General features: G+C 43.2%; 11 protein-coding genes across 24 annotated transcripts; 5 read left to right on the forward strand and 6 right to left on the reverse strand.

Annotated features, from left to right (window-relative positions):
- Positions 1-11423: 11423 nt before the first annotated feature.
- Positions 11424-16959, reverse strand: nmu (neuromedin U). Of its 4 annotated transcripts, none has more exons than XM_041040564.1 (9): positions 16570-16959; positions 15269-15324; positions 15138-15181; positions 14969-15022; positions 14792-14821; positions 13330-13404; positions 12579-12632; positions 12431-12473; positions 11424-11631 (listed from the first exon to the last, which is right to left on the reverse strand). In XM_041040564.1, exons 1-8 carry the CDS (start codon positions 16908-16910, stop codon positions 12438-12440), a joined length of 690 nt encoding a protein of 229 aa, XP_040896498.1. In that variant the 5' UTR covers positions 16911-16959; the 3' UTR covers positions 11424-11631; positions 12431-12437. The 4 variants fall into 4 exon arrangements, with proteins under 4 accessions (XP_040896498.1, XP_040896500.1, XP_040896499.1 ...); XM_041040566.1 differs by having other exon boundaries at positions 15138-15185; positions 16570-16821; XM_041040565.1 differs by lacking the exon at positions 13330-13404.
- A 7999-nt stretch (positions 16960-24958) lies between these two features.
- On the forward strand, positions 24959-33800 carry exoc1 (exocyst complex component 1). Of its 5 annotated transcripts, XM_041041068.1 has the most exons (20): positions 24959-25013; positions 25705-25836; positions 25918-26048; positions 26159-26318; positions 27386-27573; positions 27715-27942; positions 28144-28276; positions 28386-28495; positions 29161-29229; positions 29867-30016; positions 30199-30307; positions 31024-31068; positions 31382-31545; positions 31645-31758; positions 31909-31988; positions 32144-32372; positions 32475-32658; positions 32743-32942; positions 33069-33263; positions 33365-33800. In XM_041041068.1, exons 2-20 carry the CDS (start codon positions 25713-25715, stop codon positions 33515-33517), a joined length of 2766 nt encoding a protein of 921 aa, XP_040897002.1. In that variant the 5' UTR covers positions 24959-25013; positions 25705-25712; the 3' UTR covers positions 33518-33800. The 5 variants fall into 5 exon arrangements, with proteins under 5 accessions (XP_040897002.1, XP_040897003.1, XP_040897004.1 ...); XM_041041069.1 differs by lacking the exon at positions 31024-31068; XM_041041070.1 differs by lacking the exon at positions 29161-29229.
- A 184-nt stretch (positions 33801-33984) lies between these two features.
- cep135 (centrosomal protein 135) lies at positions 33985-42403 on the forward strand. 3 transcript variants are annotated; one of them, XM_041040861.1, is made up of 25 exons: positions 33985-34705; positions 34814-35004; positions 35120-35287; positions 35511-35652; positions 35782-35866; positions 35960-36088; positions 36254-36469; positions 36602-36667; positions 36840-36990; positions 37092-37321; positions 37418-37573; positions 37662-37799; positions 38021-38098; positions 38229-38380; positions 38671-38786; positions 38864-39018; positions 39300-39355; positions 39433-39601; positions 39719-39829; positions 39970-40155; positions 40318-40518; positions 40602-40804; positions 40904-41008; positions 41431-41586; positions 41859-42403. In XM_041040861.1, exons 1-25 carry the CDS (start codon positions 34593-34595, stop codon positions 41878-41880), a joined length of 3495 nt encoding a protein of 1164 aa, XP_040896795.1. In that variant the 5' UTR covers positions 33985-34592; the 3' UTR covers positions 41881-42403. The 3 variants fall into 3 exon arrangements, with proteins under 3 accessions (XP_040896795.1, XP_040896794.1, XP_040896796.1); XM_041040860.1 differs by having other exon boundaries at positions 40309-40518; positions 41859-42401; XM_041040862.1 differs by lacking the exon at positions 41859-42403 and having other exon boundaries at positions 40309-40518; positions 41431-41590.
- chst14 (carbohydrate (N-acetylgalactosamine 4-0) sulfotransferase 14) lies at positions 42354-44785 on the reverse strand. The gene is made up of 2 exons (XM_041040863.1): positions 44344-44785; positions 42354-43712 (listed from the first exon to the last, which is right to left on the reverse strand). The coding sequence occupies exons 1-2, from the start codon at positions 44635-44637 to the stop codon at positions 42885-42887; spliced, it is 1122 nt and encodes a 373-aa protein (XP_040896797.1). The 5' UTR covers positions 44638-44785; the 3' UTR covers positions 42354-42884.
- A 1679-nt stretch (positions 44786-46464) lies between these two features.
- cracd (capping protein inhibiting regulator of actin dynamics) lies at positions 46465-63223 on the forward strand. 2 transcript variants are annotated; one of them, XM_041040973.1, is made up of 9 exons: positions 46465-46594; positions 57147-57318; positions 57818-57950; positions 58047-58202; positions 58596-58802; positions 58934-61274; positions 61510-61700; positions 61812-61974; positions 62201-63223. In XM_041040973.1, exons 3-9 carry the CDS (start codon positions 57909-57911, stop codon positions 62359-62361), a joined length of 3261 nt encoding a protein of 1086 aa, XP_040896907.1. In that variant the 5' UTR covers positions 46465-46594; positions 57147-57318; positions 57818-57908; the 3' UTR covers positions 62362-63223. The 2 variants fall into 2 exon arrangements, with proteins under 2 accessions (XP_040896907.1, XP_040896906.1); XM_041040972.1 differs by lacking the exon at positions 46465-46594 and having other exon boundaries at positions 56678-57318.
- Positions 63224-63921: 698 nt separating this feature from the next.
- On the reverse strand, positions 63922-69984 carry aasdh (aminoadipate-semialdehyde dehydrogenase). Its single transcript, XM_041040974.1, has 14 exons — positions 69625-69984; positions 69376-69496; positions 68843-69138; positions 68552-68744; positions 68218-68459; positions 68018-68133; positions 67771-67943; positions 66828-67158; positions 66625-66737; positions 65824-66538; positions 65576-65739; positions 64968-65093; positions 64733-64864; positions 63922-64364 (listed from the first exon to the last, which is right to left on the reverse strand). Exons 1-14 carry the CDS (start codon positions 69861-69863, stop codon positions 63960-63962), a joined length of 3366 nt encoding a protein of 1121 aa, XP_040896908.1. The 5' UTR covers positions 69864-69984; the 3' UTR covers positions 63922-63959.
- Positions 69985-70412: 428 nt separating this feature from the next.
- On the forward strand, positions 70413-74024 carry si:dkeyp-117h8.4 (uncharacterized protein LOC572032 homolog). Its single transcript, XM_041040420.1, has 9 exons — positions 70413-70580; positions 70720-70783; positions 71106-71161; positions 71284-71317; positions 71413-71438; positions 71520-71595; positions 71728-73287; positions 73381-73423; positions 73508-74024. Exons 1-9 carry the CDS (start codon positions 70503-70505, stop codon positions 73518-73520), a joined length of 1950 nt encoding a protein of 649 aa, XP_040896354.1. The 5' UTR covers positions 70413-70502; the 3' UTR covers positions 73521-74024.
- A 16-nt stretch (positions 74025-74040) lies between these two features.
- Positions 74041-82375, reverse strand: ppat (phosphoribosyl pyrophosphate amidotransferase). The gene is made up of 11 exons (XM_041040421.1): positions 82245-82375; positions 77536-77602; positions 77079-77285; positions 76651-76763; positions 76432-76577; positions 76121-76193; positions 75881-76032; positions 75621-75748; positions 75284-75505; positions 74932-75052; positions 74041-74796 (listed from the first exon to the last, which is right to left on the reverse strand). The coding sequence occupies exons 1-11, from the start codon at positions 82370-82372 to the stop codon at positions 74621-74623; spliced, it is 1533 nt and encodes a 510-aa protein (XP_040896355.1). The 5' UTR covers positions 82373-82375; the 3' UTR covers positions 74041-74620.
- On the forward strand, positions 78304-86155 carry paics (phosphoribosylaminoimidazole carboxylase, phosphoribosylaminoimidazole succinocarboxamide synthetase). 4 transcript variants are annotated; one of them, XM_041040416.1, is made up of 15 exons: positions 78304-78465; positions 78718-79215; positions 79304-79363; positions 79486-80097; positions 80635-80712; positions 81035-81189; positions 83071-83113; positions 83209-83406; positions 84212-84390; positions 84518-84697; positions 84817-84930; positions 85025-85108; positions 85311-85491; positions 85581-85739; positions 85834-86155. In XM_041040416.1, exons 1-15 carry the CDS (start codon positions 78456-78458, stop codon positions 85998-86000), a joined length of 2718 nt encoding a protein of 905 aa, XP_040896350.1. In that variant the 5' UTR covers positions 78304-78455; the 3' UTR covers positions 86001-86155. The 4 variants fall into 4 exon arrangements, with proteins under 4 accessions (XP_040896350.1, XP_040896353.1, XP_040896351.1 ...); XM_041040419.1 differs by lacking the exons at positions 78304-78465; positions 78718-79215; positions 79304-79363; ... (1 more) ...; positions 80635-80712; positions 81035-81189 and adding an exon at positions 82510-82591; XM_041040417.1 differs by lacking the exons at positions 78304-78465; positions 78718-79215; positions 79304-79363; ... (1 more) ...; positions 80635-80712; positions 81035-81189 and adding an exon at positions 82778-82905.
- A 2067-nt stretch (positions 86156-88222) lies between these two features.
- On the reverse strand, positions 88223-93636 carry LOC121183598 (GTP-binding protein REM 2-like). Its single transcript, XM_041040746.1, has 6 exons — positions 93605-93636; positions 93448-93508; positions 91879-92188; positions 91662-91735; positions 89900-90077; positions 88223-88877 (listed from the first exon to the last, which is right to left on the reverse strand). Exons 2-6 carry the CDS (start codon positions 93499-93501, stop codon positions 88585-88587), a joined length of 909 nt encoding a protein of 302 aa, XP_040896680.1. The 5' UTR covers positions 93502-93508; positions 93605-93636; the 3' UTR covers positions 88223-88584.
- A 2793-nt stretch (positions 93637-96429) lies between these two features.
- Positions 96430-99403, reverse strand: nrl (neural retina leucine zipper). The gene is made up of 4 exons (XM_041040352.1): positions 98786-99403; positions 98354-98650; positions 96914-97129; positions 96430-96591 (listed from the first exon to the last, which is right to left on the reverse strand). Exons 1-4 carry the CDS (start codon positions 99401-99403, stop codon positions 96430-96432), a joined length of 1293 nt encoding a protein of 430 aa, XP_040896286.1.
- Positions 99404-111753: the final 12350 nt, after the last annotated feature.

Below are 111753 nucleotides of genomic sequence, written 5' to 3' on the forward strand. Positions count from 1 at the left end.
GCTACATGTCAATGCAACTGAAACTGCTTAGGCAGTAGAAAGAGATCCTAACTTTAACAGGCAGAGGATGGTGACATCTGCTGTTGGTAATAGTGACAACACATTCATGCTCCTGATTTTATTTCAAATCAGACACACAAAAAATCTAGTTAACAATCATAATTCAAGAAGAGAAATATAAGAAGAAAATAAATGAGTATATTTTGAAAAACTAAACGGCGTTTTGAGGAGAATTCTCAGTGTTGTGGGGATTGTAGTTTATGCTTAGTAATTCGCGAAAACTGTGGAAAAATTCCCATAGAGAATGAATGGAACGAGGTAAAAAAAAAAAAAAAAATCGCCAATTTTCCACATTTTTCAAACATCAACTGCTCTGGCATACTTTCACCTAGAAACACCATTCAAACTTTGAAATGTAGACACAGGTCCTGTGTATTCGAGGTGCGTTGCGTTTACTTTATCGGTAGGATTTACGGTTTTTGAATAGTCTGCCTTTTACCGACAAGAGTAGCTCTCAACTGCTCCACTGACTCCAATCGAGTAGAGGATTTTTGGAGAAAAGCAGAAAACACCCTTTTTTAAACTCGCCGTAATATCCCCATTTTTGACACTAGGACCAAAAAAAATACATCACTGTGTTCCTTAAGGTCTCATAGCATACCAAATTTTGCAGTATCGCACACTCCTATTGGTTTCTCTGTTTTGTTTCGTAATACCACACCTGTGAAGTTATGGTCTGGCTCAATTATCACTGGCCAATCATTAGCCAATCAGAGATGACGATCCACCTGGTTGTTGGAGGGGTGGGATTTAAAAGGGGCCAGTTTAGGTCGCGAGAGCGCCAGAAACAGGGGGATGCGGAGACGTTGGTTGTGAGTTTATTCAAATCTGGGAAACACTGTTGTTCATCAGGTGAAGACCCGGGACTTTGAGTCAAAGTGTAACTTGATTAAACCGGACGCTGAGCCGTGTGTTGGAGCCGGTGTCAGCTCGTAGTTCAGCTAAACCATGGTACCACTGCCACCGCCAGGCGCTTCACGGAGTCCGCCATTACCGATTTGGAGGGAAGGAGAGCGCGTGTGCGCGGAACGCGGACTTCCACCGAGTTTCTGAGTGAATATGGAGACAGTGTGAGCACACCGAGGGAAACAGACCAGGCGTATCAGCCTGTGAATCTCTGTTCTTCAGATGCTGCAACAGAGGTGCCCGGGGCCTTTCCACCCTGTGAGCGACAGACGCCATTTTGTGCTCACGCCCGCGCACACGCTCGCGCACACAGCCTCAGTGCGCGTGTCTTCATCGCACCGCTCACCGTGGACAGACGCTTGGAAACGGCTTTCTTGACTTTCTACGAAAAGTGAGTAAGCACAACATTTTAGTCCATGATTTAGGAGGAGCCCCAACGAGCGCGCCAATGACATGGTTCCAAAAACAGTCACAGTTTATGGCGCCATGTTGCGCTGGTGCCACCTGGGGTTACGTTTTAAGGTGGAGCTCACCTGGTTCTGTAGTAAATACTCCTTCAGTCTTGGTGGTTTGACATATTTAAATTCTGGACCGTGATGTGGTTCATGTGGTAAAGATAAAGGCTGAATATGACACGCGGGACAGCGCAGCCTCACAGAGATAATTAGGCCTGAGCTGCCTCCTCAGTTCACCTTAGTAAACCCTCAGTTTACCTCCCACATGCTCAGGTTATCACGGGTAAGTGGAGACAGGCCTGTAAGTCCTCAGAGTTTTTATCCACATAAACATTTATTAGTTATGTTAGAGTCCAGCTCTGCAGGTCAGTGCGCGCGGACTGTGGCTGTCTGGAGCGCACCTGCTGCTTTGGCTCACAGGTGCAGCAGCGGCCTGGGTGAAGGTGAACCTGAGTGAAGCTCGGACAGTAAAATACCGTCATCAGTTTGATCAGTGTTGATTTTCCGTTTTACTCGTTGAGCACAATTTAATCAATAAACAATATTTAAAGATTGTGAAACGCTGCTCAGTGAAGAGAACATGCTGCCGATCTCTAAATCACCTACAGTCAGTCTGAAAATCTTCATCTTTCAGCTGCACTGCAGTCATCCTCACTCACACATCACAGTCTCCAATATGATCAATAACTATGGCAGGAATATTCCATAAGCTTGATCACAGTAAGAGAAATTATTATTCCCTGATGCGTGTGAGCTGTGTGTGTATAAAGCTTCACACTGATGGATTTATATTCAGTGAACTGATGTCCACAGTGTGAGTGTTGGACAGGATCAGTCCACTCCGTGTCATCACAGGTGAACTGGCTCTGACCTGCAGACTCAGACTGAGCAGCTTCTTCTTCTTCTTCTTCTTCTTTTTTCAGGTCCACAAACAGATCAGCATGAGAAGAAATCAACTGATTGTAAGTGAAGTTTTTATTCTGCTGCAGGGGTGTGTTTGTGTGTGTGTGTGTCTCTTACACACACACACATGCACATGCGCACACGCACACACACATACATACATACATACACACACACACATACACACGGCCACTGTGCCGATCTGTCTCACCCTCTTTTTTCTTTCTGTTTCACACACTGCCACCATGCCATAATTATTTGTCCGCCCGACCGTTTGCCCGTTTGTCACTTTGCACCTTGCACACACTCTCTTGCACTCTAACCCTAACCCTTTCTCAGCATTGTAGCGTCGATTTTGACCACGTTGGATGAAGAGGCTATACGAGGTATAAGTTTCAGTTCTTTGATGCTGGGATGTCTGGCCGCCGTGCCATAACTTTTCCTCCTACAGAATTTGTTCCTGTCCATCCAAGATGGCTGCCATCGGTTGTCTCTCTCTAGCAGTCTGTTGGTCGGGCGGACGGTTGTTTGTTTGTTTGATTATTGTTTGTTTGATTATTGTTTGCTCGTCGATTTTGACTACGTTGGAAGAAGAGGCTATACGAGGTATACGACTTTCACTTCTTTGATGCCGGGATTTCTGGCCGCCGTGCCATAACTTTTCCTCCTACAGAATTTGTTCCTGTCCATCCTTCCAACCTGGCTGCTGTCCATCCGTCCAGTGTAGTTATGAGTCTTCAAGAGGTTTGTGGTATCTGATGTTTGCTTGGCCACCGTGCCATCACTTTACCTTGTCTCGGCTGCTGAGCCAGTCTATGTCCTTCTGTCTCTCCCTGTCTCACACACACATACCCACTCACACTCACACCTCTGTCTCTCTCCCTCCCTCTAATCAGCCTCCTAGGGGTTGATCTGGGGCCCAGCATTGGGGCTATTTAGCCCCCCCATTACCTTTATTGGCAGATCAGATCAACCTAAACACCAAATTTCCAAAGCAGACAAATGATTGGCAGAATATACAGTGATATATATCAGCAGTTATTTCACTTGACAAAATGCTTCAAATAAGACATTAACTTGAACTTGTGACCATGGTCACAAGTGTGGAAGGACAAATAACAGGCAGCTGTTTAAAAAAAAAAAAAAAAAAAAAAAAAAAAGGTCTGGAAGGGTTTGCAAAGATCACAAGACCACGGCAGAACATGCTGAAGAGGAGTTCCACAGGCAATACAGAACTGGAATGTGATAAAGTTTCGGGTTAATGGACCGATGGATAGATGACTTCGGAGACTCCCAGCAAACTTTCCACCCTGCAGGGATGGATGCACTGGACTGTTCCACCACAGTCTGTGAAAGCAGCGGACACCAGAGTCAGAGGAAGTGAGAGAGCGGCAACCAAAGGTGAGATCTGAGGTCATGTTGAAGGTTTTCTTCAGTCTGTTTGCTTTTTACTTATTGCTAATGATTGTATTTTTTTTCTCTGTTTGAGTCATATGTCCAACCTGAAGGAAGGCTGGAAGGGGAATGTTGTGGCCCGACCTGATCCACCAAGTCCTGGACACCATTTAGATCTCCGGACCTCGTCTGTGAAGGACTGTTGCAGCCCACATCGCACAAGTCTGCAAGCTGCTCTTCAAACTACAGGACACTACCAGGAAGCGAGTCTGCTGCATCTAGGATGTGGAGGGGCTGATTTTCTGCATAGTGAAGCTCAAGTGCTGATTAAGCACAGACTGTGACCGTTTATTATCTCTGTTGGAACCGAAGTTTTACCAGCTCTTCACTTGTGATGTCTCAAGAGGACACGGTCTCAGGAAAGTGCAAACGAAACACAGCTGGATCTTTGATGTTGGCTTTCTCAAGCAGTTAATCAGCAAGGAGACGCTTGAAGAAACAGAGTGAGTAAGACATGTTGAAGTTTGGACAGACCATAAATTCTGCTTAAATGATTCTGTAGCTGTTGTAGTTCGATTATGAGTGAACTGAGGCTTTATTTTGTGGCTGGACTTCCAGTTCATAGTTATCCTTTTGCTTAAATTTCCTTGTCACCCTTTCCATCCTGCAGGGATGGATGCACTGGACTGTTCCACCTCAGTCTGTGAAAGCAGCAGACACCAGAGTCAGAGGAAGTAAGAGAGCGGCAACCAAAGGTGAGATCTGAGGTCATGTTGAAGGTTTGCTTTAGTCTGTTTGCTTTTTACTTGTTGCTAATGATTGTTTTTTTTTTCTCTGTTTGATTCATAGTTCCAATCTGAAGGAAGACTGGAAGAGAAATGTTGTGGCCTGACCTCCTCCACCAAGCCCTGGACACTGCCTAGATCTCCGGACCTCACCTCTGAAGGACTGTTGCAGCCCACATCGCACAAGTCTGCAAGCTGCTCTTCAAACTACAGACATGACCAGGAAGTGAGTCTGCTGCATCTAGGATGTGGATGGACTGATTTTCTGCATATTGAGGCTCAAGTGCTGATTAAGTCCAGACTGATAATTTATTATCTCTGTTGTTGGAACTGAAGTTTTACCAGCTCTTCACTTGTGATGTCTCAAGAGGACACGGTCTCAGGAAAGTGTAAACGAAACACAGCTGGATCTGTGATGTTGGCTTTCTCAAGCAGTAATTCAGCCCATGGATGATATTTTATGAATGCATTTAAAATCTCTATTGGCATCTGAGATACATTTGTGATCACATTTTTTTAAATTGAGTAAAATCATTGTTAGGTCAGTAAGTTGCTTAGTTTTCCATCAGTAAATGGTGGAGCTACACGAGCAGGTCTGATTTATTGCGGATCCTCCAAAGTAAGAGTTGTATTTTTTTTTTTAATACTATTCAGCCTGTGTCCTGGGCATAGTCACACTGCTGTCCACCATCACCACCCAAATTTTGATAGAAGCTTTATTGTACAGAGAGGGTGAGTTGGACTTTGAGGTCAAACACTGACTCGTCTCACTCTGCCAAGTTTCGTTCCAAGGGGAGACTGGAATAGAACCTTTCTGGGTTGAAGTAGGTCAGGGTGAGGAAACGTTTTGCGATTCTTACGTTTTTTTTTTGGCGTCAGCACAAAGGGAGGCCTCCCGGCAGGGGAATTTTTCCCGCCCCTGTAAAGCTCCACGCACGGTCAATCGCGGACAAGATTCACTGCAGTATCAAGCGGCGTGGGGTTATTTGGGTTAGGTTTAAGTGTAGGTGGGTTCGTACCTTTTTTTTAAAATTGCGTGGTGGACAGGGTAAGGGAAGGAAGCCTGGCAGAGAGATGACTCAGATAGCTCAGACCACTGTAAAGATGCACCCAGTTTGGGTATATTTGCTTCATTTTCCATCTAGTGGTGATGATGAACGCAGTGACCACTGTGAAAACATAATACATGTGTCAAGTTTATCAGGTTGAACAATAATGATTAATTTGCTCCTACTGAGCTACGTGCTATTGACATACTTGAAATGAGACATTATCATGGGCTGAGTTGAAGAGAAGGTCTTAAGGATAACAGGTTTTGTCTTGAAGTCAAATTGCTAATCTTTATAAACAAACCTGAACAGAGTGACAGCCATTTCAGAAGGCAAACGTGAAAAGATGTTTACAGATGGTAGAGAAACCTTTCACTATTTTTTTTAGAAACCATGTCAAAGACACTAGAGGGGAAGACACAGTTAAGGCCTCGTTCCAGTGCTTGAAGAAACTGAGGAAGACATGTTGAAGTTTGGACAAACCATAAGTTCTGCTTAAATGATTCTGTAGCTTCTGTAGTTTGACTATGAATGAACTGAGGCTTTATTCTGTGGCTGAACCTCCAGTGATGGTGTTACTCTCTTTATCCATACTCTTTACTTTTGTAGTTTGACTTTACATATCTATGCGTAGGTTTTTTTCCCTTTTGTTTTCATAGTTATCCTTTTTCTTAAATTTCTTTGTCATTGTGAATTTATTTAACTTTCTCACTTAGATGAAGAAAACCTTGTACTCTGTAGTGCTTGATCATTTTTTTTTTTTTTAATTTCTTACTTTACATTTGGACTTTTCTGTCTCTTAACCCAAAACATGGAGCTGTCAGCTTGTTAATATTAGTCTGCAAAATGTGTAAAGTGCAGTAGGAGACAATAGTGTCTTGTCACACTGTCTCCATGTATGTCAGGACATTGGACTTTGTATTTACTCCTGAGCGTCTCTGGAAGGGTTTCCAAAGATCACAAGACCATGGCAGAACATGCTGAAGAGGAGTTTCACAGGCAATACAGAACTGGAATGTTAGGAAGTTTCGAGTTAATAGACTGATGGATAGATGACTTCGGAGACTCCCAGCAGACTTTCCACCCTGCAGGCATGGATGCATTGGACTGTTCCACAACAGACTGTGAAAGTCTGTGAAAGCAGCAGACACCAGAGTCAGAGGTAGTGAGAGAGCGGCAACCAGAGGTGAGATCTGAAGTCATGTTGAAGGTTTGCTTCAGTCTGTTTGCTTTTCACTCATTACTAATAATTGTTTTTTTTTCTGTTTGATTCATATGTCCAACCTGAAGGAAGACTAGAAGGGGAATGTTGTTGCCTGACCTGATCCACCAAGCCCTGGACACTGCCTAGATCTCTGGACATCACCTCTGAAGGACTGTTGCAGCCCACATTGCACAAGTCTGCAAGCTGCTCTTCAAACTACAGGACACGACCAGGAAGTGAATCTGCTGCATCCAGGACGTGGATGGACTGAGTTTCTGCGTAGTGAAGCTCAACTGTTGATTAAATACAGACTGTGACCATTTATTAACTCTGTTGTTGGAACCAAAGTTTTACCAGCTCTTCACTTGTGATGTCTCAAGAGGACACAGTCTCAGGAAAGTTCAAACAAAACACAGCTGAATCTGTGATGTTGGCTTTCTCAAGCGGTTATTCAGCCCATGGATGATGTTTTATGAATGTATTTTAAATCTCTATTGGCATCTGAGATACATTTGTGATCACATTTTTTGACATTAAGTAAAATCATTGTTAGGTCAGTAGCTTCGTAGGTTTTCCATCAGTAAATGGTGAAGGTACACAGGCAGGTCTGATGTAGATGGATTGGGGATCCTCCAAAGTAAGAGTTGTTTTCTAATAGTATTCAGCCTGTGTCCTGAGTATAGTCACACTGCTGTCCATCATCACCACCCAAATTTTGATAGCTTTATTGTACAGAGAGGGTGAGTTGGACTTTGAGGTCAAACACTGACTCGTCTCACTCTGCCAAGTTTCGTTCCAAGGGGAGACTGGAATAGAACCTTTCTGGGTTGAAGTAGGTCAGGGTGAGGAAACGTTTTGCGATTCTTACGTTTTTTTTTTGGCGTCAGCACAAAGGGAGGCCTCCCGGCAGGGGAATTTTTTCCCACCCCTGTAAAGCTCTACGTACGGTCAATCGCGGACGAGATTCACTGCAGTATCAAGCAACGTGGGGTTATTTGGGTTAGGTATAAGTGTAGATGGGTTCGTACCTTTTTTTTAAAATTGCGTGGTGGACAGGGTAAGGGAAGGAAGCCTGGCAGAGAGACGACTCAGATAGCTCAGACCACTGTAAAGATGCACCCAGTTTGGGTATATTTGCTTCATTTTTCATCTAGTGGTGATGATGAACGCAGTGACCACTGTGAAAACATAATACATGTGTCAAGTTTATCAGGTTGAACAATAATGATTAATTTGCTCCTACTGAGCTACGTGCTATTGACATACTTGAAATGAGACATTATCATGGGCTGAATTGAAGAGAAGGTCTTAAGGATAACAGGCTTTGTCTTGAAGTCAAATTGCTAATCTTTATAAACAAACCTGAACAGAGTGACAGCCATTTCAGAAGGCAAACGTGAAAAGATGTTTACAGATGGTAGGGAAACCTTTCACTATTTTTTTAGAAACCATGTCAAAGACACTAGAGGGGAAGACACAGTTAAGGCCTCGTTCCAGTGCTTGAAGAAACTGAGGAAGACATGTTGAAGTTTGGACAAACCATAAGTTCTGCTTAAATGATTCTGTAGCTTCTGTAGTTTGACTATGAATGAACTGAGGCTTTATTCTGTGGCTGAACCTCCAGTGATGGTGTTACTCTCTTTATCCATACTCTTTACTTTTGTAGTTTGACTTTATATATTTATGTGTAGGTTTTTTTCCCTTTTGTTTTCATAGTTATCCTTTTTCTTAAATTTCTTTGTCATTGTGAATTTATTTAACTTTCTCACTTAGATGAAGAAAACCTTGTATTCTGTAGTGCTTGATCATTTTTATTTTTTTTTTTAATTTCTTACTTTACATTTGGACTTTTCTGTCTCTGAGCCCAAAACATGGAGCTGTCAACTTGTTGATATGATTAGTCTGCAAAATGTGTAGAGTGCAGTAGGAGACAATAGTGTCTTGTCACACTGTCTCCATGTATGTCAGGACATTGGACTTTGTAATTACTCCTGAGCGTCTCTGGAAGGGTTTCCAAAGATCACAAGACCATGGCAGAACATGCTGAAGAGGAGTTCCACAGGCAATACAGAACTGGAATGTTAGGAAGTTTCGAGTTAATGTACTGATGGATAGATGACTTCGGAGACTCCCAGCAGACTTTCCACCCTGCAGGCATGGATGCATTGGACTGTTCCACAACAGACTGTGAAAGTCTGTGAAAGCAGCAGACACCAGAATCAGAGGTAGTGAGAGAGTGGCAACCAGAGGTGAGATCTGTGGTCATGTTGAAGGTTTGCTTCAGTCTGTTTGCTTTTCACTCATTACTAATAATTGTTTTTTTTTTCTGTTTGATTCATATGTCCAACCTGAAGGAAGACTGGAAGGGGAATGATGTGGCCTGACCTGATCCACCAAGTCCTGGACACCGCCTAGATCTCTGGACCTCACCTCTGAAGGACTGTTGCAGCCCACATTGCACAAGTCTGCAAGCTGCTCTTCAAACTACAGGACATGACCAGGAAGTGAATCTGCTGCATCTAGGACGTGGATGGACTGATTTTCTGCGTAGTGAAGCTCAACTGTTGATTAAATATAGACTGTGACCATTTATTAACTCTGTTGTTGGAACCAAAGTTTTACCAGCTCTTCACTTGTGAATCTGTGATGTTGGCTTTCTCAAGCAGTAATTCAGCCCATGGATGATGTTTTATGAATGTATTTTAAATCTCTATTGGCATCTGAGATACATTTGTGATCACATTTTTTGACATTACGTAAAATCATTGTTAGGTCAGTAACTTTGTAGGTTTTCCATCAGTAAATGGTGGAGGTACTCAGGCAGGTCTGATGTAGATGGATTGGGGATCCTCCAAAGTAAGAGTTGTTTTTTAATAGTATTCAGCCTGTGTCCTGAGCATAGTCACACTGCTGTCCATCATCACCACCCAAATTTTGAAGCTTTGAAGCTTTATTGTACAGAGAGGGTGAGTTGGACTTTGAGGTCAAACACTGACTCGTCTCACTCTGCCAAGTTTCGTTCCAAGGGGAGACTGGAGTAGAACCTTTCAGGTAGGTCAGGGTGAGGAAAAGTTTTGCGATTCTTACGTTTTTTTTTGGCGTTGGCACAAAGGGAGGCCTCCCGGCAGGGGAATTTTTCCCGCCCCTGTAAAGCTCTATGCACGGTCAATCGCGGACAAGATTCCCTGCAGTATCAAGCGGCGTGGGGTTATTTGGGTCAGGTTTAAGTGTAGGTGGGTTCGTACCTTTTTTAAAATTGCGTGGTGGACAGGGTAAGGGAAGGAAGCCTGGCAGAGAGACGACTCAGATAGCTCAGACCACTGTAAAGATGCACCCAGTTTGGGTATATTTGCTTCATTTTCCATCTAGTGGTGATGGTGAACGCAGTGACCACTGTGAAAACCCAATAGATCTGTCAAGTTTACCAGGTTGAACAATAATGATTAATTTGCTCCTACTGAGCTACGTGTTATTGACATACTTGAAGTTGAATACCTGAGTCCAAACCCTGGAGAAACTGTCTGAACATGTGCTGGTATCTGTATTTTAAAGGACATGGTATCTTTAAAATAATATATATATGTTGAAGTCAAAGGATTTCTTTGTCCCTTTTTTTGTATGTTTCTCATTTAATTTTGTTTCTTGGATGAAGAAAATCTTGTACTTGTGTTTAATTCTTTGTATTGTTTTTTATTTAGTGGTCACATTTTGACAGTAATTTGATGTCATAAACAGGATTCAGTTAGCCAGAACTTCTCCATTATGTAGTGAATACGGTCAAACTGAGTTGACTAATATGTCATAGTGCTGTTGTAAGTAGTTGTTGTTCATTTCGACTGTTACTGACTCTGTCTTCACGCAAACTCACCAAAAACAAATGTTATATGATGTTAAGGTTTACATCAAAATCCAGATGTAATCTGTTTGTATTCAGCGGAGAAAACGTGATTGAAAATTAAATGCAGGTTTTATCTGCTTTTATCTTGTATCTGTGATAATCTGATAAAGATAAATCTGATACAGGTGGTAATAAGCAGGACTTCAGAGATGTAACCTTAAACATGCAGCATCACCTTCCACTGTAAAAATATGTAGAAGTTAACTGCAGTACTCATCCTGTCCACAGGGTGGAGCTGGAGCTGAAAGCAGCTGTGTTTATAAAGTTCAGTTAAACTGAATGAAAACCTCCTCTGGTTCCTCTGTGAGTCTCTGCTGGATGAAGCTCTCCTCTCCACTCTACCTCCCAGTAACATGGACCAGTCAGAGCCTCTCTACACACAAGCTGCTGCTGCTGCTTCAACCTCTGGATCATCAGGACACAGCTCATCCTCTCCTAACATGCACACAGACACACACACAGACGCACAATAGTGTCAGTACTACCAGCACACCACACCACTCTCATGATTTCCCACAGGGGAGTTGTCTAGCATTCAAAATGTTCTTGTATTAGTTTATGGCCTATTTTATCAGTTGCTTTACTTGTTCAGTGTGTTCAGTGATCAATTCTCCATTTGTCTAATATGTAAACATTTGAAAGGAACTACAATAACACATACATCAGGTATATTTCAATTCAGTGCACATCGTATTTCAGATCAATGCACAGTTCTTTTATATCACAGTGTGTAACAAATCAAACTCAACGCCCGACCACATTATAGCATTTTAATGCAAATGACAAACATATAACACAAAATAAAATCTGGACAAATAACTATTATTTTAATTATATTCTTTGTGTACATTCAGACATCACTATACAGCAGTGGCAGAGGGCTGTGGTTAAAGTCTGGGTCACTCAGTCATGGTGCAGCGGCTCGGGTCTCGGGGTCTGTGTCATCTCTGTACACTAAGCTTCTGAGGTGGAGACTCTAACACACATGGATATACACGATTAGATAAATAACACATACATGCATGCCTGACATTGTAACCCCATATCACCATGGTGTTAGGAGCCTATAGTTTTCTACAGTCCTACTTGACCACTGCCATGGGTATAATGACAAGATTTTAAGCTCTGTACAAAGATTACTGGGGTGGAAAAGGGGATAAGCCTTCTACTAAAGGGCAAGGTCTTCCCCTGAACAATTAATATTTTCTTTGGACCATCTGCTGGAACAAAAGTCCAACACCCTCCATCTCAATGTCTCAAAATAACAGTCACACCAACATTTAAATTGGAACTACTCACTGAACCATTTGAAATAAATGAGGCATTTTAAACCTTATTATATTAAAGGACATTTTTGTTTGGAGGAATTTGTTCAATCACAAATAACTAACAGATGATGCAAGTGTATTCTCTGTTTCTTAGAAAATGGTAAAGTGGGTCAGAAAGTTAGCAACTTCAAAGCACCTTTATGAGCCATGGTGCACAAGGAAGTTTTTTCATACTTTTCATACATACATGTGGTTGGAACTATTTGCTATTAACTATATTGCACAGAAAGGCTGAGAGAAAATACAAATCTGGGGTAAGAAAATAAATTAAAGACCTGCCCTCCCAAACAAGCCAGACCATCCTTTTAGTTAAAAGAAAAATTATAAATTAATAACTTGTGTACAGTCCTTTAAATTTTCATGTCTGTTAAAGACTGCATTCATGGATGTTGAGTTGAAAAACAACAAATGAAAAAGTATCATTAGTACTTAGTGATAGAGCATTACCTTTGATTTACTCATATTCTAAGGATCGTCTTCCATTTCGTGGCTGCAAGTGCAAACAAAATTTTATTGCAGTTTTATTGTAATACCTAGGGGATTGATTTTTTTTTTTTTTTTTGTCTTTTATTTCCTGACACAAAAACGTTCATACCCGATAGAGGAAGTAACCTCTGCTCTGGATTCCACCAGGTCCCTGGAGTTCAGCCTGCACAGACAGAAAAAACAAAGAATTTAACTTAAGTGTTGCTGCAGTTCTCCTCCACCAGCCAAGGCCAAGAGCACACACACACACTCAAACATTCACATCTGGATTTTCCAAAACAAACACTCTCCACGTGTCTCGCGCACAATTCCTCTATGTCCACTTTGTGAATGTCAGCGCTTGATAGTAATAAGGGATAAGTTCACCTATCAGCTGCACTAATTTTAGACCATAATTACTGCCAGCTTGGGAAAGAACAACTAATGTAGACTGAGCTTGTACAGAGAGTGAGTGAGTGTGAGTGTTATTGACTGAAAGGGAAAATGTACGTTGAAAATACAGGACGCAGTGCACACATTTCAATATTTGCTACAAGCATACAAAAGTACAATGTTGCTGAATGCTGTCATTTTCTATCCATCAGCTATATTTGCAACCAAGGACCATATTGCAGTTGAGAGATTAGAATACAGTGATAAAGTTGCATATTTATCATCAGTACTCATCAAAAGAAATCACACTAAACAGGATTTCATGTCAGTTTTCATGACTGATTGCATACAGTTTTTAGTATGCTGAAAATCAAAGCATCTTGATTTGTGATGGCTTTGTTTCAGTCAGTCAGTGGCGGTGAGATCCCTGAGCACAAAAACAAAACAACATGGAGAGTGAAAGGAGAATCGACGTGGGTGGTACATACGGGCAGTGAGAGTCCTCTCTCTCTTCTGGTATGGAGCTGAGAAACTAGATGCAGGAGAGGGTGCAACATAGGGGTCTGACAAACCAACACCACCCCCCCAACACACACACACACACACAACACACACAGACAGAGGCAGACACACAAACATGAATAACAGCTCCAGCAAGAGAGAAGGTACAGAACATGGAGTGTACACAGGGAAAGAGCGAAGCACTCTTTCCCTTTAGTTAACACACAAGTACATGCAAACACGATGCTTCTTCAGTGCAGCAACTTTTTCATTGCAAACTCTGTGTCAGTGTTTCAATAAACACATAACACTCTGCATTATTTAACAAACCACTGATGTTTCGTTAAAGGAATGTGCGCGCTGGGATGTTTTGTGCATTTGTAGGTTTCAGTGAACATAAATGCAAATAAAGGAAAATAAATACAATGCATGAAAATAATCATAGCCTATTTCAAATAGAGTCTGATGCGAGAGAACGTAAACATTTCACTCACGACTTTCATTACAGCTGCAGAGAAACAGTTCTTCGCATGATTTTTGTTGACTTTTAATCCATCACATGACCAGAGATCTTTTGTAGTTTCACCAGACACATACAGATATAGAGGAGGATTGTATTTAATTATCAAAACATCAATATTTAATTTCCCTCATCCTCAAGTAGGAATATCAAGAGTTGCACAGGAGTCTCACTCTTCATTTCTGTAGCTTTTCACTTGTCTCTTGATTGACATTTGTGCTGTCCAGTGTGAAGGACGGACAGAGGGGGCAAACACAGTCCAAGTTTTCATGCAACCAAGAACTAAAGCCGGATGTGGAGCCATGCTCTCGCCTGGTTGTTTGAGAGACATGCAGAGCACACAAGCAGTTAAAGCAGTGCTGGGATAAGATTCCATTTGACATTAGTGGGTATTAGGACTGTGTGTGTGTGTGTGTGTGTGCATGTCCATGTTTGAGTATTTGAGTGCATGCACCAGCACGGTCATTCATACGTTTATCTGTGGTGGTAAATTGTATCTGCATGCATTTTGGTTTGGTGAATGAAGTGTGGATACTTTACACTGCTTCTTTTATTGCCTGGTATATAATAGCGCTGTTAGATTGTTAGATTTATTTGTCTATTGCACTGCACGCATCTTAAAGTACCACACTTGTACATGAAGTGCGGATGTAAAACAATGCGAGGGTGCTTTCCTTAGGTCAAGCAACACACTGTAGCAGTGCGGATTCATCTTTCAGCTTACTTACCGTCACCTGTGACAAGGTAGAACCTTGTGGTCTAGAGTAATAAAATAAAAACTGCACATACAGTGCATAACATTAAAACAAACAAACAAAAAACACTCGTACACAAACAAGCCGACACAAATTTGTCATTAGGTTTAATGTCTATGGGTCTAGTCTAACCATTTCAGGGAAAATACTTCACATAGAAAATAAGTTACTTACCCTTTTACTATTTTCTCGCACTTTCAGCTCCTGAGTAGACAACAAAATGTCACTCTTCTGTGTTTCAAAGTGTCATTTCTCATAAATCAAGTGTGTAAAATTCTGTTTCTTACTTGCAAGTAGCACTTGCTGTAAACTTCTGAGACTCTCAGTGAAAGAATATAAAGTGTGAGGTACCTTTGACTTCTGAACCAGCATCAAGACACAGAGTTCCCCTAAGACATCAGATGCCTGGAATAGATGCAAAAGAGAAGAATTCAAAAGAGCTAAAATCTTTTTTTTAATAACTATACCCTAAAAGTGTAATGAAATAAAGAACAACTGGACAGAATCACACCTCACTCACCCAAAACTGCAGGTCTGCAGAGAGGTAGGATGAGCACACAGCATCTATCTGTGGAGCATCACAGAGGGTGATGGAGGAGTACACAAACAAGAATGAGAAAGAAAAAGAAAGAAAGAAATGGTGCCGCATACCTGGCCGAGTAGCTGCCTCTGGTCTGTTGTGGCTTGCTGAAGTTCTGCTGGAGCGCCTTTTGTTTCATACAACAACAAAACAAATCCACAGTTAATACAACATTATAGCTCATACTGAAGCTGAAATAACCTGAGATACATGCTTCTATTTTAACATCATCCTCACAAAATATTTAAATCTGACAATAGAACATCTTTATTGACAGAACTCTAACAAAGCATGATGACCGAGTAGAAGCTGTAGGTCTGCAGTGCCTCTGCTGTGCTGTGATGACGAACAGCTTCTCCTGTGTGACTGTTTTGTTGACGCTCTGCCTTGACATGATTGCAGTGGATGTCCATTAGCAGAGGTAAAAGCTTTGCTATAGAACATGGAGGAAGTTATTGTCCAACACGTTGATGTGAGATTACCGCCAGCATGAAATCTGCTTTTGAATAGCTTATATCCATGAATTAAAACTAGACTTTCATCAATTCTTTAACTTTTCCAGTGTGTCATGTTACTGCAAGTGAACAAGTCAACGGCACGCGGCTTTAGCACCGAGGCTGAATCCCAAGGCTTATGAGCCAATGCAAAGATCACTTTGACATTATGGGGAGAAGCAGCTCTCAGACTGCTGTGACTCTGTGTCAGTCAGCAGACTCCTCAGATCACTGGTTGCAAGATCGGAAAAGTGTCTCACCTAGTTTGAGGTCAAATCATTTAAGAGAAGATGGATGGATGGCTAGATGGATAAAAATCTTTTTAACTTGAATCATGACAGAGGGAGAAGAACTGACTCAACGGGACACTGATGTACAGTTACGTCACATGAAAATGCAGCATCTTCAAGGTAGAAAAAAAAGACTAAAGTCAGAAGCTTTAAATTGAAATTTAAACTCTATCTAGCTATCTATCTATTCATAAATTCAATAAATTCACTCATACTCATTGCATTTAAGTGTCAGACAAAAAAATTATAAATGTCAGTTAATATATAGTTAATGTATCTTGTTTGGTATTTATTTGGTATTTTTTTATCTTATACTTCTGTCAAAACTAATGTGTAAGACTGAATGAAATTAAAAGAAACAGCAAATAGATAGATAGATAGATAGATAGATAGATAGATAGATAGATAGATAGATAGATAGATAGATAGATAGATACTGAAAGAAAAAAATCTTCAGGGTTATGTTGCGTTGTCTGATGAAAAAGGTCAGATTGCTGTTACAGTGAAAGAGTCTTATCATCCTAAAAAGCAACCGACAGAATAAATAAAAACATATAAAGTAAGATAAAAACAGTTCCTCTAACTTACTTTTGCAGACTGGTATGGTGAGAATGAGTAGGGCTGCCAGGGTGATGTTGGCCGTGCTGAGTGGACTCATGGCGCTGCTGCTGAGGCTGTGCAGGCTGCTGGAGGCTCCGCGCTGCGCAGGCTGACTTTGGCTCGGGAAGGTCCTCATCTCCTTCTCTGGTTGGCCTGTCTTCTCTCTCTCTCTCTCTCTCTCTCTTTTTTCCCTCGTCCTTCCTCTTCCCTTTTTTTCCCTTTATTGGTTGTGCCCGCTGGACCTCTTGCTCTTCTGAGAGTTTCTGACTCACGTCAGAGAAATATGAAGGCTCGTGCCACAAACGCGCGCTGACACTTGACTGCGTCATTCGAGGCTCCGAGCGCGTGAGAAGTTATTAGATACGATCAACAGGTGGGTCGTTACGGTGAGTAAAGTGTTTAAAGTCCCAGTGGTAACCAACAGGAAATATTACAAACAATGTTTTCCCTTTCTGGTTGTTGTCGCTGAGTTCTCGTTGCCCTCTTTAGTTCGGTTGAAAGGTGTGACACTGACCAGTGCGCGCTGCCTTGGCGGAAGTTACCTTGTTTAGTTTTTGTTGTGTCTGAGAAATTTTGAATTTTCTGAACTTTTCAAAATAAATAAAGAAATACATATAAGTAGATAGATGTAAAAGGACAGAGAAGTCTTTGTAGTACATAAAAAGTGAAGTGCTGCTTCCCCATGCTTTGTTTTAACCCTGTGGACAGTAAACAGACTTTTCCCTGCGTGTGTGTGTGTGTGTGTGTGTGTGTACACTATTGCCCATAAAGTTGGAATAATTTTGTTTTCAGACACATTCCTCTTTTCATTCCTATCTATACACATCAGTAATCACATTGGAAGAGACTGATGAATAAAGTTTTGAGAAGATATACACTCTATTAAGAATAAATCACGTTGTCACAATCATTTCATGAGAAGAGGCTAAATATCTTTTATTTTAACTTTATGGGAAAGTGTGTATATATATATATATATATATAGTCAAAGTTGGAAATTGGCTGTGATTTTCTTTTCATCTGGTCATCAGGAAAACATTTCTGTATGATATCTTTTCCTCGCCTCACTTGTGTGATGGAAAATGTTATTTCACGCTTGAGCCACATTGTGATGATCAGAGCTTAGTTGTAATGCAATGTGATATTTTAGAGACATTGCACGATTTCGGGCGGACTGTTGTATTATCAGATTTATTTCATCATTCATTTATATTATAAACATTTCTTAGTTGTCATTCAGCACAGTGCCATATCCTTTCATGCATAAGAAGTCAAAATGAAGACCCAATAATGTCCTTGATGGTGACACACCTAATAGCAGAGGAAAAAAAAACTCAAGTTACGTAATGCTTACATCAACAGACAAGATGAATTTAATATGGCAAACGTGGTGACTATATAATTACATCAGTGGAGCTCATGATTTATGTTAAAGCAGAATTTATGCTCTTACTTCAGAATAAAATAATTGATATAATTGTATGAAATATGTCTCCATTTCCAACTTTTGTTCAACTTTTCATGCATTCACACTATTACAGAAATTCAAATCTGCTTCATTATTAGAGAGACTCATTATGGATCATTACTGAATTACCTTTTCCACATAAAAGTCTGGTAATGTGACGGTCTTTGTGTGAAGCTGCGTGTGTGAAGGCATAAATACTCTTGAGCACTATAATTCATTTTGATCTGTTACAATAAACCAGACGACATAATAACAAAAACAGCCACTGTCCTGTTTTCTTCAGCAGAATCCACTAAGAATATAAAATGAATTAATACACTAGTAAAATGGGAGGTGGGTTTACTTTGGGTGGGTTTTATTGTTACAAAGGGGGAGTTAAGATTTATTACAGTGCTATGAAGAGGAGATGTGGGATAAGTGAAGCAAGCAGGATGAGAAATGAGGAGGAGATACAGAAACGCTGCTAGAAAAAAAAAAAGAAGATATACTGGATTCATGTAGATATTCCATAAGGATTTTGTACATAGGATAATGTGTGATGCATTTGCTTTGCAGTCCTGGATTTAAGTGCCACTTTTGTGGCTTACACGCACAAATAAATCCTGCTGAGCACATAATCTAAAAGCTTGATTCATTGACTTCATTACCTGGCATGAAAGTAACATCTTTATCTATTTTATCGCTTTAAAAATGAAAGTTATTTTCAAAGGGAAAATGCTCCGAAAACATGCAACGCACTCAACAGAAGACTAAAACAGCAGACCGGCCCTTATCATAGCTTTGTCTTCGAAATCTGAAGTGACTTTGTTTGAGAGGATGAGCAGCAACAAATGAAGCGCACTGATAATTGAGTAATTCCAGGGAGTCATCACAATCATCCCCACCCATGTCATCCTCCTACACTAATCTCTCTGTCCTCTTTAATCTCTCACTTTTCCTTATTATTGTGAATTAAGACCCAACAGTGGAAGTCAGTGGGCAAGCGTAGCAACAATATGAGAAGATATATTGTTTTAGCACCTGCGTCATAGTGATATTAATTCTTAAGGCCCTTTGATGGGCTTGTCTCCTGAAAGCTCTGGAGAAAGCTCCACTTGGTCCACCGTTCTGGAGAAGTCCTGAAATGTCATGACCTTTAATGAGTTTCCTTTTGTTATAAAGTTGACTGGCATTTGCATGTGCTGGTCTAATTGGCTTGTTTGAGTTAAAACCCCAAGGTACTGAGGGAAGATTACTGTCTGTGATTCATACACTGTCGCACCTTGAAGACACAGCACAGATTATAGTGTTTATTGCATGGCTCTAATATTAACCCACATTCAAGGACAGACGCAGTAATGAAATCTTATTATACAAGAAATCTGTTGTCGAATTTGTTCCAGTTTTCATATAATTTACACGTTACATACATGTAGATCTACTTGTATCTTGGAAAATCTAATGAGTAGCAGCTGACTAGCCTTACCTGTCACAAAGGCTGGAGCTCGGGAAACATTTGGCTTGGTTCTGTTGCTAGCAGTAGCTTTGTATTGACGTAAAGGTAAATCCTTTGACCCACCAAAACACATCCATCCCTTATATGGCTCTTATCTGTCTAAACAGCTGCTTTTAGGTAATTTCTATCTGGTGCATGACAAGGATGTTGCTGCCATCACTAAAAAAAAGTAATGTTCAGTAATTTAAATCTAGCAGATACTGCTTTACAAACCTGAAAATGCTGGAAAATATATTTATTAAAATATTCATCTTTAGATTATGCTCAGAATATTCCATGTTAATATTCTGCTGCTCAGAAACAAGACTCAGAAAATGATAGTTTAATATTATGTGGTTATAATAAGGGATTATTAACTTCAGTCATACAACTACTGTGGAATCTCAGTGTAACAGATCCTCATCATAAATCTCATCATTTTCACTTTAGCATCTGCCTTGAATCTCTAACTCATAAAGCTACTTCTGCTGATTGTATCAAGTAACAGAAATTCACTTAGACCTACTCTCATTTTACATGAGGTTTTGTGCAATTATGTTAAACTACATGGCAATGAGTATAAAAACATTTGACCAGCACACTGAGTATCACATTCTATCCAAGCACAGTCACAGTTTCCTGTGTAGGCAGGGTCTGCTAAATGAATGTAAGCATGCAATTACCAATCCTCTTACCCTCACTATGATATATGTGAAATATACAATGCTGAGATGCTTTGCTTTCATCCCATTCTTTTTTTTTTAACCATGTTTGCTGCTCAGTCAACTCCAGCTTCCTCAGAAATCTAGGGTGAGTATGTAGTGAGAAATGGAGGAAGTTACTGATCAGGAGAACAAGTAACTGGTACAGCAAGTATAAAATTAACCAGCTGACCAGTTTGACCACAGTTGGCGAGTACTTTGCCACGGTGGCAGCTCGTGCCACCCTGGCAAAAAACTCCTGCTATGGTGGAAACAGCTCAAACTCCTTCTACTGCAAGAATAAAAACAGTAGAAGGAGGCAGAACAGTGCTAAAGCCTGCATGTACCACAGCTGAAACAGTTCCTGTTTTTGAACGTGCTGTGACTGTAATCTGCTGTGGAGTCTCTGAGAGAGACTCTATCATCTCATCTGCCACTAACTGGCCAAAAAAGAGCAGCAGTAAAACAACAACCATGAGATGGCACCCCCTACTATCGTCATGGCAGCGGCTGCTCGGATCAGAGTGTAGACAGTGTAAGCTGCTGGTCGGCAGCAGCAGGTCCTGACTTTCTGGGACTCCCAGGTGGCATCTCTGGTTCATGTGTGGAGGCTGATCTCTGTGGCTTCACAGCCTCCTCCATGGCAGTAAACAGTTCAGTAAACAGTCTCAGCAGCAGCAAACTTTAGGAGCCCTCACAGTCCCACTGTCTTTTTTAACAGATGATAGAGATGAAAATCAGTTCTCAAATAAAATGCAACTTGTAAACAAGTCCAGCAGGTGACACCTCTGCAGCACTGAGTCTCAGGTCCAGCAGATGCTGATTTGAGGAGACTCCTCCAAGTCCAGCTTGGTCTCCTCCTCCTTAAATATTCAGATGAGACTTACAAATCAGCAGGAGTTAACTTTATGTTTACCATCTGCATTTGATTTTTTCAATGTTTCATCTCAAATGTTAATGTATTTCTTGGTTTATTTAACAGGGACAATGTTTCATCAATAAACACATGCTGTGCCGCAGTCACTGTAGCCAGAAGGCTACAGTCCCTGGACAGATGTTAAAAAGTCATCCTACATCATCGTAAAAATTATTAAAATCATTTATAATCATGCAGAAAAACAACAGAAAAAAGAGGAGTCGCTTTTAAATAATGCATCGATAAGTGGTGTATTGCAATCAGCTGTCAGAAAACAAGTTTAAACCTGTGTTTAAACCTGTGTTTTCTTAAATAAAATCCCACGGTCTTTTTTACGGTGTCCTCAGAAGCAAGAGTATGTGAGTGAGAAGATGGGAGTTTCTGGCCCCTTAACATTATCAACAAAACAGAAGGGTCAGAAAGTTGTTTACATCCACACAGGCCTTGGAAGAAGCCTAATAAAGCAACAGGTGAACCTGCCTATGTGGGCTGTACCACAGTAAATAACAGTAAATAAAACAGAGGGACAGGGGTGATCAACCAGTTGCCAAAGAATTTTTTGTCATGTTGACAGGCTTTTTAAACACCGCAGCTAAATTTAATGTGATGTAATGTGATGCTGCATTTTGCTTTGATATCAAATCAGCAACTGTAAAAAAAAAAAAAAGTACAGAATTTCACATAGCTTTACATTTTAAAACCCACTGGTGTTCATCTGTACAGTTCAGAGGTAGCACGAGGTAGCCTTTGTTTTCACTGTTAAGCTGCTGATAATGTCACAAAGACGTTAACAAAAGAGAAATGTAAGGGTCAACGAAGGTGAATATCAAAAATAAAACATATTTACAAAATGTCAGTGGAGTTATGAAGCTGATAAAGGAGGCTCTCTCTCTCTGACCCTCAGCCAACCGCCGACGCTACACAAACAAGCAGGAAAGCACTCTTGCCAGTGGACTGACATACACACTCTTTAAATTACATGATTGCTTTAAAACAAAGTCCCATACTATTCGCCTTCCTAACAAGCAAAGAGCTCTACATGGTGCATTGCTCATGTAATAGCGGCTGTCAGGCTTACTTCAGTTTGGAAAATCATCATGTTCTTCTTCATGTGTAATTTGGGTGAAGACCTCACCTTGGGATGAGGTTACCAAAGTAGGGTAAGCATTCACACAGGTTTTCAAATAGGTGGCCATTACTGCGCTGCTCCTGCCGAGTGTTTGTGTTGATGATCAGGTGTCACTATCATTTATGCACTTTTTCCAGGACTTACTGTAACTGTGAAAGCCACACAATGGGAGTCAAGGCAAAATACCATAACAGTAACAGGAGGACACTTGAGTCAATATGTATTTGGGGCAGGAGTCATGTTTATTTCAGTTTCCTCTCTGAGGCTGAAAAATGTTCAAGCCAAGAGCTCAGCAACAAGCAAAGCAATTCAAAGAAGTTACAGTAGTATATTTTAAATCAGCATGTACATATGCAGATTTATTCATTTACAATACAACTAATATGAGTCTAAAACAACACTGATGATGCCTCCTTCAACCGTATTAAAGGCTGCGCAAAATGCCATCCAGATAGCAACTCAAACGTTTCTGATTCCAAACAGAAACAGAAAATGCTATCAGCCTTTAATCACCAGTGTGAATGTCAAATGTAGATTACACAGATGTAATCACCTTCCCCTGACGCTGCATCACCGCCGTGAAAAGCCCTTTTGTTTGCAAGTCACATCTGCATGTCTTCCGCCGAGCGTGTCACCGGGGCCCCCGCTTCGGTTTAATGCCCTCCCGACGCAACAGTTTCATTTAGTGAGAACACCTCTCACCTGCAGAGTCCAGTCACAGCAAGTTTGTGTTCCTGTGAACAAATAGTGTCTTTAAGTTTTTAGTCTTTAAGTTTCATTCACACTTTGCCCCCAGCAAACAGGTCTTCTGCAGTTACTGCAATCCTGCCAGCTAGAGGTTATTGCTCTTGTGTTAGCATCAGTCTGTTGTGGGAACATCAACGTCAGCACTGACTACAGACCTTTGACATTCATAAAATATACGGAAAGCAAGTGCCAGAATAGCGGAAACTGCGGGTGAATCATGACTAAAGGAAAGCACAACATGTGGCAAAACAGAAATACTGAAGAAAGATAATTACTCTGAGTGTGTGTTTTGTAATACGTGCGTGTCTGTATGAGATGCGTGTGTTGTTCTGATGTATGTTACACATGCTGGGCTGAAAAGAAGCATTACTTTATTGGACATGATGGCCCCAAACACAAGAAAAATGTTTCTGAATGAATTAACATGAATAAAAAATTTTAAATGTTTACAGGAAACACAAATTGATAAAGGTGCCTTCATGAAGCGTAGGCTCATATAGTCATTTAGGGATAATGATTTCACCCAGTAGTTCCATTTTATACCTCTAGATCATAAAATTAGATTCTCTTGTATCTTGTTTGAATGTGTGACAGGATTTCTTTTGAAACTGATTTGTGTGTAAAAGTCTTTCAAATATGTAACTTAGTCATGTTACAGTGAATAACTGTTTCAAAGCTACTACTAAAATCCACCATAATTTTCTCTGAAGGCAAAAATATAATATTGCCCTCTGTCTATTTCCATATTAAAGTTATAACTCTTCGTGCAGCAAAAAATATCCATGAGCTGCAATCACAAAATATTCATCTTTTCTCACTACTGGGGGAAAGAAAATAATGTCTGGGGACATCCAAGATAACACCCAGTACATGAACATGACAGAAACATGCTAAAAGACACTATAGAGACATGTGAAATGGTTTTACATACCCTACAGTGATGCTGTGTAATAACACCTGTGATGTTAATCCTCTAAAGGAGACACTGTCGTTGTAGACGTTCTTTACCAACCAAAATTCATGATGCATATCAACCAATAAAAATGGAGATATGAACACATATGTCATATGTTTGGACATGATCTAAAATATTTCCATTGCGGTGTCATGTTTGGAAGTCACAGGCAGCATTAAACCACAAAGATGACCACTGATGACTCCTGTTCTGTCTCTGTACATTAACTTCAACACAAAGAGTGTGCTTCAAGGCATTGTCTGCAGATCACATGAGAGAGAAACTTTCTCGAAATATTGACTTAGTATTTTTCTCATTATTTTGAGAAACTCATTAGTTTGAGCTGCTAAGCAATTGTTTTGAAATACTGTGTCATTATGTTGAGAAAGTTTCCAGTATTTTGAGATCCTAAGTCACTATTTCAAGAGAGTTTCTCAAAATGATAACTTATCGAATCTTTTGTTTAATCATATTGATGGAAACGGGTGCTGGCATTGATTGGTTTGCTGAAAATCTCTCCGTGGCTTCTGTGAACCCTTTGCTATTGATCAGGACCAAATATATAATTTTTATTGTCAAAACACATAAATACTTCATTACAACACGTAGACTATGCGTAAGAACACAACACATAAAACTAGAAACTGGTAGTTCCAGAAATTATTGCTATTGTGTGGACTAACAACGCCACCTGGTGTTCTAAAAAGATCATGTTTATGTGACTTGACTGTGGCAAGCATCATCTCTAAAGATGATCCAACAGCAGTTGGATCATCTAACTTTAGAAACATCTACTTTAGAAACTCAAATTGTAAAAACCCATCAGCTCAAAAGACACATATATATTCTCAAGATAAAGTACTACAGTACTAAGTACCGTAAACTCCCCCAGCTGCACATGCACAGCTCTGTCCCTGTCTCTGCGGGTGGAGCAGGACGGATGTGGATGTTGACACTGTCGCTGTCATGTGACAGCTGCGCCTGAGAACCAGGAAGAGGGAGGGCGGTGCTTTGCAAAGGGCTGGTGGGCTGACAAAACAAGGTAACGGAAACTTCTGACATAAGTATAAATATAAATAAATTGCATTTTATTATAAAAAAAATTCGCAGTGGTTTAGTTGATTATTTGGCCGGTGCAGTGTCGGACTTTACGTGTTCCGTGCAACTAAACGAGCTAACGGGAGCTAGCTCTTGGAAGCTAGCAACAGCGATAGTAGCCAGCAAGCTAACAGACAGGGAGGACATCGGTGTATTTACTCCGGGAAGGGCCTCTGTGTGCTTCATTACTCTTCGTCCAGTGTTACCGTGTACCAGCGCCGGTAGCTGGCGTTTTTAAACTTTGTTGTTTTTGGTCACTCGGTTGTAGAGTTGACATCAACGGCCTCTGGAAGCCTGTTAGCTATTTACCGTAAACACAGTATTTGAATGGTTATTCATAAACATTTAGATAACGTCTGGAAATATCTTCGCATATGTCACGAATAAGTTTCCGCAATATCATGTACCAAAGAACAGAGGTTGTAATGTGTGGGAAAGGCAATGAAGTAAAATGTTAGGCTGATTACAAATGTACTGGTGTAGGATTTGTCCCTTGGCATTAGCAGCACTGGCTCTCTGCTTTCATACATTTGGAAAGGCTGCACAGGGAATTACCAGTATGTCAGATAAATGTATGTATAATTTGTTTTAAAACGGCTTTGTTTACCTTCTAGCTGTTGTGTTCTGTATTACAGTATCCACCATGACAGCCATCAAGCATGCTCTCCAGAGGGACATCTTCACACCCAACGACGAGCGGCTCCTCGGCATTGTCAATGTCTGCAAGGCAGGAAAGAAAAAGAAGAACTGCTTCTTGTGTGCGACAGGTAAGTGGGTAATAACCACGGACCCAGCTGTAAAGAAATATTAATCATAAAAGGTGAACAACATGCTTGCTTTGCTTCCAGTTACCACCGAGAGACCTGTCCAGGTTAAAGTGGTGAAGGTGAAGAAATCTGACAAAGGGGACTTTTACAAGCGACAGCAGACCTGGGAACTCAGAGATCTGACAGAAGTAGATGCCAAAGATGCAAGCAAGGTCCGAGAAACTGTCTGTTTCTTCCATCCTTTACCTGTGTTTCACCCATAACCATGTTTTGCGAGTAAGAGGAAACATTCATTCATCTTCATTTTCCTGTTCTCTTTTAGGAAAACCCTGAATTCGACCTTCATTTCGAGAAGGTATACAGGTGGCTGGCCAGCAGCACGGCTGAAAAGAACTCCTTCATTTCCTGCCTTTGGAAACTGAACCAGCGTTACCTGAGGAAGAAGGTGGAGTTTGTGAATGTCAGTTCTCAGCTGCTAGAAGGTGTGGAAACATTCTGTCCTTATCGCCACCCCTGTGACCGCGTGATTTGATTACATTTGCTTAAAGGCGTGTCTTACTCTCTTAAACCAACAGCTTTGACCCTAGTGTGTATTGGTCATGTTTGAGGTATTCTGATTTAAACCAGAAATGAGGAACTTTGTTCACTTTTGGTTGATTTAATTTATTAATAGCATGTTTAGAGATCTCTTCTTTGTGTCCTGGTTTATGGTATGGCTTTCTGTGTTAAATTCTCCTTTATTCTCACTTTTTTCTCTTTAACTTTCTCTGGCCAGAACTTCCTAAAGCGGAAGGTTGGTAGGACTTAACTTCCCCCTCCCCTCACTCCTCTCCATCGTATGCTCATGACCTCAAACCGCCATTTTCACTAGAGACTCTCACCCTCTTGAAGCTCCTGCTGTTTTGATTATTTCTTAATAAGGATTGGCATGACTTGTTTATTTTTCAATAATCATAACACACATGTAGGTCATGCTTTTACTTCTTATTTTTTTAACTTGTCCATATCACCTTAATTCATAAGCTTATTTACTGAGATGTGTTCATTGGTGTACTCTGTATTTAATTTGACCCAGAGTTGTAGAACATATGGTTTCTAATTGTTCCAGAGCAATGTAAAGACTCGCTGTTAGTTCAGTTGTTATGCTTTAATTAGTTTTACATAGCAGTCATTTTACACAGACAAGTACATTTTGGAAGATACAAGACATGTTTGTGGTTTTATGGAGTCATATAACCTGCAGTCAAACTTATTATGGTTTAAAATTCAAGTTACATTTTCAACAGTGGTAGTAAATGAGTACAATTTCATAGTTTATTTAAAATGTGTTTTAAGGCTTAATTATTCTAAAATAGGTTATTAATTTGTAAAAACATATATATCCTCAGTCAGTTCAGTGAAAATGAATTAAAATGCCCATCCCTGTTACTGATATGTTTTGTAGTTGTGTGTAGTTGTTGTTATGAGAAGAGTATAAAACCTGATGTGTCTTCAACCTTGTGTTTGTGCTCATGTCTTGTACATGCTTCATCTGTTTTCATGGGTTTAGAGTCAGTGCCAAGCGGTGAGAGCCAGAGCGTTGCTGGGGGCGATGAAGACGCTTTGGACGACTACCAGGAGCTGAGCACCCGCGAGGAGCAGGACATCGAGAGCATGATGGAGATGTGCGAGTACGCCATCTCCAATGCTGAGGCGTTTGCAGAGCAGCTCTCCAAGGAGCTGCAGGTTTTAGATGGGGTGAGTGAATCAGCTGCTAAACTAAAATCAGAATGAAAAGTAATTGCTCTTAATTATGGTGTGATTTACCTGAGTTTGGACAGAAATATTAACCAAAAAAAACATATAGAAGCATATTAATACCTTAATTCCTACTTTAAGGCCAACATCCAGTCCATCATGGCATCAGAGAAGCAGGTCAATATCCTGATGCAGCTGCTGGATGAGGCGCTGGCAGAGGTGGACACCATCGAGGGAAAGCTGAGCAGCTATGAGGAGATGCTCCAGAGTGTCAAGGAGCAGATGGACCAGATCTCCCAGAGCAACCGCCTCATCCAGATCAGCAACACCAACAATGGCAAACTGCTGAATGAGATCCAGTTCTTAGTGGTTAGGAACACATTAAAATGTTTTCCACTATATATGCATGAAATAAAGTACTACATATTAAGGGATCAGCTGATTTTAAAAACAGTTAGCATAGAGGGATATTTATATTTTCAAAACCTTCAAAGTACTGTGATTGAATGCTGTTATTAGTGCTGGGTTGTTGGACTTCTTGATGACTGTGGTGTGTCTTTCCTCATGTAGAACTACATGGACCTGTCAAAGGGACACATCAGGGCTTTGCAGGATGGAGACCTGACCTCCCCTAAAGGCATTGAGGCCTGCATCAACGCCTCTGAAGCTCTTCTGCAGTGCATGAACGTGGCGCTCCGACCAGGTTGGTTTACAAGTGAACTGTTAGCAATGACTTTCAGGTCAACTAAATAAATTAGTGGTTGTTTTTGTAAGTAAGTGATCAAATTAAATTTGTTTTTTTTTCATGATAGGCCACGACAAGCTGATGGCTGTGAAGCAGCAGCAGCTCCTGTTCGCTGACCTGAGAGACACCTTTGCTCGCCGCCTCACCAACCATCTCAACAATGTGTTTGTTCACCAGGTAACAGGCACACTATTGTTACAAGGGCTAGAAATTGCTTGAACTTTCAGTTACAGTTTTAGCTGGTTGATTATTTGGAAATATCTTTTTAGGTTACAGTTTATTGACTTTCTGCAGTTGTCTTTGTGTCTTTTCTGGTTTTAAAATTTCAGCGTGTCAGAGAGTATTGGTAACTAGTGCAATAACCATCTTCATAAAAGTATCTACAGTTTAAATCCTCTTTGATTCTTTGCCCACATAGAGCTGTGGAATTAAATAGATTATACGTCACTTTTGTTCATGTATTAGCTTCTGTTTGCTGATGAAGAATCAGAGGCAACAAAATAATTAACATGCTTAAACAAATATGCATTTCATAAATGTTTATGGCACTTGTTTATCTGAATATTAAAGTAGAGTAAAGGCAACAAAGAAAAGGGACACTGAAGTGTCAGTCTTTGTGTCCTCACACCTTGCCATTGTGAGTCTCCTGCACTATGGGGGGCTGCAGTCTCTCCTTCTTCTCCAGCTGTCCCTCTCTCTCTCTCTTTCTTTCTTCCTGTTTAGCTATGACTCTTTCCCTGGGCTTCCTTGTGTGGTTTCCTTCCAGTTGTGTCCCTCCTATTCTTGACTCTCTGTGTTGCTCACTTTGAATCATCCCCCTCTGCTCTCTGTCTCTGTGTCAGTTCAACCACTTCAGTCACTTCAAAATGACCATCCCTCAGTTCTATAGGTCCTCCTGTCTATCACTTCCAGTGAGTACCCTCACAGCAACCCCCACGTCCCCCGTCTTTGCTAATCTTTGACCTGGAGTACCTCACCCCAACTTACATGTCATTACTTGAGACACCCCCGGGCCCTCCATTATTTCTTGCATGGGACATATTTCTAACCACCTAACATCTCTCACCTGATCTCTGAGCTGAAGAGGCACCGTTCATCTTTCACCAACTGTCTGCGCTCAGCTAAGGCCTTTCTATGTTTGGGTGCTAACATGGCTTTGTTGCAAAAGGTCTCCTATCATACAATCCCGTGCCTGTCTGCTCTGCGTGCATGTCTTGTAGTAAAAACACTAGAGACTGAACAAGCTAACGCTGAGGGGAAGTGAGGAGACCATCAGTATGGCAGTAAGAGTTCTGCTTTTCAGTAAGCTTGTCAAAAAGTAGAGTTGAAGAAGTGTTGGACCTTTTAAGTTGAACAATTTGTTTACCTCTAAAAACATCTGGTTTCATGGTAATTTGTGGAAACATATCCTATCCACATATGTCCATGATAGGAATGCGTGGTGTGTTTGTGCGTGGCCAGAAACATGGAATGAGACTTACCAGTTGTGGGTTTGTCTGTATAAACTCTTCTAATGAATACTCTGTCTCTTCTCACTCTGTCATCCAGGGCCACGACCAGAGCTCCACCCTGTCCCAGCACACAGCAGAGCTGACCCTGCCCAAACACAACCCCCTCCACCGGGACCTGCTGCGCTACGCCAAGCTCATGGAGTGGCTGAAGAACACCCACAGGGAGAAGTACGAGGGCCTGTCAAGGGTCAGTGCCACTGTCCTACAAAATATACTTCCAGGAATAGTTGGACATTTTGGGGAATAAGCTTATTTGCTTTAGATAAGACAGTTGATACCGCACTTATATCTGTACCTTAAAGTTATCAAACTATTGGTTCTCAAGATTTGCATCTGAGCATCTAAGCAAATGCTGTCTCTCTTTTTCAGACCTATGTTGATTATATGAGCCGACTGTATGAACGAGAAATCAAAGACTTCTTTGAGGTTGCCAAGATAAAGATGGCGGGTACAACCAAAGAAGCGAAGGGCAAGTTTGGTAAGAGATATAAATCAGAGACCTGTTACTGCGTAGATAAGGAGCATGTTTGTCTTCTGCTATTAATGCTATTATGTGTGATGAGGATTTTTTGTGACCTCTCTTTTTGTCTTTTTCTCCCTTTTTTTTTTTACAACATGTAGTTCAATCAAAGACAATGTGAATTTCACTGCGTCTCTAGAGTCTTTTGTCCAAAATTTGTATGGTACTGTCACACAGAACTTAATGAGATATTCATGTCTAAATATGAAAACAAGGCCTCGTTCCTTTACAGCTTTTTCTGCATCATATCTGCTGCCAAAAACATGTTTTCCCCAACTAATATTTGCTTCCATTGTGTTAAAAGTCCTGCTTCTTGTTTTATCTTTCGACAACATCTCCTCTTGCCTTTTTTTCCACAGGGACCTTACATGCTAAATTCTGTACTCTTTAGTCTTGAAAGTTTTAATAGGACCCTTGTTTAGCTTTGGTTTTGGCAGAATTATAGAACTCTGCTTTCTGCACTGTATTAGCTTTTCCTTCTGAAAACAAAAAACAAAAAAAAGAATTTGTTTTCCAAAGGTTTGTCTACGAGCATACGTACCTAAGTCACCGCAGCGCATGTCATTATATATGTAACTTCGTACATCTAACGTCTAGCCTCACTCCTCCCATGCTGCATGTTTTAAGCCTAACCTGTCTCTGTCTTTGGTGCCTGCCTTTTTAACTGGCTGCAGCCACGCTTCCGCGGAAAGAAAGTGCACTCAAACAGGAAACAGAAAGTAAGTATGACATCTGGATAGAGCTTTTCCACTGTTAATTACTCACTCTGCTTTTTACCGCTGTGTGTTACATAACTGCACTAAAAGTTGCTCAAACCCCTTCGCTACCCTGATGCATACTGTACCTAAATGTTCACAATGCTGCTTAATGCATTATCACACAGTCTGAGTCTGTGTTAGATGCCTACAAAAGCTAACCACTGTTTTCAATGTAATTTTGATGATTTGAATACAGTCTGAATGATATTTCCAAAACCTGGGCTCATTCTCATTAAAAGGATTAAATCACACTGTATTTGCTGTGCTGTCTTAGGCCTTCATGGCAGCTCTGGGAAGTTGACAGGCTCCACGTCAAGCCTGAACAAGCTGACAGTGCAGGGCTCCAACAGCCGGCGTTCCCAGTCTTCCTCACTGCTGGACATGGGCAACATGTCCGCCTCTGACCTGGACGTGGCGGACAGGACCAAGTTTGACAAGGTGACGCTGCCAGAAATGCACAGATTTAGTCGAATTAGCTGTGCGTTCACGTGCTGCTCAGTATTTGGAGATTAAACAGGAAGATATTTCTCTCTGCAGATATTTGAGCAGGTCCTCAGTGAGCTGGAGCCTCTGTGTCTTGCAGAGCAAGACTTCATCAGCAAGTTCTTTAAGCTGCAGCAGCACCCGACAGTTACACCCCCGCTTGCTCAGGTAAATCTGTGATCACATGCTGGAAATAGCTTGGGGACAGGAGGATGAAATGGCATGCCACCTACTGATGTGTAGTCTGACGCCGACATGTTTTCACTTTCAGCATCATTCATATACATCATTCATGTTTTATGTTCATTGTCCTGGCAGCCTGAAACAGAGGAATCAGACGGAGGCATGCCATCAAGGGTGCCTCCCCAGGCAGAACACAGACACTCCTTGTCATCAGAGTGAGTAGCTGCACATTGTTTGCTCACAGCTCTGCTGCATATATCACCCGTCCTCACAGCCAGAAACGTAATTCATATTTCCTGTGTAGCACTTCCTTTTCCTTCTCTCACTTCTGACCGTCCTTTTTCCACAAACTTTCTGTCCTCGACCTAAGGAAAGACATGGTGCGGCTGATGATGAATAAAATCTTCCAGAGCATCGAGACGGAGCTCAACAGTCTCATCGCTCTGGGTGACAAGATTGACAGCTTCAACTCTCTCTACATGCTGGTGAAGATGAGTCACCACGTGTGGACAGCTGAGAACGTTGACCCAGCCTCGTACCTCAGCACTACTTTAGGAAACGTGCTGGTCACTGTCAAGAGGAACTTTGACAAATGCATTGTGAGTTGAGTCTATATGATGAGGAAAATTTATGCTTTGTTTTCTTTCAGTGAAAAAAGCCTCACAGGGTTTTTGATTTAACAATCCCCTGTTTTCCTACAGTCTGGTCAGATCAGACAGATGGAGGAAGTGAAGATTTCAAAGAAAAGCAAAGTTGGCATCCTGCTTTTTGTTACCGGGTTTGAGGAGTTTGCTGAGCTGGCAGAAACAATCTTCCGTAACGCAGAACGCAGAGGGGATCTGGATAAAGCTTATGTCAAACTTATCAGGGCTGTCTTCATGAATGGTAAGACCACTGGTCATCTAATATCAAATGCTGACTGGCTGATTGGCCCAGAAACCAAGTCCTGAATATTGATTGTCTTTCCAGTGGAGAAGGTAGCCAACGAAAGCCAGAAGACGCCTCGGGACGTTGTCATGATGGAGAATTTCCACCACATCTTTTCTACACTGTCACGTCTAAAGATCTCCTGCCTGGACGCAGAGAAACGAGAGGCCAAGCACAAATACACAGACCACTTGCAGTCCTATGTAATCAACTCCCTGGGCCAGCCTCTAGAAAAGCTCAATGTAAGAGGAATTATCATTTAGAATTTAGTAATTTCCACTGATATGAGGAGGAGGGAATATGCAGCATATATGAATCCTGAGTTTTATGAATTGCATCATAGGTAAACTGTTATCTTTCTCTTGCAGCATTTCTTTGAAGGAGTTGAGGCGCGCGTAGCCCAGGGTATTCGTGAAGAGGAGGTGAGCTACCAGCTGGCCTTCAACAAACAAGAGCTACGCAAAGTTATCAAAGAGTACCCGGGCAAAGAGGTGAAAAAGGGACTCGACAACCTTTACAAGAAGGTGGATAAACATCTGTGTGAAGAGGAAAGTCTGCTGCAGGTGAGAAATTCAGAGTTTTAATGGGTGAAACCGCACAGCAGGTCAAAGGCATCACATTCCTCACCGCCTGAACTGTTGCTCTCCCTGATTTACTCCACCAGGTGGTGTGGCACTCCATGCAAGACGAGTTCATCCGTCAGTACAAGCACTTTGAAGATTTGATAGGCAGATGCTACCCTGGATCTGGAATCACCATGGAGTTTACCATCCAGGACATGTTGGAGTACTTCTCCAGCATCGCTCAGTCTCATTAGTGTAGCTGCTAATTCAACCTTAAATGGTGATTCACTACTGCCTCACACTGGCTGAACATACACTAGCTATTTACAAACTACCCTGTACTGCTTTCTGGACAATGAAACATTTCCTGTAAGTGTGTGTGTGCGTGTGTGTGTATTTTAATGAAAGAGAGTTGTACATGGGACAGAGGTCTGTTTTCGTTGCGATTCTATAGCTCTACTCTAAATATTTGGTTGTTATATTTTTTATTTCTTCCTGCCATATGTATATAATAAATCTGCATCTGCCAACACGCCAGCGCTTTATCATATATATGTTTTAATCTATTTTAGCACATAACATTGAATATCTCATCAATGCCTGAGCTCAATCTCCGTGTCGACCCCGCCCCTCCACCTCCCTCCAGCGCGGACAACGCCGGTCCACAAAACGCGCCGCCCCTGATGCTCCGCAGTGTCTCGCAGTTCCATGGTGACGAATCCAAACCGGAGACCAGCGGCGCTCTTTTCAAACTCCTTTACCGCGGAAACATGTCAACTCGATAACTGTCCATTATCTAACTTTAACGGAGAACAACATGTAAAACTGTTATGAATCTCGTGCAAGTAACTGGTTCGTGCGAGGCATTTATGTCGGTGATGTAGAGTTAAGTTGACGCTGGTTAAGCTAACTGTAGCTGTTAGGAAAACTATCCTTCCAACCAAGGTAAGTTGAGGCAAACTTCCTGAGATTTAACGCTGTTTAAGTGATTAACGTTTGTCGAACGTTGCAGACAAGCGGGCTAATGCTGTTTGTTGTCTCCAAAAAGCGTGCAGCTCAATAGGTGAACACGCAGAATGCTAACATTGGTTTATTAGCTACTTAACGTTAAGCTAGCTACCTAACGTTAGCCAACATCAAACACTTGGCTTATGGTAGCAAGCTTAATAGCCACTGCGCGTCACTCTCTTAACCCTGACACAAGTCTTAACAACTCAGATTGTTTATTTCATATTTTCTCACGTTTCCTCTGAATTTATCCACCTTGCTAACCTCTGTAAACGCTGTAAACAAGTTGTGCGGCGGTAACTTCAGAGCCACATCACAGCCATGAGCAGCAGCGCAGAGAGGAAATTCGTAAACCTGAGGAAGCGCCTAGATCAGCTGGGCTACCGACAGCCACTGGGAATAGAGTCACTGCCACTGGTGGAGAAACTATTCAGGTGAAACCTCTAAGCCCCTCTGCGCCTACTCTCCTTCACCCCACAATATCAGCCAGTCGGTCACAGTGGATTAAATGTAATTGAGGCGGATCTTTCTCTGTGTTACAGTGACCTGGTCCACACAACTGAGAGCCTGCGAAATGCCAAACTGTCAGCGGGGAAGACCGAGAAAGAAAGCCGAAACCTTGATGCTCTTCTGGAGCCATACAGGTCAGAGAACGCCCGGGTGGTGAGGGAGAACAATGAGCTGCACCTGGAGCTCCTGAAGCTGAAGGAGGAGAAGGATCGTGTCACCAGAGGTAAGCTGTGATAACCAGCTACCCCGTTACTCAACACAGCGTTAAACATTTTCTAACATCCTCGACACGCATTCACAAATGACTGGTTTGATAACGCTACATAATCTTGTTTCAGAGCTCAAGACCCACATCAGAAAACTGGACCATGAGACAACTGACCTGAAGTTTTTAAACAATCAGTATGTGCACAAGGTTCGCTGCCTGGAGAAGGATAGCAAGGCGAAGGCTGAGCGCATCCAGCAGCTGCAGGAGAAGAACATGCAAGCTGTGGTGCAGACACCAGGTAAACGCCAGGGATCTGACCCAAGCTCTTTGAGTGCACACTGAAGGTGATATTTGACAATTAAATACATTTCCTTCAGTTTAACCATATTTAGCAGCATTATCTTGCTTTTTTTGTTTTAAAAATCCTGTCCAAACATTGTGTTTCTCGAAAAAGATTGATCACATTTTATTTGACTTTTGAAGAGCAATCAAAAATCAGTTGTTAATCATGACGTTCACAGGTGGAAAGAAGCGCAGTATTCCTTTCAGGCGTCAGAGAATGCAGATTGATGAGCTCATACCTCCCTCCTCCACATCAGCTTACCCTGTGTCGCAGCCTGATGATCCGTACATAGCTGACCTGCTACAGTTAGCAGATGGAAGGTTTGTTTTCTTTTGTAACAGCCGAAGTGTGTTACTGAGAAAAGTGGTAGTTGCTTGTTGCATGTGATAATAGTAGATTTTTGTATTTGCTTTATCTCTGTGTGGCTTACTCTGAATTTTGATGTGCAGAATTCATGAGCTACAGGAAGAAATCATAAAGGTCAAACTAGACCTGGAAAATGCTCAAGAATACATAAAGCACTTAAATACACAGGTAAGAAGTAAATTAACTTAAAAGAAATACAATTCTGACCTGTTAAATGTTATTATGGAGGTATGTCATTTAATTCTTACTTACCTCTGTTAGGTGGAGGAGAGGGAGAAAGAGATTGAGCGCCTGAATCGTGTTCTTCAGGGAGGACGACCTCATGATGTCATTTCTCTCGAGGCCCAGAACATCAGCAACGAGAAACTCATTTCCCATCTTAACCTTCAGGCAAGCATAGCCATCATATAGGATGTTTACCATTGTTTATCTATGCATATGGAATATTTCTGTAATATGCACAGTAGTCTTGATCCTGGCTCCTCTGGAAGAAGCCTGCATGGTCAATACTCACCCTCCCGTCTTAACTGGTAGCTACTGCTCTGTGTTACACAGATTGAGTACCTGCAGGAGACCAACAGGACATTGGAGCAGAAGGTAGAAGGACTGCAACAGAAGAAGAAAGATGCCTCAAGTGAAGTGGCCAATCTGTCTTTAAAGAACCTGGAACTGTGTGAAGAGCTTACACACATAGACGACCTTGCGAAGCAGCTGGAGATGGACAAAGAGCGAGTGTTGGAAACTGCTGACATGGAACTACAAGAAACTAAAGTGAGAACATAAGAATTAAGGAAGAAAGACATACGGGCATCAATTATTATTGTTAAGTGTTGTTAAGGTAACAAAGTGTGAGTCAGAATAATCGTAACAACCCTTGAAAACTAAAATATGTTTTCTCAACAGAAAGAAATTCAGAGGCAACAGAAAATCATTGAGGACTTAGAGGATATTATCACAAAAATAAGAAAGGTATTTTACAGAACATAATGTTCTTACTCTATGCTGTCTTAGTGGGAACACTACTGTGTTTTAGAGTGTAACTCCTGTGTCAGCATACACCATCATTTTGTGCCAGAAATCTGCTCCCTGTTGTATTGTTACACAAGCTAAGGATGTAATCTGTTGGCATGATTGAATTCAGGAGCAGTCTGAAGGTGACTTTGAAAACGATCGTCTTAGAGATCAGCTGGTGGAGCTCAAAGAGCAGAACGAGAAAATGGAGGGACTGGTGAATTTCCTGGAGGAGGAGAAAATCAGGCTGCAGGGCAAAGTGGAGAAAATGATGGCAGCTGGTAAGCTGCAGTTTGGTATACCTCTGTTGTTCAAAGCTATTCTTATAGCACTTTTTAAATTGTTGACATTAATTTATTACTGACTTTTTGCTGTTTCCTAGACAGAGACCTGGTGCTGGAGCTGGAGACCATGCGGGCTAAACATGGTGTTTGTGGGAGGGAACGTTCCCCGTCACGTCTGGACGCATTTGTCAAGAGTCTAGAGGAGGAGAGGGATTACTATCGCCAGGAGGCCGAGCTCCACAGAAGAGTCAGAGGGGCTGGTGGTCTGGACTTGAGCCCCAGCCGTAGCCCAGGAAGAGGCAGAAGTCCAAGGTTCAACGTAACTCGGGTAAGAAACAACACTAAATTTGATGACTGTTTTGTTAATGGAGTTTTAGGTAATTTCTCCTAAAACTCATCCAAAATAACGGCTTCAAATTTTCAGGGCGGTGTTGCAGAGGCAGAACTGCTCCGTGTAGTAAAGGAAAGAGACGAGCTGAAGGCTGCTCTGTTGGACTTTGAGAAGCACATGGAGGACATTCAAAACAATGTGAAGGTCCTCTGCTCTGAAAGAGACCATTTCAAAACTCTACTTAAACAGGTGAGTTTTAAAAACAGTGTGCCATCGGCTACGTACCTGAAATCACGTGTTTTACACTTCTAAAGACTTAATGTTCTCGCTCGTTCAGGCTCAAGAGGACTTAATGGTGGCCCGTAGCACAGATATGTCAGCTGACGTCTTGAAACTGCAGGAGGACGTTAAACAGGCAGAAAACAAAATCGAGCAGATGACCATTGAAAAAGACACGCTGATGGACAGATTAAAGGTTAGTCCCAGAGTAACAACATTCATGGTGCATGTGATTCTTTTCCACCATTTTTTTTTAATATATCATTGATAATGAAAATAATCTTTATTTACAATCCTACTTGAATTTGTCCCTTTTTCAACTCTGCTCAGAATCTAAACTGTCATGTTGTACACTACTTTCATAACTTGGAATGGACACCACTGAGCATAACACATAAATACTCAAACATTTTGCAGGTTGCCCAGACTTCAGCTCTCAGAGACAGGCAGGGAGAGGAGAGCAGGATTCTTGACCTGGAAAATGCCATAAAGAGAGTAAGCCTGATGGATGTTTAAGTAAATCTGCTCAAACAATAATAAGTAATGTTCACTACGGTAAATTTGATCCGAAGTAGCTTTGTGTTGCTGTATTTCTACCTGGCTCGTTGTGTGTGTTGTCCTTTAGTTGGAGCAGGAGAAGCTGGAGCTGCAGTCACAGGTGCGTCTGCTGAAGGAGAGCAGGGAGGCGGCGGAGGAGGAGCTGAAGGTTCGGTCTGCTACCGTGGTCCGGAATGCAGAGGAGGCAGCCCAGCAGAGGGCTGAGTCTAACGCTCTGAGGTTTGTAGTGAAACAGTGTGGAATAAAAGTGGAAATGTTAATACTACGACCGCTGCCAGAAAGTAGTTGTGATGGAAATTATCTGATGGTAATTTAGTTTTTAAAATGCATGAGATGTTGTCAGTGTCTTCTCACTGTCCTACTTCCCTCTTTTTGTTTGTTCTCCTGACACTTGCTCTATTATCTGTTGACAAACTGCAGTTTGTTCAGGGTTTGTTACGTTATTACGGCAGCAGTTATATTTACAGGGTTTGGCAGCTTGTTAGAGATTTTTCCTTGTCTTTCTTTAGGCTTCTGCAGGAGCAGATGGGTCAGTCACTGTCTGACACCCAGCACAGGCTGTCAGTGAAGATGAATGAGCTGCGGTCTGCCCATGAGCAGATAGACAAACTGGAGGAGAGAATAGGTAGATATCTGTGGGTTTTATGATGTTCAGGATTGGTGTAGTGTTGTCGTCGTATTTGATTTTGGTTTGTCTGCCAGGGGAGCTGAGTCACCGGGGATCCAAGCACAAGGAAGAAGTGGCTGTTCTTCAGAAGTCGATCTCTGCCCTGGATAGAGAGAAAGATGCTCTGCAGGATGAAGTTGATCAAAAGACTGAAAGGCTCGTTGCTCTCCAGGAGGAGCTGTCCAAGAAGGTAGCAAACAAAAAATCATCAAGCTTAACAGCGTTTATCAAGGGACAAGTTCACATTTTCAAACCTGTCTTAAAACAATACTGACATATATGCCTGTATGTACAATGAAAAAGTTATGTGTCCCTGTAATCATTCCTCCTGTCCTTACTATGAAAATGTCTCGTCCCAAAGCGATTCCAGTGTACTGTAAGCGATAGTGGACAAAAATGTATTTCTGTATCATATGAATTGTGCTTAAAGACAACTAATGAAACTGTTTTTTTTTTTTGGCATTTCCACAGGAGAAGACACTTGAAGATGTGAGACTCACAGTTACGAACATGGATAGCTCATTATCGTGAGTATCTTGGTCTCAGGTTGGTTTTCAATAAAGCAAAATGTCAAGTCTTCCACACTAATCCCTGATCCTTGCAGTCAGCTGCAGGGGGCGTTAAACAGCCGTGAGAGGGAGATAACCAGCCTGAGGAGACAGCTGGATGCCTCGCAGGAGGAGCTGGCTGGACTCAGGAGAGACAAAGAAATCACAATCAGAGAAAACAGGAGGCTGCAAGATGACCTGGCCACAATGACCAGGGAGAACCAAGTAAGTAACGAGCCTTATGTTCAGTTGTTTCTCCTCTGTCACATGCAAAGAAAATGAAGAGGAATAAAGGAAGAGATAAGGAAATAACACCAGCTCCTCTTGTGTTTGTCTGTCCAGGCTGTGCATATGGAGATGGAAGCAGCTTTGCATGAGAAGGATGAGCTGAAACTGAGAGTCCACTCTTACATTTCTGAAGTGTCCAGAATCGAGAAACTGATGGCCACAAAGGCAAGAGAGAACCGTTTACTCCTGTAGCTGTTTTTGTCTCTCAATATTAGATGTAATTGTCTTTCATGCAATACTTGAAGTGCCTGAACATCCTGTAGGTGTCCACTCAAGTTTCACATAGCTACGTGTTTGACCCACAGGAGCAGGAGAACAGGGACCTGCTGGAGCGGTTCAGAATGGCTCACTCTGAGGTGGAGGAGCGTGAGCAGAAGCTGCAGCAGGCTGAAGGACTCAATAACTCCATCCGCCTGGAGCTGCTCTCTTCAGACACCGAACGCAGGCACCTCCGCGACACTGTCGGCCACCAGGAGAGAGAGATCCATCAGGTGAGACAAGAGCTGGAAAAAGCTGCTGATACATTCACATTAAGTTATTCTAGGTCAGCTACTGGGATTAAATTGGACTCTAAAACACTCAGAGGTGCTAATCTTTGTAACGGCATGAGATAAATGTACCTTTCACCCTGCTGTTTCCCTAAGCACACGCAGGCCCTGCAGGCTTATGAAGCCCAGGTATCCTCGTTGGTTCGTGGGATGTCCCGGCTAGAGGAGGAGCTACACAAAGCTAAGGAGGAGAAGGCGGCTCTCCTCTCAGATCTGGCCTCTGTCAGGGAGCTCTGTGTCAAACTGGACTCTGGCAAGGACCTCACTTCACGTCAGCTCACCTCCAAGAGTATGGATCTGGAGAGGGTGAGCCTTACTGCGTCCCAGGCCTTAGTTATCTGTCTTGAGATAATTATGCTTTCTGTTAATATGTGCACTTTTTTTTTTAGGTCACAGGAGAGCTGGAAGATGTTCGATCAGAAGCGGAGCTGCTTAAGAAGCAACTGGCCAGTGAGAGGTTGACTGTCCGTAACCTTGAGACGCTACTCTCTACCAATCGGCACAAGGAGTTCCAAACTCACCTGACAGCCAGCGAAAGAGAGTCGGAACTGAAAGTCCTTCGTGACAGGCTCACTCTGGCTGACAGCAAAACGTAAACAAATCCAGTTCAATATATCTGATTGAAATTGTTGCAGTGGAATAAACTGTCATTTAAAAAAAAAAAGAATATTGTTTGTATATGTTAACTCAGAGCGGAGCATGCCAGGGAGGTGTCCCAGCTCCGTGGTAAAGTGTCTCAGCTGCAGACAGAGATGGACGTCCTGAAAAGACAGTTGACCACTGAACGATTTGAACGGTGAGCTCAGCAACTGTTGGTCTTCACACTGATGCTGACCTTTAACCCCAGGATAGGAATCATTTAATGGAGTGAAACCAAAGTTGGATTAGATTTAGTCTATCGCATCTCTGTCAGTATGCATACAAAACCTATTTTTAACATTAGCTCTGTGACGATGTGACTCTGCAAATATGAATGTATAATTTACTCTATAGCCTTGTAATTGCATTTGTGCCATAGCTGATTCAATAACTGTTCACAAACTAGATTATGTCCTTATATTAAACTAGTTTTTCACTTGGCTGCAGAAACAGATGCTCCTAATCTTTGAAGTAGCATGTTATCAGGGTGTAGAGACTTGACTAAAAACGTTCCACATTACTGAATGATTGATATGCAACACATTCTGACCTGGTCTTACTGTTTCTCTCTGTCCACAGTGAAAGGGCGGTCCAGGAGATGCGCAGACAGGGTTTGTCGTTCTCATCCCTCCAAAGCTCATCGCCCCTCAGCACCTCCACCGGTCCTCATCACATCTCCCCAGAACGCTCCATCCTCCGAAGCCTTGACCGCTCCACTGACAAGTCACCAGACAAGTAAGGCACTGGACATGACAATGATGAAGCTATTTTTAGGGCTTGTTATTTTTGAACTGTGCAAATAGATATATTTTTTTTAAAATCTAGGAATATGCCTGTTTTGAATATTAAACAGGAATCCAAATTTTTCTATGTGTGATGGAATGAAATCAGGCTGACAAACTAAATCTGGTCCTTTGATGCATGAAAACCAAAAATAACGAACCATAAAACCAATTTTTAACAGTTGTTGCTTTTTTCACTTAAGTTTCTTTCCTTTCTCTTTTCAGAAATGTGAGCTTCAAGGATTAACGCCTACGCAGACAGACCAATGACGGCGCAGACGAGTGAGTCAGAAACCACTAGAAGCTGGACATGAGGTGTGAAGGCCCTCATAAGCCTCAGCATTGATTAGCCTGTAGCATACCCCAGTGCCACTTTATTCCACGTATAGCCTGAAGCACCCAGGATTATCAAGCCCAGGCCTTTATAAAGCTAAAGACGGTTCTAACATTTAAATAATCTGTTACATAACAACATCAACATCAGCATATTATACAGCCACTAACGGAATTAGGATTTAATGTTGTCTCTCAGAAATGAATAGTTCTCAGCAACTATAACCTCACATGTAGCAAGAGAAGTGTTCGGTCAGCCCTGTGGGTATGTGTGTTATGCATAATATTCATGTTTTTTTAATGATGTCTAAATTATTAAATTATTCACAAAAATAAAGCGACACAAAATCACAGAAACTGCAGTGACGTAAATCACAAAACTTAGAACTTCTGCTTTTATTCGGTGGTATGTAGTTGAGAGTAAATAGAAAAGATGGGAAACAGATGGAATAGAGAGGCTGCGCCTTACAAAAAAAAAAAAAACAAAAAACATAAGCTTGATTTAAACCCCACAACCCTCTGAGTACATGGTGTGTGTTTTAGCCTGCTAAACCACTGAATGGCCACTGAGGCCATTAACCCCTTTATCTTCTCCAATGTCTACATGAAGAAACAAGCAAAATACAAAATTTGGTCTTGCAATCTTATTTACAGTTGCATCAATGTATAGTGAACTGATTAATTTACTGTGACAGTGCATGTAACATACAGTTCAATAACCGTTTCCTTTGTCTGCAGCTGATTTCAAGCTTTAGTGGTTCTGAAGTCTTCACCTCCTCCGATTATCAGCGTTTTGCAATGATGTGACGACATCTCAAGTAAAAAAAATGCGTAACAGCTTCAATGTTCCCTAGGCATAAAAATAATCCCAATGATTCTCTATAAAAAATAATCTCCAGACTATAAGACATTGCACACTTAATGTCGACAGTGTTCAGTGGTTGTGTTGGGGAGTGGGTAAGTGAAGAGGGAAAAGTCTAAAATGTATTTGGGCAGGAGTTCCCTCAGTAACTTCTGCGGTAAGCTGCACAGGTAATAGTGTAACGTCTCCGTAGTGACCGGCTTGTACCACGTTTGCCTCTCTGGGAAGTGAACGTAAGGAGGTGCTCCGATGCGCTGGAGCACAAACTCCGCATCGCCTTCCAGGCGCTCATAGGAGCCAATGAAGTCATAAGACACGGCGCAGGGTTGGCACAGGTTGTACACTGGCATCCAGTGCTCATTCATACGCTCCACATCCTCATCCAGCAAGTAACGGACAAACTCTGCAAAGGTCACATCGTCTCCTGTTACAGACGCATCCTTAGCGCGACCTTTTCTGTACCGCTTTATGATCTCAACACCGTACTTTTTCTGGTAAGACTCAATCTCTCCAAACTTGTTCCTGTACGCAGAAAGCAGGCGCTCCATAGGCTCCCGCACAAACATGAATTTGAAGTAGTGCTTGAGACGGTAGCGGATCTCCTCTGGTTTCAGTGAGGACAAAAAGAGCAGGTCGCTGCGGTGGTCCATCTTGATGTTGACGTCCACACTCTCCAGCGCTCCGCTCAGGACCTTCAGAACCCTCTTCCAGTTGGAGCAGGCCACTTTGGGGACGTAGCAGTAGAGGAAGTGGTACTTGTCATTCACCAGGATGTGCTGCAGCAGCGTCTTCCTCTGCGGGGGGCTCAGAGACCAAATGCTGTGCGGCATGTTCTTCTGGCTGCACACGGTCCTGATGGTCCGGTTACGGATCTCCTGGAGGATCTAAGAACACAAATCAGTGACTTAAAGGAGCACTCTACACATGAGCATCAAAACACCTGAAAATGGCTCTGTAAAATGCTTTCTGGTTCTCAAAGAGCTTTGTAAAGACTAAGCAAATTGTGGGAAGTGAAACTCGGTGTTTTTGAAAACTGAGCCATAAGTCAGAACATCTCAGCTTTGATTTTGACCTTTCAAATCCTTTTTGAAATCCGTTTTTTGAGAGTCCCCCCCAGCGTTATGTTGGTCCCCCTGCCGAGTGATGTATGGATGAAGATAAAAGTTAGAAATAAACGCACACTCGGTTTGGTGCATTTATTATTATAGGTCGCAGTGGAAGTTAAACCCACCGCTTAGCTGCCGTTTGATCCAACTTCCAAACCCTGCGTGAATATGTGCGATCACCGCGTTAACTTAGGCTTTTACCGAGAGAAACGACAAACGAGACCGTGTCGCAGCTGTGATCATCACAAAGTGAAAGCTGTTCTTACCACACATGAACTGAGCAGCCTGTAATCCTTCTGTTTACCACACATTTACTAATATTGTGAAATACCTTGCACGTAGTCACGAGGCAAAAATCCCCCCCCCCCCCCCCCCCCGGTAAACCTCCTGGTGCTTTACGCGACTTTACCTGGGACTCCACGTCCACAGCTGCCGAGCTGTGTCTCCCAGCCTGTCGGATGAAGTCCAGCCGCTTGCCGTTACCTCGGGGTGGAGGCGTACCCATGCTGTTCAGCATTCCTTTCTCTATCATAAGCAGCAGGCCTCCGGATGCTACGATCACCAGGAACGTTAGCACCGACGGCAGCACGGCGGAGCTGCGGCGGACGGAGCCCGAGTTCACCGTTGTCCTAAAGTTTATAACCGAACTGCTCCGCGCCCCTCCGGTCCTTTTCATCCCGTAGTCCTGCCTGCGAGGAACCATAGTGTGTGTCCGGCGACTCTGTTCAACACCTCTCGGCTTTTTAAAGTTTGTAGCTAACGACTACGTAAGAAAAAAAACAAACTTGGTTTTCTACCACGTACCCATACCTAACTTTTAAACTGCGTGAAGTTAGCCAGCGTAAACAGCACAATTCCTGTCTGAGCTGTCAAAATAAAACCCGTTTGACGGACATGTTGCAAAACCTTTGTCTTAGGTCAGTTTAAACAGTGGAAAATGTGCCTTTAAGAATAAGTCTTAAGAGTATAAGCTTATTTGCAGCTGCGGACACTTATGAAAACAACTAGAATTCAAAACAAAAACATATCCGGTTAACATTTTCAAAATAAACGCCTCCTTGACACGTTGTTTTTCACCAGAGACAGTATAAAACATAAAACATTTCCAAGGACTAAAATGTACGAAAAGTAGAATCGTTTTTTTTTGTCAGAATATCTTAATGTAGACGTATTTACTGCTGGAAATGTGTGTGTGAGCACTGTGTTTACAACAGACCCGTGCAGAGGGAGGTGCTGAGAAGATGTAGTTCAGCTAGTGTCTGCTGGGTTTGCCTTAGAGTCCCTGTTTCTCCATGGCTTAGGAGATCCACACGGATCCCTTGAACCTTACTTTACAAGTTTTTCAAAATATTTTCTGTATAGCTTCATGAGTTCACAGTGTTATTCAGTACTCACTGACTCTGCTGCATTCACAGTATCAAAATGATCTGTACTCCCTGTCAGAAATTTTATCTTTATTCAGATGCCAAGACACCTGCACCTTTCTGGTTAGGACAGTTGCTCAATATCAATCTTTTCCTGGTCGTAAAACAGAGCCTGGACTCTTAATAACAGCCCGTTCAGCTCCAAATGGCTCTGGTGTGATACCTGAGATGACTGATGAGGCCAAAAAGAAGACATTATCTGCAGACAGCAGAGAGACCAGAGAAAGCTGGGCTTGCTGTAGCGAGCAGATTTCAGCCCTTTCATGCCAGGTATTCTTAAAAAATGACCACAGTATATGCTTTGTTTTTGGTAAGGGACTTGACCTAGAAAAAAAATACAACCTCCCCCCAATATTTGAAAATAATATATTATCAGAATTACAGAATAGTTTTACAATCACAGAACGAGTAAACTGAGCATTTCTTTTTATATACTTGGTTTGATGATTACAATTTTTGAAAAATACATCCCACAAGAAAGAATATGGGATGAGCAAAAGTCAGAGGTCACCTTCCCTTCAGCAAGAATAAAAATACATAACCCTTCCCCTTCTCTGACCCTGTTTCCCCCTGATAACTGTCATACAGTCCCTAACATTTTATTGAAGCACACCATAGTATGCTAAATGTAAATGTAAATTTAAACTAATGTTTTCGTTGGGCTGCAAACAGAATGACTAAGACCTACCAGCCAGTGATGGTTATAAATAGGCCTACAGTGGCATGATTAGTTCACTGTATGCTCCTCGTACAGTAAACCAGAGACACAGTACACATCTCAGTGGGATTAACACCTTCAGGAATATACACTGTGTGTGTGTGTGTGTGTGTGTGTGTGTGTGTGTGTGTGTGTGTGTGTGTGTGTGTGTGTGTGTGTGTGTGTGTGTGTGTGTTATTTTCCCTCCGGGCGTTTGCAGCGTTTCCATTCAGCTCCTCGTTTCTGTAATTACTTCCGAAAAGCACGAGCTTACGTTTCGGTAACGTGCTCGCATCGTGACAGCGGCTCATATGTTGGCGGTGCACTGTACTCCACCGCCGCCGCCGCCTCTCGCCTTTCTCTCGCAGCCACACCCTCCCATCTCCATCTCGCACGCGTGCAGCTGTGCGGGGCTGACGGTCGGTGCGTGCGTCGGGCACCCGCAGCATCAGCAACACAAAAGGGTCGGAGCAGCCGGAGCTGGGCTTACCTCAGCACTGATCGGAGGGAGGACTCGCGTTTAAAGAAAAAAAAAAAAGGTGCTGGGATATTTTTTCTCTCCTCTTTTCTTCCTTATTGTTGATGTTGATGCTGATTGTTTTCCATTTTCATGACGCTGATGACCTTGTCACTGTATCCCACCTCTCATTTCTCATTGACCAGCTCAGATCTTCTGCTCCATCCTTCGCAGATGTGTGTGCGTGTGTGTGTGTGTATTGTAAATGGGTTGGGACTTGGAATTTGATCCGACTTGAAATGCGCAAACGCCGATGTCAACAGGCCAGATTGTCAGAATCGGTATTTTTGTTTTTCTAAATCCAGAATAATGCTAACCAGTTCAGCTACATTTGGATTTTATCTGCGGTAATATGCGATAAAAGCAGAGGCCAGATTCTTTGTTCTCCGTGCGCCTTTTCGGTCTGCAATTAATAGACTGTAATCCCTGTGCGGCAGCATCCGCTAATCTGCCGTTAACGGTTACGTATTGATCCGTGCCTTTGGGTCTGTGTTGATGTAATCTTTCACCACAGCCATCCGTGTCTTTCTCCAAACGATACACACGATACAGCGCTTTGAAATGTCAGCTGGAAAACCATGCACTGGCCACAGACTGTGGCGTGGGCCTACATGTACCAAAAAAAAAAAAAGGAAATTATGGATTTATGTTTGCACGCGTCATTTAAAGGCTTTTAAATCAATGCTGCATTACTGTCACCGTCAGTGGACTTTGGTGCTGAGACATAAGAGGCAGGGAGAGTAGATGGCGGGTTGCCAGAGATTAATTCTCAGGCAGCTGCTGCTGCTGGACTTGGGGTGCTGGTGTGAGTAAACTGGTCTGGTTTGTGGTTGGCTGCTTCAGCACCTGGTTGACAGTATGGGTTGTAGTATGTCCCATCATCTGGAAGCTATGGATGATAAATAGATTATTTAATGTCTGAATGATGAGTTATTAAGCCACAGAGTCGCCCGTGTGTCATCCAGGTCTGTGTAAGGACCACATCACTATCAATGACTCGGGAGTAGTCTGTTTTAAGGTTTCAGTTTCATATCCAACCTGATGCTTTGGATTCTCAGCTGTGGACGCACAGTAAACAGTGATCTGTTGTCATGTCATCACCGCCAGAACTGTGACTAATGAACATTTTTCAGAGGCATCTGTGGACGTGTGTTTATAATGCCACACAGCATCCATTTTATTTGAACTGTAGATTTGAATGTAGTCGCTGTAAGGCAGATGAAGGAAGTCTTACTCACAGTTTTCTGTGCGTTCAAATGGCAGATGATGTGCAGTCTCACGGTACTGGAAACAACCAGCTTGTTAACAACAAAACCATTCATTCAAAATGAAGTTACTAGTATCCTGTTACTACTGTAGATATAAAAATGTCTAAATGTTCCAGAGGCACTAAGCCAGAAGAAACGGTTGATACTGATTATTTAGTCGGTGCTTTGCAAAGATCTGCATTGCAAAGTGAAGCTTGCTGGTATTGTCTATTTAGTGTGTATTATACAGACATTTGTATCAGTATCAGTGCTGCTTTTATCTAAAGCTCAGAATTGTAATTACACCCCACTCCGTTTCTTATGAGGTGGTCTGTCCTAATTTTTCAGTCCTGTGTGGCACAAGTTATCATCAGCTCTTCAGAAATTTGATCCCTCATCTCCCTGATGAGATTATGCATGTTCATGTTACAGCACAAATTTAGGTTTTTTTCCTTATCATCCATCAGCTTGTGTAGCATCACTTACGTACATACATGATTTGTGTGGCAGGTAGAATGTCTGTATGTTCAGGCGTTTATTTTACGTTTTCACTCCCATGAAAATTCAGAATGACTGGTTTACCACGCTGTCAAGAGCACTGGCTGCTCCCGTCTCACTGAGAGTCGCTGAGGGTGGTTGATCCCGGCCTCTTTTCACATAAAGTGGAGTCATTAAGACTCTCCGCTCGTCGTGTGTGTGTGTGTGTGAATACATGTGGATGTGTGTGAGAGCGCGTTTGTGCTGCTTTACTCGGGGGTTTCTATTTCTGCGCAGAGTCAGTCAGAGAGCAGTCTGTCTTTGAAGTGCTATGCTGCTGTAATATAGGCGGCATCCAGGTTGGTAAAGCCCCATCATTACCATATCTCTCTGAGACTGCAGTGTGATGCTGCCAAAGCTGGAGAGTGGGGGAGCCGGGCCTTATTACACGCTAACGCTATTCTTATACACACGGCTATTAAGATTCCAGATCAGATTAATATAACCATAAAATGAGGATCTGATTTAGTCCTTTGGGGACTGAGGCTACCAGATTCATGGAGCTAAGCTGCTGTGGAAAGTAAGCAGTGAATAGTTTGACCAGTCCACCTGTGTGTGTTGCCCCCCCCCCCCCGTCAGACATCAGCCCCGAAAGCACCGAGCTCCACAAAACGGACATTTATGACCATAACGTTATCGAGCAGCTGTGGTGCGCCACATTACAAGCCATTACAATCACACATGTGCATACACAGTCGCTGTTAACGCACAACGAAAGCCTTTGTGTGCATCAGCCAGTTGAAATGATGAATGCCACTCTGTTCTCCTGCACTGGCTATCTGGCAGGGAAACAGAGTGTCACTTTGTGCCTCCTCAGCACAGCAGCACTAACAGACACAGAAGAACGCCCATCTCTCCTGGCTCGGCAGCTCATGCTACCCCGGTCCCCGCTGACACGCCTCCCCTCCCCTCAGACTCTACATGTGCTCCGCTCCAACACACACCTGCACTCATAGGAGCCCACGCTGACATGAGTTTTCAGACCAGAGTATGTGACTGCGTCTCAGAGGGGCAATCAGATTTTCATCAATATGAGAATCACGAGGGATGTTTACTCTGCCACTCTCCTCTACGCCCCCCCCCCCCCCCCCCCCCCCCCACACACACACACACACACACACACACATACACAACTAAGCCCTCGCTGCATCTGACACCTGACTCCAGGTAATGCCCTAGATCCACAGTGACAGCAGGCAGGTGGAACGGCCACACACTCTTAGATACCCTTGCACACGTAGCGACTGCAGGACGGTAAGAAGACATTCTTACAGAAAGTTGACAAAATGTTTGCTTTAGGTCTTGAACATAGTTTGTAGATTGACTTTTACCTTAGTTTGCATTTGTTCTTTCAGTGTACTTACTTGCTCTCCGTGCAAGACCATTGTGAGCGGCTCATGTTGTGCAAGCTGATTTAGTGAAGTGTATCAGTGTTACTGTACATCTGACATTTTGATATATGTCGTCCGAACATATCACAAGCCGCAGTGTCCGTGTTTGAGATGCTCAGACAGGAGAAGAAGGCCTTTTTTGTTGTTTGTTTACTCACAGGCACTGTTAGTTCACCGTTGTCTAGTGTGGAAAATATAACCATGGTCACGTGATACATGTTGTGTGTCTCTCTGAAATCCATTGTTTCTCCACATGCACCCTTTGGACATCTAGTGTAGAAAAATGCCAGGAACAGCTTACAGGATAATGTCTGAAAAAGAAAAAAACTGTGTGGCTCGAGGGATGGAAGTGTTTGTCATTTAGTCAAATGATCCACTGAAATAGCTCATCAACTATTTGATGGATTGCCATGAAATGCTGTATTTATTGTACATTCGTGGTCCCCAAAGGATGTGTCCTACTGACTTTGGTGATCCTCTGTCTCTTCCTATAGCGTCACCACAATGCTGAGCTTTTCCTTTTCCAGTGGTGTTTTGCTCCAAGTGCTGTTTAGCAAATGTCAGCATGAGATGGTTAACTCTGTGAACGTACCTGATTAGAACGAGCAGGTTAGCATGTTGACGTTAGCGTTTAGCTCTCAACACTGCTGTGCTTAAAGGACCAGCATGTAGGTGAGGTTTGCAGATTGTAAGCAGCTCAATACCCCTCCCCTCCATCCTCCCTTTCCAAGCACGTAGAAGAACCTGTGTTGGCCTTCATTAATGTAAAAACATGAAAGGCCCTCTCTGGAGCCAGCATTTGGTTTGTCCATTCTGGGCTACTGTAGAAACATGTGGGTGAGGTCTCTCTCCCTATGTAGATATAAGGGCTCATTCTAACAAAAACACAACAATTCTTAGTTTCAGGTGATTGCACACAGATGAAGACACAAGTATGGATATTATAATACATTTCTGCCAGTAGATCCCCCTACATCCTACACACCGGCCCTTTAAGTACAGCCGCACAGAGCTGTCTTGATAACATACTCTGCCTCAGTTTTCCCTGAGCCTGACGTAGACTTGGGTCAGATATGCTGAACTGAACTGAACAGCTGGTTCAGTCTTTACCACATGTCGGTTGCCTTAAATGTACTTTGCCCGTTTGTTTGGTATCTTCATGCCCTTTAGAAGGTTTACGGTACAAAGGTGAGAGGAGATTGGGTTTGCATGAATATGAAGTAGAACATGGTGTTGTGCTGAACTATATGTGTAAGGAACAGCTCACAACGGCAAGTGAAATGCATGATGGAACTGTTCATCAGGTACATAATAATGCTGAATAAAAACTTTGATTAGACACTTTGCAGTCACTTTGTACATTTCTAAGATAAACACTTGTTGTTAGTATAACTAGAAAGCCAGTTCTGTTCTGATCTGCTGAGCACCTCTGATATTATATTTTCCATATTTTTTAATTGCCCAACCCTTTTTACTCACAGGAAGTGCTAAATTACTAGTGCACTTGGATACTCACTGCCATCGTCCATGTGCGTATGCCCGTGCACTTTGTGCTGCTCAGTGCAGCTGCTGCTAAAACAACCACGTCAGGAGAACCACGGGCAGTGTTTGAACACGTGCAGGTGTGTGCCAAGTAAACTATTTCAGTCTGTTTGTAGTGATAAGGATTCGCTTTGTGAGTACTGTGTTTCATCTGTCTCCTCTGGCTCCGGCTGCTGCGAAAGTGTTGCCATGGAAAACAGAGGCTCCTCAAACTTCAGGGAATGATATAGAAGCTACATTGGGAGAAAGAGTTGGTGTCGATCATATGTTGTGTAAGTTTAGACCCTAAGATGACAACAGTGAAAATGAAAACACATTTTTTTCCAACATGGATTCATCGGGTTTGTCGTAGTCCCATCATCTGTTTGGAAATGCTTTCTCATCCTCCCTTTCCCATGTCACCCCCCCACGCCATATTCATGTCCCTCCATCATGTTCCTCTCTCTGAGTGCATCTGATGCTAACAGACTTAACAAACCCAAACCTGCTCTTCTGTCTCTGTCCTGTATTTATTTCACCGTTTTCTCCCAAAGCCACAGTGGAGGCAGCAGCGTCGTTCATCTGGGTAAAACAAGCTTTGTGCAAAAGGGCAGATCGATGTTCCCTAAGGTTTTACTGCAGTGGTGCGCAGCCATCTCGAGCTGTGCAGCTGAAATAGGTAAACAGTTACACGGCTCCACCACGTTCGTCTGTCTGCTTTGTCAGCAAGCTACTTGTGCTGTAAGGTTATGGCACTCAGACGCTACAGCAACACTAAGCCAATGCCATCAGGACTCTGGTGGTTGTCTGGCCCGCTCTGGTGCAGAGCTGTGTCACCATCAAATGATGTTGAGCTGCTGGGTCGTTTCGAGAGCACTGAGATGCAGCATCGTGTTATGCCACTGCCATACTATGATGCAGCTGTATCCTTGTCAAAGGCATTTCTTTGCTTCTGTAGAGCACATGGCTGCTCCTCGTGCTTCTCTCATCCCATCTCTATCTGCTCCCCAAAGTCTGTCCTCTGCAGCAATAGGACTACAGACACACACCAGTAAACTCAGACATTTGCTCAACAATAGGACGGCCAGCCAAACAGACAAACAATAAAAAAAAAGAAAACCCACAATATCTCTCTTTACACCAGCAGACACGATCACATGCAGTCTCTCTCCAAATCACACACACACACACTGTTCACACACCCCCTACTACCAAACATGCTTGTTTGCTCCTTGTTCTGCGCTGGCTGGAGTCAGACAGGACAAAGAGCCTTTTCTGGGGCGAGACATTTCTGAGAGAGTCGGTCCAGCTCTGTCACCCTCAGGAAGGAAGCCCACGGCATGCTGATCCCACTGGAGACAGCAGGCTTCTCTCCAGCTCTCTCAGTACTGTCTCTCACACTCCCTCTGGTTTAATACCGCCGGCCCGGGTGCTTGTGGTTTTACACACAACACACATCTCCGCAGCACATCAGAAAACCTCTGGCTCTGCTCTGCAGGCAGGTGTTGGCTAGGGGACGCGGAGCTCAGGGTTCAGGAAGCATTCTGTGGTTTGTTTGTTCTGTCGGATTATGCAATGTAAATAAGAGGTGGTTCATGTGGTTCTGTGTAATCGTTTCTGCAGGGTCTTTATGGAGGTTCTCTAATCGTTAGACAGAGCAAAGGGTCACCTGCTTTAGAGTGAGCATATTCAACTGAGCTGCTGTAAGAGCCTTTTCTAATTGTGCTGGGTATTTAGCGGCGTAGTTTTTAGTTCCACTCTTTCTAAACCACCGAGTCACAACAGAGTGGCCTCCTCTGGCTTTTAAAAACAGCGGAGGCTTCATTGTGCACCTAGACGAGCTGATCCCCTCTCTTTCCCGACGGTTAAAAGTTCATACTTTCTCCTCTGAAGCAGATAACAGCATCCCCATGTTCACTTCCTTCTTCTCTCACCACAGCCAAGGTGTGCAGTGACCATGGCAACGGACGCCGTGGAAACTCAGCATGGCATGGTTTTAGAGGTAACCGAATCCAAAGGCCCAGGTAAATAGGAAAAAATGAGTGCTTTTAGGAACATCTTAAAGAGACAGTGTATTAAAGCAGATTAAGTGATCACATCATGAGGATGAAAGTGGCCTCAGTTTAACACTGTCTCGTTAAGAACTGCATGGTGTGGTGATGGGTTTGACTTGACAGAAGAGATTTGCAGAAACCTTTACTTATGCTTGTGGTGTGCTGCGTTCACATTTGTGATTTGTGGTTTCTTTGATCACCTACTTCATTAGCTTTTATTTGATCTCTCTAAGCAATTCTAAAACAGACCCTGATTAGACATTAGATTTATTACATCAGTAGAACAAAGAAAAGTAAAATAGCATTAATATAAAACTGTCAAGGAGCCACATTTGGGTCCAGGAATTGCAACAGACACTTAACAGAAGAGAAAAACGTTATGTTAAATGTTAAAGGAATAGTTCAGTATTTTTGAGGAAATACACTCCAGCACTTTCTAGGAGAGGAGATTGTTATGAAACAGCTGCTAAATATAAGACTATGGCCAGCTGCTGTTTAGCAAGGTGGGGATTTTGGCAAACATGACTTTTCACTACCCTAAAAGTCAGGTAAGAAAATCATGTCATGTCTGTACGGTAAATATGAAGCTACAGGCGGCAGCTGGTTAGCTTAGCATGAAGACTGGAAACAGGGGAAGTGGCTAGCTGGGTCCCCTGTTTCCAGTCTTTATGCTAATCTAAGCTAACGGGCTGCTGGGTGTAGCTTCATAATGAATGGACAAACATGGGGGTGGTATCAGTGTTTTCATTTAACTGTCGCCCAAGATGGAAATAAGAGTAGATCCCTAAATGAAATCCAAGAGCAGTTCTTCTTTTCCAGCCTCCTACTGGTTTTCTGTGCTGCCGGCTAGTTCATTTGTCTCCACCAGATGTGGAATATTCCCCGACCACATGGCTGGAGAGAAAAGCCAGCAGGGGTCTGAGTCCAGATGACCTGGGTCAAAACACACTCCGATACAAACACACAGGAAGCAAGAGTTAACCCTAGCGTTAGGTTGGGTAGCTGCTCTGTGGAGTACCGCTGAGTCGTCTGCGCTGCAGAAAAAAAATGTCCTTTCTCGTTTCACGCATGAGTGTGTGAGCATGCCCGTGGCAGTGCATTATGGGCTTTGTACCAGTGGAGAAGCAGTGCATGGGCCCTGATGCTGGGAGAGCGTGCTGCAGGGAAACAGAACATCAGTGTAGTACCATAATATCACTCGCTACACTTAGACAGGCTGTGGGAGTGGGAGTGGGTCTGACTGAGTATTGAGCGCATCATCAATTTCACTAGTGCTCTGTTCAAACACCAAGGATCTATATTTAAACAGACCTGGATTTTTTTTTTTGTTTGTTTTTTATAATTGGCAGACGATGAGCAAAGCCACTGAGAAGATGCACAAATGTATGATTTTATTTTTATGTATTCTTATTGAATGTGGGTTAAATACATACAATACTTTTAGAAAAAACAAAAAACTGACACATTCTTGTAAAGCACCTTTATAGTGTCTCTGTTCAACATCAGAAAAAAGGAGGTTCAGTGTCGCAATTAACTTAATGTAAACCCACAACTTGTGTCTACACTTTTTGTTTTTGTATGGATTAAACAAACAAGATATAAATGTGAATTACTGAACTTTAATATGTAATACCTTTGGACAAAACCCGGCTAGTTGTTTCCCCCTGTTTCCAGTCTTCATGCTAAACTACGCTAACTACCGGCTAGCAACGGCTTTATGTTGAGTATACTGATTTAAGAATGATACAGATTTTCTCCTGTAATTCTTGGTAATGAAGCAAACACGTTTCCCAAAATGAAAAAATATTGCTTTAAAAAGTGCAAGTTACAGCTTACATCCATCTCTGTACAGACTCACTTAGAAGGAATTTACTAAAAAGTATTAAGCATGTTTTGTCATGATTAGTGTATTGCCATAAATGTGCTTTGTTAGGCTACAGTGACCTTGACCTTTGACTCTTGATCACAAACATCATATCAGTTCATCCGACCACAGAGCTGTCGCTCGTGCAGAGGCATACAAATGAGTGTGAGGGGTTGATTGTGTAGTAAAGAAGATACAGGTTCACAAAGTGTTCAAATCAGTTGTGAAAAGTTTGCATTAAGAAAAAAAAAACACTCTGACACTAACAGCCCCAGTAAACCTTTCACTGAAAATCTTAATTTCAGTGAAAAAAACTCATATCACGTCGATCCAAATAGAGGAAGTGGAAGGGCTAGGGAATTTCCGACCACATTAAATTCAGCATTCTTCTCATTTCTGTGTAACTTTATCACAGTCATAGAGCAGAATGATACCGTAGACTTAGTAAAGATGATTCATAGCTGTTGACTGTTTGATGTGATTTACATGGTCGTGACACATTCACTCTTAAAGGATGAAAGCATTCCCTGTTAGCTAAACCTGGGCTGTGTCTGTTTTCTATAAAGCAGCACACAATCTGTACTCAGACAGTCAAAGACAGTAACATAACAATACCCCCCACACTCTGTATGAAGTATAATCATATCTTTGTCAGTATATACTGCACAGTGTATAAATATAAACACATACACACCAATTAAACTTGTCTTTACTCTTCCACACAAAAACAAAGACACACACGTCAGGGTCGTGTATCTAACTGGGAAAATGAGTTTACTGTATCATTTCCCATGATGCTTCTGGTTCAGTGAAATCCCACACCAGTTGCTACTTATAGCTCTGAAAGGGATACTCGCAGAGCCCTGAGAACGCCTGTCTGCACAGTGGTGTAGAGTAGCTTTGTAGCTCTGTAACCTCACCCACTTGGTTTATCCAGTGGACCTCCACAAGTAGTCAGACACACAAATAGACACACAGACGAAAACAAAACACAAAACAAAACAAAACACTGTCTTCTCACACAGACAGACTTATGTAAGAAGACAGTGCAGTTCTGAAGACACACTCACTCGTACATTTTGAAATACAGCAAAGAGACATCTGTTTACATTTTCAACTGACATCAGGTCAACAAATCTCATCTGAGGGATCTTGAGGAGAGAACAGAGCGATGTTTTTCTTTTTAGACATGGGAAAGGTTGGCTTATGTGCAAGGGTTCATGACTTCCTGTCATGAAGGATGATGAGGAAATAAAGACCAGTCCACCAAATGTCCAAATTTCATTTCATAACTTTGCTTCTTGACTTCCTGGTGAACCAACAGGGTTTATTACTTTTTTTTTTTGTTTTATTGCATCAGTTAAGTGTCGACACATTTTTATCTTTAGATTTTATTGTTCTAAATCAGGGTCATTTGAATCACCTCGCTCACTGAAGGGAATCTACCAGAGTGATTATCTGTTTCATTAAGTTGCAATAAGTGTTGTTATCTACTAAAGTGTTACTGAAATATTACAGGTCAAATGTGATATTAATCACACATTTACGTCCTGAAGCCGTGTGGATAGCTGGGATGTCTTTGTGGGTTGTCACTGCTTTCCCTTCTCTCAGGACAAATCATGGACTTTGTGTTTGCCAGTTTTCAGTCAGTATTTTGCTAATGGCTGTGGGTGCTCTGTTTTTATGTCTGTTGTTTATCTTTTCCACTTCCTGTAAATACAAGTAAGTATGAATCAAAGAGCCAAGGTTTTCTCCTCATTCCATCTGCTATTTTGATTTATTTTCCTTTAATTCAATCAATTGCATTTCATTATCTACACACACACACACAAAAACACGCCCATAGGCACAGTCCTGCTCGTTATCTAGCGCGAGCGTGAGATATAAAGATTGATGATCTGATTGCATGTAGCTATGGTTATCATCTGTTTTTTTTTTTTTTTTTTTCCTTCTCCAACAGAGAGAAGGCGACAGGGCAAATTCCAGCCCTTCAGGCGACTGTTTGGGAAGAAGAAGAAGCAGCGCGAGGCGAAAGGGGGCTTTGATGGAGCAGAACTAAAGGCGAGTTTTTCTACAGGGGAAGTGTGCAATGGAGTTGTATCTGACGATGAAGAGTCCAATCAAAATCTGAGGTCAGTATATGGATTCTGTCTCATTTCTACACACATTTGTCTGAGTCACTGCATGAGCAAACTGAGCTTTTACTCCTGTGAATTTTATTGCTGCAGATTAAAGCTGCAACCAACGGTCCTGTCAATCATTATGTCTTGCCACGTTTATTCAGACAGTGAGGATATGCAGATTTAATGTGAGAGACAACTGGGCTTCTTGTCAGATGTTTTCACTTTCAGAAAAATGAAAGCGTTAAAACAGATTCTCATAAACGCTGCGAGTTGTGGTTCCACAGTCGGTAGAAAAAAAGGGTGAGGCTCTGCTCAAACACAGCTTATAAAAGGCTCCACATGATTTGAGCCTGTAACTGATGTGCTGAAAGGGCTGGTGCGTAAAGAGGTCATTCATTTCTTTGTGCGAAATGAGTTACAATGCCGCAGCCCTCTCATGATAAATGAATGAATGACTGACAGTGATGACGCGCTGCAAACGCTGAAGACGCTCTCGTTCCTTCTGCAGGGAGTTGAATCCCATCGGATCTCGAGCTCTCTCACACGACAGCATCTTTATCCCAGAGGAGCCGGTGACAGAGCCTGGTCTGGATCACAGCATGTCCCAGGAAAACGTGTCAGATAAAGTTCGGAATCTGCAGGTGGGCCAAGCATTGAATGATGTCTGCTCAGTTTACCGATCACTGATCTTCTGTGTATATAAGTATACAATTTTTTACTGTTTGTTGATCACACAGAGGCAGATAGCACAAGGTATAAAGTTTGGCCAGAGGCCGCCTTCAGTGAGGAGGAGTGAGGGAGATGAGGGAAGTTCAGACGAGGAAGAGGTTCCCCGGAGCCCTCTGAAGGTGTTGGCGCAGGTAGAAGCCGAGCCACCAAAAACAGAGCCAAAGGTAACAACCCATTGACTTCCATTTTTTTTTAAGGTAAACACCACAGATTAAAGTCAAAGTCTGTACCACTGCATACGGGAAGCCTTCTGCATCAAGACTGATAAATTGCCTCAGGTCATGTCGCTGTGGAGTTATAAGAAGTGACTGTATCAGGCCTCTGTACCCGCTCCTCGTCAGCAGAGATGCTGGCGCTCTGTTGCTTTGTGGATAAAGTAAGCACCATGTTTCAAGGTCAATGCAATGGAATAAAAAAGACAATCTTTGGTTCTGCTGCTTCAATTTTGATTAAAAAAATGTTTCAGTCTGTCAGTGTTATCGTGCAGTGGTGTACTCATTTAAGGTCTGATGTGTTTCAGCTTTAAATTAACGCTCTGTGATTGTTTTTGACTAAAGCAGGTCCAAGGGGCCCACACACACAGCACCCCAGTGAAGTCCCCGAGATCCAAACGAGTTCTTCCGCCCACCGGTACGATTGAGTCCATCAACCTGGACGCCGTCCCACAGTCTGTTCCTCGCTTAGACAACACCGCCGCCAAGCATAAACTGTCCGTCAAACCAAAAAACCAGAGAGTTTCCCGCAAGCACCGGCGGTTCACACAGGTGAGCCACAGCTGTCGTCAAGATATTATTGGGTCAACAAATGGGTCTTAGCACGTTGGTGATTAATTTCGTGACATTTACCTTTTCATCTTTTCACGGTGAAGAAACTAATCACATTTTCCCGTTCCCAGGACCTCCAAGAGGTTTCCATCCCTGGTGTCGTGGAGGAGGACCTCGAGGCAGCAGGGGTCTCCGGTGATGACCAGCGCAGGGCATCTGTTGAAGAGTCACTGGAAATCTTCAAGAAACAGAGACTCCATGAGGAGGAAAGACAGGAGACGAGGAGGAAGAGAGAGATGGAGGAGCAGAGGCTCAGACAGGAGGAAGAGGAGAGGAGGAAGAGGGCAGAGGAGATAAGGCTGCGTGAGCTAGAGGAGGAGAGGGAGAGGTGTCGTAAACAGCAGGAGGAGGAAGAGAGAAGGCTTCGAGAGGAGGCAGAGAGAAGGAGGAGGGAAGAGGAGGAGAGGAGGGTTAGAGAGGAGGAAGAAAGGAGGCGACGAGAGGAGGAAGAGAGGATGAAGAGGGAGGAAGAGGAAAGGAGGATGCGAGAAGAGGAGGAACGTCGACAGCGGGAGGAGGAGGAGGAGAGGAGGCGACTGGAGGAGCAGAGGAGGAAAGAGGAGGAGGAAAGGAGGAAGCGAGAGGAGGAGGAAGAGGCAAGAAGGCAGCAGGAGGTTGAGGCTGAGAGGAAGAGGAAGCTGAAAGAGAAAGAGGAGGAAAGAAAGAGGGAGGAGGAAGCGGAGAAACTGAGATTGCAGGAGATGGAGGAAAAGAAAAAAATGGAAGCAGAGGAGAGGATGAGAAAGGAAGAGGAGCAGAGGAGGATGTCATCAGAGGAGGCTGATGGCAGCTCAGATCCACAGGAGAGGAAGAGGAGAGCGGAGGAGCTGCGCTGGAGGGAGATGGAGGAGAGACAGAGGCCTTTCTCTTTTAAGGTTTCCTCCGGAGAAAAGCAGATTCTGTTCCAGAAGGTCAACCTGACGCCTGTTACACCAGCCTCCAGCCACCAGAGCGCTGCAGCAGCTGAACAGAGAGAGGCGGCTCAGGCTTCTTCCTCTGAAGGACCAGACTCCCCCAACCTGCCAACGTCTCCCTATGTCCCCCACACAGCCATCTTAGTGACTGGAGCCCAGCTGTGTGGGACCGCCGTCAATTTAGACCAGATCAAGGACACCGCCTGTAAGTCTCTGCTGGGTCTGGGAGAGGATAGAAAGGCCCAGGGAACACCGCCGACCAAGAGCAAGACCTCACCGGACCGCAAGTCTGCCAAAACCAAATCACTCAACGAGTCCGCACTCTCTACAGACCAGTCCAGTGCAGCCGTCCTGGCCGAGTGGGCGAGTATCAGATCAAAGATATTCAAAGGGGTAGAAGAGGGGAAATATGATGAATACCCAGACCTGAACCGGAACCAGCCTCAGCCCAGCAGCGAGGACCAGCCTGCGTTCCCCCACACGAACCTCAGGAAGACCATGTCTGCCAGCGCCAAGTTCTCCATCACCCCTGCGAAGAAGAAGTTTGGAGATTCAAACAGGAACTCTGAGGTGTTTGGTGCAGACGACAAGGAGGCAGGAGAGGGGGGTACTCCGTCTGAGAGCCCCACTGCAGCCTCGCCAGCTCCAACCAGTAAACCTCAGAGCAGGACAAGTAAAACTGTCCGCATCTTAGAAAGAGGGTCAGAGGAATGTATATTTGCCAAAGACCTCCCCTCTTTCTTGGTTCCCAGCCCCGGAGCCAAATCTGACGGGGCAGAGCTGAAGAGCAGGGCTCAGAGTGAGACGGAGGCGTCTGAAAGTAGAGAGGAGGGAGAGGAGCGGGGCCAGGACAGTGAGGATAAGCCCTCACCTTTTGGCATAAAGCTGAGGAGGACCAACTACTCCCTGCGCTTTCACAGCGAACAGTCCACTGAGAAAAGGAAGAAACGCTACAGCGCTGGGGACAGCTTCGACGGCGTCCCTTCACCTCTCACCCCCATTGAGCCCGACTCTGACGCTTCCTCTGTCTTTTCAGATAAATCAAGTCCCACATCGCCCCAGAAAGAAGGCGCGGCCTGCAAGTACTTACATGCATCTGCCTCCCCTGCGGTCCCTCGAGCTAAACCGACTAAGTCTACCAGCCCAACTGCACACAGCGAAGGTGAGAAAGTGCTTTCGAAACCACCGTTCTACCGAAGACCAACCACGTCACCCAAACCTACCGGAGCAGTCCCAACACCTCCCCCATCACCGTTACCTAAAGTGGTCCACGGCCCTCCCAGCGATGCCATGATCCAGAGAACAGGGGGCGTGGATTCATCCAGCCAGGAGCAGACGAGCCGGAGCGAGGAACCTTCAGCGGTGGCCCACTTGCACCGGAGCAGCCAGGGCCATGCGCAAGGGGAAGAGGAGCCGAAGGAGAAGAAATCGTTCTTCCCCTCCATCAACATCCCCTGGAGAGAGAAGGCGGACAGAAAGACGGAGCTCATCAGGAGAGGTCAGTGTCACTTTATCCAGGGACCTTGCTCTTGGCCTAAAGATGGTGGGTCAATAAACCCAGAGTGTCTGACATCCCACTGATTTTTTTTCTGTTTTGTAGAAAAACATGCTAATATTTCTCAAAGTAAAGCACTGAGACACAGGGATTATGGGCTTGTCCGCAACCAGAATCAAAACATTTTAAACAATATAATGCCCGAGGAATTTCCAAATAATCACATTTTCCTCCTCAGAAAAACCGTCCCTACAGAGCAGGCACTCACTGGACAGCGCAAGGGTCCAGGAGAAGGAGGCTGGGCCCTTATGGATCACACTGGCTCTGCAGAAGCAGAAGGGTTTCAGGGAGCAGCAACAGAACCGAGAGGACCGTCGTAGCCAAAGAGAGGCCAAACTGGCTGAAAAACAAGCTAGAGATAGAGACAGTGTACGTGCCCCACATTGCCTCTTCACCCACTTTCGAATATTTCTCTTGATCACACATAATCTGCTTAACGCAGTTTTCTTCCTCTGAAAGAATCACGAATGTCTTTTGCAGGTTACGCTGGTGAGCCCCACAGAGAGCAGAGGCAGCGGGAGCATCAGTCCTTCGTCTAAACCTCAGACACCAGAGGAGCCCAAGAGACCCGACAGCCTCCTGGGACGGTTGGAGCGCAGAGAACACCTGAAAAAAGCCAACACTTTACCCAGCTCTGTCACCGGTGAGAACCTGCATGTGCAATAGTAAAGCCAATATCGATTAATCATTCAAGTCACTCATAATACAAAACTGTTAATCGTTGCTGGTTCCAGATTCTGAAATGTGTGGATGAGCTTTTTTTTTTTCTTTAAACTCATTAAACTTGTTTTAAAATGTGTCCAAAGAGGCCGTATGGCTTAAGGAAGAGACTGTAACTACTTCTGTGATTTTGTGATTTGTTGTTTCAGTTGAGATTGCAGACTCCACACCGTCGCCACCTGCTGTCAAGGAGGTGTCAAAGCGCTTCCCCGCCAGTGACTCTCCGCAGGTGTCCACGGAGCCGGCCTGGCTGGCTCTGGCCAAGCGAAAGGCCAAAGCCTGGAGCGACTGTCCTCAGATCATCAAATAACACCCCGTCCCAGCTTCACACTGGGCTCGGGCCGGCATTGAGACTGCACACTGCCCACGGACTCTGAAGCACCTCGAGAGTCAGCATCACCTGTCCCTTCCCTCACCAAACTCCAGATCCCATCTCTCTCCGTGAAAACCCTCCTGACTGTGAAACAAGTAAAGCCCTCCATCACCTCGTAACCACACACACACACTGGCTGGTACTATTATCATTTTAAAGTGCGCTTCACATTCAAATATCCCAATACAATTGCACAAATATATGTAAACAATTGTTGCGAGCATGCACATACTGTATACGAACACACAAAGCATATGTCCCGAGAAGACAGAGTCCTCAGCAGCCAATCACAACCATGGCTGGCCTTTGCAATAGCCAACCCCAATTTTTTTTTTTTAATTTTATAGGCAACTGTGTCACCATGGTTGTAAATAAATCACTTGCGCAACACAACAAAACACTTGTGTATTAGAGAGGTGAAGCTCTGACTTATGACAGTGTTTAATCAACAGAGGGTGACTGCCTGAATCGTGTTTTAAGGGCTACCAGTAATAATAACAACTCGACATGACCCCGTTGAATCTGCTTGTGGACAGCTGATGGGAGCTGATGGGAGCGTTACAGACACGTTGGTGATATTTATGTAAAGCAGCGGATTTATCTCTGTTGAAACGAGACTGTATCTTTACTCTGAGCCTTGTTTGTCACGTACAAAAGAAGACTTTTTCATTTCTTCTTCTTTTTTTTTTTTTTTTTTTTACTCATACTGGAAACCTTAGCGTAACAACTCTCACTGTGTCCGTGATTACTGTGATAGCTGTCAAAGAAGCTATTGTATAATTTTGTCATTCTAAAGTAACAGAACATGTCATAATCACACGGTGGGTGCACCTAAACACAGCACTGAAGACCACAAGTGTTACTGGGCATTTACAGTGAGCTGCACATTATCCTCACAGCTGTGTGATGATGTAATTTGGATTTGTTTGCTTTGCTAATGGAGACGGACACAACACCTGCTTGCTGTAACATATGATTCTTGTAGCTCTCCTCCCGTAACACACTTGTGTTTGTAGGCTTACGCCATCACTTCCTCGTAAATGTGATTTGATCTTACACGATGTAAGTATTTCCGCTATGAAGAAAAGAAAAAACAACAACCTCCAGCATTCTCATTTCCTGCCACTCACTTAACGGTCTGTATGTATGTAAGTATGTACTGTATGTAAGTCAGAGGCGTTACCGGAGCTTCGGTCAGAGAGAGAGGCCCCTACGGCTGAGTCACTTTGTCCTTTTGTTTCTAACTTTGGTCGTGCACAATAGTGTAGTGTACGCAGTGTTATACGTAACAAAAAAAATGTTTGGTATTATTTGCACTTTTTTGTCCCACTTAGAGATATTCATGAGAAAATTCTTAAAGAGATACAAAATGTTATGAATAATGTAAATTAAATACTGATGTCTGAACTGCAGGACCTTAGACTCATTATTTCCCTGTTCTAATTATAAACCCTGAACTTTAATTAAAATCCAATTTCCCCAAACACAGATTTAGAAACATCAGTGTTTATTATAAAAAAAGTCCAAAAATACATTTAATCCTTCGCTGCTTCCTCTTTGACAGTCAGCTTTAAACAGTACACATAGTCATTGCGGCACCCGACCACAAGAGACTGTTCATACACCACTGGGGAGGAAAACAGCTCCCCAGGTAGAGTGTGTGACGCTAGCATTTGTCCATTTTGACCATCCAGGATCCAGACTGTGCCATCCGTAGAGGCCAGGCCCACCAGGAGCCCCCTCCTGCCCACAGGGGAGCCGTCAAACACACACGGAGTGGAGTACACTTTGCCCGATGTCTGGAAAGTCCAAAGCAAAGAGCCGTCGGCACAGTTTAAACAGTACAGGTGACCGTCATGCGATCCACACAGGAGCCTCTGCTGGTCTGGTGTGACACAGGGAGAGGAGAATACGGGTCCCTTCGTTAAAAACTGCCACACCTGTGGAAAAATACAACGGCCGCGTGTGAGTATAGTAGTGTGTCACAACTGCTTTGGGCTCAGTTTTCACAGCAGAATTTCAACTAGCAAAAAGTAAAAATTCTTGAGATTTCTGTCCTGGTTGATTTGTGTTAACTGTGGTAACGGCACAAGGGATTTAAGACGACAGGTCCCAGGACTCCGGCACCTAAAGAGCAGCAGGGTTAGCATTAGCAATAACTTAATACAGCTTTAACACAGCTGTAGGACATATTATTATTATAACTGAAACTGTTGTGAGTTTTTATAGTCACTGAGTCAAAGCGACTATAAAACCTGTAACCTGCTACACAGTGGAGAAATACACCTGTCTGAGTTCTGCTTCTCACCAGTTTCCCCGTGTTGCTGAAGCAGCAGATGTTTCCATCCACCGAGCCGATAGCAACAAGACCAGAGGAGCCGTTTGGTGAAGAGAAGAACGGGACGTCCCTGGAGTCAGACCACAGGACCTCTCCACTGTCCTGAGGAGGAGAAACAGATCAGACAGATACATGTTTGACGTCTCCTGTCAAAATATCCTTCGCTGCAGCAAAATGACTGAAGTTTGTGGTTTTCTTCACTCACGGGGTTGAGACAGAGCAGGTGACCTCCCAGTGATGCCACATACAGCTGTCTGAGGGAGGGGTGGAGGTAGGGAGAGGAAAACACAGCCCCCCCACCACAGTGACGCTTCCAAACACACTGTTGAATCTTTAAAAAAAAAAAAAAAGAAAGAACAGCTTTATACAGCTTCGGTCTGGCATCACAAAACATACACAGGTCAGAAGGGTCACAGTGGAAAACATGAAAAACCTACTGCTACCACACACAAACTAACACGTACTCCAGGAGGAGGTTGGTGCAGCTCAGGAGGAGTCTGCCTAGCAACTGATTAAAAACAGTGTATTCAATACAACTGATAAATTAATCAATAAAAGGTTAACCGTGAAAAATGCACCTGAAAAACAAGCCAATGAAATGGGGACAAAAAACTCTTGTTATTGTTGTCTCATCTTAACATCCCTAACCGCTCACTCAGCAAACTTTTTAGACTCTAAAAACATGAAAACACAGGATATCTCTTTGTAAAAAGTTGCTGACTCTCACTAAACGCAGACATTCGTGGAATGGTGAAACCGTGTTTTGTTTCCATCTATTAATTTTCTGCATCTCTGCATGTCAAACGCACACACCTTTGGGTTCAGGGCGTAAACATGTCCATCATGAGATCCCACTATCACCAGATCTGCGTGGGGATCCACAGCAGGACAGCTCTTCACAGCGTCTCCTGTCTCAAATATCCACCGTGTCTTTCCAGAGGCAGCACACAAGAAATACACACAGCCATCGTAGCAACCTGAGGAAACACAAAAATAAACCTTAAGGACAGTAGCTATCTGTTAAGTATTACAGCAAAATATTTAAGAGGGCTGATGCTGACCTATAACCACCAGAGTCCCGCAGCGAGACACAGCGGCAGACGCCTCGATTCTGTCCCCGAGGACTCGCTCCCACAGAAGGCTCCCGGTGTTCAAGTCTAAAGCCTGGACCCTGTGAGAATGTGAGCCAATGAACACTGCTGTTTGGGGCACACCTGACCTCTGATCTGTTCCTTCATGGACCAGAAGCACCGGGGAGGCATCCACACATCTGCCGGTGTCTGAGGACCAGCTCACACTGAGGCTCAGAACTCCATCTCCCCGTTTATTACTTGAACCTTTTTCTCCGTCTCCGTCAGCCTGTAAGGTTTTATTCATCTCTTCATTTCTGATGTTCATCTCAGTGACCTCACCTGCCCGTCTTATAACTTTAACAGCCTGTTTCTCCCCCTGCAGCCTCTCTGCTGCCGTAAACTGAGACTCTTTGCGTTCTCTCTTCACTAGAACATCAGAGGGAGCATCAGCGTGCCGTTTCCTGGCCTCAGGAAGTGATGATGTGCTGTTCTCGAGTGGCAGCATCCGTGTTACTCTGGCAACGTAGCGCAGGACGTCAGAAAAGGTCCCGTCAAGTATAACCTCCAAAAGTTCTGGTGAGGTGACTCCCACGGCAGTGAGGACGTCCTCGCAGAGGTGCAGCGCCTTCAGAGAATCTCCTCCACTCAACAGGAAGTTGGATTCCTCATCTATGGTCACATATTCAGGTAAACCTAAAGTGTCCTGTTGATTGATGGGTTACAGTGTTGAGTATGAACATGTATGAAGTATGAACAACAAGGTGTTTAAAATCAAAAGTGGTGAAATACCTGCCACAAAGACTGAAGAGTTTGCTTTAGTTTGCTGACATCTCGCTGTGAAGACTCTAAACACCGTCTCTGTCTTTGGTATATTTTCATGAGTGCCGCCATGTCCACTTTCCCTGCCGAAAAACAAACATTAAAACTCCTAAAAAATGCTGAATGAATGAGCTGTAGCGTCTCCTCCGGAGTGACTTGCATCCAGTGCTCACCATGAGGAGTCAGGCATAAGGCCGGGACCAGCACCAGCGTGTCAGGGACGCTGTGAGACGGCAGCAGCAGAGACAGCTGGTCCACAATCAGTCTTCTCAGAGATCTGTCTGCACCGCTCGTCTCCTCCCCGTGGTGTTTTACAGGAGAAGGGAGGTCTTCCTGATGCTGAGCAAGAGCCGAGGGCGATTTTTCCACATGCTGCTGCACAGATGGGAGAGGAGAAGCTGCTCTCTGGTCTCCAGATGTGGACGCCACGACAAAGGCAAGCAGTCGAAAGCCTTTGTACAAACCCACAGCACAGGCCTCCACCTGAGGCAGACTCACTATGAGCTGGGGGGAGGGGAGATTAAAAGGTAAATACTTCTATCATCCAAATAGTCAGTAGATAAACAAAGTATTCTACATGTTGATTCACATATATGTTAATTTAAAGACCAGTAGGTCTCCTTTTTTCCTGATAAAATGTAAAACAAGGTAGGTTTGGAGTAGATGTTCACTCCAACCTGCCAAGATCAGATCACCAGTGATTAAAAGGACTATGAAGTTCTCTTTTCATAGAAAAAACTATGCCATACATGCAGAAAACAATACAAAAATCTATTTTAAAAACATTGATCCTTGGTTTTCTATGGCCCGCAGCTTTACTGGTTCAGCTCACTCTTGCTGTTCTTGTAAGTGCAGCTAAAAACCTCTGACAAACTGATCGTACTCCACCTGCTCAGCTCTAATCAGCAAACAAACTTCAAATGATGGCCAATGTTGCTCCTGCTCTGGCTTCATAAGGTTATGTCATCGTTGTGTTTGTGCTTTATTGCACTGCCCCCAAGTGGCCAAAGAAATCAGTTTTAACTTCAGCTAAAGATCACACATCCCTCTCCAGACTGAGAAACATTTACAAGCCATGAAACTGGAAATACAGAGCGTAGACATACGACACCTTACCTGCTGCAAGCTGTCCAGGTTCACCCGTTTTCCCTGGCGTTTTATCAGCCTATCTCTCCGTCCCAGGTAGTACAGTTGTGTATCTTTAATATTCACCCAGTCTCCAGTAGCTCTCATCGTTCCAGGGACAACAGCCTCCTCATTATCCAGGAGACACACTCTGTCCTCTCCACCTGCACCAAGGATCAAAAGGATTTAGTTCCCCGAAATAACATCTGCATGCATGTGTGCACCAGTGAGATCTCACCTATGAACACCTGTCCTTCACCCTCTGTAACAACGCAGCCATGTTCATCCCTGACTTCCACCACCGTGTCCATCAGAGGAGTCCCGAGAGGCACTGAGGACACCGTGCTGGAAGGTCTGTAACGTTAAATAAAGTTGTATTAACTGGAGTTAAAACTCTACATGCAGATTTAGTAAATAAATTTAAATAGGTACACTCACGAGTTACTGGACTGCAGCAGAGACTGTGGTATTTTGTAGCAGCAGGCCCAGCAGGACACCTCAGTAATACCGTAGATATTGTAGATGTGGGTTTTGTTGTCCTCGTGCTTCCAGCTCCTCAGCAGAGCTGGCGAGGGACAGGCCTCTCCACCCAGAGCCAACACCCGCAGCAAGGAGCCAGAAGACAACACCTCCTGTTTGAGGATACGATGCCCGAAGCAGCTGAGCAGAGTGGGTGTGACCTGAGGAAACAAGTAAGTACCACATTATAGTGACTAAAAGGATTGTCTATGTCTTTCCAAGAGAAATAAGTCTCTAATGAAGTGACTCTTGCCTGTAGGACAGTCGTCTTGTGATCCTTGAACAGCAGCTGAGCCAGTCGATTGGGCATTTTCTTGACCATAGAAGGGACAATGAGAAGCTGTGCCCCGGATGATAAGGCCAGGAAAATATCCACCACAGAGGGGTCAAAGGTCAAGGGCGAGGCCAGGAAAACCACATCATCTGCGCTCATCTGAAACAACGATCTGTGCAAAGAGAGGTGCAGTTTCTGTTGCAGTTCTGAATATATATCAAAATAATGTTCCAGAGCAAGCAACAGAGACAAAAAGCTGTAAGTACTGACCTGAGATGCAGTATATTAGGGAGTATACACTTATGTGGTACCCTCACAATCTTTGGAAGGCCAGTCGTTCCAGATGTGTGCAGCACATATGCCAAGTCCCTGCGCCCGGAGTCCTTTTCCACTACAGCTGTATCACAGAGATCAGCACCATCTGCCTTCTGGGCTGCATTTTGTTGTGTTTCTGGTTTGTGCTCAGCAGCTGGCAGCAGCTTGACACGCATCAGGGTCAGTTTAAACTTGGGCAGCACCACACACACCTCTGTGGATATGTGTTTGGCGACAGCTGTCTGGAAACTCTTTGTGGGAAAAGGAGAGAAAATGAATGTAAATATTCATATGAAGGGCTGATAAAGAGGAAAAACTCATAACCCATATCAAGTCAATCCAAGCTTGATGTTGACTGCTGTTTGTTTTTTTTGCTTTAAACCCAAGATTAACAATATTTTATTTAGCTGAACCTAAACTTTAGATACTATTAATAAATGTCATGTTTGCACCGTTTTATATTTATAATAAAATAAATAATATTCAACCTGCATTAGGTCAGTCTTCACAGCACAGTACTTGAGGCCACACTGGTTCATCACTCTTGCAGAGAGAAGACCTGGAGCCTCTGGGTCCAGTGGGACATAGGCAGCAGGAGACTGCAGGATCCTGGCAAACAGCGCAGAATAATTCATGGCTCATGATGAGCATTGGCACGGTAATCCAAACTTAAGCCCACACATACACACTGCTCAAGGCTGTGTCTTTACACGGCTCAACAACAACAGCGCACTCACCCCAGGATCCACACAGGTATGAGCAGATCATCACCACAATACAGCCCGATAACGCCGTTACTGGGAGCGCAGTTCTTCCGCAATATATGAGACAGTTCGTCGGCCTGGTCAATCAGATCTCTGTACAACAGAGACTCCAGGTTCCCTGACACCGGGCGGCTGTCGTATGTGACCGCTGCTCTGTCAGCGTGCACAGCGGCAGCGGCGGATACGAGCTCCCGCAGCGTCCCAGCAGCCATGAGGATGAGCGGTTCACGGACAGAGTCTGCTCACCCTCTGTCGGCGCACAAAAACTAACAAAACATGTTTTCGGTTATATGTGATGTTATTCGGTTCAGCCAGAGGAGGGTTTGTTTACATCCGGACAGAACACGTTTGTCGATTGAAGATGACGCATTTACGTGAAAGGACGTCTCACTGAGGGTTCGTTCACGGCACTGTCCGAAACTCTGAATTATCATAGCCACCCTAAACAATATGCAAACCAAACAAAACGCGGCTTTGCGGTAATCCATCCGCTTGCCGAGGCCGATTTTCGGGAAAGACACAGTGTGCTTTAAGCGTATGTGTGTTAAGTTTTAATTATCCACCCGCTAAACATTGTTTTAACCATCTCCTCACTAAATAGTGTCACACAAAATAATTGTTGACATGAAAACAAAATCGCGCCACGTTACGATTGCTACACATGGGCACCTCCGAGTTCGATCGCATAATTTCTTACGATCATTGAAGGCACCGCGCTTCCGTTGTCCAATCACCTTTCGTTATTTTGTGAGCGACGAATTTTGAACGCGAGAGCGCCTTTCTTTCTAAATCAATTAGCCTGCAACTTTCCGTCATATACTAACACACAGAAAACGTGTTTTATATGTAACATGGACACGCATTTAAAGAGTCAATTGCATGTAAATAGTTTTATCTACAAACGGTCACTGGATCGAATCATAGACAAGGTGTGTTGTGGGTCTTGCTTTCGTGCGGCCGTTACATTCTTGTTAGCGTAGCTAACATTAGCTTTAGTTATCTTTAAAGATAAACTGTAAAGATGCGGAAAAACCTAGTGCGTTAATTGCAGTGTTTTTTTTCCAACAGTATTCAAAGCTTCATAACCAGGATGGGGGGATAGAGGTGGACCTCGACAACACAAAAACGCGGAGTAAGTTAACTACAAAGCTATAATAGCATTGAATCTGCCACCGGTTAATGCAGGAGACTGTAACGTAACATTAACACGGCGCTACAGTAAACTCATGCTGGTGAACAGGCGACAGAGATAAAAAAAATTAATCCGTGTTTACAAGCTGAGTACGATGAATAACGTTGGCTAAAACTAAGATGGATCAGTAATGAAAATGAATGTTAGTTGCAGCAGTTCCTTTTTTTTCTATGATTTGTTTGTCTGGAGTTCAGTGGTGGTCATGTAGCCTGCTCTCATTGTGTGTCTTCTCTTTTTTTTCGACCCCTCTTTGACGGTGAAGCACTTGAACGTTACATGGAGATGTCAAAAATAGAGCTGAACAAGCTGGAATCAAAGGTTTGGTCCCTGTAAACACTCACTGCAGCCACATATGACAAAAAGTACATTATCCTTTTTTTGATTTAGAGAGCGGTTTTATGGCAGCAAACATCACATTCAAACACTTCTTTTCTTCTCAGAGCTTGACAGATTTGAGAGAGGAGTCAATAGGAGGTAAGTATCAATCAACTCAAATGAGAATACTAATTTACAGAGATGTTTATGAATGTGTATTTCATCTAATTGCTTTGATATTGCTTCCACCACAGAGCAGGACATTACGAGAAACTCCCTGGTAAATATACCTTTATTTATCAAAACGTTCTGTCTTGAAAATCTAGTATATCTTAAATTCGTTATGGTTTGTTTTCAACAGTTGGACTTTACGTGTCAGGATAGTGGAGCTGATGAGACTCATGTATCCACCAGCCAGATTTCTGGGGATGATGATGGTAAGACAAAGAAAGCAACAGGCAAACTTTTTAATAACAACTTGGAAATACAAGTTATGGCAGACACTGTGATGAAGCCAGTTTTACTTGTGGTGTAAATTCTGGTAACCTTTATGTTCTGTTTTTGTATAGGGATGCCTAGAAGTGACATCACTCAGCTGACTGTGAGCTTGCTGGATGAGAGTCAGAGAAACTTTTCTGAAACAGAGCTCCAGCCTGAGGACCAAGACGAGGAACTGGAAATGACTCTGAGAAGTCATGGCAGCTCTTTTGTGGAGCTCTACCCCAGCATGATCAGTCGAATAGAGAAGGCCTGGCATCGGCAGAATGTCTCTGAGGCTGCCGACTCGGTGCTGAGGAGGTACCGCAGATGGCGACAGCAGTCAAACAGAGGCAATCTCAACAACACCTTCAACGTCACGCTGAGGCACAACAACAGCAACCCAGGAAAGATAACCAGTAAAACGCTGCTCAAGAACAACGTCAGCAGCCAACGGAACAGACAGCTCCTGAGGAATGAATCTGCCCCTCGCTCTCCTTTGCAGTTGGTAACCAATCTGCAGGCTTTGCAAGCACAGCAGCTGTCTCCTGAGAGGGAGAGAGGCTCGCTGAGAAGAGAGCAGCACCAGCCTATCCTCGTGATGGACCTCTTTGGTCCCTCTGAGATCACTAAACCAAAAGAGGTCTCATTGAATGAGACCTTCACAGTGTCTGAACTGTCCCAGCTGGGAGAACAGCCCTGCACTTACACTGCCAGTCCTTCACAACATTGCTATCCCACTTCAAAAGCATGCTTGGACCAGTCTCTTAGGTCTAGAAGGCTTTCTCTCTCTGCGCAGACACATTCATGGAGCACCCAGCAGCCTGCTGGGTGCTTCTTGAATGTGTCTGATATCACTGTTAAAGAAAGACCTGACATCTATGGCTCTCCAGTCAGGCAGAGTCCCTTAAAAGCGAGAATGATGACCAGCCTCAATAGATCACCTCACGCTTTTTCCAGAAGCCCCAAAGAAAATTCAGTGGAAGGCTTTTCTAGAGAGCCTGTCAGGCCCAGATCAATGTCCACGTCTCTGTCCTCCCCTCCACAAAAGCCTCTCGTACCTCCGAGGATGCTTTGCCCTCAAGAGTCCCATCTCTCCCTCCGATCACCTCAGTCTGCCACAGCAGGTCGTCTCAGGCTCCGGCGGCACCTTTCTTTTGACTCCTCCCTGCCATCGATCCGTGTCTCCTACTCACCAAAGAAGCTTGACGAGGACTTTATAAAACTCTACCACAAGTTCGTCTGCCAGAGCAAGTCTTCTCTCTTTAATAGCCCTGTCTGCCGTCTCTGTGCTAGAAGCTCTGAGGCCAGCAGGGGCCACTCTACCTCAGCTTTGGCAGCTCTGGCCTTGTCGCCTCACCGCTCCGTCCTGAGGAAACGCCACAGGGAGTTAGGCTGGGGTGACCATCCCCAGTCCAAACGCTTCAGGGACGAGTTCTGCACGTCCTCCCCAGGCTCCAAGCGCCATGGGAAGGAGATGCTGAGGCGCTGCCTCTCTCCGTCTGAGCTGTCTCGTGATGATCTTGCCTATAGCTCCAGTAAACACAGCATGTTTAACAAATTCAGCACACAGCAGCGCTCAGCAGATGCACACCAGGAAGCCTGGATGAGACGGGGTCGGCCTGTATCTGCAGCTGAGTTTTCTGGCCTGGGTAAACCTCTTTCATAAAATATTGTAAAGTGTGCAATTGTGTATATTTCTACCCTTTCTGCTGATAAATTGATCCAATTGTTTATTTTAACAGGAGGTTCACTTGAGAGCAGCATGGCAAATGGCTTCTCCCCCAGGTAAGTAAAACAAATTCCCATGCACCGTATGTGTTTTCCAGCATTTCTGCATTCCCTTAATCCCCTCCCCCCAAACATGTGTAGAAAACAGTGGTGAACATCTGGATTACATCTGCTGAGGAAAGTCCTGCCCACAGAGGTTCTCCTTCAAGTCCCAGAGTGGAAAACAATTTAGAAACTTCTCACAAAACAAATGTCAAAGTATCGGGTAAAGGTGTGATGTTTCCAGTATAAAACTGCTGAAAAGTAAAGTCCTCACAGTAACAGAACGGGTAACACTGGAAGTGTTTTTTTCTCAGCTGGTTTAATTAACATATAATTAAACTGCAGTGGAACTGTTGAGAAGTTAAAGCTGTAAGTGGTCGTGGCTGAGTTATTTTCCATCCTAGTTTATTTTTTATGGTTACTGTTAATATTAATGTGACTGATATTATTCATACTCTTACGTGTTCTGTGACTAAATTTTAGACTTTTTGTGCTGTGGTCAGTCATTACCTAAGTTAACACGGCATTGTGTTTATTTCTTGTAATATATGTTTATGATTAAAATAAAATTGTATTTCATGTGAAAAAGCTTTTTCTGAAAAAGAGAAAAAAATCATAACACTGGGCACTCGTTCTCATTGCAGTTATTCTGTTTATTATTGAACTTTTCCGTTATATTCATGTAATGCGTAAAGTTTACAAAACAAAATTTCCACCAGTCGGACCCCAAGCAAAACAACGTAGTGGTTAATTTTAGATAATGGTAGAAAAGTAAACTTGATTAGGAAAATAAAGACGATTTAGCTTTTTGGTCACCAGCTTTGTGCGCTTTTCTGACATGGCAAATTCAAACTAAAGCTCATGTTTAAGGCTTGGAATGTGAAAACTTGCAAAACTAGTTTTAATACTTCTGAAAATACATAGAAATCTTACAAAAAAAAAAAACTGATAGTAAACAGACTTATATCACTGCAGCAAGGTTAGACTACAACCCCCGGAGGTCATCAAAGGCAACCTTTTATACTGCTGTAAGGATCTAAGCAAGAGAATGAGCCTTTGCAGAAAAGGCCTGTAATAGTGTAACTACCACACACTGAAATGTCAGACCGTTTCTTATCCAGTCTATAAGGAACATTTCATTAACATGTGAGAGCTTGTAGTGAATCCACAGTGATGATCGAACTATGGCTGGTCATGGTGTTGGTACAGCAGTCACCACTCCAGCTCCACTGGATATTTCCCAGTCAGGCAGGCAGTACAGTGGCCCACTCTCTTGCCGGACTTGTTACTGGAGCTGATCATCTTGTCCTTCTCGTGGAGAGAGGCGATTCCCTCCTGGACAGCTGACACCAGGCCCTCCACAGTCAGGTACTGAACACTGTCCGCACCTATACAGCAGTTCAGTGTGAGATGAAGGCTTCAACTTAATTTGGCTCTGATATGTGGGTTTTCTCAAAGGAACTGTGAAAGATGTGAGAACAGCCCATATTGACAGTGAGGTGTACTATTGTGTTAACACTTACCAATGTATCCAGCAATGTCCTGAAACTCTGGCTTGTTGGCGATGAGCTCTTCCTTGGTTGGAATATTGATGCCCATGTAACAAGGGAACCTGATTGGTGGAGAGGCCACTCTGATATGGACCTGTCAGGGAGTTAATGCAGGTCACAGTTTATGAATTTGTGTCACACTCAGGTTGGCATAGAAAAATGGAGGGTTTCTCACCTGATCACACTTTGAATATAGCACAGGAAAATATTACTAACACAGATTTACTTGTCTAGTCTTTGTCTGTGTATTGAAACAGCAGTTCCCAGCTTTTTGACTTGTGATCCCTTCACCTGTATTAAAACATTATCCGCATTGTCAACCAACCTGTGTTGCACCAGCTTCCTTGAGCAGTTTTATAATGGGGGAGATGGTGTTGCCTCTGACAATGGAGTCATCAATTAGCACCACTCGTTTCCCAGCGAAATTGTCTGTCAGTGCCCCAAACTTCTTGGCAACTCCGAGCTGCCTCAAACGGGTATTTGGCTGAATAAATGTTCTCCCAACGTAGCGGTTCTTACACAAAACCTCTATGTACGGCAGCCCAGACTGTGGAGGGAGGAAACAGAGAAATGCTTGTGACGACAGAGGTCCATCAGGAGGACAGTGTATGACAGCATTTTTTTTTTTTTTAAACAGTCAGACAGACAGATTGTAGACAGACCTGCTGAGCGTAGCCCAGTGCAGCAGGGGTTGCAGACTCTGGCACAGTGCTGACTACGTCTGCGTCTGTTGGAGCCTCGATGGCTAACTGCCTACCACAGCGCTGCCTGACAGTATAGACCATCTGTCCTGTAGAACAGAAATATAAAATACTGGTCATGCAGCACACTCGCACTTTGAGCATTTCATTAATTCTAGAAGACAGACATTTAGTAAAGAACAGCGTATTAGAAATAATATTACAAATTATTTTATTCATACCTTCAAAAATAGAGTCTGGTCTGGCAAAATAAACATATTCAAATATGCAGAAGGCAGGGAGGTCTCCCTCAGGCCGGGGCACAACACTCAGAGACTTGACCCCATGTTTGGATATCTGGACTATCTCTCCTGGTAAGACCTCTCTGTAATACCTGAGAACCAGGAGAGATGTGAAAAAGGTCATTAGCCACAGAACTACAATTATAATTCGAAGGTATTATATTGGTGGTAGAAACATACTTGGCACCGATGGACTGAAAACTGCAGGACTCTGATGACACAACCCACCCCTCAGTGTCCTCCTCTCCAGCACCTGACCAAAGGGACAAATAACGAAGTTAATCATCCACCGCCTTAAACATCTGACCTCTGATGAAATCAAAGGCCAGCCTTTGACATAAAAAGCTCTGGTGCTCTCTCAGCGCTGATAACCTCTCGTGAGGCCTCTTATGTATTGATTGCAGACGTTAGGGATTTTTAAGGACAAACATGTCTGTGTTCGGTGCACACAGTGTCTCTGATGAGGAAAAAGAAAAACGTGTTTGCAATACCTGAACTGTGCAGTTTCGAGATAGGAACAAGTCGTCCAATGCAGAGGGGTCGGTTCCCATAAGGGTCACGCACCGCGTAGATAACATCTTTGAACATCACCAACAGTGAGTACGATGTTGGGGTCTCAGTCATGAGGTTTTTAATTCTGCAACCCAAAAAAGCAATTATTAAAACTGCTGTGTAGAAAATTATACACTGCATTATATCATGGCACTGACCTGGCAACCCAGTCTGGTGCATCCAGCTCCTCCATAGGTGGAGTCAACGCAAGCAGCTGGGTGATGAGCTCGCTGTCTGAGCTGGTGGAAAGGCCGACACCATGGCGCATTACCTGCGCCGCACATTTACAACAGCTGATTTTATATGAATACAGGAGGCGGATTTCTTCCTAGTATTCATTACTTTGCATGTGTTCAATGCCTTGTTTAAAGGTTTGAATTATTATACACACAGGAGCACAACCAGATTAAACCAGCATACAAAGTATCTTATGGCTTATGGTTATAGAGGTGGTAATATACGCATATATGCATTTATACATTGCAGAGCACCAAAATACCAGCATCTGTTGTGGCCTGACTCAACAGAGTGACCAGAGAGTGCTGTTTGCAGGGTTCAGTGTGGCCAAGCAGAGGCCCACCCTCACCTTTTTCCTCAAGGCATGTGCATTAACAAGCTCTCCATTGTGCGCCACAGCGATCTTGCCATGCAGCGTATCCACCACAAAGGGCTGGCAGTTCTGCAGCTCTGAGATGCCAGTGGTTGAATAGCGTGTGTGACAAATGCCAAGGTTACCATAGCGCAGTTTCAGGAGAGCCTCGGGCGGGAAGGCAGTGCTCACTAATCCCATTCCCTAAAAAAAAAAAAAAAAAAAACACATGACAGAAGGAGATCAGTGAGACATGTTTTCACTTGCTGCACAGATCACAAAATGAATACTAATATGCAGCAAGTTGGAAAACCAGGCAACAATCAGAGCACTAAACAACCACTATTATGTTCAATGTAATTGTGTCGAGCTGTGTGTTTGTGTGCACTTTCATGTGTGAGACCATGCTTCTGTGTTATTACTGGGGGTGTTTCTGCTCAGGATTTGCTGTTACCTTGTGGGCTGTGTACGTGGGTGGACTGGCTCCGTTACTCGTGACAATCCCGGCACTTTCCTGACCCCTGAGACACAGAATCACATGTAAGATGTCAGAGTGTAAATAGATCAATGGGATTTGAGTCTTATCGTGAGTGATTCCTCAGTCTCTTTTCAACGAGCCTAAACATGAATAAACTTGCTCAGTTCTTAAAGCCTGAAATGAGCCTTTAGGCAACCCAAACTGGTTTGACTGGGGCAAAATAAAGCAGGAATGAGTAGCAAAAAAAAAAAAAGCAGAAGTGTCTGCTTCTCTGCCGTGGAGCTGCCATAAAGGGAGCGTTGTCTTGCTGCAGTTTCAGCCTATTTACCAAGCTGCTTCTCGGATTACAGTTGGTCCCGCCCCCTCAGCACACAGCTTAAGCCAGTGGTGAGGCTGCTTTTCTGCATGGAGGCGTTGCTCTCAGGCTTTAACCGCCTGGTTGCCTAGGGAACCGGGCAGCAGAGACAGAGGGGCTGGGGAAAAGAAAGCGTTTCCAGGTCAGCTCAAACATGGAGAGAGGAGCAAAGAGACAAAGAGGAGGTGATATGGAGGTGGTGGAGGAAAAAGGCTCAGTGGAGAGGCAGTGGGGAGAGGCAGAGGTGCTGGCTCTCATGTCAGTGTGGGACAAGCTGGGAGCTCAGCACGAAGCTGACAGCAGAACCACATTTGAGTCGATCTCAGAGCGCCTGAGGAGGCTCAGTGTTGCGCGTAGCTGGTGGGAGTGTCAGGCCAAGTGCAGGAGCCTGGGACTTCAGGACAGGAAGCCTGACGCAGCAGCAGGCTCTTCAGCAAACTACAGCCCAGGAGTGGATGGAAGGCCGGTGGAGGGCTGGGAGGAAGAGGTGGAGGATGTGGGTAATCAAAGAGGAGTCTACCCTTCCTCAGTCACTATCCCAATGCAGGAAGGTAAATGAAGGTTTAGCCCCAGATTTAGCTCTGGTCATCACAACGTATGACAAGGGCTCGACACATTTTAGTATTTAAAAAAAAAAAAAGCATTTCAGAGAACTGAACCAAAACACTTATTATGGAATATAATGTTTGCTTGCTCTAACTGTGCTCTAAGGTGAGGCTGAATTAAAGATTTTTTTTTTTAACAAGATTCACCTTGTTTTTAAAAATCAATCTAAAGATTATGCTTTGTGTGCATGTGTACAGGAATCAAACGTCGAGGCCATCGAACGCTTCCTTGCACTCAGAGTGTGGCTGAGGAGGGGGGCCGCCACTGGACAGACGACGAGGTGCGAGCACTGCTGTGTGTGTGGGCTGACTGGCGTATTCGAGAGCGCTTGAAATGCACGCTGCGCAACAAGTCCATCTTCCAAGAGATGGCTCGTCAGATGCAAAAAAAATACGGGGTGGTACGCAACTGGAAACAATGTCGAACAAAATACAAGAACCTGAAATATGACTACAAGACCGCCAAGAGCGCCCACGCTGCCGGGGGCTGCACCGCAGGAGGCCCGGGGAAGTACATGAAGTTCTTCGATGAGGTGGAGGCCATTCTGCTGGACCGTGGACTGGAAAACGGGACAATGGAAATGCAGAAGAAAATGTATGACGGTGAAACGGCAGCAGGAAGGGTACAGACACCAGCAAGCCACACAACACAGACGACGGCCTCAGAGAGCGAGGTGGTGATAGAAATTGATGATGGTATGTATTCAGGCTGCAGTGTATATAGTAGTTTGGTATTCAAGGCTAAAAGGACAATCACCTTTTCTACTACTTATGTTATTTCCAGATGACAACAGTGATGATTACGACATGGACGGAGACGTGGAAGCAAAATGGAGAGAAACAGGTTTGTATCAAGTCACCTGGCAGTTTATTGTGTATATTGTCTATTGTATTTATTGTATACTGTATATATTGTATATTGTATTATAATTATTTCTTTCCTTAATCTATTTTTATTCACTCCAGACATCCATCTGACAGATCCATCCAGCTCTGACCAGTTCCACGTGGTCACGGTGTCGGACACAGGTCGAAACTGGAGCGACCAAGAGGTGCGAGCACTGATTGAAGTCTGGTCCGACGAGCACGTGAGCAGGCAGCTGGAAAGCTCGACCAGAAAGAGAGACATCTTCGTTCAGATCTCCAACAGGTTAATGCAGCAAGGCATCGAACGCGACTGGAAACAGTGCCATACCAAGTACAAAAACCTCAAGTACCTTTACCGTTCCCTCCAAAGGGGTAAGACTAATGAAGCTGATTCAAGACGCCTTATGAGGTTCTACGATGAGGTGGACGCCATTATGAACCGCACAACTAATGGCTCACCTCAAGCCTCGGGATCTACAGACCACCGAGCAAATCCAGGAGGACTTATGATGTTGGATGGTTGTGAGGAGAGAGATCACGAAGATGTCTATTTGACAAAGGCAAACACTGTGACGACAGTGGCAGGAGTGATGGAGGACAGAACTTGTAGTTCTGATTCTGTCTCGTCTATAAGCCTGGATGTTACGCCAGGCAATGTAGAACCGAGGCAGCATAAGGAGCATCGCTTGGATCAAAAACACAGATTAATGGGTGAGCACAATATCATTATTGATTCATAGGATCGAGATGTTCGATGTCTTAGACGTTTTCTTCAGCTACCAAAGTCATTGATGAAATCAGCAGGAGCAGAGATTCGTAGCAGCCAAAACATCAACTTCTGTTGACTTGATCTCATTAAGTGATGTCATCAACTTATATGTGCAAATTTGAAACCTAACACACTTTAATCCAAATATCAACCAACCAAGACAAACTTTTGTAACTGATTTGTAATTTGGGTGAACTGACCCTTTAAACTTTAAGCAAATCTTTGATATAAGCGGGAAAAAAAAAAATTCTGAGATCAACAATTTAAAAAAAAATTAAACTTAGTTCTCTTAATACATTTCCTTTCATGAACGAATATAGTAAAAGCACTGAGGCAAAATAAGATTTACCTTAGTGTTTTATAATAGCTATGAATAAGAAAAACCTACCCCCCAAATAAATAGCATGTGAAAACATGTTTGTGTGTTCAGACAACAGCCTGCTGTCTTGTAACTGTTTTATATTGTACGTTGTTTGCAGACTCTTCTGAAACGAGAGCAGAAAAAGACGACACCTTTTCGGCAAACCGAGGAATGAAGAGGAAAGCTGTGCATCAAGGTCTGAAATGTGTCTCCTTCTGTAATCACTCTGCCTGTCACATGATGTCCACGTTTGACTGAAGTCTTTGTAATTTCTGACTCAGTCCCATGATTTACCACAGAGCCTCATAATGAAATTATGGATAAGGACGCAGTTGTAACTGCTAACAAAAGGCACGACGCATGATAAAATCCACTGTCAGGCCAAAAGAAAAAAAAAAACATTTCACTTGTTGGAGATGTGAAAAGTTGTGTGAGATTTTTTTTTTTTACGAATAACAGCATTCAGGTAATGTAAGAATGACAATGTGAAGTGAAACCTGCTTTGTTCTTCTTTTCAGACCCCCAGCTCCAGACTCCAGCCAAAAAACTGGACACTGGCTCTGTTGCTAATAATGTGGAGGCCAAGTGTAAAGAAGAGCAGGATCACGTCCCAATAATAAAGATCTATTCAGTGTGTTCAATGGCCTCCCCTAACCCGTCCCCTGAGAGACAGGTAATAACCGATAACTAAATAATTTGAAACGTTGTGCAACCGAGATAATTGTTCCACAGGCTGTAGGAATGAGAGCTACAACAATTAGTTGATCTTAAAAATTAATCAACTACTCATTTTTATTATTATTATTTTTAATAGTCCAAATGATTAATGGAAAATGAAAATAATCGACAGTTGCAGCCCTATACAGAATTCAGAAATATTGCTCTTAAAGAAATACTGTAAATTCACATATTATACAGTTTACCTCTGCCTTGAGATAGAGGCGGAGAGTTTGTGTGTTATCTGTAAGGACGAGTTAATTAATCGTTAAACCAATCAACAAAATTAATCAGTAACTATTTTGGCAATTGATTTTAGTCTTTTTATCAAGCAAAAATGCCATTCTTTTCTTCTTCAGACTGTTAGTTAAATAAAACATCATCTTGAGCTGTGGTTAGGTAATGTTTTTATACTCTAACATTTTATAGACGATTAAACAGTTCATCTTCAATCAGTATTGAAAATAATTGTTTGCACCTCTATATAATATAGTTGATATTATTACCTCTATATAATATAGCTGATCAATGTTAAGTTTATGGTGTAATTTATTATAGATTTATTTTATTATTGGTTTGCATTTTTCCTCAGTGCCTGACAAACTAATTTCCCTGGCGTTTAACTCACTCAGGACACACTCAGGAATTGTTGTGTTAAACAGTCACGCAAACAACCACTAGCTGTAAGGGTGCTGCTGCTCTTCAAACTTTTAACTTGACTTTGACTCTGTTTTCCTTGTGTGACTTCTAAAGACATTTCAGCCCAAATGTCCCCTTCAACCGGACTCAGGAGATAAGCGGAGCTGTATTAGTCCATATAATGATTATTTTAATTCAAAAGTAGTTTGGGATATCGATCCTCGACGCTCTCCTAGTGTAGCTAACTTTATACAAATAGTTTAAGCTGTCCTTTTATCGTCTTTATCCGTTTATTTATTATTATTATATTTTATTTATTATTTATAAAAACTAGTCGTGTTACAAATGCACACACAACTTCCCGCTACTCACCTGTGCTGTAGCGCCACCAGTCCCAGAGTTAAGACCTGAGCCACCTCCAGCTGTGTGGGCCACTCTCCGGCGGCCACGCACCCAAAAACCCCGCACTCCTCACCGATTCCGGACTCCTCAAACTCCATGCCGCTGGTCCTCCCGTTATCCCCGGACGGAACGTCTCGTGTCTGTTTGAGTGGCCTGGCTGCCTGAGCACTCGGCGCGTGCGTGCGTGCGTGCCTGTGCGCGCTCTGATAGTATTGACCGAGCACGTGCTGCTGTACGGTACAACGTGGGCCAGTTAAAACAACACAAACTCAGCTGACATCGCTGAGGAGTCCGTGAAATCAGGAGTCCGATAAACCGTAAGAGAAAAAAAACAACAACAATGCAGCTGTAACAAACTAAAGAGGCAACCGTGACTGTTATCACCTAAAATGATTGGACTGATCAAACATCTTGATTTGACGAAACACACACACACACTTGAAAACAACGAGTCTGGATCAAACTAATCGATTCGCTGAAGAGGACAGATGTTTTCTGTTTTCTGTTGATGAAGTTTTTGATAAATCAGTCTTCTCGTGAGAGGGAATATGGGAGTAGTTCAGTAGATAAAAACCTCAGAAGTTCCTCGTCTTGCCAATATTCGACGTTGGAGCGTCTTCCCCCCCACGTGGTGAGCAATGCGCGGCTGTGATTGGTTGTCTGAATCCGTTGAGGGACGCGATTGGTTGTCAGAGGACGTAAGACAGACTCCTCTTACCTCGTCTGCTGCTTCTTTACTTAACGCCGTTTTCAGGAGTTGAGTTGAACTTAGTTTCATTTGTGTTTTGTCTCACAGAGCTGCAGCCTGTCAGAGAGCACCACCATGGCCTCCACTCCAGGTACAGTACAGCAGTTAACGCTTACTTTAGAGCTGCAGTGAAATGTGCAGAGTTTAATTTGGGGTGGGTGTCTTTTGTGTGTGCGTGTTTTTTAGATCTGAAGATCGGGCAGAAGCTCAACGAGGGCAAAACGAAGCAGATTTTTGAGCTGGTGGACCAGCCCGGACTGGTCCTGGTCCAGTCCAAAGACCAGATCACCGCCGGGAATGCGGTGAGGAAGGACCAAATGGAGGGCAAGGCTGCCATCGCCAACAGGACCACGAGCTGCGTGTTCAAGCTGCTCCAGGACTCCGGTAAACTCTCAGTAATAGTTATCATATAGTTGATCCATTGAAGCAGTGCCTGAAACAATTAATTGATTATTTTTTATCAAATAGCTGGCAATTTTCTGTCAATTCCCTAATTCACTGAGAACACATGATCCACTGAGAACACGTGATTGTACACTGACCTGTCCTTTATGAAAAAAGATCAGGCACAACTTCAAAATTGATCTTGGTTGAAATTGTGATTTATCACAGCATGTGTGTGTGTCTGTCTGTTGGCTTGAATATTATTCTAGAGCAGTTTTTTTAAATGTGCTTGATCCCTGCAATTAACAACAAATGTTTGTGAACTGATGCATGCATGGCCAGAGCTGACAGAGCCACACAGTTATGCTGACATGTGTAGGGGCACTGTGCATACATGTGGAGACATCAAGTCCAGAAAGGCCCAGATTCCTAAATGACTCTCCATCTTGCTTTAATTTAAAAGTAATTGGGTAACTGTAACCCATATGCCACTCGTGAGAGTGGCGTGTGTCAGCCGAGCTGTGGTAATGGCTGTCTTGTGACTTGAAAGGCTGAGGAGTATAATTCACCAGAACGTGACCAAGCACACCCCCATCACTTAACCTTAAATTTTAGGTTGAAACTGATCTGTGCTAACTTTAAAATCTTTAAACTGCTGGTGTCTTTAGAGATCTACCTGTTATCTAAATTTATACACAAGGAGGTTAGAAAGTTATAACATTTGGTTGCAGGTATGAGGTTTGGATTTTGGTGCCCTAAGGAGGACTATCAGATAGCTGATTCTAAAATCTACCCTGTTTTCCAGGTGTTAAGACTGCCTTTGTGAAGCAGCACTCGGACACGGCGTTCATCGCTGCCCACTGTGAAATGATCCCCATTGAGTGGGTGTGTCGGAGAGTGGCGACCGGCTCCTTCCTCAAGAGGAATCCAGGAGTCAAAGAAGGCTACCGCTTCTCTCCACTGAAGATGGAGATGTTCTTTAAAGTGAGTCTGAGCCCTGACCTTGGTTGCCTCCCACGTGTTTTCAGTCTTCAAAGTCCTGGAACTGGGATCAGTAAGTCGCCAAATGTCAAATCACATCCAACAATAATTCATTTGCTTTCTGATACAGGACGATGCCAACAATGATCCTCAGTGGTCAGAGGAGCAGCTGCTGGAGGCAAAGTTCTGTCTGGGTGGGCTCAGTATCGGTCAGTGTGAGATTGACATCATGAATCGCAGCACTGTGGCCATCTTTGAGATTCTGGAGAAGGCCTGGGCCACTCAGAACTGCACACTGGTGGATATGAAGGTATGCAGAGCAGTGCTGCCCCCTGCTGGCTAATTTAGTATGTTAGCATGACCTCTCTCCTACTGAGGTCTTGCAGCTGCTGCACAGGTAACAATGATGATGATCTTCCTTGCTTTTAGATTGAGTTTGGCGTGAATGTGAAAACTCAAGAGATTGTCCTCGCTGATGTGATCGACAATGATTCATGGAGACTGTGGCCAGCTGGAGATCGAAGCCAGCAAAAAGATAAACAGGTCAGGGCTTCTTTTTTTGTCTTGTCTCTTGATTTTGACGCTTTGAAGAACTGATTACGATAAAAGCTGAAAAAAAAAATCCCCCTGTTTCTAGGTTTACCGAGACCTTAAAGAAGTTACCCCTGAGGCCATGCAGATGGTGAAGAGAAACTTCGAGTGGGTCTCTGAAAGGGTCAAGGTACACTGAACCTAGTTTCCTAACCTAACCTTTGTTATCAGCTGGTAAAAAGAGCATACTCTCCGCCTCATGTTCATTAATCTGCTTCCTGTAGCGCTCACAGATCATGGTAGCGGACCCTTAGCCCTCAGGGGAATTATGGCTAGTTTCACTGTCCTGTGTCTGGATTGCATGGAGCTAATGAGTGCTATTGTGTCCCTAGCTGCTGCTGGAGTCCCAGGCCAGTGGAAGAGTGGTGGTTCTGATGGGCTCCACCTCAGACATAGCCCACTGTGAGAAAATCAAGAAGGCCTGTACCTCCTATGGCATCCCCTGCTTCCTCAGAGTCACCTCGGCTCACAAAGGTCCAGATGAGACGCTCCGCATCAAAGCAGAATATGAAGGTGAGCTTTCATCTTTACCGTAAGCTCAGTCCTTTCTAGAGAAGGGAATTTTTATTATCACGTCATAATATCGATGTGCTTTTCCTCAGGTGACGGTGTACCCACTGTGTTTGTGGCTGTGGCCGGCAGAAGTAACGGTCTTGGTCCAGTGATGTCAGGAAACACGGCGTATCCCGTCATCAACTGTCCACCTCTCACTCCAGACTGGGGTGCACAAGATGTCTGGTCGTCCCTCCGTATGCCGAGTGGTAAGCGCGGCTCTTGCTCTATTCTGTGCTGAATTATTAGTCACATCCAAGTTTGTTCATTATAACTGAGCCTTCCTTTGTTTTCCCCCTGTAGGTCTTGGCTGCTCCACAGTCCTGTCCCCTGAGGCCGCTGCTCAGTTTGCAGCGCAGATCTTCGGCCTGACCGATCACCTGGTGTGGTGCAAACTGAGGGCCTCAATGCTCAACACCTGGGTGTCTCTTAAGCTGGCTGACAAGAAGCTACAGGCCTGCAGCCTCTGATGTGGATCAAGACCATGGCACTGACTGTCCGTCAGTGCCATGTCTTTGTTTACCATGACAAACCCACTAACAGTAGAATGAATCTACACGTCCTTTCTCACACACGAATCATTCCTGAGATTTAAAAAAAATTAAAAGCTTCTTAATTAAATGTTTCCGGTTGTTTAACTCCAGTATTTCTGCACACCAAGTCTGAACCAGATTTAAAACAAAAAATAAAATAAAATAAAATTTCTTAATAGTTTGTCACTTTGGCAAATACAGTTATTTGCTTTTAGTTGGATGAGGAGATCCATACTGCTCTCACATGTACAGTGAATTTGAAGCTACAGCAGCCTGCAACTGCTTTATGAAAGGATTGGAAACGCGGGAGGGGGGGGGGGTCCACCTACCAGCACCTCTGAAGCTCGCAAGCTGTCTTGTTTGTTTAATCTGTACAGAAAAAACAAAGGCAAGAAATGTCAGTAAGAGCAGCAAGAAGACAAGCTGTCTGGTATCAAACACCATTTTTATCATCGTGTCATTTTAGAATCATTCAAGATATTTGCGCCAGGGCCACAGTCAGTCTATGAAGGCACAGAGAGGTCGTGTTCTCAGTATTGTTTTGGGAATGTGGGATTTTTAATGACCTGAGGAGTTTACACAGAAATTCCAGTATTGCTTTTTAAAGGCTCAGTTCAGTTTATGATTATTGCTGGCAAACAGCTGAATACAATCTTGATAAAGGTGCTTAGTATTTCTGTTTTTAATTATACTCCTGGCAGTGTGGCTTTGGAACAGCATTTAGTTCATTTTCTAGGGAGATAAAATGCACAAATACTAGGAAGGAAGCAGTTATTGTTCAGCCTGTGATTTCATCATTGTGTTGATGAGATGCTGTTGATGTGTGCAGTGGAATATGCACCACTGAAGAGATTGCCAGTGGCTCAGATGCACAGTGTATATGTACTGCATGCATGTTGAAAGCAGCTATTTTTAGAGCTCAGATGTGTTTTTACATGCACAGTCTCAATGCAAATTCTACCAACAACCGCACTGTTATAAATCCAGGCGACAATCAGAGCTCATTTTCAGTGATGTGAAAGCCCTTACAGCACCCTCTGGGCTGCAGCTAGTCTGTATGCAAATTCTGTCTACTATCATGACCAGTCAGAGGGCTTTATCATGAATCTGTGTCTCAGACATCTGCACTTGCTCTGAGTGAGAGTAGTGCTCTGCTAAAGTGACAGCATCTCATGACCTAGGATGGAGAGTTGCTATCCCAGGTCATAAATATTTCCCCGTTTCTACGATATTCATGTATCTTCATTGTCAGCTCATTTGCAGGACCTCAACTCGGCCACAGGAGGGAGCCTGTAGCCCGTGTTGACAATCCAAAATCTTAACCTTTCAATCCGTTCCAGTAGTTTGCAGCCAAGGGAATGAGTCAGAATATCATGCCACCATTTTATCTTTTTTTTTTTTTAACTTCTATTATAGTACAGCTCTCCCTTTGATAACAAATGATGGATATAACGACCTATGATGTGCTAAATCTTTGTTCACATGTGGGTGGAAGTGGGAGGATGGAAGTGCTGAGGGTAGAGAGTGATACAGATGAGAGCAGAGAAGCTGTTATCTGCACAAAAATACTCGTGCATTTTAATTTGGAGTTGAATTTTATGCTTAAAAATACAATTTGCTGCGCCAGAATCAGCCCTCCCATCTCTAAATTGGAATGCACACATAAGGAACAGGGGTAAAGCCACGGAGCTGAAATGGACGTAATGTGTATGTCTCAGTGATTCCAGGTCGCCTTGACAACCGTAACATGGCAACAATCACTCTATATACAATAATCTGCTTGTCCTTCTCTACTCCTTCTCTCATTGCCATGCTGAGCTCTGTAGGTCCACTTTTTTTAATCTCCGTAATTCCCGTCTCTCCGTGCTGGCCTTTCACTCTTTTACTGCTTACCGTCCCCATGGATACCACAATAGCTGAGAGTAAATGAACACAACATGAATCATCAGCCAGAGTCTAACCCACTAATGAGTTATGAATGTGTGTGGTCATGACTTTATCCTGTTCTCGAACTGTTGTTAGATGTGATTACTGCTTTCCTCTTCACTAAGCAAAATGTGACAACGCGTGTAATAACAGACGCCGAGGCAAATGTGCAGTGACTTTGTCAGGACTCAAAAAAAGCAATTTATTGAGCTCTCAAACATATGAGGGTGGCAGTTAGCTATCACTACTACAGTTTATTTACATGTGTTCTACAACTGTATTATGATCTTGTCCTCTTCTTTGTTGTTTTGCCTTGTGTACAAAATTTCTGTAACACACTTTAGATAAACATCACCACGAACATTGTTGTCATTCTCCCTGTTTGCCACTGCTGGATGCACATGCTGATCACTCACAACACGGTCCTGCCATCACTCCGGCACCTTCGCACTCACACCTCCTCCGTCACTCACATCCTTCTCTCCTGTCCACTAATTGCTGCATCACTCCCTCTTGCTCTCTTTGTTGGTATACTACATTACTTCCAGCTATCTCTGTCAACAATCTAACCATCCAATCTCCCTGCAGTGCCCGATCACAGCGCCCCCAGGTCGTGGCACGAGCGGGATTTCTGCCTCAGGAACTTGCCCACTTCTCGCTCTCGCGGGTACCGGGGCACCAGGCTGGACAGGAAACGTTTGGCACGGGAGGTGATACTTTCACGTTGGCCTCCTCCACTCAAGTCCTCTGCATTGGTCCCCGGGGGCCACGGGGACTGGCCCCTGGCTAGCCGCACCGCACACTCCAGGAGCTCCGGGGTACGGTGATCCAGAGAGGCAGAGATCTCCAGATACAGACAGTTGAAGAGGGCGGCGCTGGACATGGCCTCTGAGGGAGAAGATTGAGAGGAGAGGGGACAAGATGAATAAAGGTAACTGTGAGGGAATTTAAGTTTACATTTAGAATGACAACGTGCAGTGTTATCTGTAGCCATGTTACAGTTCCTCTGAAAACTTGTAGTTATTTTGCATTAGCACAAACTATCAAATTATTACAAATGATACTGTCATGACAAGGCATCCAACAATGAAACACGTTAAGCCATGAATGTGGTGAAAACAGGTACATGATCAAGCATTATGAAGATGATGACATCAATTTTTTTGTCTGCAGAAACACCTCGACAAACTGCAGATACTGCGGACGGGTCAAAATACGACAACACCAATGAGCCTCGGTTCTTGTTGCTATGGAGAAGAAGCCACTTGGAGCTGTAGCAGACGCCTCATTATTGAATTTGAGTTCCTCCACAACAAATCCAGAAATCAAAGGTGAATTTATTTACATTTATTTACAGAATTTTAAGCATGATGAATCAATGTTTCTTGCCAAAATGCACCTTGGGAGTCATAGTGAACTTCTCCAAACGTGTTTGTACCTTTTATTTTTTAGCAAAGAACTATGTCCGAAAAAACTTGTCCAATTTCTCAACTCTATACACTTAACATAAAATAACAAAGGAACAACTGTTTCTTATTATGTTGTAGAGAAATACTTAAGAAATCGAAACCAAGTTTTCAGTGGTTTTATATTGGGAGGTACGGCTTACACAGGCTGAAATAGTACCTAGCTGCACAGCCTGTGTGTAGAACTGCATGAACGTGAGCAGGCAGTGCATTCCCAGTGAATGCTCTCTAGCTTTAACTGTAATCGTGGCTCCCCTCATACTCCCACACTGCGATGAAGCTGAAACACTGACATTTACATTTTCACATATCTCACCCTACGTTAGTGTTTACTGACACACTTAAAGAGCTGAAAATGTCAACAACAACAACTGCGAAGAAGAGTGCCACAACTGAAGGAAGCAATAAAACGGGTGAGGGGAAAAAAAGGAGGAATGATGTTACCTTGTGAGGTGACCTCACGTGTGCGAACAAGGTCACTCTTATTACCAACAAGGATGATGGGAGTTTGGGGCTGAGTCTCTCTCAGGAGAAGTCGGAGTTGAGCAGTGCGGTGGAAACTGCGCCTGTCAGTCACAGAAAACACCAGCACACACACCTCACACTGCAGAGCCGACAGGTCCTGAGGGATCGAGAGAGGCAAACACGCTGTATGTTACAATAATGAGGTGCTATATATATATATATATATATATATATATATATTTATATATGTGCACTATAAGGAAAGTGAAAGCTAAGTCAGTGTAAAGCTGGTCAGTTATGGTATGATAATCGTGCTTAACCGAGTTAGCGTTTACTGAAACTCACTGTAGAGCGGTTCAATGTGAGCGCATCAAGGAACATGAAGAGTGACATTTGAGCCAAAAGTTTCATTTCAGATTTACTTGTAAACTCTACACGGTGCCACAGTCTGTCAGAAAACACACTCACATGTCAAACACTGAGTGCAAAATCTTACATTTCTATTCCTCTCATAAACACTGTTGTCAGAGCCCGACTTGCAGAATAACAGTGTTAGGTGCAGCTTGGAAAAACAGCAGATAGTTGAAAGGTGTAGATAGAACTAACTGTAATACACCTCACACTTTCAGTGACACACACACACAAACTCGTCCTCCCCGAGCAGCCCAGGGACAAAAATCTCTAAAAATAAAAGGTCCCAGAGTGAATCCCTCCTAGAAAATGGAGTAAACCTCATCCTGTCTTTTGTTAGTGCTGCCACGGTCCATTGAATTTTCATTTAATTTTGATTAAGTCTAGAATTGAGCACAGACCAGAGGCAGCTTCTGCACTCTGATGCTGAAGACACAGGCGTAGTACTGCAATTATATAAGAAACTTCCTTATAAGGCAACCATTGCAGCATCCCTCACAACAAATATAACTCATTATGCAAAGGGTAGCACATGAAAATCCCAAACAGATTGTGTCACGAGTGTGTGTATTCAGTATTTTCCACACATCCACCTAAATCAGAAACATTAACGCAGTCATTTGGCACATCTGCTCTGTGGGCAGCTCTGTCTCTCTCTCCCTTGCTCACGTCCGTACACAGATGCCTCTGAACAGCACTTGAGGGAAAAGAGGACAAAGTGTGGAAAACAACCTCTTAATGAGCTTTCCTCAGGCGACCACATACAGATGCAGCAGATTTATTGTCCTCTTTTTGCCACAGCGTTTCTCTGAGCTTGGCGTCAGTTCCTGTTATAGTTCTGTCAAGTATATTAAACAAAGTGCTCCAGATCTACAACATGAACACCTCTACTATGTGCTGAATACGCAGTAGGCATCTGTTAGTTCCGTTTTCTTTCATTTTTACTTTATGTTCTCCCTATAAGCTCATTTCTTATTCTGAACGCTAACTGTATTAGCAATGCACGATGCACCACCATCAGTTTGTCTGAAAAATTTCTCTACATGCTCAGTAATGCAATATCCTGTGCAAAACACAAACTGCTTCAAATAAAGAAAATCAAATGAAGCAAAGCGCTAAAAATCCAAACTGAAAAAGTACATTTTGAGTATCTTAAAACAGTTCAAGGCTTCAGCAGCCTCCAGGCCGTCTGACAGGAGCAGATATATACCATAGTGAAATGGCAAAAAGCAGCTGAGCACACCATATACAGCTGCAGACAGGGCTCAGTGGCCTAATGAGGGAGCAGGGAACAGGGAGTGTGGGAACGCTCAAGTGTTGTTTGGCTCACCTGTCTCCAGTTGTCATAGATAATGATGGTGCTCTCCTCGTCATCAACTGTGACTGTGCGCACGTAACCCTCCCCTACGGACAGGGAGAGCAGCAGTTAGGTCTCAGATGGGACATAGGTGTTGTGATTTATTTGCCTGCTGCTCACTGTGTAAGGCACTGCACTGCAGGCCACCTCTCCACTGCAATACTGAACTGTCTGACACACAGCTTTGTACCATCAGAATCCACAGACGCGGTCCTGTCCATGTCCCCGGCGAGGGCGATGGCCAGGGAAGACTTCCCCACGCCGTTTTGCCCCAGCAGGGCGATCCTTAAAGGCCCATCAGGTCTGGCCTCCACCGCCACGGTCAGAGTGTCATCCAAGGCTGGGCTGAAGCTGATCGGTGAAGCAGAGGGTCCTGCTGCACCTGATGTCCAGTCGCAGTCATCGTGAACAGCTTCTTCTCGTCTGAGCTGGTGCTTAATTGGCAGAGGAGTGCTTCCTCTGCGAACAGTCGGGGTGCTGGACAGAGTCATACTGTCACACTGGAGGAGAGAGTGAGATACACTCTTTATTACATAACATTCAAAGCCAGTCTCTATTCACATATGATTCTCATATAGTAATAAGAAAGACAGAGCAAAAATTTGATTCTCCAGATATTCAGTATTGCTATTAAAATAGGGGGATTTGTGCAGCAGAGGCTGAGATATCCTGACATTTATTCCAGTGTATGAGTCAAGCTTCAAAAACACTGACTCCTACAATTCCTATGATACAACTCAATATCTGTCGTTTCACTTTCACAGCCTCTTAAATTCCCAGATTTCCATTTCCAATTATTTGTGAAATCATCAGGGTTGTTTTCTCAACCAGACAAAGGTCCCTCCAAGACCACCAATTACATTATTATTATTATTATTATTTATTTGCTAAGGGACAAGCATATAACATGCACAGTGCTACATACAACAAAATTTATAGCCATAGCTAACTTGCAAGGTACTTTATTACATTAAATGTAAATATTGAAAATGTCCTTATACTATGTGTAAAATCAGTGAAGTGCCCCTTTAAACATAGTTCACATGGTGGAGACCTTGTCAGCAAACACTTTGCATCTGTTTACACCCCCAGCAGATATGGAGCAACATTAGCATTTATCTGAGTCACGTTTTTCTGTAAGTCAAACGTTCACTCTCTTTTAGCTCTGTTTTTGGTCTCCACCATCTCCTGAGGGAGATATCTGGCTTTCTATCCTAGAAGCTCAGATAGGTTTTTGACGAAAACAGAAACAGCGACCGACTCTGGCTGAAGGTCATGCAGATGAGAGGGATGAGAGTGAGCCAAAACAATGTGAGAAAACCAAAACAATGAGCTGAAAGATGCTAAAAAGCTTCATATGAGCACAGGTGATAAATCTCTGTAGGTTTGGCACCTTTCATTTCACCGGTAGTCACACAGCCATTTACTGTTCCACAAGACGCAAAATAATCCTGCAAAAGTTAGATTTAGTGATTCAGATTAGAAACTGACTCGAGGTCTGCTAGTATTTTGTAATGCAGGACACCCCCTCCCTGCACCACCACCTACATCAAACACACATACACACACACACACACACACACACGGACACAGGCAAACTGGCTCACTGGCAGTTCAGTAAACACCCTCCATTAAGCTGACAATTTGAATATCAAACATTGTCACACTCCACCACGTTGCCCTAAAACCCGACTGGCTAATTGAATCCTAGATATTGGAGCAGTTTGCCCAGACCTCCGTGCAGCCCCGCGCAGCCTACCGTGGTCCCCTTCTCCTCGTTGCTGAGCCTGTCTTCGGGCACATCTGTCGGCATCTGCAACCTGAAATTAAGCGAGCGGGTGTAAAGACTCCAAAATACACAGAACACCCTCTCCTCCTCCTCCTCTTCCTCCTCCTCACCCCCCCACTCCACTCACTTTATGAACCCCAGCTCGTGCAGCCCGGTATGATCTCTCACCTGTCACGCGGCTCTCGGCAACTACAGAGTAAGCACGGTCTCTCTCTCTCTCTCTCTCTCTCTCTCTCTCTCTCTCTCTCTCTCTCTCTCTCTCTCTCTTTCTCTTCCCTCCCTCGCGCTTTCTTTACCTCTCTCTCTCTCTCTCTCTCTCTCTCTCTCTCTCTCTGTGTGTGTGTGTGTGTGTGTGTGTGTGTGTGTGTGTGTGTGTGTCTCTTCAGGTTAGGGCCCAGGTCCAGGTCTGCAGTCAGCACCGTGATTCATCCCCGCTCTAACAACTGACTGTCACTGCCTGACTCTCACTGCCTGACTTGACGCGTGAATGCTCTCCCGATCTGGGTTTTCCGCCGAGGACTCGCTCTCTGTGAGCGCTTGCGGCAGGTGCATGCAGCTCAGTAACAAAAGTGGAGCGGTGCTGCGGGCAGGAGGCAGGAGGCAGCGAGCGGGACTGTAGAAAGATGCTCAGTGTCACGAAGCTCTCGACCTCTGAAAGGTGGCTGCGATATGGAAAGCGTCCACTAGGGGGCGGTATAACACAAGTCTTATCAAAACTTGTTGGCTTTGTTTGTGTGAGTGTGTGTTTGTGCGTGTGTCTGTGTGTGTGTGTCCTTAGGGGATAGATGTTTAAAATGTGTCATTTGGGTATTCCTTTACCAGAAACAGGCATGGCAGCCCACAGGTCTGCCTACCAAGTGTGTCAAATGTCTCGCCTCTTTTTTTTTTTTTTTTTTTTGCCTTGTATCCTGTCAGAGACACACGTGACCTTTTTCTTGACTGACTCACTTACATTTTATTAAATCAAGTCGTTTTGTAGTCCCTGATCCAAGGAGTGTGTATGGACATGTTTTCTGTCAGAATGTGAGTGTGGCCATGAGTGGTGGTGCGTCCCTCCCACACAAAGCCACAATAGGCTCCGGCAGTGAGCAGCCAGGGCGCTATTATAGCCCTAATCCTGCTCCTATTATACAGGCCAGAGAGAGAGCGAGAGACACAGAGAGAGAGGTAGAGCTGAAGATGAGGTCATCCCAAACAGTGCAACACCCAGGGTCACTGCCTCACTATAGAGAGACAGAGATAAAGAGAGGGACGGAGCAGGGGATGGGGCTGCAGGGCAAGCTGCAGAGAAAAGGCCTCTAAGACTTAGAGAGTGACATGTTCAGATAGGTGAATGGAGAGGAGATGAGGTTAAAACCGGTGTGAAAGGTGCACAAAACACACCACAGCAAGCCAGCTTTGGTAAAGTACTTTGTTTTATTTCATATGCATATGAAACCACACTACAACAGGAGCAGGAAACCATGATAATGGCCATTGTTTTTGTAATCATGTTAATTCTAATCACAATTGGATAAAATAATAAACTGTATGGAAAGTAAAAATACACGCTAATGGAATAAAACCAGTAAAATAATTAGAATCAGTACATAAATAAACAATAAATACTGAATAAATAAGTGAATAAATAAAAGAACAATTTATTTATCCTACACCCAAACAAAATAAATAGCTCTAATGCATGAACCCTGGCAATGATTTCATGGGGACAGTTAAGAGGGTGTCTCCATGAAGAGATTTTTTTTTTTTTTTCAATCCCTGCACCGTTAGTTTTCTGTTGCATGATCCAGAGTAGCCCACGGTATCCGAGTCCACCGCGACCTGCTGTGGTGCCGCATGTTGCATTAATATGAGGATGGTCCCCGTGACAGAGGTGTTCGATCTGCCCCAAAAATAGCTTCTCTAGTCTGGAGAACTGGACACATCCACACAAATCATGCCACACTCTTTTTTTTTTTTTGTCCGCCACAAAGGGTTTCTTTTGTCTCTTTCTCCATATGCAGCCACTTTATTTAGGACACTACCAGCTCCACTGCTCTGTACATAAAAACCCATTTTGGAGAGCAAACAGCAAGTCTTCTCCGTTTCTGTTCATGGCCGAGCGTCGCCATTTCCAACTAGATTTCTTTGCTAAAACAAAAGAGCGATATCCCCACTATTCATTTAGCACAAACACTGGAAGATTCCCATGAAAGGTATCCTTGTACATTCTTCAATCTATGATTATTCATCGTACAAAGAATAACAAGTCTTGGTGAGCTTAAACACTTTGGTAGGCAACTGTGAAATATTAGCTGGCAAATATTTAACTGCATGCCGTGGATACTTTATCCAAGCCCATACCACTCCACATCCAGCACCACTGCACTACTCAGACCTCTGCAGCTTTAGCAGCTTATTAGAGAAAACAAAACTACGGTTCGAGGCTCAAACACTCATTTGGAGAGTACATTGCAGCTATATAAAATTGCATAGATAATATGCTCATCAATAAGCAGTGTCAGGGACTACTGATACGCTTTTAAAGCTTTTTTTTATTCTAATTTCAGAGTCGTATTTGTCCACTGTTTCACTGATATCACAGGCAAGAGAACTCAGAGAGCTCTCAGCCAGACTTTGTGCAACTATCATTCACAGTGAAGTAAAACCGAGTCCAAGAAGCAGCCTAGAGTCAAGTCTAACCCTATGAATTAACAGTCAGTTCTCCTTTAATCACTCAAGGGTGGATTTCACAGTTGTATAGCCCCAAAACTGCCGGCCGATGTCTTTTACTTTCTCTTTTGCACACACACAGACGCACACATGCACACACACTCACATGCACACACACACACACATACATGTCCGTCTTTGCTTCCCCAAGTCTGATTACTCATCACTGATTGCTCCATGTTGGCTGGGCTTGTTCCCCCCCCCCCCCCCCCCCCCCCCCCCTCCCTTTGTGGATAAAACTCAGAGGAAGTAGTCAGGGGGCGGGGAGGGTGGGTTGCTGGTGCGGGTCGGTGGGGCATCGCCGCCGGTGCTGTGGTTCGTGCTGAGGAGCTTCTCGTAGCGAGCCTTGTAGGCGTCTCTCTCCCTCAGCACTCGAGTCAGCTCACACTGTAGCTGTTCCAACTGAGGAGACGTAAGAAGAGAGAAGATCATTTCTCTGTGCTTTGCTGAGACACAGTGCAAAGATGCTGACTTCTTTTTCGTGGCATATTGTGTCAGGGATGTAAGTTCAGGGACTTTAGGACTGTCAGGATGTCAGACAGTGGATCCTTTTTGCTGTCATCACGTCCTTTAGGGGCCTTTTAATGTCGGAATTTCTGAATTAAAGCTTGATAATAGATTTAGGATTAAGTTTGGGGTCAAATAAGACCTGGATGAGCATATACCGGGGAGAGCTTTACAGTGAGTCACATATGCAAACGTGTGTGTGTGTGTGTGTGTATACCTGTTGTGTGAGCACATGTTTCTCTGACTCCAGAGCGTGGCGGTGCTGTAAGCGCTTGTAGCGGCAGGACTGGGCATAGCCACGGTTCTTTAGCGTGCGGCGTTTCTGCTTCAAGCGCACCACCTCATCCTTACTCACTCCACGCAGGTGTCGGTTGAGCTCGCGAACCGACAGGCTCACCAGCTGCTCATCAGAGAAGCGCTCGTTCACCCCGCACTGCAGAGCAGATGGAGGAAACACACACGGAGGATAGGCTGCACCTCAGCGTTAATTGGCAATGAGACACGCTGGAAATGACTGGAGTGTGTACGGTTAGAGGGGTGTAAAGTGGATTTATACAAGGGTCAGAGTGAAACATATCACTACATTATGACAGGTGGACATGTGATATGTCATACTGTGGGTGTGTGTGTGTGTGTGTGTATGTGGTGTGTCTGTCAGGGGGCACATTTCGGCACCACATGTCCATAATCTGTCATGTAATCTGACTAAGTGTGGGTGACAGTTATCAGGATTACGCACAGCAATAATAGCAGATATTATCATAAGCTCACACTGTGCTCCACATAGAGATCCACCCAGACATCTTGATCGACCAGAACGCAGATTACAGTGTTTATTACCAGTGTTCAGAAGTACATCCAGAGTTTTATCAGAAGCAACTGATTTTTCTTCCTGTCATTTAAAGTGTTTGTTTGGAAATAATTTTCCATTTGATTGGTTTAAGGATTAAGAACCGGCTCATGTAAATGTTAAAAGGCATAAAATGTCTTTAGAAGAGTTTTGAAATAAAATACACAAATTTGTAATGTAATTTTAAGATGTTAAATTTTAAGTGTTACTGAATGTATTTGACATTAAGTGTAACCCTAACCCTGTCAGTACCTATAAGTGAAGTCTGGTGTAAATAGATAATGATTGACAATATAGTAAAACACAACTGTAATAATATGAAATACATCTTCAAAGTAGAAGTCATAACTGTTGACAGTGCATATTGAAAGACACTTAAATGTCTTTAAAACTGCATTACATTGTGATATACTCTAATATAATGTTTTTTGTTCTGCTTTTAAATGCTGAAGTCTTAAAGTGTTAACAAGAAATATGTTTTTCAGGCCAAATCAAGACTTTGTGCCCTCAAAGACAAAGATTTCACTTCACTTGTTGTTGCCATGTAGAGAGCGATCCTTAAAGTGATGCTTCGGATAGACACAGACATTAATAACCATGTTCTAATGTTCTAATCCTAATCCTTCACTGCACCATCCATCTCTCCTTCCGCTCAGCCGTCTAATGCTACAAGTGCCTCTGTTTTCTCACTTTGCTTCTTTCACCTCCTGCAGCTTCACATGGTTTATTGATTAACACTTCCTTTTGAGGGTCATTATCACAATGAGCCTCTCTCATCCAATCTGAATTAATGTGCACAAGTGTTGCTGTGTGTACCTGATTAACTTGTGGGTGGTGATGGTGGTGATGGTTGCCGTGCATGGGGTGATGCGGGTGGTGCTGATGATGGTGATGCTGGTGGTGATGAAGGCGGCCCTGGGGGCTGAGAGGCTGCGGGTAGGGAGCCGAGGCAGGGGCGGTGTTGGGGAGCGAGGGAGGGGCCGATGAGAGGAAGACGAGCGGGCGATGGCACATGTCTGTCCCCTTGGTGCAGGAGATGTCGCCTCCGCTGTCGCTGCTGGAGTCTCCCAGGTTACTGCTCGAACTCTGAGAAAGACCTGGGAACTGAAGAGGGGAGGGGCACAGAAGACGATGAAGAGGCAGCAGACGGGTAAAGAGAAAAGTCAACTCTTTCATGGCGACATGTAAAAGAGGAAATAATCATAGTCTTAACATAATCAAGAGATGACAGGTTGCTACCTGTGAGCTCACCGCTGCAGCAGCTGAGTTCAGCAAAGCCTCCACAGCATCCTCACAGCCCAGAAAGCCATTTACATGCCCCCTCTCTCTGTCCCCTCTCTCTGGTACCCCTCCCAAGGCTCCCAGCAGAGTGGCGGGCCCTGTCACCTCCCCTCCAAACTGTTGCTGCAGCGCCGCCAGCCAGATCAGGTCCTCCAGCGAAGCCGGGGTGGGACCTTGAGGCCCACTGTGGGCCGGGCTGCCCTCCACGTTCCCCTGGGAGCCAGAGCTGATGCCGGAGGTGAAGCTGTTGGAGATGGAGAGGGGGAAGGAAATGGAGGAGGATGAAGAAGAGAGGGAGGAAGAGCCCGAAGGAGGTGGGTGGGCGTCACTGAGTGTTGGCGAGGGTGGCAGCGAGTTGTAAGGGCTGGAGCTCAAGCTGGAATCCTGCGGAGGGTGGCCGGTGTACGGAGAGCTGGAGGGGTCGTGGGGGAGTCCAGATTTGGGATATGCACATGGAGGAGGGAGTGGAGGAGTGTCAGATTTCACCTCAAACTTGAGGAGGTCAAAGTCGTTCAGGTACTCCATGGCCAGAGGGCTGGGGGGGAGAGAGGGCATGGGGAGGGAAGGAGAGGACATGGTGTCTGCTGCTGCTGCTGCTGCTGGTGGAGCTTCAACAAGGTTTTTCCGTGTGTCAGGATTGTTGGAAGGTCCACTCCTCTGCCTCAGTGCAGCTCATAGACAGCAGCAGTGGTGATGTCAGGAAGTAGACTGGTCGCTTAGTTTCCTCTGTGAGAAACTGTACGTCCCCGTGTCCTTGTCTTTGTTTCTCTTGTCCTGAAGGAAAGGAGGAAAGGCAAGGATAGGGTGTGAGACAGAGGGACAAGTGAAAGGAAAGGAGCTACATGTTTTTCAGGTATAAATCTATCAAAAAGATTTTTTATACAGCAATTTTGGTACCACTTTCTCATCAGGCACCTTTTATAGAGACAGAGCTAATGTATGCCACCAATTTACCATAACACAAAGAAGAGTTTAAAAAGAGTATTAAAACTGATGCAGCAGTACCAGAGATATCGTCTTTCTTATTCCACTCATTCTTCTTTCTTTTCAAAATTTGATGCCTACGTTACCCACAATGAAACTCGACCGCCAACACTTCAGTCAGAGATTCGGGTGTGTTTTGCTAGTAGCAGCTGATGCAGCCTTTGGGTGCTAGCGAGCTACAAATGTCTGTTGAGTACACTTTTTTTTTCTAACACACTCGCAGATGAGCTTTATTGTCAGACTCATAGTCGTCAGACCCAACGGACGCTGACACAAGTGACAGTTAATCAGACTCGACACGGCTCCGTCTGGAAAACACTTTCTGCAACTTTTTTCACATAGTAATATTCCCCAAGACCTGTAATCTGACTTTGAAATATGAAATCAGTAGACTCCCGACTTAATCATCCACTAATGCTTTACTTGATCAGTTATGAGTCATTAATAAGAAGAACTTCTGAGTTGCCAGGTTGTGGAAAATCCTCCTCTAGCATCAAATTTGCTTTGTGCTTTTAGCTAACTGTTTGACCACCAAAACCGAAACCACCATAACAAAAATTTCTAAACAACTTATTGACAATGACTTACTAAGTTCATGTGCTGAGCCCATGGAGAGGTATTCCCAAAGGAAATACAGAGATAGCTAAAAGGACAAAGCATTTTCCACGTTCTCCAAAATGTAAGAGAAGGATTTTAGACAACCTGGCAAACTGTAAGTTGTTCTCATTAATGGCTTCTAATTGATCTACAGAGCATTAGTAAATTATTTATAAACCAATGGTTTACAGCTTACAGCTTCTAACCCTTTATACACTCTCATTAGAAAGTGTTATCAATCTGTTGTTCTGAATATTTTTCCATTTCATTGTATGAATTATTGTGCAAAAATCTTGCTACAAATCAAAAGCAGTTCAACATTTTCAGTTTGTACATGTCTGAAGTGTTTTTGCTGTGTTGTGTAATTAAGAAAACAGTTTTAAAGATGATTTAAGTGTAAATGCTTTGACAAAAAAGTCGTTCTGACTCTGTTCAACTTGAAGTCAGACCCTGTGAGTCTGTGTGGCAGGTATGTTTGTGTGTTATATTAAGACACTAATCTGCAGTACATCCCCCCAGCCCGTCATCTTATACACACGTATAGGACGATAAACGTGTGCACGCTCACATACATGTGCGTGTTTACTTGGATTACTTGTTTACTTGACATGTAAAGACAAACCAGGATATCTTGGTTTTCTAACAAACTTCTAGACTTTATTGCTCAAACTTTATCATGTGTAACTCACTACGTATGTTCAACATATGCACACTCTTTCATTTTGTTTTATAAACGGGATCAATTATGATCCCCACATTTCCTCTTTTTAGCCAATAATTCCAGATCTCATCTCTTAACTCACTGAAAGAATTAGTTTATCTTTCTGATAAAGAGAAAAAACACAGTCACAATGTTTTTTTATCCAAGTTTTAAAAAGACCTCACCTTTTTGCCACATTTTATTTGTTATATATAGAAATTATTACATGTAATCACACGCACAATGGATCTAGCATGTAATATTTCTAGAAAGATCTGCCTACTGAACACATAACCAACCGAAGCGCAAGAATTCAAAGGGCTTAATCATTTTTGACAGAAAGATCCACAAGTCTCAGAAACCAAATCCAATTATCAGCAGGTTCAGACTTTAATCCAGAGACTTTCTAAAATTGAAACAAATTTTCGTTCAGCCAGAGGGGTGAAAAAAGTTTTAAGTTCAATTTTAACGGAAGCTGACGTTGACCTTAAATGTTACGCATCAAAATGTTAGAACTTGTTCCTTTTCAGCTCGTCTACTCAGATTCAAGAGCAAAAACTTTTGTTTCGTACGGAAATATACTAAAAGTTAGAATAAAGAGTGTAAAATAGGTTGTTCTGTTTTCAAGGCAATAATTAGGCTGAACATTAACAACAAAGTCAAAACATTCAAACACAGCTGAACAAACCAAAAGAACCAAGTGTCTCCTCAGAATAGAGATGAAAAGTTCAATATTTTCAACATGTTAAAGTGGTGATTACATCAAAGAAAGCTGTGGAAGAGCAAAGCTATTTCCTCCAACAACACTAATTATAGGCCTTCAGATAATAGTTATTATTATTAAAATGAACATCTAATTAAAAATCCACCTTTGACTAGCGCCCCTGGTGCACAGCTCATTAGTTTTGCCCCCCGTGGTTCAAAATGGATTGTAAAAGAAAGCAAACAGTGACAGGGCTCCATGGAGGCCTCAGTCTGGCTCCAGACCAAAGTCACAGCAAAAAGTCACCCAAAAAAAAAATGAGTGACAACACACACACAGGAGAAAAAAGTAGAATGAAAGCAGGCTGAGGTAAAGGCCTGACACGAGAGATGGTGACAGTCAGAGAGAATGAAATGATCTTACCGTCGGTCATAGAGATGAAGGATGGATACGAGCTCTTTTCAACATCCCCACCAAACACACGCACGCACACAAAAATAATCGACTGACTGGTTGACTGACACGTTTGGAAAGAGACACAGAGGAAACAGAGAGTGTGTGTGAGTGTGTGTGTGCGCATGTGAGTGTGTATAGCACTCTGTCACTGAGTGCCACTGCCCCCTTTCTTTCTTTCCCCTCTGCTGCAAATCCCTGTTTGCAACAATCCCCTCCTCTCTCTCTCTCTCTCTCTCTCTCTCCCCCCCCCCCCCCCCCCCCCCCCCCCATATCCCTCTCTCATGGTTCACAGGCATGTTCACACTCTCTGGCAAAGTCTGTCTCGCTCTCTGTTTTTATCTCTCTGTGTCTGTCTGTCACTTTATTTCGGTTTCTCTATTCTTGTCTTATTCCTCTGTTTCTCTCTTTCTATTTCTTTGAATCTCTTCCTCTCTCTGTCTCTCTCTCTCTCAAACACACATCTACAAATTCCCCTCTGATGCTGCACATTATGTCGTAGATTTAAAAAAAAAAAAAATACTGAAAACTTGCACACACACGGACTGCCACGGACAGGTTTATCTTTCCCTGCTGTTTTTAAGCCTGCACAGCAAGTCACGATGCGAGCTGAGAGTCAGTTTGCACTGAAAAATAAAGTTTATTCACTTGTCATTGATTTAAACAGTGTCTTGACAGTAGTGTTGTCCAGAGCTGGACAGTGGACTCTGTACTGCCTCACAGTGGACAGTCACAGCTACTGAACTGAGCCTGTTTAATTAATGAGGATGTAATGCAGCAGGGAAGAGCTTCACTTTAGCTCTTTATAAACTGCTGGTAAATAGTGAGGTTATAAATAGTTAGAGTGAACTAGATTATTGAACCTGCTCTGAAGTTAACCACTTCACTTTAGTCAAGTAAATTCAGATTCTACCCAATGCACAAAATACCAAATATTTCCAAATGAAAAAAAACCCCCAAAACAAAACAAAGTCAGAGCAGCATTGTTTAGGTGCAAACAGGTGCTGAGATGCTCGTTTAATTTGGAAAGACATTTCACAAATTAATTGGACCATGAACCTGTGACTTCGTTCTGTGAAGGCTTGACTCTGTCCTAATTATTTATTGCCTGCAGCCCCCAGAGGCTGAGCAGTGCTTCTGCGCTTGGTTTGCTGTAGATTAAGTCATGGTAATTTGATTAAACACAAATTTACATGCACCCCGTGGGCTCGATATAAACTAAAATGATAAGTGTCTTAAAATTGGATCATGATGTGCAGGCTCAAATAAAAAAAAAAAAAATTAGAACCCACCTTAAGGCCGTCATCATTTCACAGCTTTAGGAGTGTTCATTCCCAAACTAAATTTCAATTTATCTAATAAACCAGCAGGCTCTCAGTCAACCTCGCTCTCAGTATCATTGTTGATGATTAATACACTGAAACAGTAAAATGAAAATGCATCGGTATAAACAGTGGTCTCAGTAACTTGCCATTTTGTTTGAAACTTCCTGCTTTCTGTGCATGAGCAAAACCCTGGGGTGCTTAAAGATTTCAGATATTTGTTTTTGTTCTCACAAATGAGCCCCCCTGCGTCTCCACACTGCCCTGTCTCTCACAGTTAGAGTCAAAATCTGTGAATTCACTCTGTTGTTGTTGTTGTTTTTTTTCTCAACCTATTTAAATCCACCAAGCATAGAAATGCACAACAAGCATTTCTCAATGCTCCTTAAAAGCTAAACTTGTTAATCCGGAGTCTCTCTGTGTCTTAATAGTGTCTCGTTGAGGAATCAGTGAGTTAATAGTGCCTTCACAAATCTGATTTGGACAGTAAACAACACCTTTAAGGCAAGCAGACATGCTGACTCATAAAAACCGCACGAAGCTCAAAGGAGTTTCATGTTTTACTACACAGTTCTGCAAAAATTAGGATCTTTGTTGAGCAGGGGACATACTGAAGTGTTCTGTAAGTAAAGCACGACAGCTAGAGACATTACTCTGTATTTTATATAACAGTTTCTAGTCTCTTCTTTCCGTTTCTCTTCCTGTCTTTCTCTATTTTAACTTCCCTATCTGCCCATCATTTGTGTTTCCGGGGAGAGCTTAGCAGTTAAACCAACAGGGCCTCCCATGAGGGTGAGGGACAAAGAGAGGGAGAGACACAGAGGAACTTACCTCATACTTCATGCCAAACACACCACCACCCCTCCTGCATCTGCAGCCACACACACACACACACACACACACACACACACACACACACGCACTCACGCACGCACGTGTCCTGCAGCCTCCTCACATTCAGGTGGGACTTGTTCAGCATACAGGCCAAGACTGTTCATTGGTCTTCTGCAGTCTTATTTCCAGAGGTATATTTAAGTAATTAGCCCTTCAGGATCCAACACTGTGATTATCATAATGGGTAGAGGTAGTAGTAGTAGTAGTAGTAGATGTTGTAGTGGTTGTATTCAGATTGCATGTTTTACATTCCCTGTTATACTCACTTTTATATTCCCTCCCACAGGTTCCCCGTGCACAGTTTTTTCCTGATAGAAACCCTTGCAGACATTTTAAGGCCCTTGAGTTGTGGTCGTTGACTGAATTTAAAAGCAACAGTTTGACATTTTAAGAAGAACAAGCTTATTCACTTGTCTTTTCCTGGAGTCCCGTCACCACATGCAGTTGTGAAGACACTGTGTCCACCCACAAAGTAGTCTGACACATAACCCCCATTAAGCCACGGTGTGTCATTTTTACACTTCAGTTTTTCTACGCATTCAACAAATGAAATATAATGAGTTAATTAGCGAATTTGAGAGATGAAGAAAATGGTATCAGAGCTAGAGCCGTCTTACCACAAAGACACTGACTAATGTTTTAGGGCCTTTGAGCTTTGGTTTCCAGCTCTACTTTAAAGGAAAGAAATAATGCATAGTACATAACCCCCCATAAAACCACAGCCTGCAACCTTTGGATGGAGTGAAGTCGTTTCCCTGTTTCCAGTGATGAAAAACTGAACCGACCAACTGTCAGCTTCAGCTTTATGTTGAGCAGACAATCAAAAAAAGTGGCAACAAAGCAAAAAGGAAGAAATGTTAGTTTAGTTTAAGAACAGGAGAACCTACCTTGGTTCTGTCCAAAGGTAAAACATAATAAATAAAATAAGCATATGTCCAAAAATTTTAAACTATCACTTCACCCTCAGACTTTCGTGTTCACAGTTCTATTGAGACAAACAAATTATTAAGTTGCAATGAAAACAGTTGGTCCGTGAATAATCCAGAGTAGTCATGTTTTTAAATGTATTTTTAATGTTGTGAGCACCATAAAGGATATCCGGATATCCCACCAACATCCATTGTACTGTGGCAAAAATCCCATTGTTTGATATGTTTGGTAAATTACAACAAAACTATCGGCAAGGCTTGACACCACTAGAGTTAAGAGAGAAAATACGTTTTGGGTGATTTGGGTGAACTGACCCTTTAATCTTGAGCATCAGTGCCCAAAACCCCCTCAATGGGAAGATGACCCCTCCGTCACCCTGTTAACCTGGTTTCATATCCTCCGGATTTATCCTCTGAGAGGCTCTAAAGGTCAAGTCGGGTCATGGAACAAAAGCTGCCAAAGTGGGAGAAACTCAGGACACGGCTCAGCTACAAGCATAGGGCAGTGTTTTTGGGGAAAATAGGACAAGAACCTGGCAGACAAGAAGAAGAAGAAGTGAATTACAGAATATAGACCGACGTGACCGAGAGAATGGGAGAGTGACAGAGTTCAGGACAGACCTGCACTGTTTGGACAGATGGTGTGAGGTGGAGACCTGTAGGGTCCCACTAACTCGGCCTTATCCCACATATACATGTCCTAATCCTGACTAACTCTGCTACAAGCAGCAGGCTTACACGTCTCACCTCACAAGGGGCCCCCTCCCTGCCTCCCTCCCCTGCCTTGCGGATTTGTCTCCTTCACTCTCTACACACACACACACACACACACACACACACAAAACACACTGAAACCGTTAAATGACAAAGTGGTGAGAAAAGACCCAGTATATGTATACTGTATGCTATCTAATAAAGCCAACAATACCAAAAACAAAAAAACAAAACCCTCTTTCATAGCTAACAAATGCCACTGATTAGCTTTCAGACTGTTTTGGCTAGTCTTTGTAGCAACGTAATTCTAATAACGTTAAAAGTATAGTTTGGGAAATAGGCTTAATTGTTTTCTTGCTGAGATTTAGATGACATGATTGATACCACTCTTATATCTGTACAGCAAATATGAAATTGACGTTATGGCTAGGCGTCAGTTAGCTTTGGTTAGCATGAAGACTGGAAGAAGGGGGAAACAGCCAGCCTGTCATTTAAAAAAAACATTTTTTAAAAATTTTGAATTAGAAATGAATAAGTTAGGACTGCTGTAGATTGTACCTTTGAACAGACCAGGCTAGCTGTTTCCTCTTCTGCCTCCAGTCTTCTGCTAAGCTAATCTAACTGGCTGCAGGTTCATAGTTAATCGACTGATAAGAAAGTGGTTTTGATTCTCAGATGAAAAGCAAAGTAAAAGTATATTTCCCTAAAATGTTGGACTGCTCCTTTACAGGCTTTTGAGTTGTTTGCATTTGTATTATTTTGTCTTTCTGCTATGACCTGAAAAATTACTGTAATATCAGCAGGATGCCTCACGGCTGTGTGATTTCTCCCTCTTGTGATTGAATTCAAATATAATTTAAACAGAAAACAAATGTAGCATGCTGTGACGCATTCATTATGATCAAATACAGTCAGACACATACTGTTTTATTCTCTTTATCTCTTTAGCAAAAGCCATTATTCTGTATTCACTCTGCCTTGGGGAACATTGTTTATCATTTAACGTCCTTGCTCCCCCTTCTTCTGTTTGCCTCTAATCTCAGTGTTTTTGTAGCAGGCATCTAATCCATCACTTCAACCGTTAAGCTTTAAATTGCCCATTTAAGACTGACTTTGAGTTTGTGTAGCTGCAAGATTACACATTTCATACTTCTTAAACTCTTTACTGTCTTTTATTGATTTTCTTTCCAGACCACCTTACTGTGACTGTGTTGTTTGTGTGTGTGTTTGAGTGTGTTTACTCATGTTGTCCACATGTGGGGTCTCATAGTGAGTGGACTTATCAGGCTAGTCATGGGATTAACGCTGATTCTCCCCCTGAAACTAGTGTCAGATTAACAGATACCCATGCCTTCATAAACCGTCTGTAATGTAGACATAAGCTGTCAGTACCTAACTGCTAATAACTCAACCACCCCTGCCTCAACTGTCTATTGCCATCTCAGATCAATGGACACACTTAATCATGATCATGTCCTTCCATTTATGATTGTGGTGGAGATAAAGTTGGACATTTTTGTGTTAAATCTGAATCCTTTAGGGAAGTTTTCCATGAAACAGGATAATGTGGCATCATTACTGGAGTTCTTACTGATGTTCCAGCATATGACATCTCACTGCCAGTTATTTGTCATTATATTGATGAAAACATTCACTTACAGCACATTTAGTAAATACTCATTAATAATAAACTTTTCCTTTGCTTACAAATCATACAAAATTGCTCCTAAATCACCATCGCCCATGTTTTTGTATAATTAATGAACAGCAACAGTAACGTTAAACTGGTTTCTGGAAGGCTCTAAATATGGACAGACGGCTTCGAAGTGTGCAACCCCACATCATCACTGACACATACAAACAAACATAAAGAATCAGACGACTTTAATCTTAGAAAAACAGAGATGAGCAGAGATAGAAATCATGGGGTGGCAGCAGACAGAGAGACAGAGACGGAGGTTTAGGGAGGATGAGGAGGAGGAAGAGAGGGATGAACGGATTAAGGTGGTCGATACTTTGGCTCCTCTCCCAGACTGAGAGATGACACTAAATCTGTTAATTCATTCCCCCTCTGTACCCCCTCCTTCTTTCCTCACATAGTTGCTGTGATTCTTCTTCTTCCTCTTGCAGGATTCAGATTTTTTTTTTTTTTTTTTTTTTACTGTAACAAACTCTTCATATTCAATACAAATATTAAAGTCAAATTTATTGATTATTCTGATTTTAACAGTAGCTTAGTCACAAAGCATCAGAAAAAAGTGCAGGAAAGTTAAAATAAAATAAAATAAAATAAAATAAAATAAAATAAATTGAAGTAAATATAATGTTTAGCTGAGTTAACATGAGGAGATAACTCCTCTGCATTGCACCTGCAGTTCTGTTCACTGCAGCTGCAGCATGAAAATGCACACAGGAGACTGTGCAGCATTTTAGCCTGAACCAATTTATTTATTTTCATTTTTGCTGTCTCACACGTACTCGTGTCCCATGTATATGCACTGCTCGTTCAGATGTGTACATATATATATACTGTATGTAAGAAAGTGTATGTGTACTTGTGTGTGAGTGGTGTACCAACATGCCTGACTGCTGCTGTTTCTTGTGACAGTAGCAGTAAGTGCATAATTTTGCACTCACTGCTGAGTGATTTTATTCATTATATACATATATATATATATTTTTATAACTGCTAATATATTTATAAACAGTCCAATAGGCATCTGTTGTATTTACATTTCAACCACTGTACAGTATATGTTACAAACTTCAGTGATATTTCAGAACACTCATCATTACATACTGATCAGTTTACATAAGCTTATACAGTTCAGTTACTATCATAACATTTATAGCTTGCACTGAACTCTATGGAGGCACATTCAGTCACATTGCATTTGTGATTCAGCACCTGCGTACTGTAATGTACACAGGTGCTACACAATCCATTTAACTTTTACAGTAAAATGACTCTTGCACACTGATGAACTGTGCATAAGTTCACTTTGACAACATGTACAGTTTATTTGTCACATACTGTAATGCATTCAAGCCAAGATTTTGTTATATAAAAAAAAATTACACAAATAATCTCATAAGTAATATTGTGATTCTCATAAATGTACACTGCACTACATTCTCACTGTAATTACATAATATAATTAGCCTACATAATCCTGATTAGCTGTACCCTGTAGCTGTACAGGTCTGTGTGCATGTTGATTAGCTGTCACACACCTGTGACTGATGCTGTTTGAGCCGCTCTGTCTCTAACACACAGGCTGCAGGGTCATAACGTGACTCCAAAGGCAGTGGCCCCTGTCACCCATTAGGGAGACGGTTCCCATGGCGACCAAGCCGAACAGCTCTCTTATGACCTTTAGTACACATGGTTGTAATTACATTAAATTACACTGCATCTTATCATTGTCTGCTTTCATGAGTCATTTCCCATGTAACTGCTGTGGCATGAATATCATCCAGCAGGCCTGCTGTGAGGAGTCACATCCAAATAGACTTTTCACGAGCTTGTTCACGCCCTGACAGCGCGGAGGGCGATGTTAAACAACCTCATTTGGGATAAAATCTTTTTAACAGGCAATTTCAGCATATTTACTTAATGTACAGTATGAGTTAACCATTTTCAAGTTTAATTCCGCGTTTTTAAAACTTGAACTGAATCTGGTCTCACAAGTCACAATGGCCTATTCTCACACACGGTGGATCCTCAGTCAACCTGGAGGAAAGAGGATCTTGGTTTTGGGGGGTATTGCGTGAGCACAGTCATGCACATTTCTTTGGACTGCCTGCATCCTTTTATTTTCACGCATCTTTCTCCTCTACCCACACATGTTCTCTCTCCGGCTCCACTCTTCCCTCGGCCTTTATGTGATCATGTTGCTTGGTAACAGCAGAAGAATGATGAGAAGAGTGGGATGTGTTCGGGTGCTTCCTGTGTGATGTGATGTGTCTTCACATCAGCTGTAAAGAAATATGGTACAGCATGGTCAAAATAACAGATAACAGCAGAATGAAACTTACTGTGATGTATTTCTGTTTAGATCCTTCAGGGGTGAGCGTGCAGAATAAATTGCATCCTCACAACTTAGACTTACAGTGTAACCTCATCACTTTTTAGGGAAGTTTATCCAGAGGGGTTATGCATATAATGTTTTTGTTAACAAACATGAGTGAATATGAAGCTTACAGGTGAAACCGAATGATGCAGGAAATGTTGCTTGAAAGAAAAATTCTCTTTCTTTCTTGGACAGTTTGGATAAAAATCAATGTATTTGAAGTCTCAAAGCTTCACAATTCATCAATAACAGTGGGCACATTCATTTGGGGTTTGAGGTGGAGAGGGACTAAGAGATCAAGCCCAGCACTGAGGTTATATTTCACTGTGCTGTTATGAAGTCATTGCTGCATAGACTGCCAATACGCTGCCTGTAATCTCACCGTAAATCATAGTTTGAGATGTTAAATGGCTTCAGGAGCGACTTAGCACAGAGTGACTGGACTAAGAGTACAGGGCAGGATATTAAATCATCTTCTATGTGGAAAACTGCTGTGATTAATTAAAAAGGACATGGAGGCTGAATGATTAAATAGATTAATTTAACTTTATACATAGCGCGTTTCCCTCATCTGTCTCCAAGCAGCCATAACATCTGTGGAAAATAGAAGTCTATGGCAGAGGTGCATTTATGCATTTATAAACTGTGCAAAATATACATGTGTAACATTTAGTGAACACAGCAATTAGTCCCAGTCAGCTGAAAAACCTTGTTTCCCCAGAGGCTGTTTCCTCGTTAAAAATCACTGACTCGGAGGAAAAACAGCCTCTTTATCTCCATTTCAGCAAACTGCAAAGAAAATTTTCTCACTCCCTGGAATTATTCTAACTCGTATCTGACTCATTACAGCATCTTTAGAAAAAAGGTCACGGCACGGTTGCTAATGACAACCTGCAAGTCTGCTGCTCTACTCAAATCATTTGTGTGTGTGTGTGTGTGTGTAAAGCCCAGTGGCTGCCTCATTTGTAGGGATCAGTCGCCCCCTGCTGTTCCTCACATTCTTTGACTTGAGAATATACGAGGTTTCCATGCCAACCGGAGGGGACATTTCTGAAGTCAGGAAGTAAATTTAGCATCCACCTGTGATCATGGAAATCAAACCAGTCAGTTAGATACATGTAACTGTAAAATCATAGCTTTAGTGTGTAGCTTATTCAGATTAATGATTTAACTGGTTTGGATGATAGTGAACCAAGAGGCGCTGATTTCACTAATTATTGATATTTATAATAATTGCAGTTTTACGTGCATTCAGTTACAACTGCATTAATGTTGAGAATGTAATAAGAAATTTGTGTTCACTCAGGGGGTAGAGGAGCAAGCTCAAAATATGACATATTATGTTAAGTTTATAACATAACCTTTAAGTTTATATGGTGAACTTGTTTGCATACTAGCTGTCTATTTTGTCTATTCGGCTGACAACACTAGCATAGCATGTTCACTCTCCTTTAGCTCTGTTTTGGTCTCTACCACCTCCAGAAAAAAAGAAAAATCTGGCTCTTTAGCATTAGCTGCTAAATGCTACACCATGTTCACCTGCTAAGGTAGCTGCTA

The sequence above is a fragment of the Toxotes jaculatrix genome, chromosome 6 (genome assembly GCF_017976425.1).
Source record: "Toxotes jaculatrix isolate fToxJac2 chromosome 6, fToxJac2.pri, whole genome shotgun sequence".
Classification (NCBI taxonomy): Eukaryota; Metazoa; Chordata; class Actinopteri; family Toxotidae; genus Toxotes; species Toxotes jaculatrix.

Coding starts and splice junctions, on each gene's coding strand:
- cep135 (XM_041040860.1), top strand. CDS start 34,593: ATGAGCAGCAGCGCAGAGAGGAAATTCGTAAACCTGAGGAAGCGCCTA. Junction 40,519..40,601: donor AGAGTATGGATCTGGAGAGG/GTGAGCCTTACT, acceptor TTTTTTTTTTAG/GTCACAGGAGAGCTGGAAGA. Junction 41,587..41,858: donor ACTGACAAGTCACCAGACAA/GTAAGGCACTGG, acceptor TTCTCTTTTCAG/AAATGTGAGCTTCAAGGATT.
- paics (XM_041040416.1), top strand. Junction 79,216..79,303: donor GGTGATAGAAATTGATGATG/GTATGTATTCAG, acceptor TGTTATTTCCAG/ATGACAACAGTGATGATTAC. Junction 80,098..80,634: donor TCAAAAACACAGATTAATGG/GTGAGCACAATA, acceptor CGTTGTTTGCAG/ACTCTTCTGAAACGAGAGCA.
- si:dkeyp-117h8.4 (XM_041040420.1), top strand. CDS start 70,503: ATGGACACGCATTTAAAGAGTCAATTGCATGTAAATAGTTTTATCTAC. Junction 70,784..71,105: donor CGACAACACAAAAACGCGGA/GTAAGTTAACTA, acceptor TTGACGGTGAAG/CACTTGAACGTTACATGGAG. Junction 73,288..73,380: donor AGCTGAGTTTTCTGGCCTGG/GTAAACCTCTTT, acceptor TTATTTTAACAG/GAGGTTCACTTGAGAGCAGC.
- chst14 (XM_041040863.1), bottom strand. CDS start 44,637: ATGGTTCCTCGCAGGCAGGACTACGGGATGAAAAGGACCGGAGGGGCG. Junction 43,713..44,343: donor CTGTGGACGTGGAGTCCCAG/GTAAAGTCGCGT, acceptor TTGTGTTCTTAG/ATCCTCCAGGAGATCCGTAA.
- aasdh (XM_041040974.1), bottom strand. CDS start 69,863: ATGGCTGCTGGGACGCTGCGGGAGCTCGTATCCGCCGCTGCCGCTGTG. Junction 67,159..67,770: donor ACCTGGACAGCTTGCAGCAG/GTAAGGTGTCGT, acceptor CCCTCCCCCCAG/CTCATAGTGAGTCTGCCTCA. Junction 65,094..65,575: donor TTTACGCCCTGAACCCAAAG/GTGTGTGCGTTT, acceptor TTTTTTTTAAAG/ATTCAACAGTGTGTTTGGAA.
- LOC121183598 (XM_041040746.1), bottom strand. CDS start 93,501: ATGCCGACAGATGTGCCCGAAGACAGGCTCAGCAACGAGGAGAAGGGG. Junction 91,736..91,878: donor CGCGTCTGTGGATTCTGATG/GTACAAAGCTGT, acceptor CCCTGTCCGTAG/GGGAGGGTTACGTGCGCACA. Junction 88,878..89,899: donor ACGTGAGGTCACCTCACAAG/GTAACATCATTC, acceptor CTTCTCCCTCAG/AGGCCATGTCCAGCGCCGCC.
- nrl (XM_041040352.1), bottom strand. CDS start 99,403: ATGTCCTCTCCTTCCCTCCCCATGCCCTCTCTCCCCCCCAGCCCTCTG. Junction 97,130..98,353: donor AAGTTAATCAGGTACACACA/GCAACACTTGTG, acceptor TCTGCTCTGCAG/TGCGGGGTGAACGAGCGCTT. Junction 96,592..96,913: donor AACATGTGCTCACACAACAG/GTATACACACAC, acceptor ACGTCTCCTCAG/TTGGAACAGCTACAGTGTGA.
- ppat (XM_041040421.1), bottom strand. CDS start 82,372: ATGGAGTTTGAGGAGTCCGGAATCGGTGAGGAGTGCGGGGTTTTTGGG. Junction 77,603..82,244: donor CTGGTGGCGCTACAGCACAG/GTGAGTAGCGGG, acceptor TCTGTGTCTCAG/GGGTCAGGAAAGTGCCGGGA. Junction 76,578..76,650: donor GCACCAGACTGGGTTGCCAG/GTCAGTGCCATG, acceptor TTTGGGTTGCAG/AATTAAAAACCTCATGACTG.
- cracd (XM_041040972.1), top strand. CDS start 57,101: ATGGTTATCATCTGTTTTTTTTTTTTTTTTTTTCCTTCTCCAACAGAG. Junction 57,951..58,046: donor ATAAAGTTCGGAATCTGCAG/GTGGGCCAAGCA, acceptor TTGATCACACAG/AGGCAGATAGCACAAGGTAT. Junction 61,701..61,811: donor AAGCTAGAGATAGAGACAGT/GTACGTGCCCCA, acceptor TGTCTTTTGCAG/GTTACGCTGGTGAGCCCCAC.
- nmu (XM_041040564.1), bottom strand. CDS start 16,910: ATGACGCAGTCAAGTGTCAGCGCGCGTTTGTGGCACGAGCCTTCATAT. Junction 15,182..15,268: donor AGAGGCAGCTACTCGGCCAG/GTATGCGGCACC, acceptor CTCCACAGATAG/ATGCTGTGTGCTCATCCTAC. Junction 12,633..13,329: donor AGAGAGGACTCTCACTGCCC/GTATGTACCACC, acceptor CTGTCTGTGCAG/GCTGAACTCCAGGGACCTGG.
- exoc1 (XM_041041068.1), top strand. CDS start 25,713: ATGACAGCCATCAAGCATGCTCTCCAGAGGGACATCTTCACACCCAAC. Junction 28,277..28,385: donor GAACGTGGCGCTCCGACCAG/GTTGGTTTACAA, acceptor TTTTCATGATAG/GCCACGACAAGCTGATGGCT. Junction 29,230..29,866: donor CCTCCTGTCTATCACTTCCA/GTGAGTACCCTC, acceptor TCTGTCATCCAG/GGCCACGACCAGAGCTCCAC.